This window comes from Eretmochelys imbricata, chromosome 3 (assembly GCF_965152235.1).
Source record: "Eretmochelys imbricata isolate rEreImb1 chromosome 3, rEreImb1.hap1, whole genome shotgun sequence".
In the NCBI taxonomy this organism is placed as follows: domain Eukaryota; kingdom Metazoa; phylum Chordata; order Testudines; family Cheloniidae; genus Eretmochelys; species Eretmochelys imbricata.
In genome coordinates, this window is record NC_135574.1 from 195050927 (window position 1) to 195195105 (window position 144179).

General features: G+C 42.9%; 1 protein-coding gene across 2 annotated transcripts; it reads left to right on the forward strand.

Moving 5' to 3' along the window:
* Positions 1-28485: 28485 nt before the first annotated feature.
* SPRED2 (sprouty related EVH1 domain containing 2) lies at positions 28486-112046 on the forward strand. 2 transcript variants are annotated; one of them, XM_077814022.1, is made up of 6 exons: positions 28486-28515; positions 83399-83576; positions 84509-84677; positions 87408-87472; positions 107917-108066; positions 108725-112046. In XM_077814022.1, the coding sequence occupies exons 1-6, from the start codon at positions 28490-28492 to the stop codon at positions 109376-109378; spliced, it is 1242 nt and encodes a 413-aa protein (XP_077670148.1). In that variant the 5' UTR covers positions 28486-28489; the 3' UTR covers positions 109379-112046. The 2 variants fall into 2 exon arrangements, with proteins under 2 accessions (XP_077670148.1, XP_077670149.1); XM_077814023.1 differs by having other exon boundaries at positions 108728-112046.
* The last annotated feature ends 32133 nt before the right edge of the window (positions 112047-144179 follow it).

Sequence of the window (144179 nt, forward strand, 5' to 3'; positions counted from 1 at the left end):
CCTGCTGGCCGCTGCGCTCATCAGGCAGGTCTTCGATGACAGCTCTCCAGCCAAATCACACACAGTCCATGTGCAAAGCCAAACAAACCCCTTTTAGGGCACAAGGTACCCCTCCATTGGTACCCCTCCAGCTGAGATACTCCTCTCAAACTCAGTTCATGGACCCTAGCTCTCCAGCTGAGTCAGTCTCAGTTCAGCTCCCTTTGGGGAGGGGGAGAGGGGGTGGTAACAGTTCCAAATGCAGCACATCCCTAGGCCTGTTTAAACTCCCTTTCTCCAGGTGTAGCTACTTCCCCAGTGGCTGATGGGGGGTGACCCAGAGCCAGCCACTACTCCAGGCCCCAACCCAGCGACCCTATAAATAACAACCACATGCCACATTCCTCTAACTAACTGCATTTCCCTGGGCCACTTTCCAACGGCCCTTATCTTTCTCGAGTCCCAGCAGGATCACCTTTCCTGCTCTACTGACTTGTGGCCAATAACTGCTTGCCTTGGCCCTCACAGCTCCTGTAGCCAGCCAGGAGCACTTCTTGCTCCCCCGCTCCCAGCCAGCAGACTGAACTCACTCTTTCCTTGTAGCTCCTTTTATACCAGCCTGCTGAGACCTGGTTGGCTGCTTCCCTGCAGCCTCTTTCTGATTGGCTGCGTCCAACATCACTCCCTGTCAAAGGCCTGAATCAAACAAACTAATTTGGTTATGCTATTCTCCTCTGCAGGACAACATTTACTACCAAACTCTGTTGGCTTTTCAGGGATTCAGGGGAAAAAACATCAGATGACTTGGCCTCAATAAGTGGAATGATAAATACAGTGATATGTGAAACATAGAACCATAGGACTGGAAGGGACATGGAGAGGTCATCTAGTCCAATCCTCTCCACTCATGGCAGGACTAAGTATTATCTTGACCATCCCTGACAGGTGTTTGTCTAACCTGCTCTTTAAAATCTCGAATGATGCAAATTCGACAACCTCCCTGGGCAATTTGTTCCAGTGCTTAACCATTCTGACAGGAAGTTTTTCATAATATCCAACCTAAACCTCCCTTGCTGCAGTTTAAGCCCATTGCTTCTTGTCCTATCCTCAGAGGTTAAGGAGAACATTTTTTCTCCCTCCTCCTTGTAACACCCTTTATGTACTTGAAAACTGTTATCATGTCCCCTCTCAGTCTTCTCTTCTCCAGACGACACAAACCCAATTTTTTCAATCTTCCCTCATAGGTCATGTTTTCTAGACCTTTAATAATTGTGTTGCTCTTCTCTGGACTGTCTCCAATTTGTCCACTTCTTTCCTGAAATGTGGCGCCCAGAACTGGACACAATACTCTATCTGAGGCCTAATCAGTGTGGAGTAGAGTAGAAGAATTACTTCTTGTGTCTTGCTTACAACAGTCCTGCTAATACATCCCAGAATGATGGGGGTTTTTTTGGTTTTTTTTGCAACAGTGTTACACTTTTGACTCATATTTAACTTGTGATCCACTATGACCCCCAGATCACTTTCTGCTGTACTCTTTTGTAGGTAGCCATTTCCCATTTTGTATATGTGCAATTTATTGTTCCTTCCTAAGTGGAGTACTTTGTATTTGTCCTTATTGAATTTCATCCTATTTACTTAAGACCATTTCTCCAGTTTGTCCAGATAATTTTGAATTTTAATCCTATCCTCCAAAGCACTTTCAACCAGTGGCAAAATAATGAATGAGTCAGTCTAGGGCCCCCCTCATGTGCACCAGAACTTGGGTAGAAGTGCAGGGGGAACCGCCACTGGAACTGTGGCCCTTCCCCCTGCTCCTCCTCTTCCCCCAGGGCCCCACCCTCTGGCCAGGCCAGAAGTCGAAGTTGATAACTACTCTCTGGAAATTAGTTATGCACACACCTTAAAGTAGCTCCATTTAGGTTGTATTTCCCTAGTTTGTTTATGAGAAGGTCATGTGAGACAGTATAAAAAGCCTTACTAAAGTCAAGATATACCACATGTACTGCTTCCCCTCATCCACAAGGCTTGTTTCCCCTATCGAAGAAAGCTATGAGGTTGGTTTGACACGATTTGTTCTTGACAAATCCATGCTGACTGTTACTTATCACCTTATTATCTTCTAGGAGTTTGCAAATTGATTGCTTAATTATTTTCTCCATTATCCTTCTGGGTACTGAACTTAAATTAACTGGTCTGTAATTCCCCAAGTTGTCCTTATTTCCTTTTTTATAGATTGGCAGCATATTTGCCCTTTTCCAGTCCTCTGGAATCTCTCCTGTCTTCCATGACTTTTCAAAGACATCTGACTGTCACTTCATAGTTTGCTTAGTGTATGATCAGTGGGGCTTACATAGGACCGTTGACAAAGATCTCAAATTGAAAATAAGGAAAAGGGGCCAGTTGCTTAAGGCACAACCCCAATCTTATCATTAATACACCATTACTTTATCTATGTCTAATCTTGTATTTAGAGGTTGTAGAGAGGTCACTGCTGAGGGAAACAGCGGTAATTTTTTGTCTGTTGTCGAACTATCGGACAAATACAATCCTGTTCATCATACGGAAGCCAAAAGGCTCAACAATTTACTTCAGACCAGAAATTCCAAATGAAATCATCCAGTTGCTATCAGCCCAGGTTACAGAAAGTGTTGTTGATGACATCAGGAATGCTCCATTTTACCCAGAGATAATGGACATGACCCAGGATTTATCCAAAATCGACCAACTAAACCAAGTTTTTTGGTAGGTTACCACAGAAAAAGATGAAAAAGGCAATCCTTCCAAAATAAATATTAACAAGAGTTTTCTAGGATTTCGCAGAATAAGTGGTCAATCAGGTGCTAATCCTGAAAGCAATACCAGCAAGTATATTGAAGATAGGTCTACTACTATCAAAAATATGAGGACAGGGATATGATGGCACTGCAAATATGAGCAGAATCTATTGTGGTGTAGAAGCAAGAACTGCTGAGAAAGTACCAAACACAAGAGACGTGCACTGTGCTGCACACAATATGAATCTAGTGTGAAAAGATTCAGTACGGACAATCACAGAATTTCAAAATTATTATGATTTAGATGAGTGATTACATACTTTTTTGATCACAGCATTAACTGATGGACTTTGTGCTCTTCCTTTGCAAGTGAATCCAACCTAACTCTGAAAAGACTTTGTCCTACACATTGGTCTTCTCGTTATGAACTTCTGCAGACAGTAAGCAAAAATGTGTAGATGTAGTCTGCATATTGTGTTCATGTATTTATGGATGAGATAGATAAGTTCTCATTTTCCAAGAGGATAAAGATAAGCAAAATTTTAGATTTCAGGTTTGGGAATGGGTCCCTTACCTATTTTGCACCATGGCACTCTTGGGCCTTATTACGCCCTTGATATAAGAAGAGTGATGGATCTAATATGTCCTCCAGACTGCAAATGGTAAGAGCAAGTCAGACAAATATTTCTAATAGAAACCATATTGCAATCAGTTACTCTGGATGTTTCCTTTTGCATATCAGTATAATTGCTGTTTTACCTGGGATAAGTGTAAGGCAGCTTGCCCTTACCTATATCCTACATCTGTCAGAACCGTAGGAAAGCAAGGAGACCACAGTATCGGGGTTCAATGAAAAGGTGATGCAGAGCTGAGTAACATCTGCATTCTGATGACCCTGCCAGCCATCTCACTGTCTCCTCTCACAGCTTCACAAACACATCGAATAAGAGGGATGACAAGAACCCTGTGGACTCCACATGAGAGGGCCTATAAGGAAAAAGGGTACTCAAACTATCCTTTCACACCACACAGAGAGGAAAGAATGGCCCTGCCTTTCCCATCCGTCTCTGCAAGGATCCTGCAGGCAAATTAACAAAACCTCAAGGTCAGTGGTATCAAAGGTAATGATAGCTCTAGCTATCAGACTACTAAGAGCAGAGGTGAGCAAACATCCGGCAAGCGGGACCGTACTTGAGCTCTGGCCGGGGAGGCTAGCCCCCGGCCCCTCTCCTGCTGTCCCCCTCCCCTGCAGCCTCAGCTCGCCATGCCGCCAGCGCTTTGGGTGGGCTGCAAGCTCCTGCCGGGCAGCATGGCTGGCTCCGGCTGGGTCATGCAGCTGCCAGTCCTGCTGCTCTGAGTGGCATGGTAAGGGGGCGGGGAGCGGGGGGGTTGGATAAGGGGAAGGGGGTTCTGGGGGGCATTCAGGGGACAAGGAGCAGTGGGGGTTGGATTGGGGGTGGGGTCCTGGGGGGCGGTTAGGGGCGGGGGATAGTCAGGGGGTGGGAAGTGGGAGGGGGCAGAGAGAGGGTGGGCATTTATTGGTAGAAGATCAACCAGGAATAACAATACCATCTCCCAAGCACACCCACATTTAAAAATCAGACTGACAGAAAATAGAGGACAGAAGACAACTGCAAGACTAAGATGTAAGTGCCGCTGCTCCAATATCCCTTTTTCAATAGCTTTCCCGCAAACAGAGAAGGTGTTAACTGGCAAGATTCTTACAATCAAGGGTATATTTTTACAGCTGACTTAACCCAGGCTCTTATTCGGATGTTGTCCCAACCCCTCTCCCCATCCACACACAAATCACTCTCACCGTAGGTAAGTGGTGCTTTCAACCCAGGCTAATTGGCCTGTTCTGGGCTTGTGGGTTAGAGTCCAGGTTCTGTTTTCACTGAAGCTGGTAACTCACCCACCCAGTGCCTTCCCACAGTTCCTCTACGACCCAGAAGAACAGTCAAATTCTCCCACAAGTGACTGGGAAAGAATCAGAGTGACCCAGCTTATTGCAGCCCAAAGAATCATGGGATAATATGCCTCCAGAAATCCTAGCAGCACACAAAGGTGAGTGCGGCACCAGGATTCAGTTATGGCTATGCAGTGTGGCTGCTCACATCTGAGCTAGGCTAGCCCAGGTGCTGATTACCTGAGTTTACTCTGCAATGAAGACATACCAGAAGAAAGGGTTTTATTCAGTGCTGGCTCTTTAGGGGTGGATGGTACCATATTCTCTTCACTTCGTTTCTGATGGCCTTTTTCCCATTTCCCTTTAACCTTTGTTTTCCTCCTTATCCCAGTAGTGGCCACAGCAAGTGGTAGGGCTGAGCCTGCAGGCAGCCAGCTGCTCCCTCCCTTGATCCCCATTGTGTGCGCAAACACTTACCTCTCACCCTCTCCTGTACATTGATCATAGTTTCAAAGTGAAAAACTACAGCACTTCAGGGGGACTGTCGCAGAGAAGCATAATGGTAGGATATAAGCAAGATTCTTGTGGAAGTGGAAAGAAAAATGCGTGTCCTCTTCTCTTCTCCCTTTCAGTATGAAAAATGGGGACCCTTTACTATAAAGGGAAGGGTATAAAAAAATAATGTTTCTCTCTCTGTGATCCAGCTTCCCCCAACCGCCACCGGCTCAGAAATACATGCAAACCTATTCACCCAGGCTGAGAACCTGTGGAATCGTTCCACAGATCAGAACCACCTTCTTCCTCCCAAAGTCCACAGGCTCAGAACAACTTCTCCACAATACACCCACAAACGCCTCCATGCTTAGAACACTTCCTCGCCATCTTACCTGACATCCAGCACCCCCAGGTACAGAATCCCCACCCCCACCCCCACCCCCAATTTGTTGCTGAACTTGTATTAGCTCCACAGAAGTCTGTATTCCATGTCCTGGGCCTGCTCCCTCTGCTATTGGCAGTATAAGGACTAGAGACTTCAGGAAGCCATATAATTTGCCTCTTTGGGGCAAAACTGAATTAGTCCCTCAGAAACCCATTTTTATTCAGGATGCTTCACCTCTTACGTAAATTTGCCCTAACTTGTGAATCAAAGTCTTGATCCATATACAGTTTTTACATGGGGCACGGTGAATGAATGAGAATGGCACAAGGAGTTGGGAGAGCCTGAATTCTAATCCCAACTCTGCCACTAACTTTTTGTATAGTTTTGGCAAGTAATTTAACTTCTGTGCCTCGGTTTCTATAAAATGGAAATAAGCTTTACCAACCTGGCTGGTCGCTGTGAGGATTTGTTAATTTATACAGCAGACTGAAAATGCTAAGTACTGTTTGTCTCTAGACTATTGTTATGCAATGACCTTTATTACCCTTAATTTCAACATCTACCAGTAGGATAAAGAAATATTTTTGTAATCTAAATCTACCTAAGATGTGTGCCTATTTTGTGAGGTTCTTCTGCTCATAAATGCCACCTGCAGCTAGGCATCTAGAAAAAGAAAACAACTGTTTTTTTTCACCTTTCACATTTGTTGCATCCTCTTCAGTGGGTTTCCGGCGGTTTGCTGTGACCCCACAACAGACAGTTGTGCTCGCAGTACCTGTAGGTGTATGTCTTTCTCACTTTTCCTCACTGAGAGATTTGTCTAGAAGATAAAAACAAGCTCAGGGACGTCCTATGATTCTAACTGTGGAACTTCTCTCAGACTGGGTCAGTGCAAATGAGGGAGATTATGGTGACATTTGAAAGGTCCTATTGAAACGCACACCCCAAAATTTTCCATCCCCACAGAAAGAGGCAGCAAAACCTTAAAATGAATCCTGAAATGCTGGAGCCACCCCTACTCCACCACAAATGAGTGAGACTTGCCTGCAGCTCTGTGACTACATGCACCATGGCAAAACTTACTTTCACTTCCACACAGCAGACAACACGCCCACCATCTGGTCTCAAAGAATAGGGAACTCCCTTACACCTTACAGAGCATACACACAGAGAAACCATATGCACACAGCAACCTGAGTACCGCACAGTCTCTTATGTATTTATCCTCACAACACCCCAGTGGGGCTGGAAAGTATTATCCCCATTTACAGATGGGAAAATGAGATACAGAGAGGCTAAGTGATTTGCCCAAGGTCACACAGGAAGTCTGTGGCAGAACAGGAGCTTAAACCTAGGTCCTAGATTAGCACCTTAATAACTGGTCCAGTCTCCTCTCCTTAACCTAATTATAGAGACCGCAACCTCTCCCTCTACTGTTCACACTATACACATCCAAACTAAAAAGAGACAACCTGATTCTCCTCTCCCTTAGACTAGTGTAAAGCCAAGTAACTCATGGTTGTATTTTTTTCAATTTTCTGATTTACAGAGATTGAAAAATGTTGGGGGGGGGTTGGTGTTTTTATTTAAAAAAAAACAAGAAAATTATCTTTACACACACACACACACACACACACACACACACAACAAAAGAAAATGAAATTTTAAAAAAAATTATTAGTAAGACACATTTTTACTATTTTTGACCAGCTCTACCTTGAACTAGTTCCAAGGACTCAGTGAGGGAGTAAATCAGGACCCCAGGAAACTTGGAGCTTCCCAATACAACTGCTCAGTCTTTCAAATAAGGCATAGGATGAAATTCCTCTCTTTTTTGCAGAATACGGAAACGAAAGGAATAAAAAGTAAACCTCCTTGGAAAGGGTTTAGGTCCCTCTTTCCATTTCAATCAGAGACCTCACCTTCCATAGGCAGCTTCTCAGAGTAGAGCTCTGGCTTAGATGGCATGGAGAGGAATCCCTAGGACGCAATAACAATAAGGAATTCCAAATGCTGCTGCAATGGAAAAGAAAGACAGTCCCCAAAAAGGAAGGGAGAGGAAAAAGATCTATAGCACATTCCAGTTCAAGGCTCTCAAGGTACTTATCAGAACTGTGGTTTTGCAGATGCACACAGCAGAACAGCCAGAGTAGCCAAGGTAGTTAGTTTCCGTCAATGGTGGCAACTCCTGTATTACCTTTTTCCCTGGTCTTACCCAGCACAGCCCCTCTATTGAATCTGGCTGAACTGTGGCTGCTGCGAATTCGAGACATGAGAGAATATTGTATCTACTCAATTAGCACGGGGGACTCTCAAGCTGTGAAAATTTAAATGAGTGATCGCAAATGTCTGATAATTGAACAGTATTGCAAAAATCTTTCCTCACAACAGTGAGTTACTTTTAAAGACGGACTTAAAATTAACCCAAAATGAGGACGTCTCACCCAACATGAAATGAAACTTGGCACGTTTGTTTGCACACCAGAGCACTGTAACAGCTTATTGCACTCTGAAGATGCACATTTGGAACTGGAAAGGGGTCATGGGACTTCAGTGGTATTTGTTGTTAATCTGATACAAACAGACAAAAGTCTGAGAGAGACTGACAGAGAGAGTCAGAGGACTCCTGATCTGCAGGGTTATATTGTTTATGGCTATGCCTAGACAAAAGAAAATGTGCTGATGTTATATTAAAAGTCAGATTCTGGTCTCACACTTGTATCAATCCAAAATAAAAAAAGTCAGTGGAATTATACCAGGGTACATGAGATCCGGTCCCAATTGTCTAATTTAACCTACAAAAGCAGAGGATTCATAGCTCAAAGAACTGGAGCTAAATCCATTTTCATTTAGGGCCAAATTGTCAACCTGTTATTCCCACTGGTGCAGTTCTTCAACACTGATCAGAGTTAGGGCTCCCATTCAGGGTTTAGTGATTTAGGCTGGGATTTTGAAAGAAGCCTGAATGTCACTGGATTTTGGGTACCTAACTCCTGTAGGCCCGACTGAAAATCTCAGCCTTGATCTTCTTTGCAATTAGATGCAGTGATTACAATATCTTTTATATTTCAGTGTGGTTTCCCTTTAACTTGCCCAGGTGAGTTTGTACACAATAGCATATTACAGTATATTCCAACCTAAAGTAATGCAAAGTGGTAAATGTTATAAAACCTTGAAAGCTAAAGAATACAATAGAAAAGTCAACTAAACTTAACTGTAGAGGCACAAACATGATACTATAAAGAAGTTTCTTGATGCATTCTTCATAAAGACCTTCATTACAAAGATTACATTTAAGGAGGGAGATGGTCTGTGTCTTCCAGTAAGGTTTAAGTTTTTAAAAAGAAAAGTATTACAACCAGGAGTCTAGGTTTTATGCTTTATCCAAATTGCATGTTGGCACCAGTGCAGAGGAAGGGGCTCATGTTTAAACAAAGAGAACTGTAAGTGAAAACAGTTATTTGGAAGGGGGGAAACGTGTTTATTCTGTGCGGAGTTATTTAAACACAAAGAAATTAGGAGGTAGCAAGATTTCACTACAGTGGGATGGAAATGTACAACGGATGTGCATTACTTGGACCAGGTCAAAAAGAATACAGCCCTGTCCAATTTGATTGGGCCCTTTTACTGCCTTTTTCTTGATATGATCAATATAATGGTAAACTAAATAGATATGAGAGGAGAAAAAACAGTACAATATTTAGGCTTGGAAGGCTCAGATTTTACCCTACAAATGTTGCTAAGCACCCACACACCTACCTCAAAAAAATGACAGAAAAATCTTCATCCTTCACAAAAATTTACAGAGGGGGGAATTTTTAGCAATTATTAAACTATCACTTATAGGCAAGGAAGAATCCCCAGCCTATTATACATAAACATGCCTTGGGAATGAAGTGAAGGTGAAGCCGTGACCTTGTGGATAGGACACTGGACTAGTACTCTGGAGACCTGGGTTTTACTCCTGGCTCTTCCACTTGTCTTCTGAGTGACCTTGGGCAAGTCTCTGTGTCTCAGTTTCTCCATCTGTAAAATGGGGATAATGATACTGCCTTCCTTTGTAAAATGGCTTGAGATCTACTGATAAAAAGTACTAGGTATTATTACATATGTGCTCTGATTATATCAGTGGTGGTGTAGTATTATCCACTATACCTGTGGGTGCTTCTTTTCAACACATGATGTTTGAAAACTAAATATTAGGAACTTGCTATTATGCAATTCAATCGTTAAATAAGATGATCTTATTTTGGAATAATGTATTTGCTGTAACACAAAGTCACAACAAACCTTCTGTCACTTTCTGCTGTATAACTAGTCAAAGTAAAGAATTTACCATTATTTCAGCGGCTCTTATAACAGCATATTTAATAAAAAGAAAAGGAGGACTTGTGGCACCTTTATTTGATTTATTTATTTGAGCATAAGCTTTCGTGAGCTACAGCTCACCTCATCAGATGCATCTTTAATGTAATTTACAAACGTTAAGAGCCAGATTCTGATGCTCTTTACTCAGTGGGACCCCGCAGGCGCATTGATTTCATTGGAACTAATCATGGCATAAGGCACTACTGAACATGAGTAAAGAACCAGAATTTGGCCCTAACTAGTTAATTTGCACACCATCCAGCGAGGCAGGTCAGATAAGGAAACTGAAACAGGGAAGTTGAGTCCAACATTTTCTAAAGGTGGCCACTGTATTTAGGCCCCCAACTTGAAGTCATTTAGAACTCAGCACCTCTGAAAGTCAGATTCAAGATGTCTCAAGTTGGACACGCAAAATCAGTGGCCACTTTTGAAAGTTTGGTCCTGTGGCTATGTATTCACTGCAGAGAAAGGGGTGTTTTTACATGGATATAGCTATCTTGTAAAATCCTAGTGGAGCCAAAGCACTGTAGTCTTTACCTTGATGTAATTAGTAGAGTTAATACCTGGTTGGGGAGGGGGGAGCAGGTTTACAGAGTTGACCTTGACTAACCACATCAAGGTAAAATTTACCTGTGCTTGTCCTCGTTTGGATTTTACATCGAGATAGGTATAACCTTTGGCCATAGAGGGAAGCAGTGTCAGAGCCCAGGATTCCTGCCTCATGGTCCTTTGGTCAGACCACTGGTGCCCATCTCTTTCTCAGTCCCCTTGTAAGATCCTTTAGGAGCTGGCACAATTTAGTATTTTGGTAGAATCAGAGAGGATCCAAATCTTGTTAGGACTGAGTGGCAATTGTTTTATAGGGTGCATTTCAGTGTCCGAGTTTCCCAAAGCACACTACACAGCAATACATAAAGAGCTGTTAGTATAATGACTGTGCAGGCTAAAGGAATGTGTACTAGGCACACAGCACTTAGAGTTACGTTGATTCCGTCACTTCCAGCTAACTTTTGCGCTTTGGTTTCCTGTGACACCGCAGCAAGGTACATGTGGTGCAGATCTGACAGAAAAGAGCAGAGCGGGAAGTTAAAAACTGCAGAGAAGCCTCGATTATGTGATATGTCCAATAAAAAAACAAAACAGATGCCCTTTAAGAAAATGATCAGTCACTAACAAAAAACCCCACCTTTTTTTCCTAAGTTCTTTGTTTTAAAAAATTGGTAGAATACTTGGAACAATGGGCAACATATTCTAGTACTGCTTCTGGCAGTTGTTTTGAGCCTATAGGTTGCTGAGGGGTATGGATCTAGTTCTATCAGTAACATGGAACACCTGAAAATGAAAGGCTTTACAAAGGGAGGTCCCTAATTTTGCAAAGATTCATGTGCGTTTAACTTTAAGCACGAGTGATCCCCTCTTATGTCAACTGCAGTATTCACAGGCTTAAAAACAAGCATATGCTTAAGCCTTTGCAGATCAGGGCCTATGATTTTGCAATATTTCACAGAATCTATGTTCTCGATTCTTGAAATAAATTCTTTCTTCTAAAGATCTTATCCAACTCCCAGTGACTTCAGTGGAAGCTGGGTCAGACAAGTATTGTGTATGCTCTTTCTCTGTAAATCAACCTCTAGATGTAGTGATGACTGACAATTTACAAAGCTGCAATTGGACAGATATCCTCAACAAATGTGTATGAAATGCATGATCTTATCTTCCCAAATAGGAAAAAATGGGGCATTTATTTGAATGTGATAATGGCAGTGTAAATGTTGTAAAATAAAGCACATGATTTGAACTAAGGGGGAGGGGGAGAGGGAGAAATCTAATACAAACGTTACCCTACCATGGATCAGTGTGTGCACTTCACAATCCCTGATAAACTGTGCATCAAGCAAGAGGATTATCTAAAAATCATACACTCTGTAAAATTATTCAAACTATGGAAACAAGTCATGACAAATATTGCTGTTTTCCAGCATATTCCAAGTAATTCTTTTCTATAACAATAAACAATCAAATTAAGGACAAAAATCATCACTTATCACAGGAGTGGGATGATGTTAGCTTAACTTTAAATGAGAAAAAAACCTTATTTTAATTGCCACTTCATCATGTAGGCCACTTTAAGACTGTTTTAATTCACAGATTTTTCAAGCCATAACAGACAATTATGATCATCTAATCTAATCTCCGATAACTTTAAATCAGTATCAGTCTGGGCTGGGATTGAACCAGAAACCTGGCCTAATCCTCCCAACCTCAAGCAGTAGGGTTGCCAACTTTCTAACCCCATAAAAGTGAACACCCTAGCCCCACTCCTTCCCTGAGGCCCGCCCCACCCCGCCCCTTTTCCGAGGCCCCACCCCCACTCACTCCATTCTCCCTCCCTCCGTCACTCGCTCTCCCCCACCCTCACTCACTTTCTCTGGGCTGGGGTACGGATGAGGGAGGGTGTTAGGGCTCCGGCTGGGGGTGCGGGCTCTGGGGTGGTGCCAGAAATTAGGGGTTCAGCGTGCAGGAGGGGACTCCAGGCTGGGACAGGAGGTTGGGGTGCGGGCTCTGGGGTGGGGCTGGGAATGAGAGATGTGGAGTACAGGAGGGGGCTGGAACCAAGGGGTTTGAAGTGTGGGAGCGGGCTCAGAGCGGGAGGTTGGGGTGCAGGAGGGGACATGGGCTCCAGGAGGGAATTTGGGTGCAGGAAGGGGCTCAGGGCTGGGGTTGGGGGACAGAAGGGGGTGCAGGCTCTGGGAGGGGGCTCAGGACTGGGGCAGGGGGTTGAAGTGCAGGAGGGGATTTGGGGTGCGGGCTTGAGCCTCAGGCGCTTACCTCAGGCAGCTCCCTGGTCTCCAGTGCAGCAGGGCTCAGGCAGGCTTCCTGCCTGCCCTAGCTCCGTGCAGCTCCCAGAAGTGGCTGGCATGTCCGGCTCCTAGGTGCAGGGGCAGCCAGACAGCTCTGCACGGTGCACACTGCCTGTGCCCGGAGGCGCCACCCCACAGCTCCCATTGGCCATGTGGTTCCCAGCCAATGGGAGCCGTGGAGCCAGCGCTCAGGGCGGGAGCAGTGCGTGGAGCTTCCATGATTGCCCCTGCGCCTAGGTGCTGCAGGGACATGCCAGCTGCTTCTGGAAGCCATGTAGAGCCAGGCAGGGAGCCTGTCTTAGCCCTGTTGCACTGCCGACCAGACTTTTAATGGCCCGGTCAGCAGTGCTGACCAGATCCGCCAGGGTCCGTTTTCGACCAGGCGTTCCAGGCGTTCCAGTCGAAAACCGGACACCTATCAAGCAGTCTAGCCACTCCCAAGATTGGAAAGGCTGAGAAACATCACTTAAATCCTTAATGTGGAGCTTAAGCAGTTAAAAGGTGCTCCACTGCACTGAGAAGAACTGCAGCCTTACTGTTTTTGTAATACTGACTTCCATTTCATGCATTCATTATATTGTGATGGAAGTATGAATCAGGGTGTGATTGATGTTCCACAGTCTTCCTGAACTGATGGTAAACATGTGAAAGGCCACATATTCTGTTACTGCAAATGAAAGTAAGTCAATACCTAAGTACTAGATCTATACATCTGTATCCATCTGTAAACAGTGAACATGTTTGTGTGACTAAAATGTTTGTGTATGCTTATTGTGCCAGATTCGTATGCGGTGATCGACTTGACAGGGCCTCCGTAAAAGAAGTTGGGACTGTTCAAGTTCAATATACTGGCAATCACCACAATATTGAAGGAGTATGTGGTTATTTTTCATTGGAATTCTTTCTGCAATGGAAGCCCCATTTACAAATGAAGTCAACAGGGAGGGAAGACACCAGGGACTGAACCACAGGGGATTGTCCTATCTTTGGGGCAGACAATGATACAAGTAGAAGGCAAGGAGACACCCCTATATCTTGCACCAGAGGTCGTACTTGGACAGTAAATTTACATTAATGAAAATTGGGTCTCAGCCAGGCTTGGTTGAAACGCTGAAAAGACATTTGGGGTGAGTTAAACTTTCTTAGGCAGAAAGTTAAGTTTAATCTCCAGAAGGTGTGTTATGATCTGGTTTGATATGGAACCTTTCTGTTTCCATTATCCTTTTCCACTATCTTTTAAATCTTAATCTTTGACGATAAAATTATGATTGTTTTCACTATAAATATAACTCAGTGCTGTGGTGTGGTGTCATTGAAGTTGCTGTGTACACTGTTCCTTTGGGACAGCAAACCTGATACAACTGAGAGTCTTTAGTGGATAAAGACTGAACACCAGAGGAAAACCCTTAAAAGTTGCTCAGACTCTGGGGTACACCTCTTGTTAACCTGAAAAACAAAGTAAGGGCTGACATTGCCCAGAACAGATTGTTTGGGTGGCTAATAGACTAGAGGTGTCAGAGAGCTCACATCCAGTTAAGCACAATCATGCCTTCCTCTTGCTGGAGGCCGAAGGAGGGCAGGGCTGGGGGGGAAAAGATGACTCACATTCCTGGGCACTGTGAGAAAGCATCGCAGTCATTCTCTGTGGTACCCTTGAATTCTCCTTTCAACTTTCTTGTTTTATGCTGTGACTTATCGATTTCAGAATCATGCAGAAATGCAAAGAGTTTAGCAATCCATTCTTTAGGCACTGTGTATCTCAGTCTTTCCAGTACACTCCCAAGGCTGGACATTCGATTGCTGTACACCTGCCCAGTCCAATTTGGGATGGAGGAAATGTTGCAATTGAAAGTACTTGTAGATATCTCTTTTTTTTTTTTTTTTGAGCTTCTATTGTGTTAACTGTTCAAATGATTTCAAGTTTGAGCTCTGAAAGCACTGGTCTAAGTGAATCAAAATATTTTGCTTTCATCTAGTTATACCATCATGGGGAGGGGTCAGGAGCATAGACTGAGGCCATGTCTACACCATGGGCACTACAGTAACATAGCTACAGTGCCGTGACTATGCTGCTGTAATCCTGTAGCACAAACACAGACTACAGTGGCAGGAGGGGTTTTTCCATTGCTGTAGGAACTCCACCTCCCCAAGCCAAGGTAGCTTGGTTGAAAGCAGCTTTCTTCTGTTCACCTACCTGCGTCTACACTGGAGGTGTAGCATAGTGCCGTAGCTATGTTGACCTACATTTTCAGGGGACCCCAGAGGCCTAAATGGTCAGAAATACATGCTAGATAGGGCAGGGAGGCTCTAGACTTAATTTCTTAAGTGTTTCCAAACAGTGAAGGTGTTTTTAACCTTTGGGTCAGAAGAACATATTATAATATTTGTAGAGTTTATGCACATGCTTAACTTCATGTCAACAGGTCTACTCATGTGCTTTAAGTAAGGAATGTGCTTGAGTGGGGCCCTATTTGGAAATTCCCAGCAATACATGATGTTGTAGCATTAACTGTATTTTACCTAAGTCATTAAACAACATCTTTACTATAACCATGCATGTAAAACCATCAACAGAAAAAAAATCCACTGTAAAATAACACACAAAATATATATAAAAAAGGAGGACTTGTGGCACCTTAGAGACTAACAAATTTATTTGAGCATAAGCTTTCGTAAGCTTCAGCTCACTTCATCGGATGCATTCAGTGGAAAATACAGTGAGGAGATTTATATACACAGAGAACATGAAACAATGGGTGTTACCATACACACTGTAACGAGAGTGATCAGGTAAGGTGAGCTATTACCAGCAGGAGGGCGGAGTGGGGGGAGGGGGAGACCTTTTGGAGTGATAATCAAGGTGGGCCATTTCCAGCAGTTGACAAGAACATCTGAGGAACAGCGGGGGAGATAAACATGGGGAAATAGTTTTACTTTGTGTAATGACACAACCACTCCCAGTCTTTATTCAAGCCTAAGTTAATTGTATCCAGTTCGCAAATTAATTCCAATTCAGCAGTCTCTCATTGGAGTCTGTTTTTGAAGTTTTTTTGTTGAAGAATTGCCACTTTTAGGTCTGTAATCGAGTGACCAAAGAGATTGAAGTGTTCTCCGACTGGTTTTTGAATGTTACAGTTCTTGATGTCTGATTTGTGTCCATTTATTCCCGCCCCGCTGTTCCTCAGACGTTCTTGTCAACTGCTGGAAATGGCCCACCTTGATTATCACTACAAAAGGTCTCCCCTCCTGCTGGTAATAGCTCACCTTACCTGATCACTCTCATTACAGTGTGTATGGTAACACCCATTGTTTCATGTTCTCTGTGTATATAAATCTCTCCACTGTATTTTCCACAGAACGCATCCGATGAAGTGAGCTGTAGCTCATGAAAGCTTAAGCTCAAATAAATTTGTTAGTCTCTAGGGAGCCACAAGTACTCCTTTTCTTTTTGCGAATACAGACCAACACGGCTGCTACGCTGAAACCACACAAAATATACATTCAAATGTTACCTGTTCACTCCAGGGAGCACCAGAGATTCAAGCTCAACAGGGCCTCTGAGGAATGCGTAGCTAGCCTGTTGCCTCACCCTGTCTGAAGGAATCCCCTTGTGTATATTGTTTTCTCATTAGTGTTGTCAACACTCTGATGATATTTTTCCTGTCATCAAGCAGGAGAAATTCTAGTTTTTGGAAACAGCGAGTTGCAGAAGAGTGGACTTACTGCTATGTGGCAATGCTCTCCTCTCTAGTGCCACTGCTAACCGTTGCTTCAGTCCTGTGACAAGAAAAGGAGGACTTGTGGCACCTTAGAGACCAACCAATTTATTTGAGCATGAGCTTTCATGAGCTACAGCTCACTTCATTGGATGCATCCGATGAAGTGAGCTGTAGTTCACGAAAGCTTATGCTCAAATAAATTGGTTGGTCTCTAAGGTGCCACTAGTCCTCCTTTTCTTTTTGCGAATACAGACTAACACGGCTGCTACCCTGAACTCAGTCCTGTGGTAGTCTGCCTCTTCTTGTGACTCAGCCTTCCAGCCACGTCACTTTTAGTCCCACCACTTCTGGGGTATCAATATGCCAAACAACACTGGTCATCAAATATGACATATTCCTCTCTTCCAGGGCTCTTTTCCTGTTCCACTTTTTTGTCAGAGTAGTGCCCCTCCGCTTCTTCTCCCTGGAGTCTCTTAACCAAACTCAGAAGGGAAAGGCAAACCACAATAAAAGCAACTTCTGCCCCTTCCTCATGCTTAAACTTTTAATCCATCCTGGGTCCTCCCCCAGCTCTCTGTTCCTCTGCAGAATGCTAGCTCTCAAGCGTTACCACACTGGAGCCTTGCCTCTACTCTGGATCCTTCACCCCTATCTACCCCCTAGGCCATCTGCTCATCAGTTGGGTTTCTCTCAGACCCAATCCAGGATTCTCCTTCACCCCTGCTTCCCTCTCCCATCAGGCCCATCACAGGGAAGTAAATTCCCTTGAAGCTCCTCTTCAGTTGAATGTCTTCCTGGATTTCTTCCCTGGAGGCCCAGGTCTTGCTCTTTTGTCAAGGCTCACTGATGTAGCATTCGCTATCCCACAGTTTCTCTGTATCTCTCCAGTTTCCACCCTCCATTATTCAGAGGCTGCAGCATTCTTTGTCCCTCTTACAGCCTCCTTCTAATCTGTGCTGCCTTTCCTTATACTCACCCACCTAGCTCCTCTCCAGCTTGCCTTCATCTTTAATTAAGCCCGGCCCAACCTCCAGGTGCAGACAGATGGGTTAACTGGCCTCTGAGGCCCACATTAACCCTTTCAGAGGCAGGATACTAGTATGGTGTTAATAACCCATCGCACAATTCCATTCAAGAGCAAAGAACTTTAACACTATCTGTGCCCCAAGGACAACATGTCATGTGCATCTAAGATTAAGATTTGGGTTTATCGTCTTCTGTTTACATCTAAAGCAAGTTATGCACATGAGAGAAACCATCGTGCAATGAGGGGAACAGATCTCTAAATGTTTACTACTCAGGCTAGATCAGAGTTCTTAATGGGAACAGGAGAGAGAAGTGAAACGGGTTTTTTTTAATAGCCTAAAAATACTTTTTAAGCATAAAGAAATATAAAAGAACTTCATAAGAGAAGTTAATGAGTATTTTCCATCCATTAACAAAACAGAACGCAATAAAAACCTAACAAGAACTTTAGGACTGCCAGATCTCATGCAAAGCAGCAGCCTTCAGCAATGTGGGCCATATCTCGCTCTCCCACATGATGTTACAACTCTGTAGAGCCTCTATATCCTGCAGGGCTGCTCTCTGTTTATCTCAAAATTACACATTGGTGAAGATACAACACTGCTGACTATAACTCTGTTTCCTTTCCCACTGGCAGGTGACAAAAAATCCTCAACATACATGCTCACCTCCTAGGCCTACACTGAAAAAAGATCCAACGGAAAATCTCAACCAAAGTGAAGAATCTATAGGTTATATTTCAAAACATTACAATCTAAGGAATGCATCTACACTGAACTGTTCGTGTTTGCAAGCTTAGATTATTTGCTTTTGCTATAAACCCTGAGAAGCGTCACTGGGAAAAACATTGATGCTCGTTCTTGTTGCTTTTAAAATACAATCGGCTTCCCAAAGGACTATTCTGATGGATAGATTCAGGACTATAGGGTTTATTCCTCACTCATCCCAGGTCACAGAATGAGTCAGTGACAAAGCCATTTAAACCAGAATATACAACTTGGATGTTTAAAGATAGGTGCCTAAACTCATATTTAGGCTTCTAAATAAGTTTCAGCCCAAAAGAAGAACTTGTAAAAAAGATGAGAGTATGCAAAAGCAGGAGGTTAGAATGGAAGTCTGCAAATAACCTTAACTATAGACTTAACTAATAACTGTATTATTGTAAAAGATGACACATTAAACCAAAGCAACTATAGGAGCCAGCTAATGCTACAACTAAGTTTGGTGAATTCCATTTTCCTGTCAAAAAGGATCAGTTTGGAATACACTATATTCTTTAAAGTAGTTACAATATAACTTTGCATCACAAACTTTCCTTAAAAACCAGAATGTAGAACAGTCATATCATGCAGCTAGACACTAAGCTGAAACTGCTGTCTTAAAGTACTCTCACCAATGGCTAATTTTCTGTACTGGAATGATCACATCACAGGGAAAACTGCATTCTCTGTGTGAGTAGTAACACTGTATGCAACAAACAATAAGGAGGGATATACAAATAGAATATGTAACCCTGAGAGACATTCAAAATATCCAATCTTTTCTATGGCTTAGAGCCACCATTGTATCTTTCAGATATTTCATTCAGAAAAGCCAGATGTTTGTAAGTCATTATCCATGGGACTAGCATGGTAGCTTCAAATACCACAAAACTATCATTTAGTATTCATAAATATTAAAGGGATACTGAATAGCTATATATTTCAAGTTGCATAGCAGGGGAAACAATTCAAAGAATAGTTATGTTAATAACAATTAAATTATTCTGATAGTGAGACCAGAGATCAAATCTGAGATCTAGGGGAAATTACTTTTATAATGAGTTATGGTACAAAATCCAATTCTTAAGTCTAAGAGGAGTCCATATCTGACCATTATGTATTTATTACAAACAAAAGAATTACATTAAAAGAACATTAAGGTTGCAAAGTTAAGCATGGAAGAGTTAGGAAATGCCAGAATTAAGGTTGCCCCCACAATCATAATTCAGACCCCTTGTGCATATGCATTATGATTAAGGCTACGTTTTAGTCACAGGTATTTTTAGTAAAAGTCATGGACAGGTCACGGGCAATAAACAAAAAGTCATGGCCCAGTGACCTGTCCATGACTTTTACTAAAAGTACCTGTGACTAAACCTTACCTGCGGGGAGGGGGCGCTCCTAAAGACTGCTGCTGGGGGCGGGGCAGCGCGGGGTGATGCTTCTGTTGCGGGGGGCAGCCCGGGGCCCATTGCCACTGGAGGTAACCCAGGGCCCCCTGCTGCTGGCGGGGCGGATCGGACGGGGCCCCCTGCCACTGCTGTGGGGGACGGCCCGTGGCCCTCCCGCTGCCACCACCAGTCCGGGCAGGGGGTGGCCCGTAGCGCTGCTGCCACTTTGGGTGAGGGTCAGCCAGGGCCTGCAGGTCTGGCCGGCAACGGCCCAGAGCCCCGCCACCGCTGCTCCTGAACCGCTGCTCCAAGGCAGTGCCAGGGACCAGCTACTTGGGGCTGCCGGAGCAGCGGCCAGTGCAGCTGACCCTGGGGCTTCCCCAGCTGCTGGGGTGGTCCTGGGGGGTCAGTGCACCAGCGCTGCAAAATTCACGGAGGTCATGGAAAGTCATGGAAGCCGTGACTTCCATGACCTCCGTGAATGATTTGCAGCTTTAATTATGACTAGGCTTAGCAGAATTCAATTTTAATATTTTGATAACTTCAACAGATATCAAACTTTATTTTAAGCGTTTCTTATTTTTATCTATTTAAATTTTCACAGTTGCAGGAAATTAAGCGGGTTCAGACATTTATTTCATGCCATTGAGATTCAAAATGTTAAAGCTTTATGACCACTAATACACAACTTGTCAACACCATATGTCAAAATATACTAAGTAAATAACTTTGTCAAACTCCAACAATTTCTCAAGTAGCATTTTTCTTACTTTGCTTATCTTTAATTTTCTATGATCATCAATAGAAATATTTTTTCTTCAGTTTGTGTGTACAGTGAAACTGATATTTATTGACATTTACAGATACGTACAAGTCTAAGACGTCCATGCCTAATTACGATACACTATTTTCTCCACATGACCCCTGCTATGTCTTAGTTCTATCTTCTATACTCATTCTGGTCCTGCAGCAGTTAACAACCAAATACTATTTTCAGTAATCTGCTGACATCATCAGTACTTTTGCTGTACACAGACATTTTGGCATTAAAAGGTGTAATAGAACTTAACGGCCTTTGTAAACCCAGCAACCCAGAAACACAGTGGGGAAACGTGCTTTACACATAGGACAAGGACCAAATCATTAAGGAAAGTACGTTTGTTTTCTAGCTTGTAAGAGGATATTTACAAATAGAGAGCAAAAGCAAAAGTCAGCACTATGAAAAAAAATGGTGACAAAGTAATTTTAACTTCTACAACGTGGTGAACTGACAAAACAAAGGTTTCAGAGTAGCAGCCATGTTAGTCTGCATTTGCAAAAAGAAAAGGAGGACTTGTGGCACTTTAGAGACTAACAAATGTATCTGAGCATAAGCTTTTGTGAGCTTATACATTTGTTAGTCTCTAAGGTGCCACAAGTCCTCCTTTTCTTTTTTGCGAATACAGACTAACACGGCTGCTACTCTGAAACCTGTCATTATGCAAGGCTCTGAATTTAGCTGTATGATGAACTGAGCTGTAGCTCACAAAAGCTGATGTTCAAATACATTTGTTAGTCTCTAAGGTGCCACAAGTACTCCTTTTCTTTTTGACAAAACAAAGCGTATGATTCCTACAGTATCTCTACAGGACTGTTTTGTTCCTTTCAAGGTATTAGACACTATCATCTGATTCTTAGCTCACCTACACCACTGTAAACCAACTGAAATAAGTTGACTTAAACCAGCACAAAACTGGTGTAAGAATGACTTGAAATAGACCTTGCAAATTTAATCAACTTCTGCCTGTGGGGAAGAGAGGTTGTGAAGTGCGTAATGAGCCAAGTTTTCCAAAAACGGCTTCCAATTCTGAGCCTTCAAATAGTTGTTGGCACAAATTACGCCATTTAGATTTGCAAGCACAATCAGGTAGTTGGACATGTACGTGCCACGATTTCCACTCACAATTACCTAAGACTGATCTGACTTCCCTTTAAAATTAAGTTCAATGTATCTGCTAAAAAGAAGTATTTCCCATTTAGAATAAGAAGTAGACTTTGCAGATAAGGAGTTTCCACAGGACAGCAGCCAAAGATGACCTTCTTGGAAATAAAGCTTAGACCGGACGGAAATATTTTTTTTCCCACTACTAATTAATTATGGTGGAATTTTGGTTTTTCATTATCACCTTTTGTAAGGGTCATTCGACTATACAAATTAAATCTTATTTTCCAAAAATCAGTTTCTACTGCTGCTCATGTGTTTGTCCCTCATGTATATTTATACTTACTGGGTTTTCACTTGTTAGGGGCAAACTGAAAATGACTTTTTTTCTGTTTTTTTCAGAGCTAGGAAAGGATTTCACAATGTATTTGCAGACATTCAGTCGCATGTAAAGAATGATACCATTTTTGTCAGTACCCTCTTTAGCCAAGAACAACACAGCGGACCTGCATAGATACTGTTATGCAGGAGGGTGCTGGCTACCGGAAGATACATAGCTCATGCTGTTAGCTACCTTTAATCCAGGATAAATGTACAGTAAAAAGCAAATATTGTAGGCTTCTTTGTGGAGTAAGAAAGCTGAATCAATAACCATCAGCAAAGAGACCAGACCACATGCAAAGCCAATCAGAAGCAGGGTTACGTGGGCAAGGGGTTCCCCAGGGGCTGACTGAAAACCCAGTAGTTGTGCGTATCTGTGAGAAGCAGAGAGCTAGGAGAAAGCAAGTGGACAGTGAGAGAAGCATTGGTATCATGACCCTGAGACAGCTCCTTGGGGCACAGGACCAGCTGGAAAGCAGGCATGGATTTCTGTGAAAGGAAACTGCCTCCTGTTGTTTGTTCCTACTGCGTTCAGTGAAACAGGACTTTGTGTAGATTCATTGTAAATACATGGAATAGCATCAAAGGAGTACCTAACCTGGCAAGGAACTGAATATTGGCTAATTGCTTGGGCCGAGAGGCAACAGTATTAAAATGCCCCATGGAAATGGCTCTTTGCTTCTAAGATGGGCAAGTTGCTTCTTTGTCCATGACTTGAGAAGGATTGTATGGGAACACAGGATTGTACGAGGAACCACGGCAGCTAAAGGAGCCGAATGTGGAGCCGCCGGGTGGCCCCACGCCGGCAGCTCCTCTGGCGTGGCTGTACCACCCCCAACCCTGTTCTCCATTGTGGCTGTACCATTCCCCGCCCTGCCCTCTGGCGGGGCTGTACAAACCCCAGACAGGAGACACAGCTGCATGGAAGGCCTGGGGGCGGGCCCCAGCAGCCCCACATTCTGCTCTTTTCACTGCTGTGGTTCTCTGCTGAATGTGCCCCACCCCAGGCATCTGGAGGGGGGCATGTAACCCTTCTTGCCCCTCCCAGGTGTCGCCCACCTGCCAGTGGGTCAGGGCCACACTCCTCTCTCCTGCCTTTTTGGGTCTGGAAAAGCAGCTCCCCTTTACTTGCAGCTTCTCTCTCTCAGACATGCATGACCTTGCCAGCCCCCAGGGCATTCAGCTGCAGCTCCTAGCAACAACAGGCATCACACTTTCAGTCTTCATAAAGCTGGTTCCTAGGGGATAGTGGAGTTGAGGCCTTGCCACATGCTAACAGCTGAAAATTTGCGTGTCAGCTTCCCAGGGCTCTGACACGTCCTATCCCAGACATTCATCAGCCCCTTTCCTGTTAAGAAATCAGGGTATTGGTGTAAAACAAAGCTAATAACTGGTTATTTCTTTACTTTAAAAAACCCCTGATGGTAGGGGTGGTTAAACCTAGTCAATAATTTAAGGCATGACTGGGAGGTTATTTATGCTGCCCCAGGAGCAGACCAAGGACCAAACTATGGCTGAGAGAGTTACAAATGAGGCCCTAGTTCCCCCCTTGCTGCCAGTAATCCACAACCAACTCTATCTATTCCTGTGGTTTACCTCTTCGCTGGCTAGCTATGCTGGCTGGTGTGTTGAGGGGATGGGAGAGCAATCCGGACCCTGCCCACTTGTGTGGGAGGGGGAGTAGTAGCAGCTAAGCAGAGGCCAGTCTACACAACAGTATAACCTGTGATGCAGGTGGCCAGTGCAGGGGAGGAAGGAGGTGACTTAATCCCTTTAATCCCGTGTGCAGGTACACAAGGTTAGCCACAGTCTTGGTATTTAGTTCAAGATCACTGAGACCCACGCTACAATGGAACTATTTTGTGCCTTGCATGCCACGCAAGAACTCGTAGTGCAGATTGGAACAATAATATAACCCATGGTGTCAGTGAACTGGAGAATAATATGTCCTAACTATGGGCCTGATCCTCCAGACACTTGCCAGGTATAATGCCTACTACAATGAGTAGTCCCATTCAAACCAATAGGACTATTCATGGTAGTAAGCACCATGCTGGTAGCAAGTGTCTGCAGGAGTACACAGAAATCATGACTTATTTCCCTGTGTAAGAATCTTTTTAGAATACACTTTTGGGGAAGATGCTTTATAATTATTATAAGTGTACAATAAAGTGAGTTATAAAAACAAGTAACAGCAAAAGAAGAGAGAGACTGAACAGAAAGTGAAATGTCTCTTTGTTGCTGTCTGATTAGATGTATAAACAAGTTTCTTCAATTAAAAGTTAAGCAAAACATGTTGGAAGGCTCCTGGAGGAGCCATTATAGTACATTGTGTCTGTGTATAGCCTAGCTTTTACAGTACAGGCTTTTGATTTAATCTATAAAGTAAGTACTTTACAGAATAAAGTGCTTTGAGACCCTTGGAAATACAAAAACAAACTCCATGCATCTAAAGAAGTGGGGTTTTTACCCATGAAAGCTTATGCCCAAATAAATCTGTTAGCCTTTAAGGTGCCACTGGATTCCTTGTTGTTTTTGTGGATACAGACTAACACGGCTACCCCTCTAATACTTGGAAACACAGTAGAACTTCAAGTTTACAAACAACAATCTTACGAAAAACCAGTGATATGAAGTATTTTTCCAAACAGGAAGAAACAAAATACAGAACAAATGTGATGTTGATGAAGAACAAGTTAACATCCCTCACGTTCTGATGCCTTCAATGCATTGGAAATCGATTTGCAGTGGTTCGAAGAACTGCAAGAAAGTGATGCACTGGAACTTATACACCATGCCTACTGTAATTGTGAGATATTCAGTTTTATGAACACCTCAATCCCAAATTGGTTTGTAAAATAGAGGATCTGCTGTAATAAGGTGCTATATTCATATAGTGCTGAAAATATGGAAGTAATATAAATATATAACATTATTATTCATTCTTTTACAATGCCAGTATCATTCAATGCAGCTTACAGACTTGTGTGAAGACAAGTACCAAGCATTACTATTATTATAAAGCATGACGCTGCTTGGGGGAGAGTGTGTTGAACTCCACCAAACCACCTGGCACCACAGCAAAGAGCTCCCTGTGAAGTGAAATGAAGGCAAACAGAAAACAAGACAAAAATCAATGAAAAATGCAAAAACAAATCAAATGCATGAAACTAACATGAAGGGATTTGATTTACAACCCTAGAAGCAAAGAAAGTGAAAAAAAATCCCTTATCTCCCGCATTACCACTTACCAGGGTGTCCCAGCGTGTGCACAGCTGCCTAGAGTATAGCACATGCTGCAGTCCCTGAGCACAAGGGGGTGAGCTGAGGACAGAATCGCTGCTCCAGCTCTGTTTGCATGAATGGCCTTTGCGTTTGGTGGGCAGGAGCAAGAGCCTTCCCCATTCATATCTGGCAGCTCCGAGTAGGGGTATTTGGGAAGGGAAAATAAAAGGTGCGCCTTTTAACTGCTTTGAAACACATGGGTGTGGAAGACATTCCTGCAAAGATACTAAGGGGGTGTGTGTGTGTGGTGGGGGGTGGGGTGGGGGACAGTTACAGATATTGTCCCTTAAAATAAGCATAGGGTCTGAGGCTCCAGGGAATGGGGTTATAAGAGAGAGATACGTCCTTAGAAGCTTGGATTATATAGGGTATCAGATGTGTTATTGAAGGGTATGGGGTTATATGAAGGCAGATGCATTTTTGAGACGGAGCTGTGGTTATATGGGGCAGATGTATTCCTGGGGTCTTGGGTTTCACGAGGGATCAGATGCATTATTGAGGGGGCCAGGGTTATATTGTGGGGTTGAGTTATACGGGGTATCAGATGCATCAAGAGGCTCGATTTATACAGAAGCAAATGCATTTTTGAGACAGATGGGATTGTATAGGGGGCAGAACCACTACTGCGCGGCTGGGGTAATATGGGGGATCCAATACATTACTGAGGGGCTGGGGTTATCTGGGGACTCAATGTAGTACAGGGGACTGGGGTTATATAGGGGATCCCATGCAAAGTGGGGAGGGCTCAGCTGGGGGAGCCCATACAGTCCTGAGAGCTGGGGATGTCTGAAGGATCCCATGCAGCACAGAGCGGCCAGGCTGGGATGATCTGTGGGGAGTCCCATACTACACAGGAGGCTGGGGGTACAGGGTAAGGTTAAACGGGGGGGAATCCCATGCAGCACGGAGGGACCCATCCGAGGTTACACGGGGGGATCCCGTGAAGCATGGAGGGACCTGGGTGGGATTACCTGGGGTGGATCCCATGGTGTACAGGGGGCTGGAGATACAGGGGGATCACATACAGCACAGAAGGGCCCAGCTGAGGTTACACCGGGGCATCCATGCAGCACAGCGAGACTCTGCTGTGGTTATCTGGGGGACACCATGCAGTATTGAGGCCTGGGGTTCTACAAGGGATCCTATGCAGCAGGAGAGGCCCCGCTGCCATGGGTGCGAGGGAAGCCCACGCAGCGGGAGGGGCCCGGCCGGGGTTACACGAGTGGGGAAGGGGGAGTACACGCAGCGGGAGGGGCCCCGCCAGGGTTCCACGAGTGGGGGGGGGGCGAGCCCACGCAGCGGGAGGGGCCCGGCCGGGGTTCCACGAGTGGGGGGGGCGAGCCCACGCAGCGGGAGGGGCCCGGCCGGGGTTCCACGAGTGGGGGGGCGGGCGAGCCCACGCAGCGGGAGGGGCCCGGCCGGGGTTCCACGAGTGGGGGGGCGGGCGAGCCCACGCAGCGGGAGGGGCCCGGCCGGGGTTCCACGAGTGGGGGGGCGGGCGAGCCCACGCAGCGGGAGGGGCCCGGCCGGGGTTCCACGAGTGGGGGGGCGGGCGAGCCCACGCAGCGGGAGGGGCCCGGCCGGGGTTCCACGAGTGGGGGGGCGGGCGAGCCCACGCAGCGGGAGGGGCCCGGCCGGGGTTCCACGAGTGGGGGGGCGGGCGAGCCCACGCAGCGGGAGGGGCCCGGCCGGGGTTCCACGAGTGGGGGGGCGGGCGAGCCCACGCAGCGGGAGGGGCCCGGCCGGGGTTCCACGAGTGGGGGGGCGGGCGAGCCCACGCAGCAGGGCGGGCCCGGCCCGGCCGGGGTTCCACGAGTGGGGGGGCGGGCGAGCCCACGCAGCGGGGCGGGCCCGGCCGGGGTTCCACGAGTGGGGGGGCGGGCGAGCCCACGCAGGGGAGGGGCCCGGCCGGGGTTCCACGAGTGGGGGGGCGGGCGAGCCCACGCAGCGGGAGGGGCCCGGCCGGGGTTCCACGAGTGGGGGGGCGGGCGAGCCCACGCAGCGGGAGGGGCCCGGCCGGGGTTCCACGAGTGGGGGGGCGGGCGAGCCCACGCAGCGGGAGGGGCCCGGCCGGGGTTCCACGAGTGGGGGGGCGGGCGAGCCCACGCAGCGGGAGGGGCCCGGCCGGGGTTCCACGAGTGGGGGGGCGGGCGAGCCCACGCAGCGGGAGGGGCCCGGCCGGGGTTCCACGAGTGGGGGGGCGGGCGAGCCCACGCAGCGGGAGGGGCCCGGCCGGGGTTCCACGAGTGGGGGGGCGGGCGAGCCCACGCAGCGGGAGGGGCCCGGCTGGGGTTACACGAGTGGGGGGCGGGCGAGCCCACGCAGCGGGGCGGGCCCGGCCCGGCCGGGGTTCCACGAGTGGGGGGGCGGGCGAGCCCACGCAGCGGGAGGGGCCCGGCCGGGGTTCCACGAGTGGGGGGGCGGGCGAGCCCACGCAGCGGGAGGGGCCCGGCCGGGGTTCCACGAGTGGGGGGCGGGCGAGCCCACGCAGCGGGGCGGGCCCGGCCCGGCCGGGGTTCCACGAGTGGGGGGGCGGGCGAGCCCACGCAGCGGGAGGGGCCCGGCCGGGGTTCCACGAGTGGGGGGGGCGGGCGAGCCCACGCAGCGGGAGGGGCCCGGCCGGGGTTCCACGAGTGGGGGGGGCGGGCGAGCCCACGCAGCGGGAGGGGCCCGGCCGGGGTTCCACGAGTGGGAGGGAGCCCACGCAGCGGGAGGGGCCCGGCCGGCACTACGGGGAGCAGAGGCGGCGGGCGGGGGCTGGCGCAGCGCCGCCCCGTGCTCGCCGAGCGCCGCTGGGCCCGGCCGGCCGGAGAAGGAGGTAGGGGGAGGTCCTAGTTCGCAGACGCGTCTCCGCCCCTCCCCGGCTCGCTCGGGCTCCGCAGTCCCCGCGCTCCGGCGGGCGTGGAGGCTGCCGCGCGGCGGCGGCTTTGGCAGCGGCGGGGCTGCCCGATCACGTCATCGCTTCCGCCCAGCTTCCTCCTGCCGTCGGCGGCGGCGCGCGCCTCGGCCATGGAGTGACTGAGGCGGGGATGGGGCTCGCGCGGGGCCGCCGGCTGCACCCGGGCGCTGCTGCTGCTGCTGCTCCTGCTCCTCGTGCCGCCGCCCGCTGACCGGGCCCGCCCCGAGCCCCCGCCCGCAGCCGGGCGGCCTCCCCCGCAATGTGAAGCCCAGGAAGATGCGGAGGCGCAGCCCGGCTGCCCGCGGCGGGGGATGAGCCTAGAGGTGGAGAAAATGACCGAGGAAACCCACCCAGACGAGTAAGTGACGGGAGAGAAACACCGGCGGGGGGGGGGGCAAACTTACGGCACTTGTGCGTGGAAGGGCTGCTGGGGGGTACCCCGGGCCAAGCCAGCGGGGGCGGTGCATGCTTGCTGCGCCCTGCAGCCATGCCCAGCCTGTGCGCCCCCCCGCCCCCCTTTGCTGGTTGCAGGGCCCCTGCTGGGTGCACTGGGTGCACGGTGCGTGTCTCTGCAGCCTTTGTTGCTGGCGGGGAGGGGGCAGGAAGGTCCCGCCGCCGGGGAGGCCCAGTGTGTTGTCTGTGCCTGGGTCATATGAACGGTCCTATTAACCCTGCCTCCCCCCCCCCCCGCTCGCTCCCGGCTCTCCCAGCCTGGTTCTTGGAAGCCCCCGGCCCGTGCCTCCAGCCTGGGCAGTCCCCTCCCCCGGGGTGTGCGCGCTGCAGCCCTCACATCCGCCATTTCTTTTTTCTTGAATCGCCCTCATTTGCATACCACATTTTCATTCATAAAAAAAAAAAAAAAAAAAAAAAAAGCCCCGTCCAGACAGGCGAGGGCCTGGCGCGGCGTGCGGGGCTGGCCGCTGGCGGAGCGGCCCCGCGGGGCTGCAGCGGAGACCCAGCAACGGCTTGGGCCTGGGGCGGCGGCGGTCCCGTGCGAACGGGGCGGTCCGGGGCGCCCGGCGGAGCGTGCCTGGCCTGCCGGCGGGCGCTGCAACACCCCCGCGGAGCCTGCCCTGGGGCTGGGCTCGGCCTCCCCCGCCGGGCAGGGGCAGAGCTCGCCTCTCCCTGCCCCGTGGGCCGGCTCAGCCAGTGGCGCGGCGGCGGCGGCTGTTTGTGAATAGGACGGTTCCCGTTATTGTCACATGATCCTGGCATTCACAAATCCGGTAACCTTCAGCCTGTCCCATTCACTCGCTCCGGCTGCCTGGTGTGCGGCTGCTGCCCGCAGGGCCTGGCGGGGAGCGGCTTGGCCTGGCTGGGAAACTCTCCCTCTACAGAAAAAACAACACTCGTGGGCCCCAAACCACCTCCTCCTCCATGCGCTCCGCTGAAGGGGAAGTGACTCAGTTTTGCAGCATAGGCGAGGTGCGGTCGATGTCGAAGGTGTAATCTCGCAGGCGTGGGGAGCATATTGTTACTGTTGCCCCTAATTTGGGTGGCCATCAACGCGTTCGGAAGAGCGGTTCGTTTGCGTGGAGATTGGTGCAGGAATGCGGTATCCACACTTGACTAGGGGATTCCACGGGGTGTATATATATACCTGTTGCAAATAATGAACCTTGCCCATCATATGCAAGGAATGGTAGTAGACCTAAATAAAAGGTTAAATGTCAAACCCTCAAATAACATTGGACTCTGCTTAAAAGTAATTGGTGTGGGGAAATGCCTATTAAAAGTGCACTACCCTCTGCTTTCTGCAGCTTACAATCTTTGTATGCATATTTAGTAATGAGTTCTTCAGACCCATGCCCTCACATTTTGTCCAGAAATCTTGATTTAACATGGTTGAAGAAAAAAGGAATTGTAGTATAATTTATTCAACTGTTCCATTGTGGCAATTATAATAATGGCTCGGATTCTGCAGTCACTTACATGCATGTTCAAATTTACATAAAGCACATGTTCTTTAGTGTTCGCAGGATCAAGTCAAGTCTTAGGTATGTAACCTTCCTGCAGTGCAATATGGCAGTAGTCATCAATAAAATGAACAAGATATTTAATTTAATATACAACTCAGACTGTTAGCATGACATTTCTATTTCAATAGCAACAGAGTAGAAAGAGCTGAACTCCTCCAATATTGTAATGCTTTTTTCTTGTTCTGCAGTTAAACCTGTCAGTGTTAACAGTATTTGCAAATAAATAGATTAATACTTCTACAAGATTGTTTTGTGGGTAAATGCTGGGAATGCCATGTTTGCATTTATTTCATAATTATTGAGAAGACTGGTCTCAAAAATAAATTAACAAAGATGTTACTGCAATGTTACAGAAACCTATTTAAGAGATGTACTCACCAAAACATTATTCCTGGCTATCTTTTTCTGGATTTGTCAGACAGAAAAGTGAGTCTCCGCATATAAAATGGATATATGCTCCAGTATTTGGCATTAGCCCCATACTTAAAATACCCAGCTGCTCACAGGTACTTTAAAACATTGTAAAAAATGTACAGCTTTATTCCTGTTTACAATAAAAATGGTAGTTCAGTGGAGTGTCAAATGTTATCACTATAACTAAAAACCGAACCAACACTAAATCAGGTTGAGGCAGAAAGAGTGGTGAAGGAAATGGCTTTTAACTTCAACCCAGGTGTTAAGAGGGATTATATTTTTCACATTTCTCAATGGAGAAGCTGTAAACTATATGCATAGCTTCTGAAATTGTGATCGGCTAGATTAATAATAAATTATTTTGAAGTCTAGCAGACTATGGCAATTCTTCCAAGTAAGAGTCCAGTTTATCGTATGGATTTTTTCCACTAATTAAGTTAGGTTTAAAACAAACAAACTCTAAGGTGGGTTTTTTAGTAGTATTACAAAAAATGGTTGCCATGCTTTCCAGCCTATTAGGCCACGTCTAAGCACAGTTAGTCTGTAGTGGAGAAATTAGCTTTCTGGTTTACAGTGGATTAAGGTGGTTAGTGGTTATGTATTTATGCTTTTTTATCTAATTAAACAATATTGTACTTTTTATGGTATTAGAAGACAGAGTATTCTAAGTGCATTTGGGGGTTGGTGCCAGGATGGATGTTGATTTAAAACAGCATATTACAAAATTGAGAGAATTCTGTTCAGAAATCTGATGCTTTGTTTTTCAGTGGTTCATTTTGATTTGTTTTAGAATCATTTTTCCCTTTAACTGTCCCACTGTTTAGACTTACATTTCGGTCACGCTTTTAAAAAGGAAACTAACTCATGACTATTTTATTTTGACAGGGTTTTTTGCCAGGGGGCGGGAAGCAATGCCACACTAGTTTGCCCTGGGATCTTCACAGTTTAACCAAGCAAAGCTGTCCCTGGCCATTACTTAAATGTGTGATGTACAAGAAAATCTCATGGGCGAGTGGAAGTGGTGCTGGTGCCTCAGTGGGCTGCGCTCTTTAGTCTGAGTTACTGTTGAACCAGTTTCCCGATACAGTGCTAATTGTCGTCATGGCTATTGGAGGTACTGTTTTTCAGGTCAAATGTAAAACAAAGTTCCTGACCACTTGTGGTCGTTAAACATCCTGAGCAAGTATTTGCAAGAGTATTCTTGTTTGTTCTGGTGAAACATGGCTTGATGCAGTACAACTCAGGCAGTTTACATTATGACTTGCCTCAATATTCTCTGTAATTTCCTTTATAAGTAATTCTTCACCTCCTATCCTAAACTGATGGATAGTGTTGCTGAAGTAGTGACTTGTACGTTGTTTTTCACTTCAGGAAAAAGAAGTAAGGACCAATACTCTGATCAATTTCCTTAAGCTCGCCGAACAGTGGTAATAAGCTCTTCTATTTGCCCTTGATATCTGGCTCTGATTTGCTTAGTTATTCTAGTTTCACTGAGTACACTACGAGCAAATGTAACTAGATTACAAAAATGGCCACTGTTGAGATGAATTCTAAAACAACCTTCTTCAAGGTAATTTTTTGTTTTGTTTTTGTTTTAGTGTATTGAGCTGAGCAAACTTTGGAACAACTCTGTAAACATTTGTAAATCCAAACTGAGTGTTTGAAACATTAAGATCAATATTTGAAGGTGCATTTGTCATTGCACAGAATGCCTCTTTCTGCTTCTAGAGCTTTATTTCTGTCCCCATTCCTTTCCCCATCTGCATATCACCACAGTACTTCTAATTCATGTTGGTGTTAATGGACTTGCGAATATTTAATAAAATTTAAACCTAATAAGATGTAGTGTTGAGTGAGTTGAAGCTTGGAGATATATTAAAAAAAAAAATGTTAAATTCCATGTTCCTCTGGGCCATTCCACTACAATTGTCTTTAGAATTGAAGACTATAGGTTAGTTGATTCTGTGTTCTGTACAGATGTTAATTTATTTTCAAGAAATGGGCAGGTAATATGTAACTCAAATTCTAAATGCACATTGCTGGTGTTGTGTTTACAGGTTTCACTGGGAAGAATATAAGATTCCATCAGAATTTGCATGTACAAAAAGATTCAGTTATATTTAATGCTACTTTCATTGAGCATAATGCATACCCCCAGTTCCAGAAGAAGTCACAGGAAGTAATTAAATGGAAAAGGTCAGAAAATGAGATTTGTTTGTGTGTAGTGTTGTTTGTTGTACTGTGTCAAGATAATTAAGTTAGTCTCGGGGCTTGTCTATATGGGGACACTCAGGAAAGTTAAGACAAATTAACTTAAAATGTGAAGATATAGCACATTAAACCCTTGTGTCATAAATATAAAGAGAAGGGTAACCACCTTTCCGTATACAGTGCTATAAAATCCCTCCTGGCCAGCATCCTGTTACCTGTAAAGGGTTAAGGAGCTCAGCTAACCTGGCTGGCACCTGACCCAAAGGACCAATAAGGGGACAAGATACTTTCAAATCTTTGAGGGGGGGAGGCTTTTGTTTGTGCTCTTTGTTTACGTGGTTGTTCTCTCTCGGGACTGAGAGAGGCCAGACAGAAATCCATCTTCTCCAACCCATCCTAATCCAAGTCTCCAGTATAGGTAAGCCAAGCAAGGCGGATTAGTTTATCTTTTGTTTTATGTGAATTTTCCCTGTGTTAAGAGGGAGGTTTATTCCTGTTTTCTGTAACTTTAAGGTTTTGCCCAGAGGGCGATCCTCTGTGTTTTGAATCTGAATACCCTGTAAAGTATTTTCCATCCGGATTTTACAGAAATGATTTTTATCTTTCTTTTTTTTAATAAAATCCTTCTTTTAAGAACCTGACTGATTTTTCCATTGTTCCAAGATCCAGGGGTTTGGGTCTTTGATGATTTTGTAACCAATTAGTTAGGATATTATTCTCAAGCCTCCCCAGGAAAGGGGGTGAGTAGGGCTTGCAGGGATATTTTGGGGGGGGGAAGAAGTCTCCAAGTGGTCCTTTCCCTGTTCTTTGTTTAAAACACTTGGTGGTGGCAGCATACTGTTCAAGGACAAGGTAAAGTTTGTACTTTGGGGAAGTTTTTAACCTAAGCTGGTAAGAATAAGCTTAGGGTGTCTTTCATGCGGGTTCCCACATCTGTACCCTAGAGTTCAGAGTGGGGAAGGAACCTTGACACCTTGTGTGGATGCTCTCCTTCAGAAATAAACTGGCCTTAGCTCCTCCACCAGCTTATTCATGGCATTAAGTTGGCTGGGGAGCAAATAGTTTGTGACTCTGATTAGAAGTGTCAAAGTTGCTTTATGGAAGTCTGTAGCAATTGTGCCATGGTGCGCTGACCTTGCAGAAACTTGGTCCTAGAAACAGTAGAGACACATCCCAAACTTTGCAAATATGACTAGCAATCCTCTTGAAATGTTTCAAATAACAGTTTAAAGTGGAATATTAACTTTGCATTGGCATGTTTTGCAGCTGGTTTTATTGTCAGGGCATGGCTACACTTGCAAATGTAGAATGCTTTGAGTTAAACCAGCCTTCAGAGTGCACAGTAGGGAAAGCGCTGCAGTCTGTCCACACTGACAGCTTCAAGCGCACTGGCGTGGCCACATTTGCAACACTTGCAGCGGCATTGGGAGCGGCGCTTTATGGGCAGCTATCCTAGCATGCAAGTGACTGCAGTGTGCTTTTCAAATGGGGCGGGGGTGGAGTGTGACAGGGAGTGTGTTGTGTGTATGTGGGGGAAGAGAGAGTGGGTTTTTGGGGGGCTGAGAGCATGTCAGCATGCTGTCTTGTAAGTTCAGACAGCAGCAGATCTCCCTCTACGCCCCCCCCCCCCCCCCCCCCCCGGTGCGCCTCTCACACACACAGAGCATTCCACACTAATGGTTTGCTTTGTCTCGGAGCAGAAGAACAGCCAGCTGTCAGAAACGGAGCTTTCAAAGGGCATATCCGCATTCCTGGAGCGATTCAAAAACAATGATAAGAGTGGCCACTTGACTTAAGGGGACTATGGGACGTTTCCAGAAGCTGATCAGAGCGCAGTAAAGCAACGCCTCGTCCACACTGGCGCCACGGTGTTCCAGCAGGGGCGCAGCAAATGTTATTCCACTTGCCGAGGTGGAGAACCAGCAGCTCTGTAGCTGCAGAGTCAGAGCGCTCTGTGTGCCTTGCCAGTGTGGACGGGTAGTGAGCTAGTGCACCCGGGGCTCCTTTATTGCACTGTAACTCGCAAGTGTAGCCAAGCCCTTAGATACACTGATCCCAAAACCCACCCACCACTGAAAATAAGAGCAATAAATCATCATTGTGCTTACTGTGAATACTGAACATAGGGAAGCGTTAAGGTTGCCCTTTAGAATTAGACTTGTCTCATTTTCATAGTAACTTTGTCTATTGCACATTACTGACTGCTTTCTCCTAGATGTAATAAACAACTGATTGCTTTTTTTTTTTTTTGGTCATGAGTACAAGCTGTGCAGGAAGACACTGGCCATACTGTGTGTCGTGACATCATTGCTTGCGCTTGGGACAGGAAATGCAGGCTTGCCAAAATGTAACCATTCACTCTGTGGCCTAAAAATGTAATATGATTATTTCTGAGGTTTATACGTTACTTTAAAAAATACTACAAGTAACTAGCTAATGGATTCAATTACATTGAGAACTAACTGTTTTCAAGGGAAGTTCTTAATGAGCTGTGATAATTGAATCTAGCACCTTCTACTTCCTTATCCCAGGCCAGGGCTTTAAAGGGACTCCTAGGTTTGTTTATTTATGTATTTATGCTACATCCTGAATGGTTTATGGGGAGGATATGTGGCACATGGTCAAGTGAGAAAGCAAGAGGAAGAGAAGTCAAGACAACAGGGGAGGAACAGAGCTGGTAGAAGTGCACCGTATTTCTCACCAGAGGTAGCACTTGACTCTGAATTACAGACAAGCTCAGCTTACAGAACAGCAAGTTCAGGTATTGGGAAGCTGAAGTGATAAGGGAGAATCAAATAATTTGACTTCAGTTAGACAAAAAAGTCCATAGTCCGTACATCCTTTTAAACTTTTTTGTTGTTTCTGGGCAGGTGTGGTTCTCAGGTTGACAGCCCTGGACCTAGAGGTTGTTTGCTACTTATAAACCAGATGCAGCCCAGGCAGTGGCAATGGACCGCCCTGCAATGTGCCCCATTCCTGACCTGGCAAAACAACCACTTAGGGCTGAAAGGTTTATTTCCTCTGCGGGTTTATTAAATCCTAACGTTGCAAACAAGAGTCTCCAATGTAGTGGAATGTTTTTAATGTAGCTCTCTGAGAGCTGGATTTAAATTATAACTTTGTGTGTTAGGCCAGCAAACCACCATTGGATGGCACTCACTTGTAGTCACTCAGACTGAGCCATATTAGAACCAGTGGCATTGAGACAAAAGGCAACTGAATGCCACTATAAATCCCTTGAGCCATCCAATTATTCTGCTTCCCAACACTCACTGTCAGGTTTATTAAATGAACTCTACTCATCATCTCGCACTGTGCTGGAGGAGAGGAAATTATCCTCCAGTTGGGTAAAACTTGGGAGAGGAGTCGTCAGGCAGTTGAATACCTTTTATATCTTCAGAGGGACTGTTGCCATTTAGAACAAATCCAAAGCAAATGGTATAAAACAGGGACTCAAGCCTGTCGTATTCTGGGTGCACTCAACTTCCACTGAAGTCAAGGGATTAAGAAGACTTGTAGCCTTGCAAGGCTGCACCCTATATATCCTTGTATCTTGGGACTAGATTCTGCTCAAGAAGATATGTGCAGCTCCTGCTGACTTCAGCGGATTGGGCATGTTTGTTAAAAGGCAGAATAATGCCTTCCTATGAGAAACTGAAATTTACATGAATACAAGTTTATGTTATGGGCACACACAGAGCTATGTAATCAGAAACTGCAGGTGGAGTCTTTGTTACCTAACCTATTTGCTGAACAGACTAGTGAGTCTGTGTATTTAAACTGCCATGGTAGTGTAGACAGCAAGAAATGATGGTATGTAAGCTCTGATGTGAGGGTATATGTTTCATTTAGTAGAATCTATGAAATGATGAGTGAATTTCTAGCCTACCTGGCTTTGCATCTTGTGCACAGAGAGCCAGAAACACAATACTTAGGCCAGTTATCCATTTAGTTGAGGTGAATGGATGGCTAATTCTCTTGGTTTTCTCTGCAAGTCTTTCATCGCTGGACTGCTATTAAATATTTAGGATTGAAATGTAGCAAATAGGAGTATAAGGAGAATCCTTGCACTTTTATTTCCTTTGCCAAATAGACTGAAATGGACTGAAAATGGAATCACCAACAAATGTACACTATGCACAACAGGAACTGAAGAGGGGGTATTGTAACTTTTCCCCAGTCATAAGGCCTAGGGAAAAGAAGAGGAGCAGCTCCCAGCTGCAGAACCAGCCACTAGAAATGAAGGCCCTCCTCACTCCAAGTGAGAGCAAAGGATACCGGGGCATCTTCCGAACTCTTAGTCTGTGAAGTCAGCTCCTTACTTGATTTTGGGACACTTCTCCCCCTTCCCCCCCCCAATTGTTTTTCCTCAGACTCCTCCTGCTTTTCTTCCTTGATACCTCTGCTTTCTGCCTTGTTATCCCTGCCTTCCATACACTCTTCCTTCTTTCTTCTCCCTTCTTCTTCCTCTTCCTTTTGCCTTTGCATTTGTTTGGTCTTACTAATTCTCACCCCCAACCCCATTTAAAAAGAAACACAGTAAGGGCTTGTTTACATGGGGAAATTGACCAGCATGGCTATACTGCAAGACTTATAAGAGTTCTGCTCTATCTATACTGGTTTAACTCCCTGTGTGGACACTGTATTCTGAAATGAAAGTGACTTTATTCCAGAATAATTCTTCCACTATAGCTGCGCTGGAGGATTTCCCTATGTAGAAAGCCGTAACGTTTGTGCCAGATATCACTTGGATAATTTATGTTCTGCATCCCTTTTCTTTATGAGGGACTCCCACTGAAGTCAGAGTCTTGTGCAAAAGCTGATGGCAGCTTTTAAACATCAGTAAGTACGATGTGAAAGTGAAGGTCCCCATCCTGCAAGCTGCTTTGTACAGACAGACCCCTGCACTTTTTTGGAGCCTTATTGCTGGATCAGGGCCTAAATTTGTAAGAGAATTCTGCTTTGCACTTGAATGCATGTGAAGACTTGGAAACATTTAGATTTTAATAGTAGTATTGTTCAGAATAAAAAAATATGCTTAGAGTTTCAAATTAGTCTAAATTCTATTAGAAAACACCCCGGACTCTGTTTTTTGTCATATATTGAAATGCGTAGCATCGCTTTAATAAACTATTAGTAGCTGAGCAAGATTAGTTTCCTGTTCAGTAATTTTATAATATTGAATAATTTAACTGCCAATGTACTTATTTAAACAGGTATGTGTAGTAGTTACTGTTGTGGGGAAAATATTGTTTTCATTTTTATTAAAATGTCTTTAAATTGTATTCATGAAGTCTGATGATGGCACTGAAGAGTCTCAAACGCTAGAGGAAATCTCTTTTCGTTCTTCCCCAAACAGCTGACCAAGTGCCCTCTGTCTGTGGCCTACAACACCAGTCTGGTTCCTCCCTTGCCTTCAGCATTTGTAATTGTACTAAACTGTGGCTTTATTATCTGGATTAATGCACATTGAGGATTAGATTGATACCATTAACACCACTTCACTTGTGACCTAAAGGTTATTTTAAACTAGAGTCTCCAGATGAGACTATAGTTCACTGACTCATATGGTATCTTTTTCTTTTGTCCTTATGCAGTGGAAAAAGCAGTTCTAAAAAGATCACCCAAACTCAAAAAGGCCACCCGTTCACCCTTCTGCTAGGGATTCCTCTTGTATGTATTTATTTTTTTTCTTTTAAACACCACTCAGAAACAGGCAGAGTGGTCTGCATTGTGAAAAATCCGTAATGAATTGTTTCTTGCAGCTGAAGTGCTGCCAAACAGCATCTATAGAGTGGTCCCTACTGGGTGACACCAAATGTTCTCTATGAGCGGTGTTTTAATGCCCTATCACATTGCTTCCATAGCTGACTATATCACGTGCTATGTTCAGTGAAAGCCAGGAAGCTAATTCACCCATGTTTTCAGTATATTTTTTTCCATTAACATGTCTTAACAATTTGGTGCTCCTGCATTTTAACATGTGGAAAGTAATCTACCTGTTTATGTGGTTTGTGAGCAGAAAGGTATGCCCCAAAGCTGCTATAAGGTTACTAATACTTCAAGTTACAACATATAAAGAGGAGTGTGTTTTGCCTCAAGTTGAGACAAAAGTGAGTGAAGGTTGTGACTCTGTTGGCTAATGCTCCGATATTAGATTGCAGCAGGGGCAGGCCTCAGTGTATTTCCTCTTGCACATCCTCTTCTCCTTTGGCAACAGGACTTCTTCCTAGTGACTTTAGAGTGGGAATTGGCAGCCCACAACACTGGAACTAAAGCTGATAACTCTCATAATCTTTAAAACTGCTTTTCAAAGCACCAGCTAGACATTTGTCCTATATTGTTAGCCAAGTAGTGCAGTGGAAGGATGCCAGGAGGCATCCATAGGGTTAATGAGAGCATAAATTCAAACATTCCTGCATGGCTTCTACATGGGCTGTTGCAAGCTATTTACAAATAGGCTGACTTTTAAATGCTTGTATGAGGGTAAATAGACCATCTTGTCCTTTGAGCCCTAGAAGTTTATGAAATCATTTATTTAATTTTAAGGACTCTGTTAAATGTATAGAACTTTAAATGTTCAAAGTTTGGTACCGTATTTCTAAGATTAACTTCATTGCCACAGCAGGCTTGCTCTTGTATTACCAACTCTGTCTCTTAGGTAGGAAGCTAAGATAGAGAGGCTAAGTGACTCTCCCAAGGCCACCCAGTGAGTCAGTGGTAGTAGTTTGATTCAGACCGTAGTAGTTTGACGCTTAATATTTTAGTGGTGCATGCTGGTGCTTTTATACTTAACAATTTGTAGTGAAAACTTTATATTTCAGGATTCATAACTATGCCATCATAATTCACCCCTGACTAAAACTTGGCACAACAGGGTAGCAGGCTAGTTGTATTCTTTTGCCTGTCCTCCCCTTTTTTACATGCTATTAAAATGAGACTATTTATTTTATCAGTGGCCGGAGGGAGGCAGGAGGAAAGGTAATAAATTATGTTGGCATTTGTCCTTTTTGTAAGGAATACTTTTGATACTCTTTTGTATTCATATGACTTAAATCAACTTGGTTTTAAAATGAAAGTTGTCAAATAATTAGTCCAAATAAAATCAATTAAACTTAGAAATAAGAGATACTGTCGGTCAAATTAGTTCAAACTTTAAATTTTGTAAAAAGTAAGCTTTTATAAAGTGGCGATTAGTAAAGCTTCCAGGGACATAAATCCTATAGAAACAGTTATTTTAAAGAAATAAACTTTTCCCCATCATGTTTTCAAACCAGAGATTGTGGCATTGTGCGTGAGAACCAGAAAGTAAAATTGATTAGAAACTGACTTCACAAAAGTGATAAAGGCAAATCTATTTTTATTGTCCCAACTGACTGAAATGCAGAAAGTAAGCTAATAGGAGACAAGACAAAAATAACAGAGACTTTTCAAATGCTTACAATTTTAATAATGGAAAGTGGTGGTGGTTGTAAGGAAATTTTGTAAATCATGATTCTTATTTTCCTTGAAGATGTATATGTAAATAAAGAAAGATAGCTCCAACTAACACTTAATGCATATGAGTGACTTTACTTAAACAAGTAGTTCCATATCTCAGCAGAACTACTTAGTTATCTGCAGGATAGGACTCTGTATTACTGAGACCTGCAATATTGTATGTATGTAGCATCTTTCTGAGTGGCGTCTGATATACACGCTGAGGACCAAATGCTGCAGGAGGTCATAGAAAGATTCTCATTGTAAGCACTATGTCTACTAGTGAGGGTTTTGCAAGACTGGTTTCTTTTTAACATTCTTCCATGTACTTACATAAACTATAATAGCTCTAAAGATCTTATCACATAGGTGAGGTGCCTTTTAAAAATACTTCCTAAAAACAAATTACACAGTAGACCTCAACAGCTACTTCTGAGCCATTAGTCAAGTTAGTTCATGTTTCTACAAGTTCTTCCTGTATTTATATAATTTGCATCAGTTTAAATGTAATAAGTCATAAGGTTTCTGGGGATCATCACTCTCGTTATTCTAGATGGATTGCTTTTTCAAAAAGAGGATTTAAAAACATAAAGATAATTAAGTGAGACACAAATCGACAAAAGCAAAAAATGGAAGGGTGAGACTCTATCCTTGTGTCTGTTTTGCAATCCTTTTCACACAAGAAGCTGTCTTTTGTACCCTTCTTGCAGAGTGTCGGAGCCTGGGCTCCAGCCCGAGCCAAAATTTCTATGCTGCTATTTTTGGCCCTACAAGTCTAAGTCAGCCGACCCGGGCTCTGAGAGTTGGTGCCACATGTTTTTATTGCAGTGTAGACATGCGCATAGTGTATGTGCGCCAGGGGATCAAATTAAAGTTGCCTGACATTTCCAGACTTTTGAGTGGTTGGTTACTAATAACCTTAACCTTTTAAAATAGCTTTTTGATATTCAATAATGTATACAACTAATGACTGGAAGGGGGAATAGTCTCCATTAATGGGCCAGGTTCCAGTGGGGCTCTTGATAGTTGTGGCATCACTTGGAGCTGGAGCTAGTGGAACATAACTTCCGAGCATCTGTAAAAGAAATCAGTATGCCTGGGATTTTCAAAGGTGTCTAGGGAGTTAAGTTAGCCAAGGGCCTAACTCCCTGAGGTGCCTCTGAAAATTCCAACCTGTATGCCTCGACCTTATTTGTAATGACCAGACTTAAATTTTGTTGCAGATCACCTTTGGTAAATGCCTAAAAACAAAATTCCAATGTACCCGCCCCTCCAAAATTGCCTGATAAAAGTACATACTGGAAAATAAGTACACCTTTTATATATCAAACTGAAATGTTCATAAAGAAGCAGACCTGTCAAATACATTGTAACCATTTACTTTTAAAAAGTTAATTCAAAAGATTATTCATTTAACCAGTTTCTAATTCATTTTTCAAAATAATAGTAGCCAAGAATATTCCCCAAGTTAATAACTGTAGTGAATTTGTTTATTGATAACTTAAGATCCATAAAGTATTTTGTATTTATGATAGCTTGGCTATGGCTTTTATCTCATGTGCTCTTCCCTTGTGCACGTGCACACATATATATGAGATGCTAAACTAAAAATAATTTCAGTAGCTCTGGACCAGTTCGTGATTATTCTCACATGCAAGAATAAAGCTAGCCAAATATACCAAATTTCAGCACTTTAAAAGGGTAGTACAATTTCATACTGTCTTGTGTCCTAGTCTGAATAGCATTCAGATATTTAATAATAGCTTAGTGAAAAATAATTCTTGTGGGCTTGGCATGTTGGGGATGTGTGCATGAGCACTCATATCACTATGGAAGTATAGGCTACCTTTATCAAGTTATTAGAGGAACAGCTTCTCCCAGCATGCTGTGAGGTCAGAAAAGAACACATGCAATAAATATTTCATTGCTATATTTTTTATATACACTATCTTCATTTGATGGGAAGAATACAATATATGCGCCTTGGAGTCCATGCAGCATAGTTCAGATGTGGCTGTTTAACTTAGTTCAAAGAGAGAGCTTTGGGCATTTGATCTGAGCAAGCAGAACACTGTTATAAACCAGCAGTGAGCATGAGGGGTAACTTCCTTCTTAGATGTTACTGCTACAAAATAATATCCTTGGTGTGCATATGCCCTCTACTGATGTTGGTGATATAATTGTTAAATGACTTTATTTTCCTGATTACACCGGTGCCTTTGAGGTGTATTTAATGTGGATATTAAAGTGTGGGCAAATAATAGTGTTACACCAGCAACCAATAGATTCTTGATATCTGAATAAAATACTTGAAGTAGAAACTGCATGGATGTCCAGAGTAGCTAATAGAAAAATATTCTGTATGTTTCTCAAAGGGGAATAATTATCCTTAAATAATACTTATAATGCTTAGTTCTGGTCTGCACTAAAGAGTTAGGTCTACCCACCTACATTGCTCAGGGGTGTGAAAAATCCACCCCCCTAAGCAACATAGTTAAGCCGACCTAACCCCCATGTAGATAGTGCTAGGTTGATGGAAAAATTCTTTCGTCTGCCTAGCTACCGCTTCTCTGGGAGGTGGATTACTTATACCTGGTTTCATACCTGCCAGCTCATCCTCCCACTTCATCAGCAGCCCACTGGGGACCCTGGGCTTCCAGTGTCTGCATCTTCAGGACAGTTTGCCCTCAGACCAAATTTCAAGTAGCAAAGTCTTTTGTGAAAGAGGTTACTTTTTTTCCACTCAGGTCTAGCCACAAACCTTAAAATAGAAATCCCACAAACACATCTTATGAAAGTAAACCTTGCCGGAGGATTTAAGACAATCAGCTAAATGTCTTGCTTATCTGTGCGTCTGTTTGGCAAGCATGTTTCTTCATGAAAGGCTGCAGCTGTAGGCAAGGGTACACAGAACTCAACATAAATCCATGGCACTATAGAGCAGCAGCCTGCTCATTCTGCAAGTGAATTTGCTGGGAAGATTGTTTTGTGAAAATACGAAGAATAGCATTCCACCCTACACCTTAGTGCAATGACTGAAGATGAGAAGGGGGACAAGCCCCTCAACTTTTTATGCTACTGAAGTCCTCTTCAACATGACTGAAGGACCCCATGCGTTTTCATTATTTCATTATTAATTTCAACAGAAAATAGTCTTAGGCTCCTTAGAATAATTTTCCTCTAACTTGCTGTGGTGTTAATGATTTTCATGAAGCAGAGAAACTGCCAGCCAGCACAGCAGGGGTTAAAGAAAGCCTTTGGGCCCACTCCGCTATACCTGCAGCCGATGCCAGGCCTGGAGGGGGAATAAAAGAAGGACGTTCCGTTCAGGGCTGACTGGCGAAGAGGCAGAAGCTGGTTGTCTCCCTGCCTGAAGGGATAGAGCACCGGTGCCTGCCAGTCAGGGCAGCCCCCTGGAAGTAAGTACTGGTTTCCCAGCCAAGGGAGGCTACAGAGGAACCCCCAGCATAGGGAAACTGAGTGAGCAAACCACAGAAACATTGTGAGGCTTGCCCTCGCCAACTTGCAGCTGTCTTGCCCAAAGTAGTCTAGGACCGCAGCAAGGCATCCTCTGGTCCCAGAGGGAATCCTGTGGGAAGCAAGCCGCCCTGCAGCTTAGACTAGAGGGGCCACACCCCAAACTGAATAGACTGGTAGGAAGTAGCCCAGGGCAGCAGATTTTGACTCCCTGCCCTGGACGCCTCCCTGGGAGAGGGCCCGGGTCTCCCTTCCCTCACCCCAGCCTTAAAGGCTGAAGCCAGTCAGCCAGTAGGGGGCTGAGAGCCAGGTGATCTAACCACTAGACTGCCCGGCCACCCAAGTCCTGTTACAGTGATCAACATTACATCTTTTATTGTCTGTTTCTTTGTAATGTGAACTAGCATGCAGTATGCTGCTTAAGTTAAGAATGGCACTTTCAATGACTGATTTATAATAACAATACGTAAGTTATTTCCAAGGACAATTTTGATAAGGGGTAAAATTTTTAAAAGCATGCAAGTCCCATTTGCAAAAGTTTAATTGAAAGTCAGTGGGACTTAGATCCCTTTTGAGCTCAAAACTTGCTTCTTTTGTAGGATTCCAAATTTCCAAAGAATGAGTGAACTTGCTGTTTAAAAAATTTCACATGGAGCATATGAGAGCTAGATACCAGGTGTTTGATTTATTTGGAACAGTCAAGGTGATCTTTCACATTTTAGTCATCTTTGCCCATGTTTAGGTGGTGTTTGCTTCGGGTAGGGAATTCCTTCATACTCTAAAATTTTCACTGTGACCTTTTCATCTGGTGCTACTTTGACTTTCTTGGAGGTCAAGAAGTCTCTCTCTTTGATCTGTGTAAAACAGTAACTCTTAGCTTCTGTAACCTGGCTGTGTGCAAGAGAGACTTCTGCTACTAACCAAAGTCATGCAGACTGTGGTACAGTAGAGTAGCCAAATGTTTACTCCTATCTTCACTAAAGGGGATTCTCGCTTAAAGATATTGGATATTAGTTTGTTCCTTTTTTTTTTTTTTTTTTTAATTGGCTCAAACTACTATACAGAAACCAAGCACTTGGCAGGATTTACCCTAGCTCAGACTGCCATTTAAATAAGATTCAGTATGTCCTTGTTCATACTCAACCAAGTCCCTTCCTTGTTCCATGCCAGTAGTCTGGGTTGTGTTTTTCTTTGCAGTGATTGTGGCAGCTCAGTGTTGTAAAGCAGATGCTCAAAACTGCGCTTACTGTGCTCATGCAGTCACCTGCAAAGATATTCAAGAGCACCTAGAGGTGCACCCCTTGCATGTGGAGAAGACAGTTGTTTAGGGGCTGACCATGTGACGGTGGCCGAGAGCTTGTGTCCAAAGAGGATGCCTCCTTTATATTTCGTAAATGAAAGTTAAATGGAACAAAGTGTTACGAATACTTTGAAAGTGGCATTAAAACTCATCTTGAACATAGAAGAATGCTGGATCTTCTTCTCAGGTAAAATATTATACATAAAATATTATGAGGTGAGCAGCATGGCTGCCACCAATCAAAACACAAGCTATAACCAAAAAAAAAAAAATAAATCCATATTGTGTAGAGAACACTTTACTTTCAGATTTAGAATGAAGAATTAGGTTAGTAGAAAGCGTTGAACTGAACAGAAATGCCTGACGTTATTGTCTGAATGTAAACTTTCCCCAGAACTGTTGAATGTTCTATAGATACTAGTTTAATTGTTGGCTTAGTCACTTTCTTTAAATAATGACATAGAATGTGCCGTGCATTTGAGTGACCGTTTTTTTGCTTCATGTAGTGTTACAGGCCATGAAGCCAAGGTCCAACTAATTTTCATAATCTGAAAAGGGCAACATCTCTATGCCAATTTTTTATGATATGTGCATGTAACCACCAAAGGGGTTAAACTTGATCCTTAGCAATCCACTGCCTCAACCTTATTTTGCTATTAATTAAAGTCCTAGGTACGCTGTGAAGCTTGGCACACCCTCTGCATGGTATCCCTTACTGTGCCTCTAATCTGTTCTTCTCTGTATGCAAATATGCAGATTCACAAGAATCCTGCTATCTCAGGGCTAGTCTACACTGGAAACACTACAGTGACACAGCTGCAGTGCTGTAGCACTTCAGTGTAGCCACTTACTAAAGTGACAGGAGGGATTCTCCCATCAACGTAGTTAATCCACCTCACCAGTAGGTGGTAGCTAGGTCGACAAGAATTCTTCCGTCAACCTAGCACCAGCTACACCGGGGGTTAGGCCGTCTTCACTATGTCGCTCAGGGTGTGGAATTTTCTCACACCCTGAATGACACATCTGGGTCAACTTAACTTTTGAGTGTAGACCTGGCCTCCGTATTGTGGCAAAATCTTGGAGCTTAATTCGCCCACCCTTGCTGACAAGATGTGATATCTTACTATGCGGATAGCGTTATTGAAGTTAATGGCACCACTTGCCTAGTATGGTGTGCTATACAATGTGAGTAAGGGTGGTAGAATGAGGCCTGGTCTGACTTCAGTAGAAGTGTTCCAAAGTATGCACAGTGGAATATTAGAAATCTGGACTGTGCCTTAATCTTAATGATCATAAAGGTTCATTATTTAATGCATACCAGTCATGGTACGGGCTGACATCTGCTAAATGTGCCATTCAAACTTGTGAATTCATTGAAAGTATCTCTTTAAAACAGGAGGAGTTGTAATAATCACAATGGAAACCTTGCCTGTTTGAAATAATTAGTTGCCTCAGGCCAGATACAATAGTAACTGGAAATATTTACACACGTATGTTCAGAGGAGTCGGTACAAGAGAGTGGCATGGTATTCCATGTCACGATACTGGATTCAAGTCCTGCTACTAGTGAGTTTGATTCTACGGGTTCTTCTCTCTGTCATTTGTGCACATAGCAGCATTGGTTGGATGCATTTGGTAGGCTTTTCTCTGGAGAGGTAAAGACCTGGAATGGCAGAGATTGTGATCACATTATTTACAATAGTTCTTTTTCATCTTCCAACTGCTTTACAAACAGTCAAGCCTTCAATAACCCTGTAAGCTAGGGGATTCCCCTCTTTTAGAAATGGAGAAAACTGAGGAAGAGAGACTGTTACTTGCCCAAGCTTCCAAAGGAGTTGATATGAGAGCTATGATGAGAATCCGCAAAAAGAAAAGGAGTACTCGTGGCACCTTAAAGACTAACAAATTTATTTGAACATAAGCTTTCGTGAGCTACAGCTCACTTCAAGCTTATGCTCAAATAAAATTGTTAGTGTGAGCTGTAGCTCACAAAAGCTTATGCTCAAGTAAATTTGTTGGTCTCTAAGGTGCCACAAGTACTTCTTTTCTTTTTGTGGATACAGACTAACACGGCTGCTACTCTGAAACCTATGATGAGAATGTAGAGTTTCCTGGCTCTCAGTCTTGTGCTCACTCATCTACCTTAGGTCATTGCTAATTACTCCAAATATTTAAAATAGTTCAGATGTGTCATGGTTTTGTCACAAACAGGTGAAAGTGGAGACACCTGAAGAAGGAAGGTTGTTCTGTTTAAAATGGCACTTTGTCCATAAGTTTAGAGTTGCAAAAGCAATGAATAAGTCAGTGCAGGAATGACAGGAGATGCCAGCCCTTCTCTGAATTTCTTTCCTTTATTTAAACTGAGTAACTACCATCACAGCTGGTATCTTTGAAAGTTAGCTTGTATTTAATAATTTAGTGAATGTTATAGCCACAAACTGTAGACCTTGAATTTTGGTTTGGGGTTTGTTTTTTTGGGGAGTGAGGGAAGAGGGGAATTCTCAAAGGAGTAAACCCACACATATGCGCAAGACATTTTAGGATAAAATCAATAAATACAGATACTTTGTAGGAATGTGGGTTTGTGATCCATTCAAGGACATCATCAAAATACTAGCCTATACTAAACTCCTCTATGTGCATAATCAAGAAAAACCTCTGTTTTCTGTGTGTAGTAACTTCCCATTGTAGATTTGCTTTCACTTTGTTAAAGCCATTTGCCTGAAAGTTCTAAATATGGTAAGTGGTGAATGTTTCTTTTTTCCCTCCAGTCACAAAGCAAACAAACAAAACCCTGTGGCTAGTTGTTGTGTGTTTCTGTATGACCACACTTCAGATGAAATCATTCAGTAGAGAGCAACTCTCTCAAGTCCCTTTTTGGCCTTGATCTCGAAGCCATTTTCCATGTTCTGGACTTGAAGCCAATAATTCTGTTATACAAAGGCATATTCCCAATATTTTTGTCTGACTGGGGAGTGGCTTGCCAGATCCAAATTTTCCTGTATGGTAATAAGCTTCAGTTCCCAGCAAGCCCTTTGGCTACATTCAAGTTTTGGTACCTCAAAGAAACCATTCAGGTTTACAAACACAGAATGAGTTCCCTAGACATGTCAGTGCTTGATATTGTAAAGATCATTGTTCTAATTTAGGCTAGTAATGACTGATACACATTTGTCTAGATTCCAAACCTGTGCTTTGCAAGCAAAAGCTATAGGTGTTTTGGTTGACTTTTTCTTTTTTTCAGCTTTCTGTCATGTTGACCAAATATTTTAAGCTGATATTTGAATCTAAGATAGAGTTTCCCTTGAAAAAGTATAACACAGATAGGGTTGCCACAGATGTACAATTAGTAATTTGGAGAAATTCAAACACTCCAGGAATTATGTGAACTTTACATGGGGTTCATGTATGCAGCATTTTGCATAGACCTGCAAATGTAATCAGTTTTGTCATCTGGGTCCTATCCGCAGCATGCCATAGAAGGTGCTAAAATGTGAATTGGGCATGTCACAACTTCAGAGCATGCTGCAGATCCCTCTTAACCATGAATTTGGACAGAATAATTTTGTTTTAACTCAGAGGTGTGCTGAATATGTTCCTTCTTTCTCAAATTAAACACTAATCCTCCCCACCCCAAATTACTCCCACTCTTGGAGTTTCACCGTCCTGAAAGATGTTCAGAATACACGTTGAGTTGGTGCGGTATTTCAGTTAACTATTAAGTTCTTCAGTGTGGTTTATGTTCTGATTTAAGCTTGAAAAATCTACTTGCCTCAGGTGAATAACTTGCCCTAACAAGCAATGGGACTTGAACCAAAAAATTAAGCTGTCATTTGACATAAGATAAAATTTAACCTTGCAGATATGAACAATATGAACCAGTGCAATGACCTCTTCAGCCAATGCTATTTGCATTGGTTGGCCAAACACCAGCAGATTGAAATAAGACTCTGGTCAATTTAACTGCTATTGCTTTCCAGAACCATGTGAGCAACTGTGAAACTGAGAAGAACCATGTCCATTTCATGCTGCTGTTTGGAAAAACTAAGAGCTGCTTCAGAGTGAGGAACTGAAGGATCATCCAAAAAATAAAGGCTGGAGGAATTGTAAAATGGGGGAGATCCTGTCCAGCCCCAGCAGGAGTAGCCCCAGGAGTCTGGAAAGCAGGAGAGAGACAACAGTCCCTTTTAATAGCTATAGAGGGTGGGTGGAGCATGAAATTCTATGAGATACTTATTTGTCACATACGGGAAAGAAACAAGAAGCCCCAAGCAGGATCTAGGGGCAGCATTTTTGGTACCTTCCTCCTTAGCAGTATTTGCTGGTCAGAATGGTGATGGGCTTCTCATCAGTGAGTTTTTGTGACCTTTGTCTTTGGCATGTCCCTAGTTATAGATTTAGCCTTTGAGCTAGCAGGTGTCCAGCAAACTTTTCATGCCTTCTATTTAGATCAGTTATACTCAGACTGAGGCTCGCGAATTGCAAGTGGCTCTTTAATGTGTCTCCTGCAGCTCTTTGCAGCACATGATATTAAAACACTGTGAGATTTAATTATTCACCAATATAAGTTATTCACCAATAAGGATACTTTTATTATGATACTAACTAATTGTAGCTGATAAAATAATTGTTCTCAGTCATTTTGCTGTGAGAATAATATGTGTAAATAGTAAACAAAAACAATGAATTCATACTACTGTGACTCTTCTGGGTAGTGTTGATTGCCAGTTTGGCTCCTGAACCACTGAGGTTTCAGGCTAAGTCTACACTACGGACCTTACAGATGCTCTCCTGCCAGCGAAATTAAAACCACCTCCAACGAGCAGCCTAAGCAGGAGACATCTCCACACTGGCACTTTTGTCGGTGAAACTTAGGTCAGTCCGGGGTGTAGTTTTTTTCACACCCCGTCCGACAAAAGTGTTACTGACAAAAGGGCTAGTGTGGACATAGCCCAGTATTACTGACTTGGATCATCATTATGACTTAAGTTGGCATGAATCTGACTAGTTTCCCTGTAAGTATGTGCTGGTGTCAAATACTGATTGACTTAATTGTTTGTTTTTTCTTTGCCTCTTAGACTTAGGGGTTCTCACCCTTTTTCTTTCTGAGCCCCCCTCCCCCACAACATGCTCTAAAAACTCCATGGCCCACCTGTGCCACAATAACTAGCTTTCTGCATATAAAAGCCAGGGCCGATGTTAGGGGGTAGCAAGTACCACAGTTGCCTGGGGGCCTCATGCCACAGGGGCCCTCACGAAGCTACATTGCTCAGGCTTCGGCTTCAGCCCCAGGTGGCAGGGCTTAGGGTCCTGGGCTTCAGCCCCATGGGATGGGGCTTCAGCTTTCTATCTTGGGTCCCAGCAAGTCTAATGCTGGCCCTGCTTAGCGGCCCCCCTGAAACCTGCTCTCAGCCCCCCCCCAGGTGGCTGGACCCCTAGTTGAGAACCACGTAGGCTTTTTAAAGGCAGGGAGAAAGGTGTACAGTGACATTTGAAGGCAATTGATTCCTTAGAAATCAGTATCTAAACTGTTTACACGGAACGGATGAAGGGAAGAATGATTTATTGTGGCTTCATGGACATAAGGCAACCACAGCCGTACAGAATCTAGAAGCCATGAGAATCTCCAGAGGAGTTGGTCTCTGATAAGCAAACTGAGAAGCTCTTTGACTAGCCTTTGCTGAGAGCTCTCTTTGAGAACCATGGTGAGCGCAGTGTATTTTTAAAAATGCATTTCTAGGACTTTCTGAATGTAGCTTTGGGATAGTGCACACAGGTGAAAAATGACTGTGGTGCGGAAGGGTTGTCTCTGACAAAGCCTTTCTCCAGCTATTCAGAAAGTTGCTAATAGCTTTTAATCTTGTAAATGCTTTTTTTTCTTAATGCATTAAAAGGGATTTGAGGGGCCATTGTTGACTCTAGCCTGAAGTACCTGATGTGCTAATTATTGGCAGGTTGTGGAGGGAAGAAAATGGAGACTGGCCCCCTAGTGCAGTGCACACTAATTGGCATGCAATACGCTAACAAGACACAAGGTGGGAGCCCAACTAATTTAGTACCAGTCACTTGTTCTGAAGAAGTACTGCACAATTTCTTCCTTTGAAGCAGGTTGGTAACCTGAATATTTTCTTTCCCATCTCCTAGAACGAATAAAGATGAGACCAGAAATAGGTGGACTTCAGCTGTAAAGTTTTTTGCAGGGAACAGAGAAAGGTTTACAATAAACGTTTGTAAGCAATTTAAGTATTGTTCCCGCTTGCAAATCTCACATTTTTAAATTCTGCTCCCCTTAGTAAACCACTCGCTGAGGATTATTTGATTTTAATAGTTTTAATTTTAGGTTGGATTTATTGCCTAGTCCCATCCTCCACTTCATAGCATGAAACAAGCTCTCTTAGGGAGGATGGAAGTTGAGAAGACTTTGACTTGTGTGAGAGCAATGCCAAGGAACTGACTCTTTGCTAAGATTCTTTGCTTGTGGGACCAGCACAATACCTATATTAATTCTCTTCTCCTACTGCAGGCTTGAGGGAGAAGGGAGTCTTAACTGTGCGGTGTACAAAGGGACCTTGGCAGTCCAATGAGTCTGACTGTAAGGGGACTTCCGAATATTGGGTCGGAGGAACTGCAGTGAGTTGGAAGTCAGGGAATTCAACAGACCTTCGGGAACAGTGTTGCTGCTTATGAAGAACCACCCAGGGATCTGTGATAGTGCTTTCCCCTTGAGCTGCTCCTGGCAGCAGGCTGTGAGTAGCCACCTCTATGCAGTACTGGCGAATCTCCAGCATCAAGCCCACTCACTTGTTCCTTTCACTGGTGGTTGCACTTGCGCGCTCTCTCTCTCTCTCTCTCTGCAAATACTTCTGGAGGGAGGAGAATTGATAATAGAGAAGCTAGTGAAAGTGGATGAAGCTTCTGTATATTGGTATAACACACCAATTCTCATCCTGTTGGGAAGGGAATCGTTATAATGTATGTGTTGGCAATACACAAATTCCCAAGGAAAGGACTGTGAGTAGAGCCTAGAATATCCACATATAATCCAGTAAAGCATATTGATGCTGAATCTAAATTCTGAAAAACATGGTTTTAAAAATTATGGACTGGCTATTTAAATATTTGCAAAATGTGGTTTTTTGACACAGCATTGGCATTTAAATTGAGAACAAAATGAGAGGTTTAGTGCTCTAAAATTCTGCTTCTTGGGAGAAGATACTGATATGATTTTAACATAACCTGATAGAAGAGAACCTGTTTAACAATGATTAGCCTGGTACACATTAAAGTCAATAGTGGCTTATTTTTGTCCTGTGCAAGTGTATTAATTTCACTGATGCTCCCTGTACCACTGCAATGTATCAAAGCACTGAGGCCAGGCTACTATTTCTTTACTTCAAAAATATTAAGTTCTGTTAGAGGATGCTCAAATTAGAATTAATGAAACCCTTGTGAAAAGGGAAGGGTTGCATGTCGTGTAGAGAGCATCAGTGTTTTGGTTTTTTTAATCTCTCCTATGTTTTGATTCATGACCACCCTTTTCCTGAGCAAAAAGTAGTGCAGTTTCTCTGTTTGCTTATAAAATTCACTTCAACATTGACTACCTAAGGGAAAATGAAGGTCCCCTCCCAAAGGACACTATCAACTTGAAAATCACTTTCCTGTAGATTTTGAATCTGCTGTTAAATTGTAATGCCTAAGATTAGTGAAATATTTTTTTCTCTCTTGTTTTCAGTTGGCTTACTTTGTGCATCAGACAGCATTGGTGGGCAGTCACTTTCCACTGTCCCGCCCCCGGCCAATTTCTTCCTGGCTGAAAAGATCCTTATAAATATCAAAAAAGGAGCAGAAAAACCTTTACACATTTTAAAGGGATTTTTAGGCTATATTTAATTTTATTTATTTTAATGCCAGAAAAGGGAATTTCTTAATATTTTATTGGGCATGTTATAATCAAAGTAAAGTCACATCTGTCCTTGTAGTGTAGGTGTTTTCTGCTTTTTTCTACATGTAATTTAAAACTAAAACAAAACTGTATGCACAGATACGGAATGCTCTCCCAAGTCTAATTTCTCAATTCTTCCTGCTGCTAGGAAAGAAGACTCCCACTGGCTTATGACAGAGGTAGGCTTCCTCTCCCTCTCCCCTGCCCTAACCAAATGATCAGATATGGCAGTATGTTGAGGATTGGGGAGGGAAGGAGAAGCCAAAGAGATCCAGAGTGCTATACAGTATTTCACAGAGGGCAGCACTCCCATGTTTTCCTCCAATGAGAGCTGGAGAGGAAATAAGTTAAGCAAATTACCTCCGGTCTTGGTTCAAGACATAGGGTGCAGTTTTCCTTGCCCTCAGGTACCTGGATTCTCAAGAGGAGAAGATGGAGGGTCTGGGGAGCAGAAGTCTGCTGGAGCCAAATTTTTAAGGCCTACCCAGACCCTCCCCCCTCATCCACCTTCCGAACCAGAGTCAATGCTGCCGCCTCCTGCCTGTTTGGTCAATGTGGCTGCAGCTGTATGTGTTAACTGAAGTAAATGTGAGCACGCTGGGCAGGTTTGCTTCACTGCATGTCAGTTTCCTGACCCCCTCAGTGGCACTCGCACTCCCTTCTCCTGGGGCTGTCTTGGGATTTGAGCGGGGGATAAGGGGCAGGGTTGAGGGAGTGTCGTCTCTGTCTGGCAAATGTCTGAGAGACAAGAGGGCTCCTCTCTCTCCACTGATACATATCTTCATTTGCTGCTTCCTCCTTTCGTCAGCAGGTGCACGAGGTGGTTTTTTGGAGAGGCATGACAAAGATTGTGTTTGTACCACCTTAATCTCAACTTTAAGGGTTGCCCTTTTTTTAAAAAAAAACAACCTAAACTTAGCTAACGATGTTGGTGTGTAAGGCAGAACAGAGCACAGCTTGTAATTCTGTAGTGGCTGGGCAAGTCCTAACCCAGTAAATATTTAACTGTCAGGAAAGCAAGCAATATTAAATAAGCCATTTTTTATTTTAGCATATCATTTTTATTTATTTATTTTGGCTTTTATTTTATTTTTTATTTTATTTTAGCATTTATTTTAGCGTATTTCCCTGGGTCAGGGTGCTTTTACATACTTTAAAAATACTCATTTTACATAGCTGTTCCCCCAAGACTGCTTTTTTAGAGTCACTTTTCAATTATAACTCCAGCCCTATTTTTGTGAGAAACTAAGGGTTGGTGCAAATGAACTGTATATTTGCAAAATCTCTTATTTAGTGACAAAGCATGAGGCAGAACAAAGTTTCACTTTATACATGCATCAGGTCATAAAGCAAATTGGCATAAGCAGAATTTTGTAAAATAATTATTTGACCTGTAAACTGAAAACACTTGACAGTGAATAAATATTGGGGGCACTTCATATGCAGTAGGTATGGAATATGGAATGGGACTTAGTTTCTTGACTATAACTATACTCTGAAAGGGGCACACTTCGAAGTTTTACACTGTGTTAAGCTAGTTAGCGGAATATTTATTTTGAGAGAACATTTGAAGTTGTTTACTTTTCATACCTGTTAAGGTATATTACAGCCAAATCTTTATTTCTGTGTTAGTTTGGCTATTTTTAATCTCTTTTAAATTGCAGCAATAACTTGTACAAGTTGAGGTATGTAAAATATAAATACTGTGGTGTGGTACTTTATAGTTTGGGTACCAAACAGTTATTTAAGTTGTGTACACTAAACAATTGTTAATTTATGTTCGTAGTTTGGTTAGAGTGCAACTCCAACTGGAATACTGCAGGAAATGAATAGTTAATTTGGAGATATAGACTGTATTAAAGATGAAACGGCAAAGCCGACACAATTTGAGTTATTCTCCAAAGTAAGAGAAGAATGTCCCAATTCAGACTGTTGAATGCTTTCAGTACAAACAAGTTGCAGCTGACCTACAGTATTTAGGAACTTCCTCGGCTTTGAAATTCTTTGTCACTTCCTGCTTTGGTGAAGATGTTCTGGAATTCATCATTCTCTAACATCAGACACCAGGAGTCTCACTATAACCAAAGAAACTTGGGGTGCCCATTATCCACAAAATAAATCATTTTGCCATTCATTAATGGCACTATCTTCGGAAACAAGAAGATGGCATTGTGGATCAGAGAAGAGAACATTTTCTTTGAAAGTAAGATCAAATTTTTCTATGCTTACTGCGCTCCATTGTCAGGGTTTTACACATGGGCCTCACTCCTCTTTATTTTAGTTTTCACCTTAAGTTTATTCTTAAATTCTCAGATTTCTTGTGGCTCCCAGATTATATGAAGGTTCACTTGATACTTTAAAATAGCTACTGGAATAGAACAAATGGATGTGGGTTTAAGTTGTTTGGGGGGTTGTGATTAAAAACAACAAAAATGTATACAGCACCACAGGTCATCCAGAACTGCACTATTCCTCAGATGTACTATGTAAGGACAAGTTTAATTGTTTCAAAATATTTATTTTGTATATAGTTTACTGTGTGTCTATTGGATTCTTGTAGAAGACAGTAAATACATGCTTCAGAAAAGGAAGAAAATGTTAGTGTTAGCAATCAGATATAACCAGGTTAGCTTGTGTGAAGCAGACTTAACCATTTTTTGGCTTTCTTTCTTTTTAATTGATTTTTATTCCTTTCTTTTAATATTATAAATCTTTTAATCGCAGGACTCTTTTGGTGATTTGCCACCCAGACAATTGCCTGTTGCCCTGATTTCAGGCAGTGCCTAAAGAAGCCCTATCCCCAGTTATCCCAGTTTAAGTCCATCTTTCTTGTAGCACCCTACCGCATTGTGGGACATTTTCTAAACCAAAATGACTATTGGGTGAACCAGTAAGGCAATACCAAACAAGTTAATTTTTCAAATAAAGAATGTGTGTGAAATGAAGTGATTCTGTGTGTAGAATGAGTTTAGCTTGTCTTTATTTGCTCATGTGCAATAATTGTCTTTAATGGAAACTTTTACGTTAATTGCACAACTTGTCATGACTGGTCAAATCTGTGGCTATAGTACCAAACTCTGACACTGCGTCTGTAATACAGCATTTACCTGAGGAAAGCTGTCAACAGATTAGTAATTCAGCATATTATTTTAGGAAAAGCCAATGGAAGAGGAACCCTATTTTGTTGTATTATCATCTATGCACCTTTAGCTACAGTGCCAACATTACGACTTGTAAAGGTTTCTAAACTAGGTGAATAGCAATATCTGTGGCTAGTGAGGTAAATGGCTTGTAGATTTGGAACGTGGCCTTTCTGGGCAAGGAACAGAGGTCTGTGGTGGGCTTGTGTAAAGACGCTTTTGTTGCAACTGTCCTTGTATAGAGTAGTAGGACCTGCAGCTGGGAGGGTTTTGCCAATATCTTTAGCTTCACAAAAACAAATATTCACTCAAAATAACATTTAAAAAAATAAACTTCTACTTCTTCCTATTTTCATAGTTAGCTTATTTCCTCAGGCATGGTTTTGTCTCCAGTACTGTAGATTAATAATCTTCAGAGGACCAGGACTTTCCTAGAAGTATTTCCTGTACATGCTTATCTGTCTTTATCAAATTAGTTTTTATTAGTTCTTTTTTAAATTTTGCTCTGAATGATAGGAAATTGTCCATAGTAATAAAGCTTTTTGCTAGAAAAATCTCAATGAAGCATTGTTGGCGGGTTAAAGTGCCTTTTGTATGTTTTAGCCAATGGCATCCTTTAGGACATCTGCATGTAGCCCCAAATTCCAGAGGTCACTATCTTTGTGTTAGTTTTGGCTAGCCACTACTTTAGCTAAATTTAATATTCAGTAGTAAGTGCAACTACAATCCTTTTGTCTGCACACTGCCTGGTTCTGCAGAAGGGATACCGCTCCATCTAATATCAGCTCCAAGACTGACATGATATTTCACTGGAATCATTGGTTGGAAGGGCCTACATAAGTGAGGTATTAACTTTTAATCAACAGTTTGTACTATTGTACTAAACCCAGACCCCTTGTTTTCTTGAACATCTTCAGTGAGATGGGAGCAGTCATTCTCTTAACTATGCTATTAACTTGTTCCCCATCCAGCTAAACTAAGCTCAGTTTTTGAATAGATGTCTTTTAGTCCCCCTAAAATATATTTATGTAGGGGATGGGGATCAACTCCAGAATCCACTACAGACCCATTATGTAACTTTTGATTCAGTCTTAATGATCCAAATTGTGAATGTGGTTTCTGTATTCTAACCCAGAATTGATGGGTGTGAAAATCTTGACTGTTGACTGGCTGCCTCTGCCTTGACTGATGGGTTTAAGGAGAAGTCATAATTTTGGATTAGTGTAACTAGACCACAGAAACAAATTATCTTCTTTGGGGAGAGGAGTAGGCTTCAGATGCTGCTCTCAGGAAAATCAGTTCTCAGCTCCACTGTTGAACAGCTCACTGTGTAATCAAGGACTATAAAAACATTCTCCATTTTATAGAGGAGGAGAACATGCTAGCTAATGGGATGTAGTACTGTTGAAGGGGCTTGTATGTGCTACAGAAAACACTGTGGTAAAAAACGTGGTTTTAAAATTGTTTCAGTTAGCATGTTTCATAGATTCATAGATATTTAGGTCAGAAGGGACCATTATGATCATCTAGTCTGACCTCCTGCACAACGCAGGCCACAGAATTTCACCCACCACTCCTACAAAAAAAACCTCACACCTATATCTGTGCTATTGAAGTCCTCAAATTGTAGTTTAAAGACCTCAAGGAGCAGAGAATCCTCCAGCAAGTGACCCGTGCCCCATGCTACAGAGGAAGGCGAAAAACCTCGAGGGCCTCTTCCAATCTGCCCTGGAGGAAAATTCCTTCCCGACCCCAAATATGGCGATCAGCTAAACCCTGAGCATATGGGCAAGATTCATCAGCCAGATACTACAGAAAATTCTTTCCCAGGTAACTTGGATCTTACCCCATCTAAAACCCATCACAGGCCATTGGGCCTATTTACCATGAATATTTAATTACCAAAACCATGTTATCCCATCATACCATCTCCTCCATAAACTTATCGAGTTTAATCTTAAAGCAAGATAGATCTTTTGCCCCCACTACTTCCCTCGGAAGGCTATTCCAAAACTTCACTCCTCTGATGGTTAGAAACCTTCGTCTAATTTCTAATCTAAATTTCCTAGTGGCCAGTTTATATCCATTTGTTCTTGTGTTTGCCTCCATTGTAGATGGGACATAATGTGGTGTTTTTATAATTGTTCTGCTGTCTTTCACAACACCTTATACTTCGATGGCTACTGGACAGTGGAAGATGCTGTCAAACCAAACCCACAGCCCAGCATATTAGAGAAATGGGGATGGGAGTCCACGACTTAAAACTCAAGATATTGGTAGTGTGATGGGCTAATTAACCTGGAGTACAGTGACTTCCCAGCCTTTGCTGGAGATCAGTATGTCACTCTTCATCTCTGTGAGATAAGTGAACAAGTTCCCAGAACATTTCCTGCTGGACTTTCCGTGGATTGGCATCAGCTGTAGCCTTGCATGAAGCTTGCCTATCCCATCTTTCTAAACAGTGTAAATGCCATGGTGATTGAGCAAATGAAAAGCAGGTTAGTGGCCAGTTTGAGAGAGTAGAAAGAGTTGCTGCCTCTCAATAAACAGATGGGCTAAAGCTCAACACAGAATGCTTGGACTTAAGAACCCCCATAGAAATGGGGAAGGATTCCTGAACTGTTCATGTGGTTATGCAAATTCCATTTGTGGATGAGTAGCTGGCTTTCTGCCTAGACTTTCTGTTTGGAATTGAACTCTTGCATTAAGCACCAACTTCTTAAAATCGCTAAATCCATTAAAGCTGGGTTGATCTGTTAGGCCTCCAGTAACTTACACTTTTCTTGGCAACATATTAAGTTTCTGTGGCATGTGCTGAATTACACCACTATCCCTGATATCCCAGTTGTAGTGACTTATCTCCTCCTCCACGCTGCACTTGCTGTGGAGAAAATGTGGGTTTGAAAGTTTGCATTGCTGTGATGCTGGCACTGGTAAACGGGCAACTTACTCTGGATAAAAAAGGGATCCTGTCTGGCTTCCTTTTTATCCAGTCCTTTATAGATCCTAATGTTTAATACTGCCAAGAACCTCCAGATTTTCTAATTACATGGAAATCTGATGTGGACTTCAGACATAAGGAATAGATTTTTATTAGTTGCAGATGGTAGCTGAAGGTAAAAAGGCATAATCTTTGTGGTTTTCTTCTGCTCCTGTACAAAACAAAATTATTCTATTTTAGACATGTGACCTCTGAAGCAGCCCCTTATATTAAATACTGGAAGCATCACTTGGTTAGATTCAAGGAGATGTGGATTTGGTACAGGATGTTAACTGTATCGGCAAGTGAATTATGATGTCCAGTCCCCCTGTTAATTATTCTGAGATGTATATATTAATTATTTTAAGAAGGATAGCATATGTATATTACCATGTAATTACCAACAATATGTACTCTCTGAAAATTCATTTCTAGTGGATGCAGGACTTTGGATAATCCACTTGGCAGTTTGTGTTTGCTTAATCACCTTGTTTCTGAGCCAAAACATCCTGTTCGAATACTGGGCATGGACCTTCCATCTGTGTACGTGACCTCACCATGGCACCTGGGGAACACATTGCCATTAGATCAGCCTTTTTAAAAGATTTTGTTTACTTTATGCATTTTAACATTTTAACAAGGCTGATCTGTTCCTTTGATGCATGTTCATTATGCAGAGTGAAGTACTGACCATTTTTATTCAACTTGGTGTGTAACCTCTGGTGTGATTTATTTTCATGCTGTATCTCTGCATTTTCCTGCTGGGAAATTGATCCGAAAGTGTGTCCATTTCAAAGTAGAACCGTGTACCTTTTAAGTGTAGAATTTTCCCTTTTGTCATTCCTCCAGTTCCAGAGACAATATAGACATAGTGTAACTGGGTGAAGCCCCGATTGTTAGCTTGTGCACAGAAGTCTGTTTTGCTCTTTCTGTAAAACATTGGGGAATATTATGTCACCATTACCTGAAATAAATCTGGATTTGGGCAAAATTTGGCAATTTGGGGTCCTATGTTGGATCATATTAAAGAAGTTCTGTATTAAAATCACAAATGAGTTTGATTCCCCATAGTCTAAATTCCAGGGTATTATTAATTAAGAGGTCTCTTGGTTTTTGGTACTGTTTCTCTCCCTCTGTGTGTGAAACTTGCAAGCTGCTAATTGTGTTAGTACATTCTAAGACAGAGTCTGTTCTCAAAGCAATTCACGGAGAGAGAGACTCAAAGCAATACTCTAACAACAGAAACAGCACCCAGAGACTCCCCGCCTTTTCTTGTATTAACAATTGTGATTTAAATAGAGATAGAGGGTATATGTGGATGGATGCTTGGTGTGGATAATAACTGAATGATCAGGGAGGTGCCAGCCTAAGAATCCAGTGTCCATCGGCTGAAGAAGGCATCAAGTGGAAATAACCAGAGGACCCCCGGAGGGCAGACTGGAATCCACCCAACAGCCTCAAGAATGGGAGAACCAAAGAACAAGATAACATCTGGCAGCACGGAGCCGTCAGGAGTGTGCCATCTGCTGATTGATTCAGCAACAGCATGATGAAGCAATTCCCATAGACTGGCATAGGAAGAAATTCCTATAAAAATAGACTCTAGAAAGTGAGAACTTTGGGGTCTGATTCTGCAAACCAACTTCCAGGAGCATCAGATGAGCATCTGACAAGGCCCTGCTCCTTCCTCATGTCCAGGCCACCTGGCCAGTGGCTTGGCATGAGCAACTCTAAAGCTGGTAACTATGATAACAACCTTGCAGAACCTGTGTGTGTGTGTTTGTATGAATGAATGTGTGAATAAATATGAGATTGAATGGAATGTTATAACTATAACTAACTGCTTACTATGATTCTTTCTGTATTCACAATAAATGTATTTTGCCTTTTTCCCTTTAATAAGATCCTGCTGGTTTTTAATTTATTGGTATAACAAAACATTGGGGAATATTATGTCACCATTACCTGAAATAAATCTGGATTTGGGCAAAATTTGGCAATTTGGGGTCCAGATAAGCATCCATTGTTCCACTAGCATCTGCTAAATACATGTGGTTTGGATATACCCACAATTAGGGCAAGTGAAATTCAGGTAGGAAAAATGGGCAAAATGAAAATGTTCAACATTTTGTGAAATTGTCAGCAAAATTCAGCCACACATTCTAGTCACCATCCTAGCAACTATTATTTTTGGGTGAATGGGGTGACAAGTCAGAAGGTAGGTAATCCCCACCCTCCTGCCTGCCTTTGAGTTAAGTTTATCTTAAAAATTTAAGAAGGGAGGGGGGAAATCTCACTTCTGACAAGCAAGTACCTCATAAGGAAAGTCATAGGTTGCCCTCGCTGGTGCTGTTCTCACAGGAAAATGGAAACCACAATGTTGACAAAGGGTGGACACAGAAAACGTCATTGTGTATATTCTGAAAAATACTGAAGATTGGTGTGGTTAGAAGAAAAGCATATGTTATAAACTGGTGCTTTCTTGGTATGGAGGGTCTTCAGTTTGGTGTGTAGTATCCATTTAAAACGTCCAGTTCAGAAACGGCTAATAAATACATGGAATCTGGCAAGACGCTAACTTTTCTTTTCTTTTTCAAAGAAAACAAGCAGAAAAACAAATCCCTCTGACCTCCGGTTGAAATCTTACAGCATTCTTTAAAATATCCATCGCAGCAATAATTATTATGCACAAAATTGAAGAGAATGTAAATTCTTTTATCTTTTTATCTAAAAGATCCTAAATCTCATACACAAACAAGTAAATGTAGCTGTCACAAATTGCTGAGAGCCATTGGCCTCAATAGTATTGAGGTGGATACTTTTAAACAAATACATTTTGTTGCCATGGTTGTCAAGCAAGTGGATTTTTCAGTTTGAAGCTGCAAGGAATATTACCTCTGCAACTTGTCATGTCATCTGGACCCGTTTATTTAATAACGGGGTGTCCATCTACATTAGATCATGGAATTGTCAAGTGTGCACAATACCCAGGTGTTTGAAGGAATGCCTGCAATCGTTTCCAGATTCGTAGACTAGAAGTGGACAGGAAATGTTGGTACAAGCCCACCGTATATGACACTGTTTGCCTTTTGGTACACACATTCTCCAGCATCTGTTGATGTACTGGTGTGGGGGGGGTCACCTTTGTACTTGTGGTTACCATTTAGTAGTGACATTATACTGGCATATGTAGCATATTTAAGCAGCCCAAATATATTTTCACATGAAATGAAACAATTTGTGAAGAGTCAAACTGGAGTTGAGCACACTGCTCTGATTTCCAAACAATCACGATTGCCCTTTTTTAAGGGGAGACTTCTTGTGAGAACCCTGTACAGTCTCCTATAAAGCTTCTAGGGATCATCTAAAGAGAAATGGTTGCATTCGAAAGGCCAAAGCTTCTGTTGTTTTTAAAAAAAAAAAAAAAAAATCTCTTCAAGGGTAGAAAACTCTGAAAATAATAAAACACAGGGAAATCCAGAAGTTCTCAAGCAGTTTCTCTTTTACTTCCTTAAAGGAGAGAAACTCGTTTCCTAAGAATTAGTAGTACTCTAGCTCTGAGTTAAGTGTTTACTTCACCAGTAACATCATTGGTCTCAGCTTGTACCATTGTACTGGTTTGACCTGAAGAGCCCATTTGATTTCTAATGTGAAATCCTTCTGAGCCTCAGGTAGGGAGGCTCTCAAAAGACAGTTTTAAAAAGTGTAATGGCCTCTAGCTTCTTTCAGTATCCTGACAAGTAGGAGACAAGATGTGAAATCTTAACACTGTTGAAGTCAATGGGAATGTTTACTATTGACTTCATTACGGTCAGGATTTCACTCTACGATCCTCAAGGGCTGTTGTCCAAACTCTCTCAAGTTTATCGAATATGCAGTTTACTTTGACTTTGCTCACCTGGTTTTCTCATCCTAGTTTTGCTGGTCTTTCACTGTGGGTATTTTGTTTACACCTTTAGAGTAACAGGGTTCAGGAGCTCCCAGCTTTGGGGAAAATTTTCTGAGACAGTAGAAATCAGTCTCCCATTTTCCTCCTCTTTTTCTCCCAAACACACGTACCATTCAAATCTGTTAGATATAACCCGCTGCGTGACCATGTGTTTTCTCACCACTGGCAAGTGGCAGGAGGGAGTGGTGTGGTCTTCTAACATCCCCCAGGTTTGCTAGCAGGAAATTGCCGCTAATTTTCAGTTTGGAAGAGCAGCCAGTTTGGTTTGCTGTCATTCTAAAACACCTGAATTCCAGAATATTTACAAGAATTATAACATTTGTGAGCATTCTGTCAGTGTCAGGGGATGAAAAACTGTAGCCCTTTAGAGCTTTAGGGGGAATAGGAAACACTTCCATTGTCAGAATGCAACATCACTTCCTCTGCTTCCCATGGTGACTAGATCGCAGTGCTGCCGCTGTCTGGAACTCCTCTTGTGTGGAGCACCAGGGTGGTGGGAGGAGCATAAAGTGGTGTGACTGTGAGGTTAGTGATAGGGTAGTTTCAGGCCTGCTGTTATTGTCCAGGGACTTCGTTATAAAAATATTAAAAAATTAAGTTTGAAAGCACTTGCTGCTGGTCGTGTGTGAGGGAGTGGAGAACAGGAAGAGGCCACTGCTGCTGAGGTATCCTTGCAGGAAGTAGAGGGAAGGAATCCTTGATACCTTTTTCTTCGTCCAATGGTGGTACCAAAAATAAATATTTGATTTCCCTATAACAGCTTCTAGTTAAACTCCAAGGCATTAGGACCCTCTGCTCTATGAAATGCTTAAGTAATGACATTTAATGTAGTGGGGGAACTGTGAGTTGTAAACATTGTCTGGCCCTGACTCTGGACAGAATCAAAATCATGTTATAACCAGGTTTAAAAAAAAAAATGCTTCACGCCTGATGTTTATAGACCATTTGTCTCTTATGAAATGCTTTGTCTACGCTATGAAGCCTAGTTGCCTAATATACTTAGGGATATAACTTTGGAATAACATGGCTGTAAAAGAACAACCCTGAGAGAATTACCTCATTATATTAGATCTAGTCATTTTTATAGTCTTGCTTTTTTTCACCAGCAAATTAAGTGTGTAGCATAGTGGGATCCTGCTATTGGTTGGGATGTTTTCAACACTACCTGACTACAAATAAGTAGACTTTCAACTGTTTTTGAGATAAGCATACTGTAAGATTTGACATGATTTTTAAGGGTGTAAGACTAGAGCATTCTCTTCCCATCACTGCTCTGATCACAACTTTTGAGTACAATGTGACTTGGAGAAAGGTTTCACTGGAAATCTTTGTGGGCAAGGAAGGGTGTATGGAAGTAATAGGCACCCATTAAATTCTGGAGAGAAAATCTTCAAAGTGAAGACTTTAAAGGTTGTTTAGTACTCCTTTTAAGGTGCGCTTTCTTTTAAAAAAAAAAATGTCTTAGACATACAGATAAAACACAGCACCACTGGACAAGTGACCCATTTTTAATGTTTCACTGTTAAATGTTAATCCTGTTAAAATTACTTGTTTTTGTTTTGTTTTTTTTAAGTGGTTGACTTCCTTCTCCTTAACTGTAATTACTCCAATAGCCACAGGGAAAATAGTCTCCTCTTGCCCAGATCACTGCCTCAGCTCTTTGAACTGGGCTTGTTGTGGGCATATAGGCAGTGGAACACAGATGTAGTGCCTTGTTAACTGTGCAATTGTAATGTTTACTTTAGTCTTCTAGTAGCAAAACTATGTGTTCCACTCCAAATTAGAAAGAATGTCCATATATTAGAACAGTCACACCGTAGTCCAAGTCAGGAAGCATACTAAAATGTTAGAGGATAGTCAATGCAGCACAAAACAAGTGAGAATACATGCATTTAGTCTCAAACACTGGTGGGTTGGTTTTTTTAAGGATTGTAGCGCTGTTGCCAAACTGGGAGCTGAAGTTTGGGTAGTATATCTTCAAACCTGGAGGGTATTTGAAAGAGTGACAAGCTAGGCTGATATTCCATTACAAGCTACATAATATTCTGTATTTTATCTCTGCTTTAGAAGAATCTTTGAAAACCAGATGGTGCAGCAAAATTAACTCCCTAGTTTTTTGTTTCACTCTTTTGGCTTTCACACTTAGGTTTCTCTGATCCTCGGATTAATGGATCTAATTTTAGAATTCAGTTTCTTTGAAACAATTCTTAAACAGAAAAGAAGTTTAGCCAGTATTATAGTCTGTCTTTCAGGAGCAGCCCTGTAAGGAGACTATCATTCAATCTTCCAGATCTCCCCTTTCTCCAAGGAGACATAACCTGTGCCAGCTCTATATTTGATTCAAGGTATATCTCCCTGGTGCAGCTGCACTGCCCAGTGCATTGGTGGGCCAGAGCCACCTTTCTAGGAATGGAGATAGTGGTTCTGCAGAGCCTGCTTCTTTCCCTACCCCCATCGACCTGGGAAGCCAGAACAGGAAAGTAAAGCATCAACTTACACCCCTGCACAAATATGCAGGGCAGGCCACCATCTGTTTGTATATAAGGAAGTTGTAAATATTCGCACATCAAGATATGCCATGCCACTGTTGATCTTTCATGAGGTCATACCTTAATTGTCCCCCTTTTTAGTGAAAACAATTACCCATCAAATTTAAGGGCCTTTCTACACTATGAACAGAAGAGTTCGGGATAGGGTACAACACAGTTGTCAGTTGACCTAGTTACAACAAAGTTAAAATGTGTAGTTCCTGTTTTGTGCTATCCAAGTCTCTAGCAAGGCTTGGGAATATGATTAGAGTCCTGTGTATGCTATAAAATAAAGCAATGTTATAAATGGGTCACCCTGGCATTTTCACTTGTCCTGCATAGAGACTGCTGTAGTTTAAAATAAAATGTATTTTTCTGTTCTAAACACCTTTCATTTCTCATAACTTTGTCATCTTTTGGACTGAACTCTTCCAGGCTTCTTAAAGGAAGCTTATGCAATATTTTTGAGTTATGCGAACATCAAGGGGAAAATAATTTTGCCTTATGTTCTGATTACACACTTTGAGCTTGGATTACTCAAAAATGGCTGAAGCTGGAATCTTCAGACTTGTCTGTCTGTAAGGAAAATTATTCATTCATAAATCAGGTCACTACTTTAAAGTTATAAATATTTTTAGAGCTGGAATTTTCACAAGTGTTAAACATGGCAGGAAAAAAAAATGCTAAGGCAGTTCTGTAGAAGCATTGTTGTTTTCAGGAAAAAAAATGGGGAAATTTAAATCCAAAGAAATGTGTGTAACTTTAAGGGTGAGTAAGCATGAAAACCCCAATTCACTAAAGCCCTTAAACATGTTTTTAATTATAAGCATGTTCTTAAGTCTCATTGATTTCATGCTTAAAATTAAACATGTGCTTAAGGGCTTTCTTGTATTGTGACTTTAAAAGTTACATGTACTGTATATTATATAATAAAGACAAACCTAAGTAGTAATACATTCTAATCTACATTTAATAAGAAAAACAGGAATAAGAAATGCTACATGTGATATGTGTGGCCAACACTGTGGTAGAAACTTTTGGGAATTTCCTGACTTGAGAACTTCAATGTTAACATTATGCTAATTCCAGTTTCTTTTGCATTTAACTATATGTGGTACTTGGAAATACATTGATCTTGTTTACACTGCAATTTGTAATCACGTTAGTGAACACGTACTAAAACGCTATTATAAATTGTATCGTAGACCAGCCCATTGATAGGTGCAGATTGCTGCTTACAGAAGTGTCAAGTAGTTAGAACTTTTAGGATTAACAAGATATAATGTGAACATTATTCAGCATAAACAGCTAGCACAAAGTGCAATTTGGAGTCACTAAAGAGATTATACCTGCTTTCAACTTTGAACCTCTTTGTAATTTGGGACAATTCACTGATAATGATTCTGTGTAATTTCTGACTGATTTTAGCAGTGTGTTCGTGAGCTATTATGAAATTGCTGAATTACTAATTAATGGTAGCTACAGAATTTTCTTTAAAAAAACATAGCATTGAACTGGGATGGCAAGGGGGCAGAGATCTTCAGTCAGTTCAGCGTGCCTCAATTCTGAGAAGCAGGATGTTGAATATGAGTAATGATACAACAGGCCAATAATATGCAGAATAACCCTCTGATGACTCATCTAGTACAATGCAGTATATTTGTCAAGGAGACTGAATCATACATGGGGGGAAGCCACTTTTCAGGCAGCCAGCTGGTACTCAGGTCAGCAAAAGACGATCCATTTTATCAGAAGGTTTATAGTGGTAATAATGGTAAGACAGAGCACCCTGGGTATAAAATGTAGAAGAAATGGCATCTCCCAGCAGGTATATGTATTCTCTTGGTACCTATGATTTCATTTTTACATTTCCTTTTTCTCTGCCTCCCCTTTCCTCCTCTGGTTCTCTTTAATTCTGTACATGATCTGTAAGTAAATACTGTGTGACTTCTTCTAAGGAACATATATTTTTTCATTTATGCTTAATATGTCAGTTTTCATAAGTAATATCAATCTTTTAATCTTCATCCTTTCATAAAATTCTGAGAGGAAAATAGATGCTGCCTAGGAAACAACTTGTCTAGGTGGGTGCCCCCTCTTCATGGGCAGTAATTGATGTGAGGGGTTAGGAAGAGAAGGAAGGTGGATTGAATTGTGCATGCTATACTATGTTTATATAACTTAGGAGCATAATTTTTATGATTTATTTACCTGGAAAATACTTAAATTGTGAATGTGTTCATGGTATATATCCTTTTTTATTTTTTGTGAATTAGAATGAGCTTGTGCTGAATTACTGAAATAGCCTTCGTGTATCTGCAAAATATTCTTACAGATTAGTCTGTTATATTGTAATATATGTACTAAAGTGAAGATTTCTGATTTGAAATAAAAGATGCATTCTGCATTCACCAAATGAAGCCGAATGAAAAAAATATATTTTACATGCACTAAAAGTATTGTGTGAATTGCTGATTTGTACGTTTCAAACCTGTGTATATACCACATTTATCAATCATCTAAAATTTGTAATGTATCAAATGTTTAAGGACTAATGGCTATAGTTGGAGACAGACGTGTTTTTGTGTAAGCTTCCCCATGCCGGTTCACTAATATGGCTGCATCAGGACCAGAAGCTCTAGCCTCTGAAACTGAAAATTGTTGGGAATAAGGAGATGACTTGATGTCTGGCGTACTGAATTTCTGTTCGTTTGCGGTTGTGATACCTATGTACAGGATCACAAGAAAAATCTCATTTGTAAAAGACAAGGATCCAGTAGAAATGGCACAGGACTGGGAGTCAGGAGGTTAGGGTTTTCTGCCCAGCTCTTCCATTGACTTGCTCTATGATCTTGGGCAAGTTGCATTTTTTTTCTCTGTACCTCCATTTCCTTATCTGTAAAACAGGGCCGTCTTGAGATGAAACCCCCCATAAGTGTTTGTTAGCATTATTTATTATTTTTGCTGATAATTACTCATTCAAACCATGTCATTGCTTGCTTTAGTTTAAGCAGAATAAATATAATGGGATTTTTATGATCGGTGTGTAGCAAAGGATGAAAGTAGGTAAGGCTGGTTTAAAAATATTGTAATTCATGATGCAATTCTTGAATTGCCTGTTTATTTGGCTGGACGTACTAAACGAGCACTCTTCATTTATCTTGCATATGCTATGAAACAAATGCCATCTGTCGTGCAATAACATGCTAATTACAACAAGGGATAATAGTAATGAGCAACAGAAATCTGTGGGGAATTTTGTTGAAATCTACAAGGATTTTCTGCCCAAATCAGCAGTGGTCTTGTGTAAAATCTGGGATATCTTAGTTTAGATTTTTCTCTTCTACTCTGCTTGTCATTGCCCTTGCATTTTAATATGAGACAGGGTGCATCATTCACTATTAGTTTAAACTGAATTTCTTTTGCTGCTTCTTGAATGTGTGTCCCAGAGTTTATGTACAACTGAAATGATTAATTGAATAATTAGTCTGTTTAAATGTAACAATTTGGTATTTTAAGACAAGTCTCTACGCAGATAAATAATCTAATAATCCATTATTACTGCCACAACAAACACTGAACGAAGTTTCAATGAGAATCTCTCTAAAACAGCTTTGAACAGTAGTTTGACTGGTATTATAAAATTGTAACTATGCTTTAAAACTGACCTTACAATGCAGCTAAAATTTCCATATGGTTTTCTAGATCATCATTGAAGCAAACAATGAGCATCACAAATTTAGTAAACGGAAACTTACCATATGTACTCGTTCATAAGCTGAATTTTTTTTAGTAAAAAAGGGAAGCATCAGAGAAGGGAGTCGGCTTATGAACGGGTATAGAGCGGGAGAGGTGGGACACAGCCCTTCCCTGCAACGGAGGGGGCAAGGAGAGGTACCACAGCCAACAGAGCCAGAAGGGAAGAGGCAGGGCCAGAGTCTCTCCGCTTCTGGCCACGCTGCTCTCCCCTGACACGCAGCTTCTCTCCCTTCCCTCCCCCTGCCCCCCCCAAAAAAATTTCCTCACCAGTTGCTGTCCTGGCCCATCAGGTTTACTTAGGTTTACCTCCGTGCCTGCGGATGCTCGAGGTAAACAAACCATCTTAGCCCACCAGCAGCTTATCCTGATGGCCTGGGAGACAGTTTGCTGACTCCTGAATTATAGGGTCGGCTTATGAATGGGTCATAAAAATTTTCCAATTTTACTTATCCATCTTGGGGGGGCTTAGCTTATAAACAAACCGGCTTATGATCGAGTATATATGGTACTTGAATTTCCTCAAACTTCATTTTATTCTCTGTTTTGTGTTACTCTAAACTGACAATGTGTGAGAGGAGAAATATCGCATTGAAAAAGAGTCTCTTAATTGAGTTTAAAAACGTAAATGAACACTTCATTTGCCACCATCCATGCCAATATACCTTTCACTGATGTTCACAGCTTTGTCCTTCTTACTCACCTACTCACAACGCTGCTACTAGGCCTTCTTCAGAGCTGCCTCTCTTCAGTCAGACACTCAAGCACTGCAGCTAGGGAGACCAGGTGTCTGGTTTTTGACCAGAATACCCAGTTGAAAAGGGACCCTGGAGGCTCCGGTCAGCTCTGGCGACTGGACTGTTAAAAATCCAGTTGGCAGGGCTAAGGCAGGCTAGTCCCTACCTGTCCTGGCTGACGCCACGCTGCGCCCCGGAAACAGCCAGCAGGTCCAGCTCCTAGGCCAGGGGAGGCACGGGGTTCTGCACGCTGCCCCTGCCCCAAGCACCGGCTCCGCACTCCCATTGCCTGGGACCTGGCCAGTGGGAGCAGGAGGAGGTGCCTATGGGAGACAGCGGCGCATGGAGCCTCCTGGGTCCCCCGCCTAGGACCCGGACCTGCTGGCTGTTTGCTGCGTGTGGTGCCAGCATAGGTGTGGGAAGTAGAGGTGCGGGGCGTGGTTTCCACGGCTACGCCCTACCTCCCAGCCACTGGCCCTGTGCTCAGGCCTCTGCTCGTGGGGCCCACTGGCCCCTCACCCAGGGCTCTGGTCCTGGGGCCCCAACTGCTGCCCCCAAACCCAGAGCCCTGCATCTGGCCTCACAGCTGGGGCTCTGCTCTTGGCCCCACGCATGGGGTCCCGGCTGCTGGCCCTTGCCCAGGGCTCCGATCCTGGCCCCAGACCCGCCCCCAGCTGTGGCCTTGGCCCCCTTATCCATGTCCAGGTCCCTCTCTCCCGGAGACACAGCCCTGTTCCAAGCCTCAGGAAGGGGGGGGGTGTGTGATGGACGGGGTAAGGGGGCTGGCTTTCAGCACCCCCACTACTAAAAATGTTCCAGCACCACTGGGTGCCAGGACAAGAAGGCAGCCTGCCTTAGCGCCCCTCCCGCCCCCCACTGCGCCACTGACAGGGAACTGCCCAAGGTTAGCCCGAGCCCCAACCCCTATCCCAGCCCTGAGCCCACCCGCCAAACCCGGAGCCCCTTCCTGCACCCCAAACACCTCATCCCCAGCCCAGAGCCCAACCCTGAACCCCAGCCCAGAGCCCTCACCCCCTCCTGCACCCCAACCCCCGCCTCAACCCACAGCCCCCCCCTGCACTCCGAATCCCTCTGCTCCAGCTTAGAGCCCCCTCCTGTACCCCCAATCACTCATTCCCCTGCCCCACTCCAGAGTCTGCACCCCCAGCAGGAGTCCTCACCCCCTCCTGCACCCCAACTCCCTGTCCCAGCCCAGAGCCCCTTCCTGCACCCTGAACCTCTCATTTCTGCCCTACCCTCTGGAGCCCGCAGCCCCAGTAAGAGCCCTCCCACACCCCAGCCCAGTGAAAGTGGGGGAGAGCGAGCCACCGAGGGAGGGGGAATGTAGTGAGCGGGGGGCAGGGCCTCGTGGGAAGGGGCAGGGCTAGGGTGTTTGGTTTTGTGCGGCTAGAAAGTTGGCAACCCTAACTGCAGCAGTTCCCTTGCTCACCTATTCTACCAGTTCAGTCCCTTTTTCCTTTACTTCCCACCTACATGTTTAATTTTAGCATATAGGTTGGTGGTATCATAGTATCCCAGAGCAAATGGCAGGAATTCACAATGCCTGCTCTGCAAAGCATCTCAAATCTGTCTTCAGGAAGACCTAAAATAACTACAGTAGAACCTCAGAGTTACTTAACGCCAGAGTTACGAACTGACCAGTCACCCACACATCTCATTTGGAACTAGAAGTACTGCAATCAAGCAGTAGAGATGGGGGGGGGGAAAAAAAAGAAGCGAACACTGTACAGCACTGTGTTAAACAGAAACTACTGAAAAATACAGGAAAGGCTAAAAAGAAGATTTGACAAAGTAAGGAAACTGTTTGTGCTTGTTTCATTTAAATTAAGATGGGTAAAAGCAGTATTTTTTTCCTCCATAGTAAAGCTTCAAAGCTGTATTAAGTCAATGTTCAGTTGTAAGCTTTCGAAAGAAGAACCGTAACATTTTGTTCAGAGTTGTGAACACTTCAGAGTTATAAACGGCCTCCATTTCAGAGGTGTGTGTAACTCTGAGGTTAGCAGGAGGCTAGCAGCATTATGAGTGCAGAGTTAAGGCTGTTAGGTTGACCTTAACTGTTGAATTTGCACACTTTCCACTTTTCAGATTACTTCAAATGTTGGAAACCTTTACTTTGAATGTCCAGGCATTTAGCTGATAAGGATGTATTTCTTAATGCTCTTACTACCTTTTAACTCAGATCGACCTTTCCTTCACTTCAAAAGAAAGGATTGAGTGTAAAAGATCTGGATGACTGCTTGCCTGCCTGAAGCCTTTGAAGCTATAAGAGTCTTTTCTGGAATTCCTCCTTAGGTTCTTCTGATTTAGATTCCAAAGTTGTCCTTTTCTGACAGTGATGTTGAAAGACTTCTGGCTCCTGGACTTTATTTTCTTCTGCAATACTTTGTTCTTGCCCCATTGGCAAGACTCTGATGCCTCAAGAAATTAGGACTTTCTTCATTAGGACCAGAGCCAGTGGGCACATTCATCAGCTTACACCTTCTCCCCCACCATCTGGTGCAGTCCAAATAAGGCCTTAACACTTGAGTTTAGTTTGATATCCCTTGCCTCATGGTGAATTTTAGTAACGGAAGATGCAAAAAGCGCAAACATTTAGTAACAAAACCTCCACTTGCTTTCCATAAGCTGGAGGGAAGAGAGAAGAGGTGACATCCCTCCCCCATGGAAACCTCTCCTGACTGCTATGGAGAAACACAAGCTGGGTCTTCCTTGATCCTGGGTCTTCCTTGATCCTCTCCTGCCTAGGAGGCAGGAACCCAGTTATCAGTCTTCCTATAGGTCATAGAATCGTAGGACTGGAAGGAATCTAAAGAAGTCGTCTAGTCCAGTCCCCTGCACTCATGGCAGGACTAAGTATTATAGAGCTCCCTGACAGGTGTTAACCACCAGTGGTTAACCACCCTGACGGTTAAGAAGTTTTTCCTAATGTCCAACCTAAACCTCCCTTGCTGCAATTTAAGCCCGCTGCTTCTTGTCCTATCCTCCAAGGGTAAGAAAGACTTTTTCTCCCTCCTCTTTTTAACAACCTTTTATGTACTTGAAAACTATTATCATGTCCCCCCTCAGTCTTCTCTTTCTCCAGACGAAACAAATCCAATTTTTTCAGTCTTCCCTCATAGGGTCATGTTTTCTTGACCTTTAATCATTTTTGTTGCTCTTCTCTGGACTTTTTCCAATTTGTCCACATCTTTCCTGAAATGTGGCACCCAGAACTGAACACAATACTCCAGTTGAGGCCTAATCAGCATGGAGTAGAGTGGAAGAATTACTTCTCATGTCTGTCTTAGAACACTCCTGCAAATGTATCCCAGAATGATGTTTGCTCTTTTTTTGCACACTGTTGACTCATATTTACACTGTTCACTCATATTTAGCTTGTGATCCACTATGACCCCTATATTCCTTTCCACACAACTCCTTCCTAGGCAGTCATTTCCCATTTTGTATGTGTGCAACTGATGGTTCCTTCCTAAATGGAGTACTTTGCATTTATCTTTACTGAATTTCATCCTATTTACTTCAGACCATTTCTCCAGTTTGTCCAGATCATTTTGAATTTTAATCCTATCCTCCAAAGTACTTGTAACCCCTCCCAGCTTGATATTGTTCACAAACATTATAGGTGTACTCTCTGACATTATCTAAATCATTGATGAAGATATTGAACAGAACTGGACACAGAACTGATCCCTGTGGGACTCCACTCAATATGCTTGCTCCTGTGACTACAAACTCCAGTTTTAAAGGGACCGTGACTGTTATGAGGGCACTGGGGTTGGGCATGTGCTCCAACATCTGGTGCACTGTTACAGTATTTTTAAAAATAATCTTCAGGGGGGCATGTGTGAAAGGGAATCCGTCCTGAAGAATTACATGCTGTTGTTTTTTTCGAAGAGGTCCAAAATGCTAAGGACAATCAATTTCCTTTTAAGAATCACAGTATAATGCTAACCTTAAAAATATTTCGGGACTTCAAAAGTACTTAATTGAACCAAAAGCCACATCAGATTTAAGAGGAGATGGAGGAGGAGGAGACATGGCTGTGGTGAATCACGATCAGCAGCTGGGGGCCTATGGCATTGTCCTCTGAGGTCGGTCTTCATAGAAGGGCAGGGAAGGTACAGCCACCAGGTGGCCATTAATCCCTGTAGACGGTGGTTAGTCAAGAAAGCCCCGCAGGCGAGCAGAATGACTGTTTCACCCTTTGACAGGACCCCAGATCTGAGTGGGGCAAAGAGTTCTGAAGCTCCCACAGAAAAAATCAGCTTCTAGCCTCAAAAATCAAGCAGGCACCGTGGGGTGCTCTAATGCAGGGGAAACCAATATGGAGAGGCGCATAAAAGTTGAGGCAGCCTCTGACAGAGTGTCCAGTAACTCATTTGGACTGTCTAGCCCCATCTGGCTCCTCAGGGCCACTATACCTCCACAGTCACTTGTGAGGAAGTGGGAAATCTGCTCTGCAGTCAGTGTGGGAGAGTCCATCAACTTGGTGCCCTAGAGTTGATTGTACAAACAGAATAGTATGTAGGCCTTAAACAAACCCAGCAATTAAGGGCAGTCTTAAAGTTTTTAGAGGCCAATAAAATGGGAAGAATTTAAGCCACTTCCGGTTCCTCTAGTAGTTTTACTCTAACAGTAAAAGACTGCCCTTTATCTAACCTTAATGGCATTCAATATACTATAAATGGAAGTTAATCAAATATTGTACATGCTCTGACTAGATCTCCTGAAAAAAATGGCTGCAGCACAATAAAAGTAGATGGATGTATCAACAAGATCCTGAGTTTCTTGCTGCTCTGAATGCTCACATAGGGTTTGTAAATTATTATTATTTAACTATAGAGAATGAGTTGCTTGCAACTAGTCAAGGCCATAATGCAGTTACCTGAAATTATATTGCAAAGAAAATAAACAGTTTGCATGCAGAAGAGTTTAGATACTTATATGACCCAACACTATATTAGCTGAACACCTCCCAGGTATTTATCTATGCTGTTGTGGAATAGAAAAGCATCGCTGCTTCCATTTTACGGATGGAGACCTTAGGCATAGAGACATTAAGTGAAGTTTGGCAGAACTAGAAGTTGACCCCAGGTCTCCTGAGTTCTATCTCAGTGCCTTAATAGTGGAACCAAATAATAATTATTGTCTTAGGTCTTTTTTAATAGTTAGTATATCTGGAAATAGTGACAGTGCTGTGTCTGGTGATACATGAAGGAGGAGAGCCTGTCCCTGCTCTAAAGAGCGTACAATGTAAATGTGACCTTCTGGTAACAGCTGTAGACAGAATTCCAACTGACTGTATTAGGAGAGCAATTTCGTATTCTTCCTGTCTCACAAGCTGGAAAGTATTGTCCGGCAGTGTTGCTTTTGCTATGGCAAAGGGGGATAAAGATCTCATTTTCAGGGCGGAAATTAGATTTGTCTCCGGATGAAAAAGCCTGAGTCCCCTGAAGTTACAGTCTTTAAAATGGAGAAGTCATGTCTTTCTCTATAGAACCTGCATTTATCTATACACTGCCCTGGACAACTGTAGAAAACAGGGATTTGGGGCATATTTTTGAAATGTATTTCTTTCATCGCATGTTGGTTCCTTCAGTTCGGATTCTTATCAATTATAATCTTAAGTCTTTAAACAACCATTTTTAGCTGCTATAACATTAGTCCAGCCACTTGTCATTCAAACCAGTCTACCTGGCTGCTCTATCACTTGTCTGCAGTCAGGTGAAAATACGTTTAATGTTCTCTTTTTTTAGTAGTTCACACTTTATACCAGTATTCTATTGAATTGTATTTGTTACCAGCTAACCTCCATATTCAGTTTTTCTGTGTTCTTCACTCTGTAGTTCGGTCTGACTTAATTCGTGTCCGTGTCCACGTCCCTGTGGGAGTGTCCTTGGGATGACTTTTTGGCCTTATGCAATTTCCAGATGTGGGGCCTGATCCAAAGCCTATTTGAGTCTCTTCATTGGTTTGAGTAGACTTGGATCAAACTTCTAAGACATTCCTGGCTGATGACATTGGGTACAATCCAACCAAACCCAACTTCCACAGAATATGATTCAATAGTGTAACCGTCAGTGACAATTAACAAAGTGTCTGTCTTTTCCCACGTTCAGAGTCAGATTGAGACATCTAGGGTATGTCTACGCTACGAAATTAGGTCAAATTTATAGAAGTCGATTTTTTAGAAATCTGTTTTATATATTCGAGTGTGTGTGTCCCCACAGAAAATGCTCTAAGTGCATTAACTCGGCAGAGTGCTTCCACAGTACCAAGGCTAGAGTCGACTTCTGGAGCGTTGCACTGTGGGTAGCTATCCCACAGTTCCCGCAGTCTCCGCTGCCCATTGGAATTCTGGATTGAGATCCCAATGCCTGATGGGGCTAAAACATTGTTGCGGGTGGCTCTGGGTACATATCGTCAGGCCCCCGTTCCCTCCCTCCCTCCCTCCGTGAAAGCAATGGCAGACAATCCTTTCGCGCCTTTTTTCCTGGGTTACCCGTGCAGATGCCATACCACGGCAAGCATGGAGCCCGCTCAGCTCGCTATCACCGTATGTCTCCTGGGTGCTGGCAGACGCGGTACTGCATTGCTACACAGCAGCAGCAACCCATTGCCTTGTGGCAGCAGACGGTGCAATAGGACTGGTAGCCGTCATCGTCATGTCCGAGGTGCTCCTGGTCACCTCTGTGAGGTCGATCAGGAGCGCCTGGGCAGACATGGGCACAGGGACTAAATTTGGAGTGACTTGATCAGGTCATTCTCTTTAGTCCTGCAGTCAGTCCTATTGAACCATCTTATGGTGAGCAGGCAGGTGATACGGATTGCTAGCAGTCCTATTGTACCATCTTCCGCCGAGCAGCCATGAGATGTGGATGGCATGCAGTCCTTCTGCACTGTCTGCTGCCAGCCAAAGATATAAAAGATAGATGGAGTGTATCAAAACAAGGAATAGATGAGATTTGTTTTGTACTCATTTGCAAACCACCCCCTGGCCCCCGTCTAGGGGACTCATTCCTCTAGGTCACACTGCAGTCACTCACAGATAAGGTGCAGCGAGGTAAATCTAGCCATGTATCAATCAGAGGCCAGACTAACCTCCTTGTTCCAATAAGAACAATAACTTAGGTGCACCATTTCTTATTGGAACCCTCTGTGAAGTCCTGCCTGAAATACTCCTTGATGTAAAGCCACCCCCTTTGTTGATTTTAACTCCCTGTAAGCCAGCCCTGTGAGCCGTGTCGTCAGTCGCCCCTCCCTGCGTCAGAGCAATGGCAAACAATCGTGCATCTGAGTTGAGAGTGCTGTTCAGAGCAGTCACAATGCAGCACTCTGGGATAGCTCCCGGAGGCCAATACCGTCGAATTGTGTCCACAGTATCCCAAATTCGACCCGGCAAGGCCAATTTAAGCGCTAATCCACTTGTCAGGGTGGAGTAAGGAAATCGATTTTAAGAGCCCTTTAAGTCAAAATAAAGGGCTTCATCATGTGGACGGGTGCAGGTTTACATTGATTTAACGCTGCTAAATTCGACCTAAAGTCCTAGTGTAGACCAGGGCCTAGTCAGGGAGCTGTTATACACTCAGATACAGTTGCAGGCCTTGGTACTAAAGGTTGTAAAAGAGCCACAGGTCAGAATATCAGCACAGATGTTTTAATAAAAGCCATATGATTCACTTAATGCCCCCACGAGAATGTAAATATGAGGGGGAGGGTAGTTTAAAAATACTATTCAAGCCCAGAGTTTTACTAATATTTAAAACTGAAGAACATGGGAAGCTTGTCAATGACGAGAGAGAATTATCTGCGATAATGGAAACATGCAACCTTTAAACCATAGAAATCTGAAATATTGGTGATCGGAATTAGTCGTTAAATCAAGCAAAATCAAAATTAACAAATTTTAGAAAGTTCATAGCAGTGCTGTTTCAGGAAGGGGAAAGGCTCTGAATTCTGACTAGAAAGTTTGTACTAGATTGTATAGAAAATGTTAGTCTGAGCTATAATACACTCAAGAAGTTTAAAAAAAAAAGGAAACAGGCCATTTGTTCTATGGAAGAGTATTTTTAAGATTGTGTTCGTGTCTCTTTCTTAAAATAAAGGCTGAAATTCCATGGATACTCCCTGATAACACTAAAGGATGTAATATAGAAGCAGTTAAGCCCAAAATAGAAGGAATGCAAACTTAGAAAAACCAGAGGGAATTGGGGAAGAAAGACAAATAGTTAATCTTGAGTAATCAGTGTGTAGAGATAATCTAATGCATAGAGAGAAACTGTATGAAAAACAAAGCACAGGAGTAGAGAGTTCAAACATTACCATAGAGAATGTTTTCTAGAAGACAGTCAATTTTTTGTTTGAAAAGAATGTAGCATATGTAAATTGGCCACTTGGTATCCAGAGTGGAGCAAATCAATTTTTTAAAAGTTACTGTGAATCAAATTTAGAAACTATTTTTAGTAGAAGCCATTGGCTGCATAACACATTTTACTGGGAAAATACTAATGTCTGGATCAGACTCTGGACATGCTCATCTGACGTTCTGCTATAGAAGGCTTCAGTGTCTTGAGGGCTGGGAGCAAGATTTCTGAAGACATCCCTAGCCACTTAATCTCCGTTCTACGGATGCTTTGTATATCAGTCAGAGCTATGGGCAGCAATGCAGGCATATATGACTTTATTAAAAGCAGATGTCCAAGCAAAGCCGCTTATGACAACATCAAAATATGTTGGAAAACGTCATGGAGAGCCAATGAAAAAGTAATGGCAGAGGCCCAGGGCAAACAGAAGGTGAAACTCTACCTTGTACAGGGCTGTGTATAGGGGAATAAAAGCCATACTAAACCATTAGACAGTCCTTACGAAGCTGTATTGCATGCAAATCCAATAAGAGAACCAAAAGTCCAGTAGATAAATCTGATCAAAAGGAAACTGTTATGGAGAGACTTTTCTAGAACTCTCCATCACCACAAAACAGACTACGTAACTCCTGATATACCCAGAGGCTCCACTGTGTGGCAGACTCCTATGTTTTGCCAAACTTGATAGGTCTTCCAGTTTCCTTAGGATACTCTCTGTTTTTGGGTGACTTCTGAAGATTTTCTGAGTGGGTGGTTGGATCTTCTAGGAAAAGAGGAGTTCTGTTATGAACTCTGCAGGGCAACAGCATAGGCATCGATCCATACCTTTATCGCTATCATAAGCTAAACTATCAGGCCTCTATGAAGGCTTTCGTCAGAAGACAGATTCTGCATGATACAGCCAGGTAGATCTCAGATCTCTGCCTTTCTGCTCTGGGTACTGTTTTTGACATACCAAGTGACCAAACTGAACTGGGGGGTGCAGGAGAAAAATAATTTTACTTGTCGCCGTTTCTTTTCTCCTGTTTCCTACTAGTCTCTGTGTGCATCCTGTGGCTAAAATACAGAACAGTGCTAGTTGGGGTGTCTTTTAGATACACTCCTGTCTTGGAATTTGCTTTTAGCATACCTGTGACAAGGCAAAACCCCATCACAAGATAAAAGGGGTTAGGAGACAATTAGTATGGCTGCCATATGAGGAGAGATTAATAAGACTGGGACTTTTCAGCTTGGAAAATAGACGACTAAGGGGGGATATGATAGCGGTCTATAAAATCATGACTGGTGTGGAAAAAGTAAATAAGGAGGTGTTAATTTACTCTTACTCATAACACACGAACTAGGGGTCACCAAATGAAATTTAATAGTCAGCAGGTTTAAAGCAAACAAAAGGAAGTATTTCTTCACACAATGCACAGTCAACCTGTAGAACTCCTTGTCAGAGGATGTTGTGAAGGCCAAGACTATAACAGGGTTCAAAAAAGAACCAGATAAGTTCATGGAGGGTAGGTCCATCAATGGCTATTAGCCAGGATGGACACGGATGGTGTCCCTAGCCTCTGTTTGCCAGAAGCTGGGAACGGGCAACGGGATGGATTATTTGATGATTACCTGTTCTGTTCATTCCCTCTGGGGCACCTGGCATTGGCCACTGTCGGAAGATAGAAAGTGAGCTAGATGGACCTTTGGTCTGACCCAGTATGGCTGTTTTATGTTCTTACGTTCTAGTTACATCTATTGCACTGTGCTGTAATTAGTTGCTTCTCCACTAGAGAGGTGGGCCTAAGAGGCATCAGGTAATGGACACTTAGGATTCATCATCTGAAGGGGCTAGGTCGCCTGTGAAGGGGCCTGAGTCTGCAGGAGAACAGATCCCTCAGGGAGATTCTGTCTGAGGGGCTAGTGGTCAAATACTAGCAGTGAAAGAAGAGTCTGGAGTTACAAGAAGGGTGAGGGTAGACGAGGAAGGGTTGATTTTTGAAGAGACTTTGGGTAATAGTTTGAACTTCTGTTACCTCTGAGTTGCATACAAGCAGACTGCATACTGGGGATCACACCCTGTACGCCCATCACACCGTCACGCAAGGGGGTACACTGGTGTTGAGGTCACACCATAACAGTACCAAAGGACTGCAAAGTGAACCAGGTGGTTGATCCGTAATAAGCCTTATTATTACTTATTAATAAGTAAGAAGTCCTCCTTTTGACTTTTATTTTTCATAAATCATTGCATTAATTTCACTTTAGTGTTTAGAGAACGTCTTTATTGTACCGAAGTTTCTCATGCTATTTCTCTGCTGTTCCCCAGTGGCCAGACTGACTTAGTTGTGTATGTAAAATCCATAGGATGCAAATAAGCATGAAGTACTGGTTGGTTTTTGGGCGATGGTAATTTTGGACTACATGCAAAGCTTATTTTTAAACATATTTTTGAAGTTATTTAAAGTGGAAAATAAACCATTAAAGGGAGAGGGAAACATGAAATAAACAGGATATTTATTTTTAACAAATGTTTTCCGAGTCATGTCGCTAAGCTAAAAGCAAGACCACGGTTGTTGACTTACTAGATATTAGAGCCTGGCTGCATTTGAGAAATGCAAGTGATACATCAAACACCAACAACTTTTAATGAAATATTAACTGTGTGTTGGTAAATTTTAAAAAAACGGTTTACTACATGTATAAGGACGAATGGTGCTGCCTTTCTATTAACCTTAGCCGGATCTTGTCAAGTTTAAAGAGATACTGTCAATTTGTTCAGATGCCAAGAACTTTCGCAAAAAATAAATTTCAAGCCTCATCCCTCAGGTTGAAGTCTAACTATTTTGAAAGGCATCCTTTGGGAATGCTGCATAGATTTACCTTCCTTTTTATGGACAGTATGTTTTGGGGGCTGAACAGGTTGTGTCATTTACTAGTACAAACTTTTGGGTCTGTTTGATTTGACAGTGTGTTGAAAACTTACTAGATCAAGTAATTAGTTTTCTCTTCTGTATTTTCCTACCCTTGTGCAATGGGTCAATTAATTTACAAGCATACTCCTCATTAATATTCCCCAGTAAAAAAAAGTGAGACTAGTGCAGGTCCACAAGGCTCACTAATGTGCTACAGTGTCTCTGTATGAGGTGATCAGATGTCGGTTGTAGCATCGGAACCGTTTGTGATTATGCTTGTTGACTGTTGATGTGCATGGTGACTCTTCAGTTTCAGGGACCTGATCGCCACTAGAACTATCCTTAGGATCAGTCAGTACAACTGGCCACATGCTAGACATAGAGAGTTTTTGACTCAGATTGGTGGTAGATGGGGTAGTAATTACGCCTTTGTCCAGGACTGACCTCTGCCACCTTCTGTTTGGACTCTCTTCCATGATGTGTGAAAGTCTTGTTTTGGTTGCCAGCTAAGACTGGTGAAACTAATGCATTTATGGGTGTCTCTCGAAGGGAACGCTCTTAAGGTGACAAGACTACTCTCCTTTTGCTTTCAGTAACATATCTCTAAATGGTGAGACAAGTCTAGCAGTGTCAGAAATCCTCAGATTTCCTTGATTCCACTCTTGTTTCAGGCCTGGGTATAGTATGGAAATTGCACTGGTTGATCTGCTCCTTGTCAGGTATCAGCACTGATTCTCTTAGCTCTGTGAGCTGCTTCCAATGCTGCCCATGAGATCTTGGTGGAACACTATGTTCCCTATGGGGTAGGTGGAGCTGCCTTAGAGTTCTTGTGTGATCCTAAAGATTAGTGTTGGGCAAGTTGTTCCTGTGCCCAGAGGGCATGCTTACGTGGGATATTGCAAGGTTCATTCTTTCTCTCAGGGAGCATGTTATGCTAGTTGCAGATGAGTTTCCAAATGTAATTTAATGTGTTCAGGGTGGGAGGTAGCTCTACATGTTTTGGACGCTGGTATCTGACAAGTTCCCACTCTCCCTGTGTGATACTTCAGCAGTTGTGATCATGGGAGACACTAGAGCTAGAATCCTTTCCCCTGCTCAAGAGGGGACTACTGGCAGGATGCTTTTCAGCAAGGAGTATTCAGCCCTGGAACTTTCTTCTCTTTGTAGCCCAATAGAGCCCACATCTGTAGATCTGCGGGGCATGTTGCAAGGCTTGTCTCCCATTCAAGGTCTTTTCCCGATGTGCTGGGGTAAAAGGCTTCAGGCTTGATTGTGGTGTGTTGAGCTCCTGAAATTAGACTGGGCAATTACTGCTGTTTGTATAGTGGCTGTTTGTATAGCGACTGGCAGTAAAGAACATCTGCTATAAACACTTTCATATCTACACCTCTACCCCGATATAACATGACCCAATTTAACATGACCCGATATAACATGAATTTGGATATAATGCAGTAAAGCAGTGCTCTGGGGGGCGGGGCAGGGCCGCGCGCTCCGGCAGATTGGCGCGTCAGCGTGTCTGGCTCCGACACGCTGCTCTGAGCGGCGTGTGAAGAGTGCCGGGCCATGGCTGAGGGGTTGGATAAGGGACAGAGGGTCTCGGGGGGCGGTCAGGGGATAGGGAGCAAAAGAGGTTGGATGGTTGGAGGTTCTGGGGACGGGGCAGTCAGGGGATGGGAAACGGGGGCGTGGGAGTCACGGGGGGCCTGTCAGGGGGCAGGGGTGTGGATAGGGGTCGGGGCAGTCAGGGACAGGGAGCCCGGGGCGGGGGGGTTGGATGGGTCGGGGGTTCTGAGGGGTCAGTCAAGGGGCGGGGAGTGACTAATAATAATGGAAATGCTCGAGGCCAAAGCACATTCGATATAACGTGGTTTCACCTCTAACGCGGTAAGATTTTTTGGCTCCCGAGGACCACATTATATCAGGGTAAAGGTGTATCCTCAGATAAAACTTGAAATTGCTCTGCAAGTACCTGGAGTCTAGATCCGTACTTTCTAAATATTGCAATAAATAAAACTCTTGTAAGATTATATGTAATCTCACACAATTATTTTTGTTGTTGTTGTTACAGTGACAGCTATATTGTGCGAGTCAAAGCTGTGGTTATGACCCGAGATGACTCCAGTGGGGGATGGTTACCGCAAGAAGGAGGCGGACTCAGTAAAGTTGGCGTCTGCAAGGTCGTTTACCCAGAGGGCAGCGGAAGAAGTGGATTTCTAATCCATGGGGAAAGGCAAAAAGACAAGCTGGTAATAGAACCTAATTCAACTTTTGTCTGTTTTCTTAGGAAAGCTACCCAAAATCAACATATCTTTAGGAGTTTCAAAACCGAACAAAAAAAACTGGAAAGCAATGCCAGATTGTGCAAAGTAACCCCATCCTAATTCAAATGAACAATAAATTATCATGATTTGGTTTTTAGGTTGCCATGTTATCTCCTTGAAATAGCAATTGCATGTTGAACAGCAATATGTAAAGTCCACCTTTAATTCCTAAAACATGAAACTGACACATTTATTTTTCTAAGACCTGATAAGAATATGTGAGAAGTGAACTGAAGTGTAAAGAATTCATGAAGCCAGTCACGTTGTACTGAGTAATGCAGTGCAAGCCTTTAAAATGGCAATGAATTATTTATGCTGCATGCTATTCAAGGTAGAGTAAGAATGTGAGGACAAGTTGTCTTTTTATGAATTGACAAGCTCAGTTCCTTCCAATAGCTTTTTTTTAGAAGACTTCTTTTATTGCACAAAATAAAATGAATAAAACTTATATTCAAATATGAATTGGAAGTTTAAAAAAACAACTGTTGTTTTAATTCCCTGTTGGTTAGTTTTTCTTTTTGCTTCTAGGATACCCAGTTATAAAATGGAAAAGCTTAAAAATCCACCTCTTGCAAAGTGGTTTGGTACAGGTTTAGAATAGGTGTTTGAATAAAAGTGGATAGTATAGTGTAGATTTAAGAAGGTCTTGTTGTCAAGAGAGCTGGGATTTTTAAAGTGATTGTTTCACTTATAACTGCTTTTGACATGATTTTATATTGAACGATATTCTCTCACCAGAGTAACAGATTTATAACTTGCTTGTTTTGTGTTGGGGAGATTCTGGTCTGTACTAAAACAGTGACAACCCTGCCCTTCAAGTGTAAATGTAACCTTACTTTTGTGCTGAAACTTTTTAGGTGGTATTGGAATGCTTTGTAAAAAAGGACTTGGTCTATACTAAAGCAAATCCTACATTTCATCACTGGAAGGTTGACAACAGGAAGTTTGGGCTCACTTTTCAAAGTCCTGCCGATGCACGAGCATTTGATAGAGGAGTGCGGAAAGCAATTGAAGACCTCAATGAAGGTACTGAAGCTTGTATCAGCATTCTGCTTGTTTCTTTGCAGAGGAGAGGTTCCAGAGACAGGACTCAAGCTAACTTGAATGCATTTCTCACATTTCTTACTGCGGTCAGCCAATTAGCCTTTAAAATAAAGTTTAGTTCTTGTTCAGCAGAGAATTAGATTAGTAGTCTCTTGGGGAGGGAAGGATTTAACTCAGGCATTTCTTCAGAGTTTCCCATCCCTATGTACCCTCATCCATCAAGACCTAAGATGAAAAGATGCATTACTTATAGCTGTGGATCTAACTATAGCTAGCAAAAGAACAAAGTACCGGTATTTCACATCTTGTCTTTTAGGTCCCTTTTCTGTACATGCAGCTAATGCTGCACTGGAAATTATTTCATGATATATTTTTGTTGTGCTTTGTTAAATTATCGTATGAATTCCTATGTGGTCTTGAATGAATCATAAGGATTTTTTCTTCGACAAAATTAATTATATTAAATCTCAACTTAATTGGAGAACTGTAGTGCTTGAAGGCTTCATATTTTTTATCCCATCAAAAATTTTATTTTAATTAAAAAGAATGGTACATACTTTGAGGTTGTTATAAACATTTCCTTTTTGCATTATATTGCCATCAAACGAGAATCAAAATGTATCTTCAAATCAAAATTATCCTGTATTTTGTTCTCATTTCAGTGAAAAATAATTAATCAATTATTTGATACGTAGGTAGTTGTGACGCCAACGCTATCCTTTTTTTCTGAATGACTGGAATAAATATTAACAGTTGATTAAGTTTAGGATATGTGTGCAAAAAATCTAGTTCCTTACATTTTGGGATCTTTAATTTTTGAACATTTTTAGCTGTCCCATCACAAATACATGGCACTCTAACTTCTCGTCCATGCCTTATCACTCAGTTCCCTCCGTTAAAACAGACCTTTCAGTGATGCTCCACTGAGAGGTGAGATCAAATTCTCAGTGGTCATTCATGCATTATGTGCTTGACCCTGTGCCACGGAAATCCATGGGAGTAGGATTAGGCCCTATGCTTCTGAACTGTATTCCTTTTCTTGTTTGTCTCATATAAACTGTAAGCTCTTTGGGGCATTAAATGTGGTATCTTCTATAATATAATTCACACTGAATCTCAATATATTAATAATGTATATACTCTGTATTGAAGGGAAATGGTAATAAAATGGTATTTGAGGACATTTGTACATGGCAGCAACTCCTAACTGAAGATGTATTGAAGTAGAGTAGAATTCAAGATTCAAGTATAAATTTAAAGCTGTGTGGCTATTTTTTAGCTACTGTTCAAAATCAGTGCATCTGTGTTTATCACATTAACAGAACAGACTAAGCCTGATGGATGCACTCTTACTTAACTTCCAAATAGGGCTATCCAAATTAAAACCAATAACTAGTTCTCAAAGTTCTGGATTTGAGTCACTGTATCTCAGTACTGTCTATGAAATCTGGTCAAATTAGCACAACCAAGCATATGCATTTGAAGCTTCACTGCATTCAAATATTCTTATAAGCAAAACTTAATCCTTAGCTTGTTTCTTGAAGTATCAGAACTACAGAAATTCTGTTTGGTATTAGTGATGTTGTACAGCTCTGGAGTCATGGGGGCTGGGCTTTCAACCTGAATATGTATGCACATTGCTCATTAGGTGAAAATTTTGCCTTTAACTCTGCATGTCTTCATGAATACTCAACTCAGGTTAGCATGCCACAAATAAGATTAATTTCTAAAATCTTTCAGAGTTAATGTAACTCATTGTCTGCCCCAGTACAAACAACTTAATTAAAAAAAAAAGTTACTAAAAGCTCAGCACTCATAAGCAGTAAAAAAAACTGTGTGCGATGTGGGAGGGAGAGAGTTTTGGTACAATAAAGTTTGGTGATTATTCTGGTTTAATATTAAAAGCCCACATACAGAGTTTATTTTTCCCACCCAAAATGTAGAGAATACCGCAGTGTCCCTTTTTAAATGCATAAAATGTTAAATGAGATGAAGGAAGGATTCTTGGATGAAATTTGTAAATTTCATATTAAACCCTAATAGTTACCACAAGGTTAATCAGAAGCTCCTCAAATTAATGTATTCTTCTGCCTGTTTTTGTTCTTTCTTCTGTCAGTTCTTACATGTTTTGTTTACAGGGGGGAGGTGAGAAGGAGAGAGAGAGCTCTCTGACAAATATCTTTTAAAACAAAAATTCTTCAGGGTAGGTCATTACTTCCTGAATGCTAAAGATTGACTCCCTTTCTGATTGAGCTTTTTTGTATGTTTTGTTTGTTTTAGTAAAATCAATAAGTTTTCTGACTTCAGAGGTCAGATCCTTAGCTTGATGTAATTCAGTGTAGCTCCATTGATTTACATTAGTTGGAAGATCTGGCCCTAAATGTTCATTCATTATACTTTTATCACATTTTGAAAATGAAAATACTATATGATTGTAAGTGCTTATCATTATTCTGCCGTGACCTAATAGTACGGGTAGCCATAGGAACTTTTTCTGGTTGTCACCTTTCTAACCTACTTAGCAATAGACATACTTTTCTTGTTAATTTGGTACCACTTTCTCACTTCATAATTTTATTGTGTGAGTTCATCTGGAGAATGTAATGGTCCATGATAATCCCAGTGGTCAAAATCCAAATAAAATCCACCAATTTTTAATTTAAAAATATCTGATGTTTAGAAATGTCATATATTTTAATAATGTTTTTCTAGGATCTACTACTTCCTCTTCAACGATCCACAATGAGGCTGAGATTGGTGATGATGATGTCTTCACAGTAAGTAAAGTTAGTTTGAAATTGTTCTCTTTTGCACTGTGGTTCACTTGATCAATTTTGAATGGCCCTTTTTTCATCATCATGATTTTCTTTAATGTCTGTAAGTGATATTTCTCTGTTCATCTTCTGCCTTCCATGGCCCAAAAGAAGATTCAGCCTTCTAAAGTCCTCCCATTGTCATCACTGTAGTATCGCATGTAGAACAAATGTTCGTAGTGTCACAGAGCTGAGTAGATAATGCCAAAAAAATAAAATATAGGTTTTAATTTAATTTTCAAATGACTTGGCTTTGGTGGAGTTCATGTCCCTTTTGTGTTAGCTGTCTGCTAGTTTTAGAGACGTTGAGTGTTACCGGCATGTTTCTGGAAATCAAATTTTGAAGTCATGTTTGTGGTTACTCATGAAAACTGAATTTTAAATTTGCTTGTGCAAGCATTAACGTAAGAAGTCCATCCAAGCTTATTCAAATTGGGGAGCAAACCAGATCTTGTGACTTACTGACCAATAGCAACTACATAATAGTAGAAAGTCAGCCATTCATTATTATTTGTTCTTGTTTATAATGGTAGTTTCTTATTTTATTTTGTAGTAGCATCAAAAATGTGTCTGGAGCTTTCCTAAAAGACAGTGTCCCTGTCCCATCCATAAGCTAAAAAGGTTGAATAAATATATCAAATGAAATTCAGTCAGGTCATGGATATTATTCCATGGGCAGAAAAACAGCTAAATTAAGATTATTTGCTCAGATTATTTGCTCAGCTCCAGTAATGCGCATACCCACCTTCTTTACATTGTAAATGAACTGTTTGTTGAAAAACATTGGAGAAAGCAGAGGGTTAAAGGTGGATATCTTCAGAATCCAAAGTAGATGTGACAAATATACTTTAACACTGCATTTCATTGCTGTGAAAGTGTGAAAATATTTCATTTATTTCATTTATTTCTCATTTCAAAAATGTGCTTTTTCTGCGTATCTAGGATAATGGAGGGAGGAAATGGAGCAGGAAACATTCAGTTAAATCCTGTGAATGTCAGGCCAGGGGGCTGGGGTGGGGGAGGGGAGAGCCCAAAGCTGAAAGGTAGCTCAAGATGAATTTAGCTGAGCTTCCATTAAAAGCATGGTGTGGGTCTGGACAGGTTTCCTGTAGTGTTTTGACCAGATCCTCTTGACAGTTGGCATGTTGTTCACATCTGTTCTTTTGTCACAGTTCTAAGAGACAAACAACAGCAGGCAGGGTTAAAAGGTGACTTCCTGTGCTCCAGAGCAAAACTATCATTAGCAGCTGCTTCCCAGCTACCTGCCAGAAGTGATTTATAGAATCCGAGATGGGAGAGGGTAAGGCCTCATTGGAGCCAGAGTGCTTTACTCTTTTGTAGTATTTATCCAAGAGTTACAAGATCCTTGAAAACAATGTTCTGGTGCCATTTGAAATGCATACGTCTCTTCAGGCTTGTGTATTGCGTTTGAGCGTTTGTTGTAAAGTGGAGGTACTCAAAACTTGTCATGCGTACAGGTCAGCTTTGTTAGCCGTGTTAGAGATGTTGAAGCTGCCAAATGAACGTTCCATTTACATTTCTTTTTAAGTGCTTTAAAGGGAAATGTGGAAAATAGCTAAGGATATTCGTCCTAAAATCAGTCCAATTTGTTGAGGGACCAGATGGATCCATGGAAGTAACTGAGGCCTGAAAATTCCCATGGTTTTGTCCATAATATTTAGTTTTGGGCCCATGTTTAGATTCTAGGGGAATAGAAAGTTGGGGTGCTTTGTTTTTTACATAGGAACAAGTGTTGGCAGTAGTTTAATGTTTGTGTTAGGAAAGCTGGATAAATTGTGCAGCAGCTACTTTAAATATACCATCAATCCTCCATTTAGTGTTCAAAGCCAGAACTGAAAAATAAACTAATTTTTTTCCCACTTGACTCCCAGTGAAGCACACATATATAAGGTATCTGTAGACATATTATTATTACAGTGATGGGTTATTCATGTGCATCTTCAGATTTGTTGCGGGGGGCGGGAACCAAGATTCACCTCTTTCCTATAATTACACTCGAAACAGTCAAGCTCCATGATGTACTTCAGGCTACGTTTATTGATAATCTTAGCATGCAAATAGTCAAAACTTAGCTGTGATCAGCATCCACTTAAGATGAATGGTGGAAGTTTATGCCTCGGGTTCTTCTGTTTCAACCTGTCTGGCAGTTCTATCAACAAGATAATGTGCTGATTTATGTACTAAAAGTAAGGTTGCTAAGTCTTTGGGTTTCCAAGGGCCATGGCCATTTTTCACTAATTGTAGGTGGCTATGCTTCGGGTTGTCTTTTGTAGCTGTTGATAGTCTCTAGAAGGCTGTTTCTGTGCCACTCTGTTGACCGTAACGTTGAATCTCATGTAATCCATAGTACAGTAAAAGTTTTTATCCAGCATGTTGGGGGAATGGGAGGAGCCGGTAAGTGAAAAATTCCAGTTAACTAAGAGGGAGGACGTTTGGGTGTGGGAGGGGGCTTCGGGGAGTGGGTTGGGACACAGGAGAGGGTGCAGGGTGCTGGATCTGGGTGGCGCTCACTTCAGGTGGCTCCCCGGAAGCGGCGACCTGTCCCGGTGACTCCTATGCGGAAGTGCAGCAGGTGGCTCTGCACGCTGCCTCCACCAACAGGCGCCACCCCCATTGGTTCCCAGCCAATGGGAGCTGCGGAGCTATGCTCAGGGTGGGGCAGGGGAAGCGTGCGGAGCCATCTGCCTAGGAGTAGCTGGGACAGGTCGCCACTTGTGGTGAACCACCCGAGGTGAGTGTGTCCCCCCCCCCCGGATCTGGAACCCCGCACCGCCTCCTGCGCCGGACTATAAACCAGAATTTCAGTGAAGATCAGAAATGCCGGTTTATAGGACTTTCTGGTTAGTGAAGTGCCAGATAAAACAGCTTTTACTGTACTTGTGAAGCAGAAAAGCATTTGTATCAGGTGATTGGCTACTCTGCCACCATTTAAGCCATCCGTTCACAATTTATGATATTGCTCCAATAGTCAATGAGTGTTGTTGTCAAGTTGTCCTCTTTGGTTGCCCAAGTTAGTAAAAGAACTCAAACTTGAACTTTCCCTTTCCAGTATCTTTAAGAGGTTTTGGACTGTTAATTTATAGCTCATCTCATCAGGGAGCTGGGATTTATGATGATGGAGTGAAGGGACCTTGTCAGGCCACAAAATTGTGTTTTGGTTAGGATTTTTTATTTATTTATTTATTTGCTTACTGTTTAGTCCTTTAAGACTGAAAGAGAATGAAGAAAAATTACCTTTGTTGTATGCACTAGTAGGATGTCATCAGCGTTCTCTTATGAGGCTCTTCAAGATGAAGATGCATTACTTCTCTTTTTAGTGTACTTATATATTTTATAAAACCATAACAACTTAAAAAACATACCTATGGTGAGATTTTTCAAAAGTGCCCAGATGATGTAAGAGCACAAAGTCACTTTTGAAAATCCCAACCATAATCTGTTCAGTCGAAGGACCTGTATATACTGGGGATATTTGTATCAATATAGCTACATGTATGTAAAACCCCAGTCTAGATGCAGTACTCTGGTGTAAAACAGAGTTGCACCAGTGTAGCTTACTCCAGTTTGAGGTGTGTCTACACTGACAGTTTAAATTTCCAATGTAATTATATCAATGCAAAATCCCTAGCATAGATAGGCACCAAAGTCTGATCCTTTCAGCGGACACCACAGGATAATAGTGCTTTTGTATGCTTAGTTCTGTTCACTTCATGTAGTGGTAAATAATATGGCTGGAAGTAAGTGGAGGGGGTGGGAACGAGGGAATTAGACCTATAATTATTTGATGAATTTTCCCTCCCTCATTGAAAGCCAAAGCCATACCTGAACAGAAAACAAAACACCCCGAAAGACTACATAAACTAATGACTGGCTTGCAGGTAAAATGCATGTTTTAAAGATGAAACCTTCATTTAGGTTCAACGGGTATATAGTAGTATTACTTTAATTCCAGACCCTCACTAGAATCCATAAATGTTTTCCATATGTTTGCAAATAAATTTCACATGTCCCTGTATATTATAAATTTTCCTCTCAAGAGATGCAATCTGAGTAAGGCTAACCATCCATTCTGTTTCCATTGGGGGAGCGCTGTCTTTCCAAGGATCTGGGATTGTTCTGTTTGCCTTCACTAATCCAGTCTACATGCAGACTGCCTTCCTCAATTAAATGTTCTTCAATTCGGAAGTATCACTTATACTTCAGACACAATGTATTCTGTGCTTCTGCAGCCACAGAATTTACAGCTGAATCCTCCATCCCTTGCTGGAGAATTATTTTTCAAAATCTAAGCTTTCACTTTTAAAAATTAAAATAAAAAAAAGATTTTCTCCTATATGATTATCAACTGAAAAACGAGAACTTTGTCCACTGAACAATGGAGTGTGTCTTCCTGAGTCTGCAGAATGTGTGAAGGAATAGCTCTGAGCAGTGTAAACAGCCCATTGAAATAAATAGTGGTTGTTAATTCTGAAACCTGTTGACAATCTTAGCAGAAACATTGGTCTGATCTGTGTATCGTATAAATCCAAGTAGCCTTCCTGTGTGCCAGAAGTGGACCCAGTGGCAGAAAAACTCTCTAGCTTTCCCCTTGACAACTTCCTCAATGTAGTTCTGTTTTATAAATACAAATATCTTTCTCTCTTTTCTCCCCCCTCCCACATTCAATTGTTAATATGCCAATGTAAAATAGTTACTTTGGTATCAAATTCTAACACATGCTACAGTACTGACTATTTTAATATTTAATCAAAACCTCTCCATTTAAATGAAACTGCTGAAGAATCTCCAATCTGCTACACCAGAGTCCTGCAGAATCTATAATCTAAAGAGGAACGATGGTGGTTATACTTGCAGCCCTACCAAATTCATGGCCGTGAAAAACGCGTCATGGACCATGAAATCTGGTCTTTCGTGTGCTTTTACAGATTTCACTGAGGAGACCAGCATTTCTCAAATTGCGGGTCCTGACCCAAAAGGGAGTTGAAGGAGGGTCACAAGGTTATTTTAGGGGGGTCGCTGAATTGCCATCCTTACTTCTGCGCTGCCTTCAGAGCTGGGTGGCCGAAGAGCGGTGACTGGTGCCTAAGGTCCCAGCTCTGCAGGCTGCAGCGCAGAAGTAAGGGTGGCCATACCGTACCTTGCCATCCTTACTTCTGCACTGCTGCTGGCGGCAGCTCTGCCTTCAGAGCTGGGCTCCTGGCCAGCAGCTGCCACTTTCCAGCTGCCCGGCTCTGAAGGCAGTGCTTCTGCCAGCAGCTGCACAGAAATAGGGGTAGCAGTACCGCAACCCTCCCTACAATAAACTTGCGACCCCACCCCTCCTCTTTTTTGGGTCAGGACCCCTACAATTACAACACCATGAAATTTCAGGTTTAAATAGCTGAGATCATGATATTTACTATTTTTAAAATCCTCTGACTGTGAAATTGACCAAAATGAACCGTGAATTTGGTAGAGCCTTAGTTATACTGCTAGCCTAGGACTCTGGACAACTGGGTTCAATTCCCTGCTCCCACACAGACTTCTTGTGGGATTGTAGGCAAGTCTTTGTGCTTTAGTTCCCCATATGTAAAATGGGGGTCAGAGTATTCTCCTATCTCAAAGGGGAGTTGTGAGGATAAATACATTTTAAGACTGTGAGGTTCTCAGATACTACAGTGAAGGAGTGAGTTGGGGAACATACAAATACGTTAGATAGAATCCTTGAACTAGAACATAGGTCCAGCCTGCTGTGGAATACGTTGGATCTTTCACTTAGTATACTGAACATTTGGTTGAGATAGCCCTAAAGTACGTGTCGAGAATGATCCTTTTTTCTCTTGCATTTTCTCAATAGGCATGTATAATCACAAATTCCCATAGCCCGGGGATAAAATTGTGAGGTTGTTGGGTGTTTATCACGTGGTTTGGCTGCTGCTAATAACCGTTTAGGTCTCAGACCCGATTACCTGCCATGTCATTACAGATTATGTCAAATGTTAACACTGCAGGCTTTTTTTTTTTTTTTTTTTTGCATCTCTCATTGTTTTATAATTTAAAAAACAGATCTCGTCCCACTGCCTTTCCATGAAACCTTTCCCCTACTTTCATCTCCCATGTGGGTCTCAAGTGCACTAAGGCACCAGTTTTAAGATTCATAAGATTTATGTAAGTTGAATATGCACTAAATCTGATTTTTCTTGCTAGCATGTCAGTTCACACTCAGAGAGTTCTTGTCAAGAACCACTGCCATTTTTTTTAAAGAGATAATACTTAGAACCTCATTAAAGAATTTGTTACTGGCCACAGGATATTTTTTTAAGTTGTATTTAAATTTGGAATATACTTTTTTTTTTTGTCAGAAAACAATGTAGTCTGTTTGTTCTGGGGGAAGGGACTCTCTGTGGACAACGCTGAAGGGTGGTAGGATTCTTCTGTCCGTACCAACTCCTGCATTAGTTTGGACAGCAGCTTGAGCAGCAGCAGCAGGTTGTGACTTCCCTTCACAGGGCTATGAGATAGTGGCAGAAAGGCAATGTGCTTCTTTACAGGGCAGGGCAAAGGCCAAGAGGACTAGACAGTTTCCACCGTCCAGCTTGACTCTTCTATAGGCTGGGCAGAGTTCAGGGAAAAGCCACAACAGTGAAATCAGGTGATATGTTGCCTATGTTCTTACTGCTGCTTAGCAACCAACCGTAGCTGCTGCTCCTGGTTCCTGTTGCTGTTCTGTATGTATGACTGTGGGCTCAGAACTCCCACCCACATCCTCTGAGGTTGGCTTTTGGGCTCGCATGCAAACCACAGCTGTTCCGTTTGGGTCGAAAATACCAGCTGAGAAAAGTGAACCTGATCCCCTCCCCAAATCCTCATTCAAAAAAAAAAACAACCTCTTTGCTTTATCAAAAGAAGAAAAATGAAAGACTTAGAAGTAGATAAGATTTTTTTGGTACTTAAGTATTTGGCATTAAACAAAACTTATTACTGTGCATCAGAACCCATTACTTGAATGCCAAACTTACACTGGCCAAATGTTCCTGTATCTTAGTACAACTCTCATCCTTCCTGCCTCATCGCTTCTTCCAGATCTCTGTCTTCATTTGTTCCAACAGACTGATCGCTGAGTTTTACGTCCCCATAATAAGTCTCATGTACAGTTTGGTGATAATTCTTTTCTTTCTATTGACACTAAGATGTCTTGTGTTTTGACAATGCTTCCTACCTCTAATGGAATCCTCCTGAATTGCATACTGTCAAGGTTCCTTCCCCACTCTGAACTCTATGGTACAGATGTGGGGACCTGCATGAAAACCCCCTAAGCTTATTTTTACCAGCTTAGGTTAAAACTTCCCCAAGGTACAAACTATTTTACCTTTTGCCCTTGGACTTTATTGCTGCCACCACCAAGCGTCTAAAAAATGTATAACCGGGAAAAAGCCCACTTGGAAACGTCTGTCCCCCCAAAATCCTCCCAAACCCTACACCCCCTTTCCTGGGGAAGGCTTGATAAAAATCCTCACCAATTTGCACAGGCAAACACAGACCCAAACCCTTGGATCTTGAGAACAATGAAAAAGCAATCAGGTTCTTAAAAGAAGAATTTTAATAGAAGAAAAAGTAAAAGAATCACCTCTGTAAAATCAGGATGGTAAATACCTTACAGGGTAATTAGATTCAAAACATAGTGAATCCCTCTAGGCAAAACCTTAAGTTACAAAAAGACACAAAAACAGGAATCTACACAGCTTATTTTCTCAGCCATTTAAAGAAAACAGAATCTAACGCATATCTAGCTAGATTACTTACTAAGTTCTAAGACTCCATTCCTGTTCTGTCCCCGGCAAAAGCATCACATAGACAGAGAGAGCCTTTGTTTCTCCCCCCCTCCAGCTTTTGAAAGTATCTTGTCTCCTCATTGGTCATTTTGGTCAGGTGTCAGCGAGGTTATCGTAGCTTCTTAACCCTTTACAGGTGAAAGGGTTTTTCTTCTGGCCAGGAGGGATTTTAAAGGTGTTTACCCTTCCCTTTATATTTATGACCCATACCCTGTGGCAGAGATATGAGAGAATATTGAGATGTGTGGGTGGATGAATAAGTGTTGAATATACAGAACTTACGACTTGATTTTTCTTATTCTCCTCTATCTTGGGGGTTATAGTGGATTACACATTGAATATGACCGAATAATATGGAGTATTTGCATAAAAAGCTAATATACCAGAGTGTATTATCAACAGGAGTATCATATATAAGACACGGGAGATAATTGTTCTGCTCTGCTCAGAGAGTAGAGCACCTGTGAGGAAAAGATTTTTGTTTTTTGGGGTATTTTTAAAGGCATGTTGAACCTTGAGAAAAGAAGACTGAGAGGACCTTCTAACAGTTATCAAATATATTAAGGGCTGTAATAAAGAGGCCAATGTTCAGTTGTTCTCCACGTCCACTGAGGAAGGACTGGAAATAATCGTTTTTGATCTGCAGCAAGGGAAATTTAGATTAGATGTTAGAGGACAGTCTTTTTAAGCTGGGTAAGTACTGGAATAGGTTACCAAGGGAGGTTGTGGAATACCTGTCACTGGAGGCTTTTAAGACCACCTTAGACAAACACCTGTTAGGGATGGTCTAGGTATACTGGACCCTGCCTCACCATGGAGAGGTGGACTATCTGACCAGATTAATTATGCTACTAACTAGTCCTGGGCAATCAACAGGGAACCTCCACTAGTTGGAAAGATTTTTACTGTAGGAAGTCACTTCAAAAATTAAATCCCTTGCTAAGTGTGGGACCTTCTCTCATTCACGTCTGTGTCATGTTAAGGCATGATTCTGCCTTTGTCCACAGTGTTTTGGGTTTTTTTAGTAGATAGGTTGAAAAAAGCTACAATAAAATTAAATTTGCTGCCAATACAATCAAGTTATGATTTCTTCTGAAGCATTTGATACTGGGCTAGACAGATGATTGGTATGAGCTGAGGTGGCAATTCCTATGTTCCTAAACTGATTAAACTACAAGAATAATCATATAGTTCCGGCTATAAAGTATCTATATTCCATTGCAGTTTGTAGATTAGAGAGGATCAGTCATAAAATCTACTGTGGTGAAAGTTGCATAGATATGTAGTGCATAAAATGGATTCATTCTAATATATTTAACTGATCTCCCCCTCCCGCCCCCAATTTATTTACATGTAGCAAGCTCAACCCTTGGGGGAAATGGTTGCAAGGTAGAGGTTTTTAAAATGTGACTTTATGTGGGCAGAATGGTCTCTGCAGTACCATACTGCTAAACACAAACTACTAAAAAAATAAAGGGAAAGCAGCATTTTTCTTCTGCATAGTAAAGTTTCAAAGCTGTATTAAATCAGTGTTCAGTTGTAAACTTTTGAAAGAACAACCATAATATTTTGTTCATCGTTACGAACAATCTCCATCCCCAAGGTGTTCGTAACTCTGAGGTTCTACTGTATGTGTAAAGAGGCACATATAGCATTTGTTTTCAATGCTGAATTTTTCAGCAAATCTGTAAATAATATCTACAGTCCACACACACTTTCTAGTAATGGATTCTGCTAACATGCAGTTTTTCTATAATTCATAGTAGTTATTAGTTGTGCTAAACTACTTTTCCTTTACCTAAAAGAAGCAATTTCTGTTGCCTCCAGTTCCCTTCTCTAAAAACAGTTTTATAGTGCATTTCCTGGCTCTCTATCTTCCCATATACATATGCAGTCAGGTTTGCAGTGGGACAGTGATATATCCTGTAGGAAATTGAAGAGTGGTCTCTTGCAGTGATGTAAGTTTCCTTACGGTTGTATCTTGCCAAAACATGTAAGCTTTGTAATAAGATGTGCCAGTTAGGCATCATTTTATATTGTTTTCCTTTTTTTTTATTTAACGGCCAGTGTGGGAATTTGGGGGCAGCTTTTTAATGAGAAACGCCCTGCCAGCCCCATGAGCCTAGCACCTCAGGTTAACGGACGATGGCAACACTATTTCATATGATGATTGTTTTGGTTTTGTGCATTACATTTAATTGCTTTATTATATATAATTGTAATTGGAAGCAATCAGGTATTCTTCAGAATACCAAGAACCATCACACGCATAATGCTCCTATATCTGAGATTTCTAACCTGAGAAAAATGCATCCTCCTTCAGATCATAAAATACATCGTTTGGGCTGTGCTGTGAATGCTGCCAGAGGTCAAAATGAATTGAACAGTCGCCGTTTTCAAAGTTGCTGTCTCTCGCCTAGGTGAATAAACCTGTGTTCTGAATGAATGTATTGTAGCAAACTCACACTTTCATATATCACTTGAAAGTGTCTCGGTTTCTCTAGTTTGGAAAAATAATTTTGTAAGGGCAAATGTCTGTATTGAAATGACCCTACTTAATTCTGAGTTCGAGCCTCAAAACGCTTTCGTGTTAGTTTTAACACCTCTCTTCATGCAAACCAAGCAGTGGGAAAGGGTATTTCCAGCTTGTCTTAGTTTTGTGTTTCTTTTAACACTCTTGAACTCAACCAGTGACAATTGAAAAGGGCACGCACTCACACAGTCGAGCTTCACACTTGATTTGTCACAAGGTGATCCTGAATGATGCTTGTTGACAGTGGGACTTTGAATTTGAAAACTGCAGTAGCTAAAACTTTATGAAGCTGTACAAACTCTGACGCCCCAACCCTCCGGTTACACTGACAGGCAAGTTCTGAGGTGGATGGAAATGTGGTTGGAGAAGGGGGCAACTTAGCTGTCTCCAGCCACTTTCAGTTCATTTTATGCTGCATAAGCATTACAAGCGAACTTGGCAGACTGGAGAATCCGACTTTGTAACTCTATCCAGTCTGTCTCTGCTATTTAAAATTACCCAAGGAACCTATGCACTATGTAGACAGACAGACAGTATAGTTAAGGGTGGCAGTCCAAATCTCTCTGACCTTATTGGTTGGTTTAAATAATTGTAGGTCTGATTTTAAGCACAGGGTTTTTGGAATGGAGAAGAAGAGGTTGTATGGAAGCTTTCTATTTTTATAGTAGGTGTGAGAGAATAAGGCGGACATCATGTATCTGCTTGGAAGATTACATCATGTCTAACAGCACGCTGAGTTTGTTTAGATTTAGCCTTTGGGTTTGTCTAAAACAAGATTTTTTAAAAAGGTGTATTTTTAAAATGTGTTAGCTAACACATTTTAACACTGTTGTAAGCAGGACAAGTTTTGTTTTAGCATGTGCTAGTTGGTCAAGGTGAACCCTAGGCACCCCTTGAGGTTCACCTCAACCAACTGACACACATACAATGTGTCCTGGATACTCTAGTGCAGTGGTGCTCAAACTTTTCCTGCCACACCCCCCGTTACCAATAATGGAATCTGTCCACGCTCCCCCTCCATTACTGCACAGTTGGCTCAGCAGAGGAGCTTGGGCTGATGGCGGAGCTGGGGGCAGAACTGGGGATAGGGGAGAAGCTGGGCTGGGGGGGAATGAGGGCAGAGCTGGGGTGGGGGCAAAGCAGGAGCAGAGTGGAGCTGTGGCTGGGACCGGAGCTGGACCAGGCTAGGGGCAGAGTAGGGGTCGGGGCAGAGTGAGGCTGGGTGGCACTCCCTCGTTGCCCCCAGTGGGGGCTGGCCCAGGCTCCGCCGTGCACCCCCACACAAATGTCCCTCTCCGCCCCCCTAGGGGATGCACCCCACAGTTTGGGGACCACTGCTCTAGTGAATTAAAACATGTTGGCCAACACATTTCTGAAATACATCTTTTTATCCTAGTTTAGATAAGCCCTTTGTGTGTTGTTGCTAAAATGTATGTGGGTCACAGCTCGTTAAAGTAATAAATCCCATTGCTTTGTTTTGGGTGGGAGGGTATGGGGGAGGAGAGAACTTTATTTGTAAAATAATTTGTATATAGTTAAATCACTAGACTAGGTTATCTAGGGAGGCTGTGGAAACTCCCATCACTGGAGGTTTTAAGAACAGGTTAGACTAACATCAGTCAGGGATGAGCTAGATGTCCTCTTGGTGTCCCTTCAGGAAATTCTGTATACTTGTGTGGACCGTGGCTCAGCAGTTGGTCAGCAATTATAGTCTTTTGCCCCTCCTTAAATCCTGCTGAAGTTACCCAGAAGAGTCTATATGATCAGTTTTCAGAGTAACAGCCGTGTTAGTCTGTATTCGCAAAAAGAAAAGGAGTACTTGAGCTGTAGCTCACGAAAGCTCATGCTCAAATAAATTCGTTAGTCTCTAAGGTGCCACAAGTACTCCTTTTCTTTATATGATCAGTGTGCATCCTGAAATAAATATATTAGGTGAGTGAGAGTAGAGTAACAGTAACATAGCCAGACTGGTTTGAGTAGCAGCCATGTTAGTCTGTATCCGCAAAAAGAAAAGGAGTACTTGTGGCACCTTAGAGACTAACAAATTTATTTGAGCATAAGCTTTCATGAGCTACAGCTCACTTCATCGGATGCATTCAGTGGAAGTAACAGGAATGATAATAGTTCTACATGTAAGATAGGGTTTATCTGATTCTGCCCTCCGGTCAGGATTCTTTTTAATCTATGAAAAAAGAGAAGGAGTACTTGTGGCACCTTAGAGACTAACAAATTTATTTGAGCATGAGCTTTCGTGAGCTACAGCTCACTTCATCGGATGCATTTAAGTGATCCGATGAAGTGAGCTGTAGCTCACGAAAGCTTATGCTCAAATAAATTGGTTAGTCTCTAAGGTGCCACAAGTACTCCTTTTCTTTTTGCGAATACAGACTAACACAGCTGCTACTCTGAAACCTTTTTAATCTATGGACACAGCTCTTTACACTAATATCTAAACTGTAAAATACACACAAATGTTTTGTCTTTTGGCTCTTAAGATACTTGAAAATTTCACAAAGTAGTAAAGGCTGAAAACTTCTGTTCTGTATTACATATAACTAAGGAAGTTGTTCTCAATAAGAAGATAGGTTCGTAAATGGCGAGCAATTCTTCTGATATGTTAAAACAGACGTCATTAGTTTCCTTGGCTCTGGGGTACATATTTAGAATTAAGAGAGCTAGCAATCCGCGCAGAGGAGCAGCCAGAAATTTCTGTTTCTTGCTCGTCATTCAGTTCTGCCTTCTGCTCTTGAAGGTGACACACTGAGCCGGCCAAACTTAGCATGTAAACATGGTCTGAAAGAGAGGCAGCCTTGGCAGCCTGACAAGGAGATGATTGACAACTTCCTGTTACCACAGTAAAAAGGATTAGGGAATTGCCTTTCAGTGTATAACACAACAATGTTAGTGAAGCCTGAGGAGAATGCTGGAGGGAAGTGGAATCTGGAATTAGTGGATGAAGCTGTGCCTGGCCTCCTGGCCTCTGTAATTTAAAGTGGGGGAAGGGGAATTTGCCTCCTGGTGCTAGCTTGGACCATCTGTCTTAGTGATGACAGGAAGAGGGTTGATTCAGAACCACAGGGCAAATGACTATCTAACCACCACTCTTCAGGAGAGAGGCTGTAATTTCCACATGCTCTTTTAAACATAGACAAATCTGGTTTGATTTCCCTTGTCTCTAGTAACTTGAAGAAAACATGCAAAGATTTCAGTCTACTTGGAAATGCACACAGGAGAGTTGTTAAACCAACCATAATTTGGTTTTATTCTCTTAAATGTTGCAGAAAGTTCTCAAAGGAGAAGGCAAATCTCTTTGTGACGTTTTAATAAAACTAAACAATGAATGTGTTTTGATGAGTCAGCAACCAAACAAAAAAATTTTTTTAAAACCTAGAGCAAACACTTCCATTCAATCCTCTTCTTCTTTTAGTGTGGTTCACTAAGGAAGTGGAAGAGGGTTACTGTAATATTTCATGGTAATCAACTTTTTCTATGGAAACGTATTGCTAATAGATGGAGAGGAAGAATACGTGTCATCAGCTTATCTGAGTGTGGGGGACTGAAAATTTAACTCTGTATAGTGTAGAAATCCATTGTAAACGACTGCATCTAATAACCCTCCTCCCTCATCTACCTGCTTCATGAGATTTGTCAAGGACCTGATTTCCCTGCATCTTGTAAATGTTTTATGAAAATCAAATCAGGAGTGATTATAAGTAGGCGGTTACTTCATCCTCTGCTTATTTCTGCAAAAAGATAAGTTCGTAATAAATAAATACTACTGCCTTTTTAAACAAAGCTTAACATATTTGCAAGGCATGCAGTGAGAGAATTTAAAAAGTTTGCATCAGCTGTTGAGTTCTATTTTGGTGATGGATTCCAGCTAAAATAATGTGGATAGTTATAATTAAATAAATGACCCTCTTATTGACTTAAAGTATCAGTTCAGTCTGATGAACTGTGTGCAGCTGAATTCATGGTTTTTTTTAAAAAGTTATAAAGAGCAAACCCTTTAACGTGGGGGTGGATGCACAATTTTTTAGCTCAGTTAACTTGGTTTTGTTTAAGGTTTTTTAATTCCAGGTTTTCTTGGAATGACAGTTGCTATCAAATAGCTAGTTTTGTAGAATTCTCTCGTGTTATATGCTCCTACCAGCAGATGGACACAGAACAAAGTTACTCATTGCTTGTGCGTGTGTGCACGCCCACGAGTGCTCTTTTCCCAATTAGTTCCTCTTGCCTTGGTAGTGTTTATACAGATTTCTGAAAGATAAGCCTGTAAGTAACATTGGGTGTTTAGTCACCTGAAAAGGCCTGTCCTACCATCAGCTCTAAAAGGGGTGTCTTTGCTAATCTTGAAGCAGATCTCTGTAAATGAGAACATGCAGACTCAGCTCTTGATTCTACAGACTGTCATAAGCTGTCACCAGAACGCTCTTTCGAGGCCTGAAAAAATTAATTACTGAAAGTACTTGCTTGTGCACTTACTAATATACTAACGATGCAGTGTGGCAACACTACAAAGCTTGTTACCATGCAGTAAGTACCCCTCCTCACAAGGGCAGGCTCTCCTTCTTTGCACAGAGGGTTAAGTTAAACAACCACCAAAGATTTTGAAGAGGAAAGGGGTGTGATTTTTAAGGTACATGACAATGTCCATGTTCCCAGTGAAATAATCTAGTTAATCTTACTAAAGAGAAATCTATTAAGGCAGAGGCAAGGCACAAAGAAAAGATGCCCAAATAACGAGAGACTCTCCGGAGTCTCATAAACAGAACTTGTAGGCTGAAAGAACATTCTTTTCTGTCTAGGTGGTTGTACCGCACTCATCACTGTAACATGCGATAGCTTTAGCCATTGTTGTCAGCATAACTTCCCATATAACTGAATAACATCCCATATAACTTTTTTCACTACTCCTTTTATATCAACTTCTTGAAAGTTAGAAAGTGAGACCTTTCCTTACCAAATGTGTCCAGGATATGAGAACATACAAGATGATTATAGATCGTATTACAATGGTGGCTTTAATTCACAAATTTCTTACTTTAAAATTTGTTGACATTAAAATTTCTTTTTCTGTTGTGAAAACTCTATTCTGTCCTCTGCTTTTAAGAGACATGTCTGACACCTTGTATCAGTGACAATTAGTCAAGAGTATTTAAAGAACACAGAAAAAACTCAGAGCTTTTACTCTATGCACATTTGACACCATGTACCATTCTAATTAAACTGCTCATGCGCCTGATTCTCATATATACTAAGTCCCCTTCTACCATGCTAGTAGTGTGAGGGAGTCTTAATCAAGCCTTGTACAACATAAGAGAGAACTTAATAATACCAGAAGCAGACTAAGATGCAGTTTAATCAGAAGATTTTGTGCATAGAATCCATGTAAACATTGCATTAAGTTATGCTGATTTAACACAGCACAGTCATGGGAGTAATCTTGCCACTATATGTTACCACTCCAACAAACAAAAAGGTAACATTAAAACTAACTTGCTAAACTTATATTTTGCTATTTGTATAAATAGTGACTAGGAAACTGTCCAATCATTTAAGAAATTGTAGTCCTATTCCTGTTTTAGAAAATCCTAACCCAGGCTTACTGTAACCACAGTTATCTGTGTACACTCAAATCTTCTCTGAACTCCGTGGAAAGACAATCTCACATTTGCTTCAGGTTTCTGTGTATTACCGCAGTTGTGTAGTGATATTTTTTAAATGTACAGTCTTTTTCTTAAATCTGTCCTTATGCAGCATCGCTTTCAGGGTTATCCAATAACCACTTACCTTACAAGTTCTTCGCAAAAATGTGTTCTTTGACTAGTTTTGGTTTTTTGTCACTTCAGTTTGCCTGTGTTCACAAGAAATCATTTTATAATTTTAACTTTTTTTAATTTTTTTTTTTTTATTCTCTCACTTTACAGCCCAAATTCTCAAGGGATTTTCAACCTGGCCTTTTTACAAGCACAACAAATACAATGTTAGATGTGACTTGAAAATCTGATCCTGCAAAATATTTCTTGGTGGGTGGGGGTTATGTATGTAAAATCTCATTGATGAGGGAGGAACTGGTGTGTTATGACACAAGAAGAAAGTATTTTCTTCTCCCCTCACTTCTACCAAAATCAAAAGTGCAAAGGCACTTGTCTTTTCCTGAGAGCTTCATCCCAACTTGGGGACTTGCTCTTATAAGATTTAACTGAAGGAATCTTGGGAGAATGACATCTCATGAATTCATTGGAAAGATGGTTGCACCCCAATTGAGCTATTGAAATTGTGCACAAACTACACACATTAAAATAGTGTAAACCAGAGGGATTGTCTGCAGTTTCTCTGCAGACACAAACTTAATCCAATAGTTGTCTGATCGTTTATTTTATGTGCCCAGATATTGTGGTTTTTCTTCCATGGTGTTGCCATTTCAATTTTTTTTCCCCAATGATCCAACTGGATAAAGAGAGTCATATAAGAAGAAATAGCTTGTGCTACTCCCCTTAAATTAGTGCATCTGACTATAGTAAATACACAAAGGGGTAGATTCCACATAGAAGATCCTCACAGATGTGTAGGTGGTTGGAGGAAGCTGTCAATCAAGAGAACTTGGCATCTCCTGACCTGTTAGGTCTTTGTCCCTCCTCACCAGCCCTACTGCTTAAATAGCCTCTCCCTGGGAGAGCAGGATACATTGTCCTAATGATTGATCACTATTGCTCCTGTTTGGGAATGAAGATCAGTTGGCTCTGCAGCTCTGCACAGGCCTCAAAATTACTCTCTCTAGAGGATGTTAGCTGTGCAGTCATCCTTCTTCACCCTGTTGTGCACCCATCTTTTGTGTTATCCTGCAGTGATAGTCTTTTTCTGACACTTTAAGGCAGCTGCATCAGTACAAGTTCAAACACATGCAAAACTATAACTCACTTGACTACACACACACACACACATACACTCTCTCTCTCTCTGGAGCCTCAAAGAGTGGCTCTCCAAAACACCACTGCTGCTGGTGAGAGGAGAAGTCCCCCCATCCCTGTGGATACTTGGAGGTTGGTGGGAAGAGGAATAACTCGCTTAAGAAAAGGAATGATTAGTTTTGCTCATCCTTCCCAACGTGAAAAGGGAGGCTGGGGAAAGATGTTGGACTGTCTCCATGCATCTTCCTGCTGTCTGAGAATGGTGGTGGCTGGTGGGGCTCTGGGACACTTCAGCGGCAAGCGTGAGATGGGCGGAGAGAAGGGGATATGAGAGAGTGGTTCTGTCTCCACCCACATTCCAAACTAAACATGGTTGATTCAGCAGATGGGATTGCATAACACAGGGAAGTGAGCAAAGCAATATAAAGCAACACAGAGAATTGGTCAGCTAGTGATGTTTGTTTTATGCTTAAAAAAAAAAAAAGACGACGACCAAGCTAATGTAATATAGATTCAGATTATGTTTAGGCTATTATTCGTGTATCTCCTGACTAACTTTAAAAGCATGATTACTTTATTTTGTGGAATCATAAAATCTAGAAAGGCTTATTGTATCATTCAAGAATCATTCTTGACAGTACACTTCTTAGTGCCCTATTCAGTCTGCTTTTAAAAATCCCAAGTGGTAAGGCTTTCATTACTTCCCTTGAGCAACTGACTTCTGACCCTGCCTCAAATTGCATTGCTTCATATTTTCAGCATGAATCTTTCAAATTTCTTTATATAGTCATCCTGTATATTGCATAACAAATGGTGAAACTATTTTGAAAAGCCAGCAGAGGCAAGGTGACCAGTCCAGTTTTGTCACTGTTGGGAAGTAGTCTTTTCTCATCTTGTTCTGTGATCAGTGCTTATCTCAGGATATTACTCAGACACCTGATTAGCCATTCTTGAGCAACAAACACATTTAGTGGGAAATGGACTGTAGTAAATGATTAACACACTGCTCTTCACTAATGACATATATTGACTAGGCTTTTAAAATTGTAAATGACGAAGTCATTTGAAAAAGGAACGTCTCAAATTCTGAGAAGGAAATGTAAGTTAAGCATTTTTTTTTTAAGCAAACCTACTGCAGTGCTATAATAGAGATCTTTTCACACAGAAACTGGATAATTTGTATTTTCTTCCCCACCAGCCGTATCTGACACATTATACGCACGCTCCTTTTATAAATGTGGGTAACTCACATTTTCACTTACCCCGTATTTAATAATTGTGCTTGGTGACTTCAGCATCCATGTGGATAACAAGCCTGAAACAGCCTGGGATTTCTTGGTCACCAATGATTGTCATGGGACTGTGCCATGGGGTTAGCAGTTCAACTTCTTCAGCAGTCCTAGTGTTTGAGATGAGTGAAGGTAGGGGAGTACTGATATGTATACTCGCGTTGTGGACAGAGTGTTGCCTCCTTCAGTTTCAGGTTTGACGGTCTACCTTCATGAACTAATGGAACTGAACTCGTTTTAGATGGCTCTGAGGAAGAATATTGATCCTCCTACAGACCTCTCTAGCGATGCTTTGGAATGGTGTAGCACGCTTTTCCGCCACTTTTTGTGAAATGGCCCCAGAGGCACACATTTCTCTAAACGCATCCCCAAGAAGCGTACTGGTGGCATGCAGGGACTGAAGTGAGAGGGAAGACTGCTAGCGCACAAGCAACAGAAATCCCAGCTCGTACATCAGTTGCAGCATAAAATGCTTTTTAAAATCATATGCCGTAGCATCATGGGAGGCAAAAAAATGGTGATGGGCTATATACTAATTAACAGCTTCATACTCTTGTTGGCCGTGGATTGTTATCCTGCAGGGATTTTTCTCTGACACTTCAAGACACCTGCATCAATACAACTCCAGGCTTATGCAACAGTACAGTGTTTCTCGTTGGTATCTAGGCAATGTTTGTGACTTCTCTTGCCATCCGTTCCTTCCACGCTCCCAGTACTTCTTGGCAGGGGTGCCAACAGGTGCAGTGAGGTGTACGGGCACTTCTGCCAGTTTCAGTGCTGATACAATGAAGGATTTCATGCAAGTGGAAGAGAACTTGTTAAATAAATCACACTCTGGATTATTTATGGTACAGGTGAAAAGTTGGACCAGTTTCTGAAACAGGCTCAATGGATGGTCTGCATCAATATGGTGGGCATATTGTTTGCACATCAGATTCAGAGTTCTCAATCAAGATTGCACATGAAGTTATTTGTTATATCCTCAAATCTATGATCAAATAGAGATGCTGGTTAAGACCCCTTGGGATTTCTCTTGCGGGAGAAATAATCTTAATATGAAGCTGCAGGTCTTGTGATAGATCTTGATGGCAGTACATGATGTATCACCCATTTGTTGAGATACTCATTGCAACGCAGTGATGCAGTAGTATCAGACCCAAAAAACTTCAAGACTCTAGGCAAGATCTGGGCTAGAAGAACACTGGACGTATCTTTTGAAAATTAAAGAATATTCACTGAATTTTGAGATTGGTGAGAACTTCAAAAAAAACAGCTTAAAAAGTTGATCATTCTATGTAAGTAGTTTGTGACCCATTAGTGTTAGGCAAATGCTTAGAGAACTGCAAAGAAGGTTCCAATTGACTTTTTTTTAAACCTGCAAAAGACCATTACTAAATCTTCTGCAGCCTGACTATCTAGTCTGTGTGCATAAATCAGTTAGTCACACCTAACATTGTCTGATTGCGTCCTATTTAAATTCCTTTAAATGATGCAATCAGCTAATTTTTGCCATCCAGAAGGAGTTATAGCATGAACATCCTGCTTTCTAATGTACATTACAACAAATAACATACCAGGCAAATAGAAATTGTGTTCTCTCACCAAGCACTCATAGGCTATGGCATATTGTATTTTCTGTCTGTGGTAGCAACTTCTGTGACCTACATATAGATCCATCTGCTTTTTTCTAGAATTTAGGGGCAGATTACCTGTATAATGGTGTCTGCTTTTTTGTGTTGCCAATATTGCCGATACCTGAGTTCCTGCATGTATCTCAAAGCTATATGCAGTAATATATGGCTGTATGAATTAATTATCTTTTCCTTCCCTTTTAAAATAGAATGCTACAGACAGCTCTTCTAATTCTTCTCAAAAAAGGGAACAGCCTCTGCGGATACTAGCCTCTCCCACACCCTGCGAACATCGCAGAATTTGCACTCATGGTCACGTTCACGACCAGTATAGCTCTGACCACTACCAACTAGAACAAGTGAGCTTCTTATTAATTGCTGCTTACTTAAAGGGATACTGTGAGAAAGTTCAAGCATCAAGTTCTTAAATAGTCTGATATTAAGAGACTTATGAATTTTGTTTTTAAAAGTTTTCAGTGAAGAGGAGGTTGGGTTTTTTAAAAAAATTGGAATTTGAACGCTCACCTGTGCTGTCTGCAACAGACAACTGCAGCATTGGGCTGGCATGTGGATTCTTAATCTGGGACTCTGTCCCTGTGGTGGTTACAAATATGTGCATATTGTACATGTGAGAGGGGGCATAGTGAGCAGCATGCCTTTCCTTATGTCTAGATGGGATGCAGGTTCTGAAGCTATTTTCTGTTGCCACGTAGGGTCACAGCATGTAAAAGCTTGTTACCACCATGCTAGTGCAGAAAGTGAAGCACAGTATAAAGTGAAAGTGGTTTGTCTATTTTGTTAATCACAGTTTAGTAGCATACAAAAAAAAAGAAAATTAAGTTAATTTTATCATTTTAATAATGTGTGTGATCAAGATAAATTTTAAAAAAACGAAGAAAACACTGATTAAAATTTATTTCCCAAATGCACTACTGATGCTTAGTAGCACTTGATCAAAAATGTCAGAAGTCTCTGCCAGTTCTTGATAGAAAAATTAACTGTTTGCCTTTTCTCCAGCAGTCAATACAAAGGTCCTATCGACACGTCAGCTTTCCAGATGATGATGAGGAGATAGTGCGCATTAACCCTCGGGAAAAGATTTGGATGACAGGTTATGAGGACTACCGCCATGCCCCGTCACGAGGGAAGTACATCGACGCTGATGATGTGGACTCGTACGTACGTTTTGCCAAAAGTGATGCCTCAAAACACGATTACAATTATCCTTACGTAGACAGCTCAGACTTTGACCCGGGTGAAGATATAAAGGGTGCTGCGATAAAGACTCAGCCTGTCAAGTTCAAACCAAGACGGAAGGAAGATGGAGAGAGATCGCGGTGCGTGTATTGCAGGGACATATTCAATCATGAGGAAAATAGGCGGGGTCAGTGTCAGGACGCACCAGACCGCGTCAGAAGTTGCATCCGTCGAGTCAGCTGTATGTGGTGTGCGGACAGTATGCTGTATCACTGTATGTCTGATCCAGAAGGAGACTATACAGACCCTTGTTCATGTGACACCAGTGATGAAAAGTTTTGCCTCCGGTGGATGGCCCTTATCGCCTTGTCTTTCTTTGCCCCATGTATGTGCTGTTACTTGCCCCTTCGGGCTTGTTACCACTGTGGGGTTATGTGCAGGTGCTGTGGTGGGAAACACAAAGCAGCTGGATGACTACACACAAGTTTAAATTGTGTTATGCTTTCCCTGTAGTTAAGGAGCACGTTGGTTTGGAGCATTCAAATCCTTTATATTTTGATGCAGCCTGTGTGCCCAACAGAGTCCAGAAACCACTTGGATCATTTATGTTTGGTTTTTCATGGGCCACTCTGCATTGATTTGCTCTTCAAGTGTTCTAACAAACTAACTTACAGCATAGACTTTTGTATTATTAATCTGTAATCGAACAGAATGTCGTGTACATGTTTATATTTTTTCAGTTAAAAGGACTCTGAGATATGAACTGTGGATGGTGGTGGATTTTAGAACATCTCTAATATGGATCTGTCTTGCCGTAGCTTGCCTTGAGCAGTACCATCTAGACGTAGCAAGCATCGGCACTTTGAGAAATATAACGTAATGGAATGAAATCCCACCCAGAAAGTATTTTAACCTGCGATCAGTTATTGTATGTATAGAAGGTGTTCTAGTAACAAACTTGTACCACAACACAGTATTGCTGTCACTGTTTGTTTTCTAAAGCCAAAATATTCATGTAAGCTGCAGTTTCTCGTTAGAGTCCATAATCATTTCTTTTGTCAGACATCTTAAATTATTTCTCTGATGTTAAATTTCAAATATTAACTGAATGTGGGAAATGAGCCTTAATTTCAGTTAACTTTTGAGAATCTGAAAGTCCTCCAAACTGCATTCATTTCAGATCAATACTTGAAAGGGAAATTTAAATTTAGGCTTTTTTCTTAAATAATTTTGCAAATAAAACTTTAGTTTTGGAATTCTACATAACGGGAAGGAGCTTTTCATTACCCTGCTATGTCTTTATTTGAGACTAAAACACTAATATTTCAGCTGAATAAAAATTCTTCTCGTTGTTATGCAAAGAATTAACAAGATAGCCAGTGCAACCACAAAAGTAGTAGCATAACCCATTGTGATTTTGAGAAACATTGAACAAGTGGTGGATTATGCAGAAAAAATATATTTTTAAATTAAATTTTGTTCTATAGAATAAATACATGTGCATGAGAATTTTACATTCACAATGAAATCCACATGTTAGAGTAACTCGGAATATGTATTTAAAATAAAAAGCCTACATATAACTACCACTCCCATTTCCTGACTAAGGACCTGACCCTGTAAATGCTTATGCATGTGCTGCTTTTATACATGTGAGTAGTCCCGTTGACTTTAGAAGCACTTACTCACAGGTGTAAAGTTCATCATATGAGTAAGTGTTTGTGCGATTGGGGCCAAAGTGTCTCCTACACCCTTCTCCTCCCAGCTCACCACCCAGATACTGAAAGTGGATCCTGAGAGTTGTGTTATGCGTACAGCAAGATGAGAATACTTTAAAAAAAAAAAAAATGTTACTGTCATGTCTTGTGTACAAGGCTTGTAATTAGCTGGGAAAAGAGTATTTTTCTAATATATTACAAGGAATAGCCAAATAATTTTTATTAAAAAAAAAACAAAAAAGATTTAGATCAGTTAGCTATAACTAGCATAGTACAATCTGAATATTTTGAGGCAGCTAGGGATTGGCTTGTCAAAGCTGGCACTGCTGTTCCTGCCATAATTTTTTTCTGCAGTAAATTGCCAGTGGATGCATGCCCCTTCCCTCCCTCTTATTGCACATTGACATCAGTCTTAAAGGAAAGGAACTTTTTATTTTTGCCAAATAGATTTAAGAAATGCTTGCCATTCTTTCGAGTTGGAATGTTCCTCTGAGAGTTAATCACAGCTTTTTGTAAACCATCCGTTAATTATGCAACGTGCTTATAGACTGTAGAGTTTGGTAAACTTAATTTGCAGCAGTTGCTGGGTTTAGGTTCAAAAAAAATGGAATGATAATAGAAAGGGAGGGATTTTTGCTCTTGGTGTAATGTGTCTGGGTTCACTGAATGGAATATAAATATTTTGTGCCTGATCGCAAATGACAAATCTCTCAATGATGTCTAGTAAACATCAAGCCAGCCTCATATAAACAAACATCTGTAAGGTCTTGCCTCTACAAAGCACAACACTACGAAGAGATCTTACAGTTTTTTGTCAAGTCTCTATTAAGTGCCCCTATTTATTTAACTAAATCAGACATACTCCAAGCCTTTATGTATGTCGTCTTTTTAAAAATCCCTCTTCCTTTCCCCTCTTGGTTTTTGTAATACTTGTAGATCTTGTTACACATTTTCTTTGGATTGTGAAGGCAATGGTGTAAGGGCACAAGGGTAGAAAATGGAGGCGTTCTTTGTAAATATTTCTCATTGGTCTCCACACTGCAGCTGAACAGTGTGTCGTGTTTTCCCAGTCAGCTTTGCAATACTGACATCAATCATTTGAGAGACATTCTCCAGATTTTATTTTTGTATCTGTGGTAACAAAACATTAACCAAAATTTTTTTCGGTTGTGAAGAGGTTTTTTTCAAGCTATTGCTCACATTAACAAATGAAAGTGCCTGAAGCCTACATCCATAATGTATCTGTATACTAAAAGTTAAAACCCTGTTGTATTGATTTTTTATAAGCCTTTTTACCTCTGTGTAAAAAATATATATATACACAAGTGTATGATGTACATTTTAGTTAACTTCTTTTTTTATTGTTTCTAATATGTATGATCAGCATAGTCCATGTAAATATAAATACATCGTATCAAAATGCTGCTGCTTACATTATTTGCAAATCTGGAAACGAGACCGGGACCTAGCATTGTTACAAATACGGGTGACTCAAAAGAGAGAACTGATCATGGGAGGGGAGGGGATAAAGGAAGATTTTTTTTTTTTTAAGCCAGGCGAACACATGATGCCAATTCCTCCAGTTAGCGTGGGATTTTTGATTGCATTCAACACTGGCCTAAATCTGCATCCAGTGAGGTCAATGGGGATTTTTTCCTCTTGGGCACCTGATGCTCTATTATAACTGAGTTCCTCATTTTCCAAGGATGGAGTTTCCTCTCCCTCTAGTCTAGAGTGACAATGTACTGCCAGCGGGTGGAGCTGTTCAGAGACTTGGCTGTCTCCCAGTGCCTCATCTCGACTCAAAGAAGCAAGAGATTCTCCTAGGACTCTCCTCTTTGTGTCTCCAGGCTTCCCATTGTGTTTGGTTTTGATTTTTCTGTAGCAGGCCCAATTAAGATCACAGGAACTCTGGGTCTCCGTCACTGTACAGCAAGGTGACACATGGCAGCCTTGGCTGACTCCCAACCGTAGCAGTGGTGGAAGGCAAGCTTTGAACTGTTTGGGGTGGAAATTCAGCAGCAAGGGATCTGGCGTTTTGGAAGCAACAAGCTAGAGAGCCCCAAACCCAGCCAAGGACATTTGCTGTTCTGCCTGGGGTGAAATACTGAGTCCAGGAGTGTCACTAAGAAGCTGGTAAGTTAGAAAGTTATGGAAAACCCACAGCACAGGAACACACACCCCCACCACCACTACCCTTTTCAGACTGCCTCAGTAGCCAGATTTTTTACCCCAATAATTCCAGAAAGGGGTTTTATCCAATCCTGCCTGATCTCTTGAAACCCCATCCCCTCACTGATTCTGTCAGCCCCCTCCATCTGAGGGCTGCTCTGACTCTTACAGACTCTGAAACCAAAACCAGAGTTTACACCAAAGAAACCCAAAACACACACATTCAAATGGCTCAGCTTCCCTGTGTTTGGTACCAGTTCCCATGACATCATGAGCATGGCAGCCTGACGGGTTTCTCCGCTCCCTCAGATGTGGGTTTCTGCAGCACAGCTTAGCTCGCTATAGTGCCACTTTCTTTTCCCCACTCTTTCCAATGTATTTCTCTCCCCTCCGTCTCCCAGTCAGAGAGTCTGGCCCATTCTACCAGCCTGCTGGTGCAAATTAACCCTCAATTCCTGTGGCTCCCTCAAGTGCAGCCTTGTTTTTCATGATGTAGCCCATACTGCTATCCTTTTCGTTCCAGCATACTTTCTGTTTGGCCTCCCTGTGGACAGTGTGGTCTTACCCAGCCTGCCATTTTTGTTTGCTTACCACACCCACTGATTGCTTTGTCTTAGCAATGCAGCACAGCACCCCAGCCCATACAGCTAGCTTGCATGTGCCACCAAAATAGCTTGTCTCTCCCCAATAGAAGGTCCAATAAAAAATATTACCTCACCCACCTTGTCTATCTAATATCCTGGGACGGACATGACTACAACACCACTGCATATACCAAAATAGCTGGAATCTGCAGGTAGAAGATTTTCTCTTTCCAGTTTCCCTTTGTGTATTCCAATTTGGCCTAGCCATCCATCCTGTTGAACCTGACAGCTTTCATCTAAGCCACACTGCTGAGTATCTAGTTGTTCCTACCATCAGCCTGCCAGTTCCAGTGGACAATCAGAAAGGCTATGATCCGACGCTAAAATCCCATTGTTAAGCGAGGAGAGCACACCGTTGTGTTGTACAGGTGTTTTTAAAACCACTTCCGTGACCCTTTAAAGCTCATAGAGCATTACTGCATGAGTAAGGGGCTTCTAAACTGCGCTCACGTAGAACAGAATCATAGAACTGGAAGTGACCTCAAGAGGTCATCAAGTCCAGTTTTCTGCACTCAAGGCAGGACTATATTATAGACCATCCCTGACAGGTGTTTGTCCAACCTCTTAAAAATCCCCAGTGATGGAGATTCCACCACCTCCCTAGGCAATTTATTCCAGTGCTTAACCAGTCTGACAGGAAGTTTTTCCGAATGTCCAGCCTAAAACTCCCTTGCTGCAATTTAAGCCCTTGTCCTTGCTTCTTGTCCTGTTCTCAGAGGTTAAGAAAAACAATTTTTCTTCCTCCTCCTTGTAACAACCTTTTACATACTTGAAAACTGTTATCGTGTCCCCCCTCAGTCTTCTCTTCTCCAGACTAAACAAATCCATTTTTTTCAATCTTCCCTCATAGGTCATGTTTTCTAGACCTTTAATAATTTTTCTTGCTCTTCTCTGGACTTTCTCCAATTTGTCCACATCTTTCCTGAAATTTGGTGCCCAGAACTGGCATAATACTCCAGTTGAGGCCTAATCAGCGCAGAGTAGAGAAGAAGAATTACTTCTCGTGTCTTGCTTATAGTACTCCTGCTAATACATCCCAGAATTATGTTTGCTTTTTTTGCAAGAGTTACACTGTTGACTCATATTTAGCTTGTGATCCACTATGACGCCCAGATCCCTTTCTGCAGTACTCCTTCCTGGGCAGTCTTTTCCCATTTTGTATGTGCAATGATAGATTGTTCCTTCCTAAGTGGAGTACTTTGCACTTGTCCTTATTGAATTTCATCCTGTTTACTTCAGACCATTTCTCCAGTTTCTCCAGATCATTTTGAATTTTAATCCTAGCCTCCAAAGCACTTGCAACCCCTCCCAGCTTGGTATCATCCACAAACTTTATAAATGTACTCTCTATACCATTATCTAAATCATTGATGAAGATATTGAACAGAACTGATCCCTGCGGGACTCCACTTGTTATGCCCTTCCAGCATAACTGTGAACCACTGATAACTACTCTCTGGGAATGATTTTTCCAACCAGTTATGTACCCACCTTACAGTAGCTCCATCTAGGCTGTATTCCATCTAGTTTGTTTATGAGCAGGTCATGCGAGACAGTATCAAAAGCCTTACTAAAGTCAAGATATACCACATCTACCGCTTCCCTCCTACCCACAAGGCTTGTTACCCTGTCAAAGAAAGCTATCAGGTGGTTTGATTCCCTTGTCTTTCCAAAGGGCAGGCCACAGACTGGGACAGCAGCAAAAGCTGTAGCTGTGGAAACAGCATTCTTTACAGCTGTGAGACTGGGATGCCCAGTAGACTGGGGCCTCTGCCATTTCTGAGGTGGTCAGTTCACGCCTTCTGTAAGATGCCTTAGTGTACTGTAACCAAAAAAACACCCCAGAAGGGTATATGAGACAAAACAGGAGTAGAAGGAGAGTAAAAAACACCTTGGTTTCCACCGTTTTTTCACTTAGAACAAAGCTTTCTTCCATAGCTTTCAAGCCTTCCAAATCCAATTACAAATCTGTATCAGACTGATAGGCTCAAAACTACCTGAGAGAATCTCTCCATAGACTTTCAAGTTCCTCTCCTTCCTTGGGAAAAGTAAACAGGCAATTGCAGACTTTATTTCACCAGAAACAGTTACTCCTTTTCCTGAGAACTATTTGTGTGAGAGAGAGAGAATGCAGGGAGAGGGGGTTCATTCAAGACACTGGCTAGCTGGGAGAGAACAGACAAGTTCTGCCCAGTATTGTTTCTCTCCAGGCTGAATGACAATGCAAAGCCCATTTCTGCATGAAGTTCAGACCATTCTGTTAAACTTCGCTTCGAGATTGGGGGAGCCTGTCCTCATGTGCCAATTTGCCAGTGCTACCTGCGCTTTGCCTTTGGCTTCTCTCCCCTCCTTGGCTTACCAGTCTACCAATATAGCTGATGTCCAGTCTATGACTGAAAGCTCAGAGATGACTTGATGACCCACCAATACAAAATATTATCTGTACATACTGACTGGGCCTTCCAACTGTTTAAGTCCCTTGCCTTCATCTATTTTCAGAGGTGTTCCCTAGTGTCCTCTCACTCAGATCTGACCTGCCTCTGGACATTCTAGCAGACATTCCTGGTTCTAGTACAGTTGCCCAAGGAAATATTTCACAGTTTGTATTTTTTCTGGGAACTCCCCAAGTACTCCACTTACTTTGAGACAGTGATTGGATTAAAATCTATTCTGTGATGGCGACGCACTGCTGTATTCTACACATGTTCCTGATTGTCCATGGAATTTCCAGAATCAGGAACCTTCTGCATCACTGAGGGAGCTTTAACGGGCCCTATTCAATTCAAGGTACATGGTTGTCCCGAGAAACTCATCAGAACAACTTCCTACAGTAGCAAGCAGCTAAGAAGGTGCTTTTCCCTCTCAAGATTTCCTCTGAATTTGGTTGCCATTCACATAAGAAGCAACCAATAGTGCCCCCTCAGGACACATTAAGAATCCTGAATGAAGCAAGGGAAATTTTCTTGCTCCTAGAGCAGGAAGTTTTGTTGATTTATTACTTATTGTTTGTTTACGGAAGTGCCCACGCTATTCTGGGTGCTTACCAAGCCCTCACTAAGGACAGTAAGAGCAGCCTGTAGGTCACCTGACTAAGCAGATGCCAGTTGGATATATGAGAATAAAACTAGTTATTTTATGTTGCTTTTCATTCCTAGATGTCAAAGTGCTCTACAGATGAGGTCAGTATCATTATTGCTATGTTAGTGATGGAAAAATGGAAGGAAGTGACTTGCCTAAGGTCACCCGGCAAAGCAGCAGTTGTGAATTGAACCTAGCTTTCCTGAGTCCTAATCCAATGTCCGATCCACTAGGCCACACTGCCTAAAACCACTGAGTCCTCAAGCAGTTATCAGTTATGGTGGCCCAGGCACCCATAGTCTGACTCCTAAATACATTAGCTAAGCACCTTTGAAGCTCCTGGTCTGTAGGTAATTTCTATTCCAGGATTCTCTCCCTTCAGACCTACAGCACTTGAGTTTCTTGTCAAAACCTCTCAGTTTACAGGAGAATATTCAGGATAGTTTGTGGGCTTCCTGCTCAGATCTAGAAACTGTCCCCAAATCTGGGCATTTCAAGGGATTCTGAGAACTTGATCTTCATGGTGCTCTTGAAAGGACAAGAATCATTGTGTTTCAACCAGAGAGATACTGGAGTTGCTCTTAGAAAGGCTCTTTATTGGGGCTGAGTCTTGTTGCCTTCTCCACTTCTTACCCTTTTGTGCAGCACCCAAGACACTGTCAGGAGAGTGGTAGAATGATCTGATGCTTTAGGTAATCTCTGAACCTTCTTTTTTTTAATATATGGAGGGATTTTCCCTGTACTTTCTGTTAAAATATTGTCCCCATTAGCAATTGCATTGGCCAGGAGAGGAACTAAGTCTGAGGTCTTACCCACCTGCAGTCCTTATGTGCAATTTTTATCCCAGATGAGGTGATTCTGAGGCCTGCACCTTGCATATGGTGGGAAAGGGAGAAGAAAAGCAAAAGTTAAACAATAAAAGCTCATCTGCAGATAAAAACTGGTTTTCCTCATGGCTCAGTTTTTTATTGATGATTGTTTTGGAGATTGGTTTTACTGCTGGCTACTGCCCGGTTGTAACAGATCACAGAGCACCCAGAGCTCACAAGGGAGAAAAGTTAATTTGACTTATCATAAATTTTTCTCTCTCTAAAGTGCGCACTTTGTTGCTCTGACAGACATAACCCAGGGCATCCTCTAATCGGGGGGGAAATATTTAAATACTTCCTTTTTTTCCCTTACATGGGATTCCTTTAGAAAGAGGGAGAGATGGAGACATCTTGGGCCCTATATGTATTCTAAAAGCGGGTGCACATGTGTGTCATGCGCCGGAGCTGTATGTTTTTCCTCAGCAGTGGCCGTTAACCTGCACAGTCGTCATATATCACCATGTGTTCCATGAGAGGTTATAGGAGGCCATGCCCTCTTACCGCATTGTGGGAATTGGAATCCCCTCTTCACACTTGTAGCTTTTCTATATTAAAGAAAAGCCCTCGTGTAGGCGCAGTTATGCTGCAGAGTTTATTTCATCCAGTGAAACTAATATAAACCGGGACTAGCAAAAGAGTGCTGTGTCTACACTAAGAGAGTTTGCTGGTATAGCTGTAACCACAACCCTTTTCCAGCGTACGCTAGAGTGGCAATCAGGTCTCTGAACAGTACCACCGGCTGTTACTACATTGTGAAACTAGAGAGAGAGGTTTAAAAAAAAAAAAAGAGAGAGGTGCCTCCATGCTTGGAAAAAGGGATCCAGATGTAATGGATCACAGAGTACCAAGTACTCAGTTCAGAGACAGAAAAATTATGGGTAGGTGAGTAAATTGTACCTTTTGCCATCTAATTCAGTGGGAGCAGAGTTAGGCTAACACTGAGCACTTTTGAAAATACCAGCTGTTTTTCCAGTAAACGAATATTGAAGTGACATACAAGAGTGCCAATTTAATTATTTACATTATTTAATTCGTTGCCATTTGTTTTTTATGCCTGAAGAGTAACGGAACTGTGGTCAATATTTTGTGGAATGGAGTGTGCAATGGGACATGCTCCGAACTAAGAATGTCCTTTTAAAGCATTTCAAATAGCCCTTTTTGAACAAAGGCATGCTACCTAAGTCTGCATCCATCCACAAAGCAGAGAAACCTTTTAGATGTATAACCTAACTGGCCTGACTTACGGCATTTATTGCAGCTTTTCAAAGATTCTAGGTCTGATTTTGTTAACGTTTTTCTGTCTCAGCCCACACAATCTCTGCAGACCACCTTAGTAGTATTTGCAATGTGAGTCAGGACTTGTGTTTAGCAGGGCTATCATTGCATAGACGATCCTGTGGCCTGCATTGCCGTTAACCCCACAAACAGGGAATCTATGCTTCCTGGACTGAGGACATGGTTACTCTTAAAAGGCTGCAACTCGCAGTTCAGCACATTCTGTCCCTGTAGTTCTGGCATGAACTCTTCAGCTTTGTTTCTTGGGCCTTTTGATGCAGCATGTTTTCAGGTGGCCTCATGACATGAGATTTCTTTCCTCCTTCCTTGCTTTGACCTTTACAGGGCCATATATATCCTCTCTTAGTCTCTGTTGTCCTCTTCCATAACGTCAACCTGTGACTCAAAGAAGTAACTCACTTTCTGAAGATTTACTACTGGAGTAACTGAAATGTTCCAGTCTGTTAAAAAGGCATCACCAAAAAGCTGGAACATGCATTCCCCCAATCCATGGGACATGCATCCATCATCAAGGCACTAATGTGTCTGCTCGGTATTCTGTATATGTGAATCCTCCTAAATCAGGAGATACCCCTCCACTATAGGAATTCCTTCTAGCCATAAACATTCCCCACACATTTTTATGTTAGGAGGTACCACCTCAACAAGTCATAGTCAGGAAGAGTGTGATCATATTGTTTACATTCAGAAATACAAGCTTCCAATTCTAAGCCCAGACCAATAACTGGAAATGCCCTTTATCTGTGTTTCCACTTTTTGTAGGATTCCTTTTCGATTGTTAGATTATTAAAGAACTCCTGATGGAGACTTTTTGGGCTCTTACTATTCTTCCTATAATTTCCTTTGCATTGGGTAGTTTGCTGTTGTGCCTCTTATATTGTCTCTGAGAAACTGCCAGCTCTTCTGAACTCCTTTTTCCCTTAGATTTTCTTCCCGGGGTCCATACCTACCACTTCGGATTTTGTAAATAGTCTTCTTTTTTGAATTTTTCCATCCTCCTCCTTCTGCTACTCTCACTTCCTCCTTTTCTTAGAATCATAAAATCTATCATTTCATGATGATCACTTTCACCGTAATTGCTTTCAGTCTTCAGGTTCACATCCAATTCCTTCCTGTTAGTCAGAATCAAGTCTAAAATGTCTGTTCCCCTAATTACTTCCTTCACCTTCTGAAACAAGAAGTTGTCCCCAATATCTTCCAAGAACTTATGGGACATGGTGTGTTATGTTGTTTTACCTTTCCAACGGATGTCTGGTTACTTAAAGCCCCCATTACTACCAGATCTTGTCTTTTGGATATTTGTTTTGTTCTAGAAATGCCTCATCCACCATCTCTTCCTCCTGATTTGATGGTCGATAGTAGACCCCCTACCATGTTTTTTTTCTTTTGCCCTTTTATCTTCACCCAGACACTTTCAGCTCATCTGCTTCTCCCCTCCTTGACCTCAGAACAAGTATATATATATTCTTGAAGTATAATGCAACACCTGCTCCTGTTTTTCCTGGTCTGTCCTCCCTGAACAAGCTATACCCTTCAGTACCAATATTCCAGTCATGAGATTTATCCCACCAAATTCAGTGATGCCAATTTAGTCATAATTTAGCTTAGGTACAAGCTTACCACTATTAAGCTAAATTCTATACGACTATACAATAAGTAATTATTCTTGCCCCCAAAAGAGGTGAGTCTAAAGGGTAATTTAATCAGAGTAGGGATGTGTATAGTACACTGAGTTGCAATTGCTGAGTTCACCACTCTCCAATCAAAATATCACACATTGCAGTTGGTTTTAGGGGCTGCTTTATCTGTATATGATGCAAAATAATGTACAGGTTTATTATGCATACTTACTAGCTATTTTTATCATCAGACGTTCAACAGCAACCTTTAAGTGACGTTAAATGGGAGAAGAAGTCTCCACGCAGGTGCTGGTTCAGCTGTAAATAGGTCCTTGTTGTGTAGCAATCCACAGTCTGACACACCTTTTGTTCTACACCCTTGTTTTTATTCTATCTGGTTCATTCATGAACCTGTCTCAGCTAATCAGCTCAGGATTCAGTTTAAACCGTCCGCAAGTCCTGCCACTGAAATAAGTGAGGAAGCATAAGGGGGTCAGTTTAAGAGTTTAAAATGAAGTGGGAGACTGAAATAATAAATATGAAGGGCCTGACCCCAGCTCCCCTTTAGATCAATGGGATAAGAGCACCATTTCTCTGCCTAGCATGAGGAAGATTTTTTTTTTTTACAATCCAGCTAGTGCAATATATTACATAATGTTTAGTTTATAGCACGATTCTTGCCTACATAATATTATTGTTCCTCACATGTTGCGTTTGTGCTTGTGTAAAAAGTTCTATACCATGCTGCAACGGGGCACCTGCCCCGCACCGGCCCTGAGAGGGTTAAAACCAGCCTAGGGAGGCTGAGCAGCAGGCAGCCAAAGGAGTGGATGCAGGGGAAACAGCCAATTAGGGCTGTGGCTGCAGACAATTAGGGCAGCATCTGGATCAGCCAATCAGGGCCCAGCTGGCCCATATAAAAGGAAGCTGCAGACCAAAGCGAAGGAGTCTGCTGCAGAGAGCCCTTGGATTGGGTGTGGGGAAGAGGGCTAGCTCAGTGGTTTGAGCATTGCCCTGCTAAACCCAGGGTTGTGAGTTTAATCCTTAAGGGGGCCATTTAGGGATCTGGGGCAAAAATTGGGGATTGGTCCTGCTCTGAGCAAGGGGTTGGACAGGATGACCTCCTGAGGTCCTTCCAATCCTGATATTCTATGATTCTATCAGATTGTTACCTGGATTGGAGAGAAGGGAAATCAGCCATGAGACGGCTGGAACAGCCAGAGGTAGGTAGCTGTTTAATACATCTCTCTCCATCTATACAACCTCTGTAATACACACAAGGGAGGTTTCTTCTAGGTCAGATTCTTAATGTTGCCTGATCGTTAAGTATTTTAGTTGAATAATTTCCACACCACACTGTTACCATCAGGGACAGAACCCTTTAGCCAGGAGATACAAAGCTCATGGCTGCTTTTTTTTAGAACCTAGTAAATAATAAAAACAGGTTTGTAACCAACTAATTAATGTGTAGGTGGGGGAATAAGCCTTCCTCCAAATCATCCCTGTCTGCACACATCCATTGCTCTTTCAGTATAACTATACCCGCCTCTCTCACTCTGCCACTGATTAGCATGGTTATGGTTGTTCCCACCTCTTGCAACTTTCCAGGAGCCCAGGATGCTTTTCGCCTTCTCATCACAGGGACCAGGAGCTCTGACATTGTTATGAAATATTAGGTGCTACTTAATACTAAATTTACTATTGGCTCCAGCCAAGACTGGGGCCTTATTGTGGTAAGCACACATAGTAAGAGACAGTCCCTGTCCTCAAATAGCTTATCTAAATAGACGAGGCAGATAACGGAAGTGTTATTTATCCCCATTTCACAGGTGGGGACCTGATACCTTAGCTATGTCACTTAAACTGAGCTTAAGTGACATAGCTAAGGTCATACAGGAAATCTGTGTTAGAGCCAAGAATTGAACAAAAGTAGTCTGCATTCTAGACTAGGCCTTAACACAAAACCATCTTTCCTTTCTTGCTAGCAGGCTTTCTGCTTGCGAAGTTTTGGGTTACACAACCAACTTTCTAGATGGAGCATGAAACAAACCAATTGTCTCAATTAGTATAGAACACGTAAATCAGGGTCTTGGGCTAATTCCAGCTGGAATGTGAATTGCCAGCCAGCTGTCATGACAGTTGAAGCTTACGCATGAGATAGCCATTAGCATATCCATTGTTGTGTGTGTTCCCAAAATTTATTATGGATAAAACTTGGCTTCATAAATGACCAACCCGTTCTTACAAACAAAGTGGCAGACTCTGATTGCAAAACTAACACCAGAGATGGTTCAGTGCCTTCAGCGCATGATGCTTAAAGGAATGAACAACTTTCTAATATCTCATCCTAGCCCAGGATGATGTGCCTTTAGCTGTTTTCTTAACATTTTGAATGATGAGATTAAATTCCTCAATGGCTTGATGGCACAAGTGGAAATAAATATAAAAATGCTTGGCTCTTGACCAGAGTCTAGATATTTACAATGGTGGAAACTATGCATGTATTTTTGGTGCGGTGCACTTAAATCTCTCCAAATATTTTTAGCAAGCCTCCCTGCATTCATGCACAGCCAGTCAGTGTCATTCATCTGATTCTGCCATTTCTTGCCTGTAAACAAGAGTTGACAGACTTGGGTCTGATTTCTATTTGATCATTGAGTGCAGCCCACTGTCTATGCAGGGTAAGACAAGATGACAACATCAGTACTTTTGACTGGTGTAACTTTTTAAAGCACTATAAAACCAAAAGTATCTTTGCGCCTGCATGTGTGACTGATAACTGTATACTGATATATCAGTAAATACACTTTGGAGTGAAATCAACCACTCCAAAGTCAACAAACACTGAGTTAAACTCATTCTGAATTCTCCCCCTTTTGCAATATAATATACTCTTAAAATGTGGTTTATCCTTAGACCACTATCAAATTTGTCAAGTACACAGTGTATTATAACCTGGAATTTCTGTTTCAACATCTACGTTTGTTAAGTTATGATAGTATTCACAGTTGACCAAAATATATTTAAGGCAAGGGATGGTTTTAATATTGAGCTTTCAATCTCAATGGTGCATTTCCTGACATTAGAGTTCTTGATTTCTCTACCAGAATGCTGCGTTAATGTCGGCTTATTTGGTTGAGTTTTTGGATGGAATTTTCTTGTTCAGTTTTCTAAAAAGAGAAGAGGGCGGGGACATTTGCCAATGGAATTTTCAGTTTCTTGATCCTGAAGTATCAAGTTTGACAACTTTCCAAATCCAAGTCACCTTTACATTTGAGACCACCTAAATTCAGATCACCTTTAGCTCTGGGAGGATTCAGACTCTGGATGCATTAAAAATGCAACCTGTTTTAAAAGTTTACATAGCAAAATTCTTCTGCCCTCATGTGACATTTCTGACCTCACAAGCACAACTTTAAACTTCTAGTCTCTACTTATTTTTCTTCAAATGTGGTTTATTAAGAATATGAAACAAGCCAAGGTAGAAAGTCCAAACTTCAACCGTGTTTTGAAGATGTTCTGTTGGGAGCATAGTATTTTTAATGCACACATCTCAGAATCAGCACCATTGTTTTTGTTCCAAATTTTCAAAAAGATATGGTTGGGAAATTTCAAACTGAAAGGAATTTGTGTTTAAAAAGTTATGAACAACTGAAAAAGGTGGATTAGAATCGAAACCGGAAGTCAGCCTGAGCTGTAGTGTGTGCTGCCCCGTCTATAAAATATACGTCAAAGTTGAAGCCAAGTTTTAAAACACAATGTCCTAAGTCCATATTTAGGCAACTGACTAAAGATCTTGATTCAAAAGTGCTGAGCAGCCTACAGCTTCTATCATGTCCATGCCCAGCCCTCCTCTCCCCAGCAGGTGCTGATGTTCAAAGAGGAATGGCTAGAGATTAGCATTGCTAAGGTTCAGGCTGCAAAAAGAAAAAGGTGAGGGGGAAATTGCTACGGAGGCAGAATCTTGAAATTATCAAAATGAGCTGAAAACGCATGACATGGTGAATCTTTTAAAAAACGAACTCCAGCTGCATGGCAGCCCCTTGTGGCTTGACAACAATGAAAGAGGCTTCCCTGCAACAGCCCCAGGATTGGGACTCACCAAAGGAGCTCTCTGCTTGGTTAGGGTGTGCTTCAATGAATGTGAATGTGTTGAGGAAAACCCCAGATCCGCACTGGCCTTTGGCCAGGCTCAACCCCAGAAAAGGGAAGCCTTCCAAAGGGGGAAAAGGAAAACACGTTTATTTATCGATACCGTGAAGCAAACATCTGTCACCCAACTGGAAGGTATATCAGCCTAGTTCTCTCTTGCTTGTTAGCTCAATGCTGAATGGCAATTATGGTTGTTTACAAGTGGACAGTAATAAGCAACAACACAGCTACTAAGCTGTGGTTATGCCAGGAAGTCGGTACATCTTGGGTGTACTGGTCCTGTGCATTCAACCAGCTGAGATGAAGGGATGTTCCTGAATGATCTTTTGGCAAGGAATTATAAAGGTGCCAGATTAATGCCACTGGAAAATGGCTTCCTCCATCCTCAGCATGGGTAGCAGTCATATACCATCCCACGCCCCTTCCCTGTCTGGCCAAATGTACTCTAGAGTAGGGTGTGTGAATGCATATCCTCCCTGAGTGCTAACTGGAGTGGAGTGCTTTGTGATACAGACATCTGTCCCACCTGTGCGTCTAACAGGGTCATACCCTATGGGGAAGGGACACTAGACGTCTGGGAGAATGAGGGTACATCTGCTTGGCAAAAAAATAAAACCCGGCAGGGAGTCTCAGAGCCTGAGTCAACTGAGTCAGGCTTGCAATGTAGATGTTCCTGCTCAGACAGGAGGCCGGACTCTGAAACCTGGCAAGGGGGGAGGGTCTCGGAACCTGACCACCAGCCTGAGTCCAAACGTCTACGCTGCTATTTTTAGCCACACAGTGTAAGCCTTGCAAGCCCAAGTTAGTTGATCTGGGCTCTGAGATTCACTGCCAAAGGATGGGTTCGGTTTTTTTTGGTTTTGGGTTTTTTTTTTGTTGTGTAGACATACCCTGAGGGGGACTGGCAGATTGCCGTGCAGAAGATGGAGGAGAAAATGCAGGATCTTGGGGAGTTAGTGGCAAAACTATGTCAATTTAATTTAAAACTTAAATACGCAGTAAAGATACAAATAATTTACTGAGCAGGTGTTTTCACAGGCTTTGAATTTAGTTTTATTTTTCCCAATGCAGGTGGGAGAGGGTCAGCAAAAAACAGCACATAGACAAGGCTGGAGCAGCCATTCCCCATTTATCCCTGGGACGAAATCCTAATCCAACTGCAGTCACTGGCAAAACTCCCATTGACTTCCATGGGGTAGGATTTCACTCCTGGGATTTGGTTTGGATGCCACACCCCTTGCTTTCTCTGTGGTCTCCAAGCCCTTCTCCCAAAGAGGCGCATTCACTGGGAACTCCATAAGGTGAACCTCCCACAGTTTCCTAGGCCTTACGTTCTTCCCCACTTCCGATGGGATGTTACCATGGCTATGGACACCGCCCATGAAAAGGAATTTACATCGCCCATAGCACATCAGCTTTAAAGATTTGTGTATGAAATGAGAGCCACCGTCCGCAGCTGTGGAGTCATAACTCCGTGGGTGATAACAGTATGCTGCTACGAGAACATCACACATTCCGCATGGTTAGGAACCAGCTGCAGGAAGAGAATGCACTGGGAACCAGATGGAGCTCGGGTTTAAGCACAAGTATGTTTGCAAGCTAAAATTTCAAAGAGAAGTGTGGAAAATGCAAGAGAGAAAACTCCAGGTCCCCTAAAAGCCATGCTGTCAACTGATATCACATCTGTCTGCAAAGGATGTACCTGCCATTGTCGCTCGTAACACCTGAGCTCGTGGAATGAATGTGAGAGAGTGAAATTGTAGAACAAAACAAAAGAGATCAGAATGTTGTTGATATTTATCCCGTTTGTTCACACTGCATTTGACAGCACTTTCCTTATAGACAGTCTCACCATTTCAGTGTTAATTTGGTCAGTTTTCCTTGTCCTCATGAGACTTTCAAACACCACCAGGAAAGAAACACTGTAAAACAAAAAGAAGCCCTGATTTAAAGACACACAAATTGGCAGGAGCATTCAGAGAAGGTGTAGTCCCTCAAACCACTTTAAATTTGGTTTTTTTTTGTTTGTTTGTTTGTTTTTAATCTGGTTAGCTTTCAGGTTGACAGTTTCTTTAAAACACTACCCGGTGAATGAAAGTCTAAGCACACGAGGGTTGCTACATGATGGCAAGCACTGAAATGAGCATCCCTGAAAAAAGCTTGTTTTTTTTTTTAAAAAAAAAAAAAAAAAAGATAAACCCCTTCACACAACTTAGATCTGAAAAGGTGCCATCCATGCTGAGGTTATTGCAAATTCCTGAAGGAAGTGGTTGTAAAGCTGTGGCATGAGGAGTAGAGAATCCAGATGCTGAGCAGAAACAGTTTTTGAACTCACAGAAAATTTGATACCTTTCTAGTGGAGCAACTGCCTTTTGTGACTATCTGAGCTTTTGAAATAAATCTTCAAGAAGACTCAACATGCAAGCCCCGGCTTCCTAATGGAAGGACTGTGATCTACAGATGTGACTGACAGTGCTGAAAGTAACCAGGGAGAGGGGTAGTGAGAGAATGCTGCTATGATCTGTACAGTGCTGTGAAATGGTGGACTTGCTCTGTTACACTGCAACTGTCATGGGGAATAAAGCTAGACCCTTATGAATGCGTAGGTTCTGTGTGATAGAGAGAGAGAGGCCTCTGTTGTAACGAATATAAAGGAGATTCCTACAGATGTTATTTTGATTCAACATCTTGTTGAAAATGTCACTGCAATCCTCCCTAGAAGGGAGGTGTGCTGGGAATGGGCTAGCGTTTATCTTTATTAGCTAGCTGTACCAAACATTCAATAGTGTGGAACATAGAAACTGCCATGCTGGAACAGACCCATGGCCTATTAGGCTGGGATCTTGTCTCCAACTGTAACCAATAACTTCAGAAGGAAGATGCAAGAAACTCCTTGTTAGAATGACCTGCCCATAGAGGATATTTCTTACCAAGCCCAGGCAGTTAGTGGTTGGTTTTTGCTCTGAAGCACAAAGCTTTATATGACTCATAATTGTGTCCCCTATCTACTGTAACAGTGATAAAGAGGTTGTTCATTGAGCACAAAACACTTACAATGTATGTAATTCCTCCACACCACAGCAAAGCAGCCCTTCACCCAGGGACACGAGCAGTGTTGGAACAATTTGTATAGTAGGGGTGCTAAGAGCCATTGAACACAACTGTAAATTATATGATAGAAACCACGTCAAGCCAGGGGGTGCTGCTTCTGCACCCCCAGCACCCCTAATTCCAGCATCCCTGTGGAACACCTTTTGTGGGGACTTCCCCAGTGCTGGGTCATCCTCTGACAGGAACCCTTTTTCTTCTTCAAGTGTTTGCACATATCCATTCCAATGTAGGGGTGTGTGCACCCCAAGCACAGTCACCAGAAATTTTCCTCTCAGTCGGCTCTGTTGCCGACTGCATGCTTCTAGTGCTAGTATAAAAAGCCCTGTCTGCCCCCTCAGTTCCTTCTTACCACCCAGGATAGTCATTAGAACTGGGATTACGTTATTTTTGTAAGTCTTTCTCAGTGGACTTTGTTTCTTCTAAATTTTAGATAGTTGTTGTTATGAAGTATTCGTCGTTAGTGTTCTCTGTGATTAGCCAAGTTCTCTCGGCACCATGCCTTGTTTGCTGGGCTTCAAGCCTTGTGCCTCCTGCAGCAAGGCCATGCCCCTGAGCGACCCACACTCCAGCTGTCACAAGTGCTTGGGGGAAGCTCACATCAGGGACTGCTGCAAAATTTGCAGGGACTTCAAGCCCTGTTCCAAAAAGAATTGGGAGGCTAGGCTGAATTCCTTTGGAGCCAGGCCATTCCAACTTGGTTCCGAGCACCTCTGCATCCATGAGAAGTGCTCCTCCTGCCCTCCAGGAGTCTCGGCACTGCTCTCCATCTCCAGTGCTGAGGAAGAATCAAAAGAAGCTGTCAGCTGAGAGAGGATGTTCCCTGACCCCGAGAAGGGGCAATCCTTGTCAGGCCACTCTGCAGTTCTAGCAGCTCAGTCTGCACCTTTGTCTCCAGCCCATTTGCTGGACATCCCATCGGCACTGGAAGGTCAGCGCGGTACTCGTGGTATGGCAATACCCTCAAACCCAGAGTCCTTTGCTGTGGCAAGAGACCTCCTCTCTCTCTCTCGATACCGGCATTGACAGCAGTGCAAGAGTTGGTGGTATCAGTGCTGACAGGCAGAAGAATACACGAGGCTGCAGCCTACCATTTGGCACTGAGGCCTTTGGTGCTGTCTGAGAGGAAACTGGCCATGATGGCTCAGTCCCACTCTTCCCCTCCCCAGCACCAGTCAGGGCCACTCCTCCATGGTCGCTGGGCACAGACTTCTCATCTTCAGAGTCGGAGGTGTACTCCTCTCATGACAGGAGTTGATCCCATCACACCTCACGTCAGTGCTACCCGGTGCTGGACCCAGGCCAAGGAGGGCTGTCGATCTCCAGGGCATTGGCTGGTACCCATGCAATGGCCATTCTGGAATGCATGGGGTTTCCCTAAATGCAGGGGCTGCAATCGAGGTGCTCCTGTTCGGTGGCCTCTGAGGGAAGAATTCCTCCCCTTCAGGCAGCGCCCAATCCAGACTCCAGTACTGAGGCCAGGAGTGAGCACCAGGAACCAATGCCAGGGGATCTGCTTGGTGCCGAAGGTGAGGAGGAAGGCCCTCTGCCGGTGTTTGGCGGCCTCCTCCTCCTCTTCTCCTGATGAGGCCGTGGCAGGAGCAGGCAGGTCACCCTCCCTCAACAACTATAAGGCCCACCAGGAATGCTGAAGGGGGTGGCCCAAAACCTAGGCATACACGTAGAAGAGGTTAAGGAGTCCTCCGACTCCTTGGTGGACATCTTGACCGCAGCAGGCCTGTCAAGATTGGCTCTCCCTCTCAGTGAGGTCATCATGGTCCCAATTAAAGCCCTGTGGCAATCCTCAGCATCCCTACCTCACACGACTAAGAAGGCCAAGAATTACTTGGTCCTGGCTCAAGGGTATGAATTCCTGTATACCTACTCTGGTCCGGGATCTCTTGTGGTCTCTGCAGTCAATGAGTGTGAGTGGCAAGGTTTGCAAGGGGTGACCCCTGCAAAGCAAAGGACACAAAGTTGGACCTGTTTGGGGGGAAGATCTGCTCAACTTGGGGCCTGCAGCTCATGAGCGCTTGTTGGTTAGCGATCCTGAGCAGATACAACTTTAACAGTGGGATTCCTTGTTAAATTTTAAGGCCTCATTGCCCCAAGATGCCAATTGGGAGTTTTCCAGATCCATGGCTTCCTCAGTCCTCCTGCAAGAGGTTCCTCCCGGACCTTCCCTTTTGAGGGTACTTTGCTCTTCTCAGAGCAGACAGACACCCAAGCTCTATGGCCTCAAGGATGCCAGAGCTACTTTGAAGTCTCTGGGCTTATACACCCTGGTGACTTCAAGAAAGCAATATAGCCCCAGCAGTCCTCCCAGTTCTTCCCTCTGCCAGCCTGGCAGGACTCTCAGGAAGAAAAGCAGGGGCTTCAGGCCCTCCACTCCTATCCTTGACATCAATGCCTGCCCCTCCCCGACATTCATGGGGCTCTAAGCAGGCCTTTTTGATGGGGCATTCGAGGATGCCGTACCAGTCAGACTTCAGATGCAGTTTACCCCTTGTTTGTGGACTGCTTGTCCCTCTTCCTCTGGGCATGCTACAGAGCTTTGGGTACTAAGCATGGTAGAAGTGGGATGGATATACCTTCTGTCATAAATATAAAGGGAAGGGTAAACCCTTTTGAAATCCCTCCTGGCCAGGGGAAAGCTCCTCTCACCTGTAAAGGGTTAAGAAGCTAAAGGTAACCTCGCTGGCACCTGACCAAAATGACCAATGAGGAGACAAGATACTTTCAAAAGCTGGGAGGAGGGAGAGAAACAAAGGGTCTGTGTGTCTGTCTATATGCTGGTCTTTACCGGGGATAGACCAGGAATGGAGTCTTAGAACTTTTAGTAAGTAATCTAGCTAGGTATGTGTTAGATTATGATTTCTTTAAATGGCTGAGAAAAGAATTGTGCTGAATAGAATAACTATTTCTGTCTGTGTATCTTTTTTGTAACTTAAGGTTTTGCCTAGAGGGGTTCTCTATGTTTTTGAATCTAATTACCCTGTAAGATATCTACCATCCTGATTTTACAGGGGGGATTTCTTTATTTCTATTTACTTCTATTTTTATTAAAAGTCTTCTTGTACGAAAACTGAATGCTTTTTCATTGTTCTCAGATCCAAGGGTTTGGGTCTGTGGTCACCTATGCAAATTGGTGAGACTTTTTATCCAACATTTCCCAGGAAAGGGGGTGCAAGTGTTGGGAGGATTGTTCATTGTTCTTAAGATCCAAGGGTCTGGGTCTGTAGTCACCTAGGCAAATTGGTGAGGCTTTTTACCAAACCTTGTCCAGGAAGTGGGGTGCAAGGTTTTGGGAAGTATTTTGGGGGGAAAGACGCGTCCAAACAGCTCTTCCCCAGTAACCAGTATTAGTTTGGTGGTGGTAGCGGCCAGTCCAAGGACAACGGGTGGAATATTTTGTACCTTGGGGAAGTTTTGACCTAAGCTGGTAAAGATAAGCTTAGGAGGTTTTTCATGCAGGTCCCCACATCTGTACCCTAGAGTTCAGAGTGGGGGAGGAACCTTGACATGGTGGCATAGTGGTGGGATTAACCTGAAATCATTTTGAGATCCAATTGAGATTTTTTGAACTAGAAATACAGATTTTAAAAAGGAAATTTTTTTTTCCTTTGGAAAGGAAGTCCAGAAAGCAGCTGAAACTGAAAGCAGCTTGTTTTTTCTCTGCTTTGTGGCCAAGCAGAGACAAAAGGGGATTATCTTTGTGAATTGCAGGTTTTCTTTGCCTGGAGGCAGGGTACTTAACTCCTGCAGGGAAATTCACAGTCTTCCAACCCAGAGGTTTTTTTTTTCTTCCTAAAAGTAAATAGGGGGGGTGTGTTCTACCCATTTGCTTTTTCTTTGGGCTGGGTAAGCAGGTTTCCAAGTAGTTGGAGGTTTTTTGCTTTAATTTGGGCCCAGAGCAGAGACAAGGGAATTGTCTTTTTCTGTAGGCTGACAATCACTATCAGAGAATAGGTATTCTATTCCAGCACAGCAAAATTTTACAGCCAAGTTTTGTTTGTTTATTTCTAAACCTCGGGTGTAAAGTTAGTTAAAAACAGAGAGGTTAGAATGACAAAATCCGCGGCTCGACTACAGCTCAAATTAGCCAAATTTCAGGCTGAGGAAAGACAAAGGGAACATGAAAGACAGATAGAACTCATGCAGCTGAAGAAGGAACAAGAAAGGGAGGCAGCGAGAGAAGCAGAACAACACCAAGCGGCTGCTCACAGGAGAGCTATGGAAGCAAGGGACAAAGAACTGGAGGAGAAGGAAAAAGAGAGGAAGTATGTGGAGGAGATGGAGAAGATAAAGGCTCAGCAGAATATCCCAACAAACCCTAGTAATCCTTCTCCAAGTACCACTTCCCATCCCAGAAAGTTCCCCACCTACAAGGCAGGTGATGATACTGAGGCCTTCCTAGAAAACTTCGAAAGGGCCTGCCTTGGGTACAACATCTCTACTGACCAATACATGGTAGAGCTGAGGCCGCAGCTCAGTGGACCCTTAGCTGAGGTGGCAGCTGAAATGCCTAAAGAACACATGAACAAGTATGAACTGTTTAAATCCAAGGCGAGAGTCAGAATGGGGATAACACCCGAGCAGTCTCGTCGGAGGTTCAGAGCCCTAAGGTGGAAACCAGACATGTCATTTACCCGACATGCCTACCACATTGTGAAACATTGGGATGCCTGGATATCAGGAGCAAGTGTTGAATCTCCAGAAAATTTGCCCTTCCTAATGCAAATAGAACAATTCTTAGAGGGTGTTCCTGAGGAAATAGAAAGATACATCCTAGATGGGAAACCCAAAACTGTAATCGAGGCAGGAGAGATTGGAGCCAGATGGGTGGAGGTGGCAGAGAAGAAGAAAACTGGTTGCAGTTGGAGCGGAGACCAGAAGGGACCACCCCAGACCACACCCTATTACCGGGGGCCGCCCAAGGCCCCACCTACCTCCCAAAGAACCCTTCAGACCCCTTATCGTCCCGCCACCCCATTCTCCAGCAACCCTCCTCGCCCCAGTGACCTGTCAGCTGGACGATGTTTTAAATGTAACGAGCTGGGGCATGTAAAAGCCAACTGCCCCAAGAACCCCAACAGATTACAGTTCATTGCACCGGAATCACACCAGAGGTCCACAGGCCCAGATACCTCCCAGATACCCTTGGAGCGGAGGGAAACTGTGAGTGTGGGCGGGAAGAAGGTCACCGCGTGGAGGGACACCGGAGCACAAGTGTCAGCTATCCATGCTTCCTTAGTGGACCCCAATTTAATCAACCCAGAGATCCAAGGACGATTCAACCCTTCAAGTCCAACTCTTTCAATTTGCCTACAGCCAAGTTGCCTGTCCAGTACAAGGGCTGGTCAGGAATGTGGACTTTTGCAGTCTATGATGATTATCCCATCCCCATGCTGTTGGGGGAAGACTTGGCCAATCATGTGAAGCAGGCCAAGAGGGTGGGAACGGTCACCCGCAGCCAGGCTAAACAAGCCGTGAGGCCTAGCTCTGTTCCGGAAACTTCTATCAGGACCCGGTCAGAGGTGATGGACCCGGACCCCAGGCCAATGTCTGCAACAGCAGTAGTGGATCCAGTTCCAGAGACTCAGACGGAACCAGTCCCAGAACCGGAACCAGCCGAACAACCAACACCAGACCCAGTGTCAGCACTGAATCCAATACTTGCAACCTCAACACCAGAGGGCCCCACCGACCCTGAACTGGCAGCAGCCGATAACCCGACCCAAGAGGCTCAGCCGGAGCCTGAATCCCAACATAGTGCACCAGCGGAGAGCGGTTCACAGTCAACAGAAACAGCTCCATCCCCTATATCGCTTCCAGAGGGACCAAGCCTAGGTCCACAATCCAATGAGGAACTGATGTCTCCAGCATCAAGGGAACAGTTCCAGACCGAACAGGAAGCAGATGAAAGCCTCCAGAGAGCTTGGACGGCGGCACGGAGCAACCCACCGCCTCTCAGCTCTTCTAATCGATCCAGGTTTGTTGTAGAAAGAGGACTTTTATACAAGGAAACTCTTTCTGGGGGACACCAGGAAGACTGGCATCCTCAGAGACAGTTGGTAGTTCCAACTAAATACCGGGCCAAGCTCTTGCGCTTAGCCCATGATCACCCCAGTGGCCATGCTGGGGTGAACAGGACCAAAGACCATTTGGAGGGGTCATTCCACTGGGAGGGAATGGGCAAGGATGTTTCTACCTATGTCCAGTCTTGTGAGGTGTGCCAAAGAGTGGGAAAACCCCAAGACCAGGTCAAAGCCCCTCTCCAGCCACTCCCCATCATTGAAGTTCCATTTCAGCGAGTAGCTGTGGATATTCTGGGTCCTTTTCCGAAAAAGACAGCCAGAGGAAAGCAGTACATACTGACTTTCATGGATTTTGCCACCCGATGGCCGGAAGCAGTAGCTCTAAGCAACACCAGGGCTCAAAGTGTATGCCAGGCACTAGCAGACATTTTTGCCAGGGTAGGTTGGCCCTCCGACATCCTCACAGATGCAGGGACTAATTTCCTGGCAGGAACTATGAAAAACCTTTGGGAAGCTCATGGGGTAAATCACTTGGTTGCCATTCCTTACCACCATCAAACAAATGGCATGGTGGAGAAGTTTAATGGAACTTTGGGGGCCATGATACGTAAATTCGTAAATGAGCACTCCAATGATTGGGACCTAGTGTTGCAGCAGTTGCTCTTTGCCTACAGAGCTGTACAACATCCCAGTTTAGGGTTTTCCCCATTTGAACTTGTATATGGCCGTGAGGTTAAGGGGCCATTGCAGTTGGTAAAGCAGCAATGGGAGGGATTTACACCGTCTCCAGGAACTAACATTCTGGACTTCGTAACCAACCTACAAAACACCCTCCGAACCTCTTTAGCCCTTGCTAGAGAAAACTTACAGGATGCTCAAAAAGAGCAAAAAGCCTGGTATGATAAACATGCCAGAGAGCGTTCCTTCAAAGTAGGAGACCAGGTCATGGTCTTAAAGGCGCTCCAGGCCCATAAAATGGAAGCATCGTGGGAAGGGCCATTCACGGTCCAGGAGCGCCTGGGAGCTGTTAATTATCTCATAGCATTCCCCACCTCCAACCGAAAGCCTAAGGTGTACCATATTAATTCTCTTAAGCCCTTTTATTCCAGAGAATTAAAGGTTTGTCAGTTTACAGCCCAGGGAGGAGACGATGCTGAGTGGCCCGAAGGTGTCTACTACGAATGGAAATGTGGTGGTGGTGTGGAAGAGGTGAACCTCTCCATGACCCTTGGGCATATGCAGCGACAGCAGATCCAGGAGCTGTGCACTAGCTACGCGCCAACGTTCTCAGCCACCCCAGGACTGACTGAACGGGCATACCACTCCATTGACACAGGTAATGCTCACCCAATTAGGGTCCAACCTTACCGGGTGTCTCCTCAAGCTAAAACAGCTATAGAACGGGAGATCCAGGATATGTTACAGATGGGTGTAATCCACCCCTCTGAAAGTGCATGGGCATCTCCAGTGGTTCTAGTTCCCAAACCAGATGGGGAAATACGTTTTTGTGTGGACTACCATAAGCTAAATGCCGTAACTCACCCAGACAACTATCCAATGCCACGCACAGATGAACTATTAGAGAAACTGGGACGGGCCCAGTTCATCTCTACCTTGGACTTAACCAAGGGGTACTGGCAGGTACCGCTAGATGAATCTGCCAAGGAAAGGTCAGCCTTCACCACACATCTCGGGCTGTATGAATTTAATGTACTCCCTTTCGGGCTGCGAAATGCACCCGCCACTTTCCAAAGACTTGTAGATGGTCTCCTAGCGGGATTAGGAGAATATGCAGTCGCCTACCTTGACGATGTGGCCATATTTTCGGATTCCTGGGCAGACCACCTGGAACATCTACACAAAGTCCTTGAGCGCATAAGGGAGGCAGGACTAACTGTTAAGGCTAAGAAGTGTCAAATAGGCCTAAACAGAGTGACTTACCTTGGACACCAGGTGGGTCAAGGAACTATCAGCCCCCTACAGGCCAAAGTGGATGCTATCCAAAAGTGGCCTGTCCCAAAGTCAAAGAAACAGGTTCAATCCTTCTTAGGCTTGGCCAGTTATTACAGACGATTTGTACCGCACTACAGCCAAATCGCTGCCCCACTGACAGACCTAACCAGAAAGAAACAGCCAAATGCTGTTCAGTGGACCGAAAAGTGTCAGAAGGCCTTTAACAAGCTTAAAGCGACACTCATGTCTGACCCTGTACTAAGGGCCCCAGACTTTGACAAACCGTTCCTAGTAACCACAGATGCGTCCGAGCGTGGTGCGGGAGCAGTTTTAATGCAGAAAGGACCTGATCAAGAATTCCACCCTGTAGTGTTTCTCAGCAAAAAACTGTCTGAGAGGGAAAGCAACTGGTCAGTCACTGAAAAAGAATGTTACGCCATTGTCTACGCTCTGGAAAAGCTACGCCCATATGTTTGGGGACGGCGTTTCCACCTGCAAACCGACCATGCTGCACTGAAGTGGCTTCACACCGTCAAGGAAACTAACAAAAAACTTCTTCGGTGGAGTTTAGCTCTCCAAGATTTTGATTTCGACATCCAACACATCTCAGGAGCTTCTAACAAAGTGGCTGATGCACTCTCCCGTGAAAGTTTCCCAGAATCAACTGGTTAAAATCGTTCTTGAGATGCGGAAAATATTGTTAGTCTTTATGTACTTGGTAGTATATTTAGAGATGCATGTGTCTTATTAACTCTGTTTTTCCTAGAGCTCCAGGAAGAAATCCCAGCCAGTGTTTCACCCTAGCTGAGATTTGGGGGGCGTGTCATAAATATAAAGGGAAGGGTAAACCCCTTTGAAATCCCTCCTGGCCAGGGGAAAGCTCCTCTCACCTGTAAAGGGTTAAGAAGCTAAAGGTAACCTCGCTGGCACCTGACCAAAATGACCAATGAGGAGACAAGATACTTTCAAAAGCTGGGAGGAGAGAGAGAAACAAAGGGTCTGTGTGTCTGTCTATATGCTGGTCTTTACCGGGGATAGACCAGGAATGGAGTCTTAGAACTTTTAGTAAGTAATCTAGCTAGGTATGTGTTAGATTATGATTTCTTTAAATGGCTGAGAAAAGAATTGTGCTGAATAGAATAACTATTTCTGTCTGTGTATCTTTTTTGTAACTTAAGGTTTTGCCTAGAGGGGTTCTCTATGTTTTTGAATCTAATTACCCTGTAAGATATCTACCATCCTGATTTTACAGGGGGGATTTCTTTATTTCTATTTACTTCTATTTTTATTAAAAGTCGTCTTGTACGAAAACTGAATGCTTTTTCATTGTTCTCAGATCCAAGGGTTTGGGTCTGTGGTCACCTATGCAAATTGGTGAGGCTTTTTATCCAACATTTCCCAGGAAAGGGGGGGTGCAAGTGTTGGGAGGATTGTTCATTGTTCTTAAGATCCAAGGGTCTGGGTCTGTAGTCACCTAGGCAAATTGGTGAGGCTTTTTACCAAACCTTGTCCAGGAAGTGGGGTGCAAGGTTTTGGGAAGTATTTTGGAGGGAAAGACGCGTCCAAACAGCTCTTCCCCAGTAACCAGTATTAGTTTGGTGGTGGTAGCGGCCAGTCCAAGGACAACGGGTGGAATATTTTGTACCTTGGGGAAGTTTTGACCTAAGCTGGTAAAGATAAGCTTAGGAGGTTTTTCATGCAGGTCCCCACATCTGTACCCTAGAGTTCAGAGTGGGGGAGGAACCTTGACACCTTCCAATTCAGTTCTACCTGCCCTGCTCCACTCCTCAGAGAATTCTCTCAGGAGCAACTTCTGGCACAGGACCTGCAGTCACTCCTACAGGTGTGAGCTGTGGAAGAGGCTTCATGGAATTTAAGGGGTAAGGGGTCCTACTCCCATTATTTCCTAATCCTAAATGCCAAGGGAGGTCTCAGACTTACCCTGGACCTGCTCCAGCTCAACAGTTACCTCAAGAAGCTAAAGTTCTGCATGGTCTTGTTGGCTTCTATCATCCCCTCCCTAGATCCAGGGGACTGGTACACTGCCCTTAATTTGAGACGCCTATTTTCACATTTCAATTTTTCAGGGACACAGAAGGATCCTCAAATTCATTTTAGATCACATGCACTACTTATTCACAGTTTCCCCCGTTTGGCCTGTCAGCAGCCCCGCGAGTGTTTACAAAATGCATCTCAGTTGTAGCGGCCTTCTTGAGAAGGCAAGGGGTGCAGGTGTACCCTTACCCCAGCAACTGGCTGGTCAGAGACCAGACCAGGGCTCAGGTGGAATCCAGCGTTCACTTCATCCAGTTGACCTTCTGGGACCTGGGCCTGCTTGTAAATACTCAGAAATCCATTCTTAAACGCCATCTTCTGTACTGGGGTATCAGAAGTGCTCGACTCTGTCCAGGCCAGAGCCTTGCTCCCAGAAGGGTGGTTTCAAGCAGTTGTGGCACTCATGGTGATCCCTGAGGTGCACTCAGTTATGACAGCGTGGAGTTGCCTGAGGCTTTTGGGCCACATGTACTTATCTAGTGCAGTACATGAGACTACGCCACAGACCTCTCTAGGCATAGCTGGCTTTAGTGTGCTCACCAAATTGCCACCATCTGTATATGGTCCTCACGGTTCCTCATTTGGTTCTTGCCTCCCTTTATTGGTGGCTGGACCCACTGGTGGTTTGCACTGGCATTCTTCTCTCACAGCCCCATCCATCGCTGTCCCTGGTCGCAGTCGCGTCAGCACTGGGCTGGGGAGCTCACTTGGATCCCTTCGGAACTCAAGGCCTTCGGTCCCTGGAGGAGCGCTCTCTGCTCATCAACATCAGAGAGCTTAGGGCAGTCCGCCTGGCTTGCCAGATGTTCCTGCCTCATGTTACAGACAAAGAAGTGTCGGTTCCCACACACAACACGATGGCCATGTTCTATATAAACATGCAGGGAGGAGCTCTCTCTTCCCCCCTGTGTCAGGGGTCAGTTCGGTTGTGGGAATTTTGCTTAGCCCATTCGATTCTCCTTGAGGCCTACCTACCTACCAGGAGCACAAAACGAGCTAGCAGATCACCTCAGCAGATCACCCTGAATGGTTCCTTCGCTCAGATGTCACAGAGGTTGTTTTCCAGCAGAGGGTGACTCCGCAGGTGGATCTGTTCATGACAAGGCACAATAGGATGCGTCACCAGATCTGTTCCCTTCTGAGTCACAGCCCTAGGTCCCCTGCAGACACTTTCCTCCTTCCATGTTCTATGCGTTCCCTCCTATTCCGCTAGTACACAAGGTTCTGCTGAAGATCATCCCGATAGCTCTGACTTGGCCCCACCAGCACTGGTTTGCCACTCTGCTGGACCTCTCAGTGGCGTCACTGATCCCACTACCTGTTCATCCAGACCTGATCTCTCAAGACCACAGTTGTCTGCTCCAACCAAACCTCAGGTCCCTCCACCTGACAGCCTGGAAGCTCCATGGCTAAACCCTGCAGAACTAGCCTCCTCAGTAGGTCTGTGAGGTTCTCTGAGGAAGCAGAAAGCCCTGCACCAGGGCCACTTACCAGTTGAAATGGAAGCGGTTCTCTGTCGGGTCTTCCCAGAGGGGTGTCTTACCTACACTATGGTCATTGCTGTTCATTCTAGAGTACCTACTGCACTTAAAACTGCAGGGTTTAACTGTTTCATCAATTAGAGTCTACCTGGCAGAGATCTTGGCTTTTCACCCTTGGGTGAATGACTGATCCACTTTTTTTTCAAACAATATTTCTAACAATTTCCTTAGAGATCTTAAGAGTGCAACAGCCAGTCCCCCCTGGGACCTCAACCTGGTCGTATCAAAGCTTGCAGGCCTCCTGTTTGAGCCAATGGCAGCATGCTTTCTGCTATACCTCTCCTGGAAGATGACCTTCTTAGTGGCTCTTACTTCAGCCAGATGAGTTTCAGAGATCCGGGCCTTCACTTCAGAGCCACCCTACACTGTTTTGTTTAAGGATAAGGTGCAGGTGCATCCACACCCTGCTTTCCTTACAAAGGTGGTCTCCCAGTTTCATCGCTAACAAGCAATCATCCTGCTGGTGTTCTCTCCAAAGCCACATGCGAACAGGGAGGAGCAGAGACTCCACTCATTAAACGTTAGGCATGCACTAGCCTTCTACATAGAAACGACCAAACCGTTCTGGAAATCCACCCAGCTTTTTGTAGGAGTTGCCGATAGGATGAAGGGTCTCCTCATCTCAGCTCAGAGAATCTCACTGTGTATCCACATGTGCTACAAGCTGGTGGGTGTTCCACCTCCATCTGTCCTAATTACCCACTCCACAAGACACAAGCATCTTCAGTGGCGTTTCTGGCACCGCTCGCTATTCGGAGCATTTGCAGAGCAGCGACTTGGTGGTCGGTGCACAGATTTTCTTCTCATTATGCCACCACTCAGCAGGCCAGGGGCGATGGCAGATTTGGTCAAGCTGTATTGCAGTCACCGTGTCCATGAACTCCAAGCTCACTACCGATACAACTGCTTGGGAGTCTGTCCACATTGGAGTGGACATGTGCAAGCACTCAACGAGGAACAAACAATTACTACCCTTTCCGTAACTGTAGTTCTTCGAGTTGTGTTGCACATGTCCATTCCAAGACCTGCCCTCCTACCCCTCTTAGCAGAGTTGGCCAGAAAGAAGGAACTTGGGGCGAGAGGTTGGCAGGGCCCTGTATACTGGTACTATGTCCGCATGGCACCAGAAGGCCTGAGAGCCGACTAACAGATACCACTGAGGGGAAAAATTTCCGGCGACTGTGCGTGGGATGTGCACACACCTACATTGGAATGGACGTATGCAACACCTCTCGAAGAACAACAGTTGCGGACGGGTTAGTAACCGGTTTTTCCCAGCATGCTTTGCGACAGCTAGCCCTATAAATTTGGCAGCGCGAAGCAGCTGCAGCCCTAAAGCTGCCATTTTGCAACTGGTTGTGGCTGTTGTGTTATCATTATTCTTTTCTCTCTCAGCTAATAAGTGTTCTGAAGTTCTGTTATGTATCTTCCAGTTTTCCCTGCTAAGAGTGGTACATTCTTATTCTTGTATAGTTTCCCTGTGTGCTCTTGGCTGCCAAAAAGGACACACAATAATCCTAGGTGGGCATATGACAGTGAGGATGGAGGAGCATGTTTGTTTGATCATTTTCAGTGAGTATGATTAGACCGGATTCAAGATACTCCGTTTTCTGGGCCTCACCTATCCCTTAGTTTCAGAAATAATTGTACCATAGACCTGTATCATTATCAGGGCCACATTTAGGATCCTAAATAAAAGTGGCCTGATTTTGAGTGATGCTGAGCATTCACAGCTCCCACTGAAGTCAAGAAGAACTGCTAGGTTCTCAGCACTTTCTAAAATCAGGGCTGCAATCTTAGTCTGATTGAAATCCGTGGCAAATCTTTCACTGAGTGAAGCCAGGGTTTCACTCTAGGCCTGGTATTTGGAAACTTATCTAAATATTTATTTTTTCTAAAATCCTGGCCAATACATACAATATAGAACAATACAAAAATGCCTCTGTTTATTTTAGATTTGTGGAAAGCTTTTCTGTACACTTTCTCCTCCCTTATAAACCGATATGAAAGGACAACTTGTTTGTAACCTCTGCAGCCTGAGAGACCATCACAGTCCCTGTACAGTATAAGGGCCAAAGTTGTGATCCTGCTTCCAAATGACATCAGCAGAAGATCAGCCATTGGTTTTGATGAAAGCAGGAGTAGATGATTATTCTTGCTTGACTAACTCATGAAAGTAGGTCAGTTGAGGTATCGTAGAATATCAGGGTTGGAAGGGACCTCAGGAGGTCATCTAGTCCAACCCCCTGCTCAAAGCAGGACCAATCCCCAACTAAATCATCCCAGTCAGGGCTTTGTCAAGCCTGACCTTAGATATTTTTAAGGAAGGAGATTCCACCACCTCCCTAGGTAACGCATTCCAGTGTTTCACCACCTTCCTAGCAAAAAAGTTTTTTCCTAATATCCAACCTAAACCTCTCCCACTGCAACTTGAGACCATTACTCCTTGTTCTGTCATCAGCTACCACTGAGAACAGTCTAGATCCATCCTCTTTGGAACCCCCTTTCAGGTAGTTGAAAGCAGCTCTCAAATCCCCCCTCATTCTTCTCTGCCTATTACCTATTGTTTAGCCTGTGGAAATTGGGTAATAGAACCTGATAAAGCTTGAGTCATAACAAATCTATTTCAGGGGTAGGCAACCTATGGCATGTGCGCCAAAGGCGGCATGCGAGCTGATTTTCAGTGGCACTCACACGGCCCGGGTCCTGGCCACCGGTCCGGGGGGGCTCTGCCTTTTAATGTAATTTTAAATGAAGTTTCTTAAACATTTTAAAAACCTTATTTACTTTACATATAACAATAGTTTAGTTATATATTCTAGACGTGTAGAAAGAGACCTTCTAAAAACGTTAAAATGTGTTACTGGCATGCAAAACCTTAAATTAGAGTGAATAAATGAAGACTCGGCACACCACTTCTGAAAGGTTGCCGACCCTTGCTCCATTTGCTGTTCTACCACTGACTGAATGCATGACTTTGGAAAAGGCGAAGTCTAAAAGTCCCAAATAGATCCACTAACGTTGGAGCCCAATTTGAGACCTAGATCCTGGTTTTCTCGCTGACGTTAACATGAGCGACAGGTGCTCAGCGCCTCTGGAAATCAGGCCTGGATGTATCAAGCTGAGCACCTAAACTTAGTGACATTTTGAAAATGTGGGCCCTATCATCTGTGCCTTAGTGTAGCTCGCAGTATAATAGTGCTAGTGATCATAGAATATCAGGGTTGGAAGGGACCTCAAGAGATCATCTAGTCCAACCCCCTGCTCAAAGCAGGACCACTCCCCAATTTTTGCCCCAGATCCCTAAATGGCCCCCTCAAGGATTGAACTCACAACCCTGAGTTTAGCAGGCCAATGCTCAAACCACTGAGCTATCCCTCCCCCCAGTACATTGTGTAAAGCACTTTCATCCAAGAGTCTGAAAGGCCATATACAAGTTGGGAGGTTTTAAATCGTATACTCTGATGCAGCTTACGTGATGGAATGTGGAAAGTTTTCCCAGTCTGGAGAGAGGCACATATCAAGTAATTTTCAGTCTAGCTCTGGCTGCAGGGTTAGCCACATGATCTGATAATTCAACCTCCGAGTATAGGATGTATCACTGAAGTGTTGTAGGTGGATGATTTGCTTTTGTTTGTTGCCAAAACGAACAGTCTGCTCATATATTTTTCCATCCCGTACCTCATCTTTCCATTAACTGGGAGAAGTCTGAAAGTCAGTGATGTCAAGAGATTTCCTTCGGCTTTCACATCAGTAATGAGAATTATACCTGGACTACAGCAAGCTTAAGATAGTTGGGTCTTGCTGTTAGTAACAACTCAAACGCAAGAGCTCCAGTGAATCTGGTCCAAACATTAGCACATTGACACGTTCGAGTAGGTCAGGTTAGCTGCAGTTTAGCTTCAGAAGCCTCAGAAATATGTTCTCACATAAAACACCTCTCTACACCTTCAGGCTTTGATCACTTCTGATTTCACAAGTGAGTCCACGTAGTACCTTGGATGGTGCTCACCAACTAAGTCCAGCAGTGTCAGGGTTTGGGAAGAGATGCTTCCCTTTGAGCTGCCATCTGGAACAATATCCTAATGTGGTCTAGGGGGATGCTGCAACTGGAGGTTGGTGTTTTCTCAGAAGAGATGTAAAATTGAGGTCCTCACTACATGAGGTCATTTATGGCTGAAGGTGCCAAACATGCTTAACTTTAATGCCCTATGAGTAACCCCCCTGGTGTCAATGGAACTCTTCATGGTGTGTAAAGTTAAGCCCAGGCATGTATCTTTGCAGGATTGTGGCCTACATTTGAAAAAGTTGCCTGACTTGCAAGCTGAGTTTGCACATAAATTCCTATTGTTTGTGCTTATGCAAGTTGGACTTTTGCATGTGCACTTTTTTCAAATGTGGGCCTCCAAATTTCAGATCCCTCTTATTTGTTTTGCCCAAAGTTTAATTTATATGCTTACGTTTTCAAAGGGAGAATAGCATTTTTCTTGTTTCCTATCCTACACTGAGATATACTCTTGCTATGCACCGCAGAGGTAGCTGCATTTCCATGCTGAGTAAAGTTATTATATATCATTTGAAAAGTGGTTTTGGGTTGAAAGGTAATATATCTGTATAAAATTTAATTTAAAATAACATGGTTTCCTCCCAAGCTTATACATTTTAAATGTATTTCCTTTAAATGTAAATACTTCTCAGATGTATTTGAGAAGGAGGAAGATACCCATACAACTTCATATGAAGCTGTGGAAGACACTATATACCACAAGTGATGCTCTAGAAGATCCTATTTACACAAGCTTTGCATCGATGTCAGGACCATGGCAAGGCTTTACAACGCTTCTTACAAAGTTGGCTTAGCTCCTGTCTGTACTGTAAAACAAAACCAGGAATTAGCCAAACTGTGGTACAACTTGTTGCAAGTGACTCCCCTCAACACGTTTGCATTTGTATTGTACTTAGGTCCAAAGGCAAACATCACGCTAGAAGATAGGGTTGCCAACCCTCCAGGTTTTGCCTGGAGTCTCCCGGA

Bases quoted from the DNA above. Each gene is read 5' to 3' on its own strand.
- SPRED2 (XM_077814022.1), top strand. From the start codon at position 28,490: ATGACCGAGGAAACCCACCCAGACGA. The intron at 84,678-87,407 runs GTACTGAAGCTT...ATGTTTTTCTAG, and splicing joins AATTGAAGACCTCAATGAAG to GATCTACTACTTCCTCTTCA. The intron at 87,473-107,916 runs GTAAGTAAAGTT...CTTTTAAAATAG, and splicing joins GTGATGATGATGTCTTCACA to AATGCTACAGACAGCTCTTC.